Source organism: Rattus rattus, chromosome 9 (assembly GCF_011064425.1).
Source record: "Rattus rattus isolate New Zealand chromosome 9, Rrattus_CSIRO_v1, whole genome shotgun sequence".
Classification (NCBI taxonomy): domain Eukaryota; kingdom Metazoa; phylum Chordata; class Mammalia; order Rodentia; family Muridae; genus Rattus; species Rattus rattus.
The window spans coordinates 48681412-48820513 of record NC_046162.1 but is presented as its reverse complement, the minus strand read 5'-3'; the positions used below and the strand labels follow the sequence as shown (position 1 = coordinate 48820513).

The following is a 139102-nucleotide window of genomic DNA, read 5'->3' as shown; positions in this document are numbered from 1 at the left end:
CTGGGTTCGGTCCCCAGCTCTGAAAAAAAGAAAAAAGAAAAAAAAATGCTTCAGATTTCTTCCCATTGAGGAAACAAGACTTGGCTGGCTACTGGAACACAGCACACACACGCACACACACACACACAAATGGGTAGAAGATACAGTTAAGTGGGCTAGGGAGAAAAAATTTTTCTTAGGTGTACATTTAAAACTTTTAGGTTCGTGGTCTTGGTAGTTGGGAGGAGGGGAGCACCAAAATCAGGGACCGGGAGAGGAATCCTATACCCTAGAAAGGCAATGTGTGGAAACTTAGGCTGTTGGTGGACAGGTGTCTTAGCTGGAGTTCATTTGACCCATCAGAGGTGGATCTAAGTAGATTCTCTGAAGCTTACAAGAATCTTTTTAAGGTTACAGGAAGAGATAAATTTTAGATATGTCAGTGTCACCATTGTTTGTAGTCTGTACTGAAACCCACATTGTAGAAAGAGGCCATACACTCACATCTTTGTGTCACAGTAGAAGCTTGGGAAATGGTTTTTTGTTAAAAGCATGAACACTCCTTATGGTGAGCTCGGGGAAGACAGAAACCTTCTGCGGGGCAGAAGGGGCAAAAGCTCACTTGATCTTGGTTTTCAGTATGAATACAGCCCATGAAAGAGGGGTTTCCTCCCTCTCTCCAGGAGACTGGGCATACATAGATTTAGCACAATGAGAAACACTTCTAAGTCTATACTTAGGAGACCACCAGAGGAGATTGAAAATCTTGACCTTGTGAGACTAATAACTTAGCAGCACTCCAGTGATTTTCCTAGGGTCTCCAAAGAATATGTCGGCAGGAAGTACTCTAAAGAACTCACTCCTACTCCAGCATCACCCTTCCTAGTTCCTCATCTTTTTCCATTTACGTATTTATTTCTTCACTTTACATCCTGACCACTGCCCTCCCCTTAGTTCTTCATTTTTAATTAAACAAAAGTGGAGGAACGTTAGGTTACAGGCAGTTCCCCTAGGCTTCTCTAGCAACAGCTTACATCATCACCTGCTGTCATTATCTGCCACCACTGCCAGATATGGGCTGTGTATAAAAGGGCTGCCCACTGCCCCAGTTCTCTCTCTGATCTGACATCCTGACATTCCTTCCCCTCCTCTTCCCCCAAGTTCTATCCCTTAGTCCAGAAAGAGGGGGTTCTGTGTCCCATTCTTCTCTGTCATCACATCCTGTCTGTCTGTCTGCCTGTCTACATGTCTACACATCTGCCTCTATCCTTTCTCTAGGCTCTCTGTCCTCTCTCTTCTCCCTTTAAGCCCCCTTTATACCACATCTGTTGCATGGTTTGATTACTTAGGGGTGCACCTTGGGATGGGCCCACTAGGTACCACCTTGCCACATTATATTTTGTAACAGTCACAGTCTGCCAACACAAAAAGCAGACTGGGCAGAGGGAGACAGAGTCTTCACAGCTGCTCTTTGAGCTTCCACACTTTGCTGGGCTTGAGGCAAGTACCACAAGCTAGGAAAAAAAAATTCTTTTTTTTTGTTTTGTTTGTTTTGTTTTGTTTTTGTTTGTTTGTTTGGTTGGTTGGTTGGTTGGTTTTGGTCAGGTTGAATTGAGGGTTCTGTTCTTTGTAGCCAAAATATCTTAACACTCTCCCAGAGGATTATAGAAGGCAGTAGAGGCTGTACCAACTTAACAAGAAAGAAAATAAGAGGACTGGAGAGAAGGATCCATGGCTGAGTTTGATTCCCAGCATTCATGTAGGAGCTCCACTCCTGTGGGTAACCGTAGCTCCAGGGAATCTGATGTCTCTGGCCTCCACAGGTTCCTGTGCTTATGGACAGATACACATAACTAAAAACAAAATAAACCAGCCAGATGGTGGTGTGCATGCCTGTAACCCCATCACACAGGAGGCAAAGGTAGGAGGAGCCCTGTGAGTTCGAGGCCAGCCTTGTCTACAGAGCAAGTTCTAGGACAGCCAGAGCTAAACAGAGAGACTCTGTCTGAACGAACAAACAAACAAACAAACAAGCAAGCAAACAAACAAAATCCTTTTGCTAAAAAAGAACACCAGGCCAGAGAGATGGTTCAGTAGTTAAGAACACTGACTGCTCTTCCAGAGGTCCTGAGTTCAATTCCCAGCAACCACATGGTGGCTCACAACCATCTGGAATGGGATCTGATGCCCTCTTCTGGTGTGTCTGAAGACAGCAATGGTATACTCATGTGCATAGAATAAATAAATAAACCTTTAAGGACAAAGAAAAACACCAAGAGAGCCATATTTGTGAGAGGTTTAAGGGTGTACCAGCAAGGTGCAGTCACCATGAACTGACTTCATGGAGGACCAGCTGGCCCAGACCCTGTGGCATAACCGATGTAGCTCTTGGAAATCTGACAAAGAAATGTCAGGACCCGGGGTGGGAATGGCCCATCGTTTCTACGTTGAAATTAAGCAGGTAAGAGGTAGTGTGGTTGGGAGATGCATCACAGTGCTATGCTGACACCTTAGGGAACTGAATGACTAATCCTTGACAAGGAAGTGGCGTGGAGATGCAGCTCCCCTTTGGCTCCCAAGACAGGACTAGACCATGCCTATGATAGTCGGGAACCCAGCATCCTACAGGCCTGTCTACATCTCAGAGACGCACCCATTACAACTAAGGATGCTTTGTCCCTCCCAGGAGTGTCCCACCTCACCACCCACCCTCCAGGCTGGCAGTCTTGTCCTGTTGATGGTTACCTGCCTGGTGAGGGCAAGATGCAGGGACAGCCTGAGCACTTCCACTCAGCTGTGGTGTGGCTGTGAAGAATGCTCTGTCACTGACAGACACTTTCCTGTTTTGTGACCCCCTTGGCCCTACTTTGTCAAGACCACAATTAACACTGTAAGTCATGTGGTCCGGACAATGCGACTGCGAGCTCGAGTGATGAGATACCAATGTGAACACACTTTATATTCTTCAAGCTGCTGCCTTCAAATGTTCAGCCTGATTGAAAGCATCCGTCTCCCCCACTCCTAGTCATGCCTGCCTGAGATCCATCAATCTGTCCCTCTGCTCCTACTCATGCCCAATAGAGATCCATCCATCAATTTCCCTGCCCCTAGCTAGTCTTGCCTGTCAGACCTGAGAAAGAAATTTGCATCTGCTAACTTCCTTTTTGTCCCACTGTGGCTGCTTAGTCAGAAGAGGAGGGTCATGAGGTGACATTATTTGATCCCTAGGCTCTTACTCCTCTTCACCAGAGCAAAAAAACATGGTGGAGGCTTGATTGGCCACCAGTTGGGGAAATTGTCTGGTCTGCTTTTAGTTTAGATGCTGATGTCTCTAAGTGCGTCTCCTTGCCCAGATGGAACATTTGCATGAAGTGAGTGCTCCAGGAAGCAAAACGTTGAAGAATTTGTGTGGTCTCTTATCTGCTCAAGATTCTGCCTACTACAGCTATACAACTCTACTGGGATTCAAGTCAAGCGGGCCATTGAGCCCAGCTTGAAGAGGTTCCTTAATAAAAGAAACACAGGCCAGGTATGCTGGTGTATGCCTTTAGTCTTACACTCAGGAGACAGAGGTAGATGGATCTCTGTAAGTTCAAGGCCAGCCTGGTCTACATATCCAGCCAGAGCTACACAGTGAAACCCTGTCTATCCATAAACAAATAAATAAACAACACCTTGAAAAGTGGGCAACCTTCCATATTTACACTTGAATTTTAATACTTCTTGTGATTCCTTGGGGTTGGGTTTCATCCTTCTTCATCACTGAAGACCCTTGGATGAGACAGTAAAGATCTGTCTTGGTGTAGCATCTCCCTCTGCATGCATGGCTATGAGGGAAGCCTGGGCAGATCCATTTTCAAGTCTAGCTTTGATTGGTCCTCTTTCATGAGCTGCAGCAGGAACTGTCCTCAAACCCCTACTTAAATTAAACTTCATCCAACTGACCCTCTCTGCCCTGAAACTCCATGGAGCCAGAAGCGATGTGCCCACTTTCTGTGATGGAAGATGCCTCCACCCTAGAAATATTAGTTAGGGGTTTCTATGGCTCAGATGAAACACCGTCACCAAAAGCAAGGTGTGGAGGAAATGGTTTATTTGGCTTCCACATCACAGTCCATCACTGATGGGAGTCAGACAGGAACTCTAGTGGGGCAAGGAACCTGAGGCAGGAGCTGATCAGAAGCCTGAAATGGAGATGCCCTCTGGCTTGCTCTTCATGGCTTGCTTGGCCTGCTTATGTTACCCAGGACCTCCAGCTCAGGGACAGGACTGCTCGCAACGGACTGGGCCCTCCCTTAACAATCCCTAAGTAAGACAATGCTTTGCATATGAATCTAGGAAGGCATTTTCTCAATTGAGGTCCCCTCCTCTCAGATGACTCTAGCCTGTGCCAGCACACTAATAAGTGGATTTTCCTGAGAAGCCACTAAGGATGAAGGGAACACTGCCCCTCACTTATTCCCACCTCCCTCTCATCCACACCTAACCGTACTATGAAGACTGGGAAGTGAGGACACAGACTAGAACAGGGCCAGTTCCAAATCCCTCAGAAGTCCTTGGCATAGCAGCACATGTAGGGATAGCCAGATTCCCTATAGAATGTGTAGTTCTCAAGACTTAATTGGTTTAGGTGTGGGCCCTTTTTCTAACTCTGTGGTCACAGGAAAAATTTAACTCAACACCTTATTATAGCAGAATTAATATTCAGTCAGCCTTCTGTACCTGTGGGATCAGCACCCTCAATTCAATCAAATACAACTGAGGAAAATGTTGGTTTTTAAAATTTGTATACACACCCATGCATGCATACACACATGTATACATACGTATATAGATACATGCGCACATGCATATATCTAGATACATATGTATTTATAATTTTTTTTCTTTTCTTTTTTTTTTTTTTTCGGGGCTGGGGATCGAACCCAGGACCTTGTGCTTCCTAGGCAAGCGCTCTACCACTGAGCCAAATCCCCAACCCCACATATGTATTTATATGTGTGTGTATGTGTATGAGTGTATCACCTGCATCTGTCCTGTGTACCATGTGTGTAGATGACTGGTGCCTGAAACATCTGATTCCTTGGAACTGGAATTACATAGAGTTGAGAGTCACCACATGGGTGTTGGTAATCAAACCCTGTTTCGGTAAAAATAAAAATAGGCATGACCAGTTCCCATGCATCACCATTCCACGCTGGACCCCTGGTACTTTCGAACCCGGGTGGTCGCTCCCTGGTGTTAGTTCTGGCACTGTAGGGCCATATTGAACAAACATTAATTTATCTCAGCGGCGGCTGGCTTCAGTGAGGCACCATGCCACATTAGCCTAGCTATCTTCTAGCCCCAGTGGTCTCTCAGTTCCCATTGCTAATTGCCCTGGCCAGCCAGGAACTCTCTGGTCCCAGCTACCTGGTAAAAATCAAGACTCAACAAACTGTAACCCAATGATCAGATTTACATGTTAAATTCTCAGTCTACGATACATCCACACAATAAACTTATAACCAGTTGATAAGGATAAAACCCGCCCACCTAGATAAGATAAATTTGCCTAGGAAATCCATCCCAACTACCTTGGCAATTCAAGACCACCCGGATCTGGGTCATCTTTCTCCATCTCCATCTTGATTCTTCTCCTTCCCCTTCTCTCTCGTCTTACAGAAGCTTTGTCTCTGCCTTATTTTTACTACTGTCCAATCATGGTCTTGACCTAACTGGTGCCAGCCCTCACCTGCACGTCCACATCAACCTGCAAAACCCAGGTGCTCTGCAAGAACAAGTATTTTTAATTGATAAGTATCTCTCCGGTCCTAAAGTGTTACATTGTTTCTTTGTTTGCTTGCTTTGCATAGGTTTTGTTCTTTTGTTCCTGTTGTTGTTGATGTTGTTGTTGGGTTTCTCTCCTATATTCCAGCCTGTCCTAGAACTTAAACTGTAGACCATGCTGGCTTCAAACTCACAGAGATCCATCTGCCTCCACCTCCCAAGTGCTATGATTAAAAGTGTGCACCGCCCCTGCCTGGCTGAAAAGTGTTATATTCTTGACAATCTGTTTTCCAGTTAAGCCTGTGAAGTGTGTGTCTTTACTAAACACTGAGTGTGAGCAGACATGTTTGTGTGTGATTGCTCCTTGACAGTGCAGTGTGTGGCTTTGATTTACATGGCATTGACATCGAAGTAGGGACTATGAGTAATTCAGTAACGGCTTAAATTATATGGGGAGGGGAGAGAGCATTAGCTCTATGCAAATCCAACACCACTTCCCCTATTGGGTGTGAGCATTCCAGTGTTCTTGAGGGGGAGGTTCTCGGAACACTTGCAGCTACTGAAGGGGATATGAATGGGCCTGCCCCTTCAGCATGAGTTGTTAAAAACATATACAAGCACACACACACACACACACACACACACACACACACACACACACACACACACGTGCCACAGCAACTGTGTGGAAGTCAGAGCACAACTTGGAGAATTTAGTTCTCCACTTCCATTATGTGGGTCATGGGGATGAAATTCAGGTTTTTAGACCTGGCGGCGAACACCTTTGTCCTCCGAGCAATCTTGCCAGCCCACATCATTTTAAAATGTCAAATAAAATAGCTTTGCACACTACAAAGCTCTCGTGGTCTTTTCATGTTGACCAAGTACTGGCCTGCTGGAGCAGAAAGTGTGAACTCAGCAGGAGGCTCCCCCAGACCTCCTCCTTTAAACCACAAAGTGAAGCAAATAAATGTCCGCCCACCTTCTGACTCTGTCTCACCCCCATTCCCTTCATCACTGACCAGGGCTCAGTCTCCAGCTCTCTCCCTGGGTCCTGATCCAAGCTCTTTGTCTCCATGAAACAGCCCTGTCACTGCCATCGCTGTCTGGTCTGATTTGAGGCCACAGGGTCTATGTGTGTGCTCGAAGGGCCCTCCCTTTGGCCCCTAGGCTTGTCTCCCTCTCAGGTTAGCGTCCACTCCATGTCAGGTTAGCAAACAGAGGTCCTTTCCTTACTCTTTGCCTAACTGGGAACTGTGAGGTGACCCCAGTTGCTTTAAGAATGGAGACATTAAGGTTCACAGTCAAAGGCTCCAGATAGACTTCACAATGGAGCTGAGGGAGGAAGACTGCCAAGCATTGTACTCTCAGGACAGCGAAAATGGAACCTGACCCTTAGAGGACAGATCTAGACCAGATCTCCACCTTGGGGGAGTCCCCTAGGCCACGGTGGTATCAGAATATGGGTACACCCTTGCGCATTAAAGTGGTTGAACTGGATGATCTAAGATTCTCCCCCAAATGGGAGCTGGTCCCAGAAACTGGTCCTCCCAGGACTCAAGTGTTCTCTGAGATGCCCTGTGCCAAAACCGCTGTGATATTCCTTATCAAGTCGGAAATCGGGGAGGGGTCTGCAAGCAGACATTTGCGCTTTTGTGAAGATTGGAGAGATTTGAGCCAAACCACCTGGGGTTCCAGAGAAACAGTTTCGTATCCAATGGGAACGGGGTAGAGTCTAACAGATTGTGCCAATGGGGGGTGGAGGTGGGAGGACTTTGTAAAAGGTTTACAGTAGGGTGGCTGGAGCCTGGGACTAGTAGTCCTGAGAAAACTCACTCTATAGTCTCGAGAACCAGTGAGTCAGGGACCACTGTAATTCCACTTCCCAATTGAGAGCAGGGGCTCAGAGCGGTTGTATGACATGCCTCCAGTGACAGGCTAGTTACTCAACGAGTGTCAGGATGTAATTGTCCTGAGATCATAGACTCTATTAATGAAGGGGCAGAGAGTTAAGTTCCTAAGGAAACACAAGTTGCCTGGGTCCACGATAGGCAAATGTCTTCCTCGGAGGCAGGGAGAGGAAGTCGTGTCTACAAGTTGTTAGTGGGGCAAAGTAGCCAAGGAGCTCCTTTCCTGCCTCTCCGAGTCACTGGGCATGAGCCATCAGCCATTAGCAGGGTTTAGGAAGTCAGGGGAGAATGTGAGAGGGTTGGGGTTAGAGGAGGGGAGGGGGGACAGGTGACTGAAAGCTTGGGAGTTACAAAAAAACTCCACATCCTGGAAGTCGCCAATTTCCTGCGGCCCAACCCCCCTCATCCTCCCCACCCCACACCCCCTCCACCCCCGTGCGTGGAGATCTTCGGGACTCATAATCTAGTCGGAGATTCACAGCAAAAATCGTATGTGCCATAGGCATGTGATCACCAGGCGCTCCTGAGGCGTGGGCAGCGGGCACGCAGGGACAATTGACATGGGTAAGAGGCATGGGACAAACTTGCCACCTGTCATTTCAGGACGCAAGGGCGGCAACATTCCAGGGCGGACAGAGGTGTACTCTCCAAATAGGTCTATTTGGAAAACTGCCCTAGTGAGGGTGACATTTCCTGTATGAAAGACCACAACTGTAGCAACTTGGGAAAGGAAAGGGTTTGCTTGTCTTACCCTTCATTGTTCATCACTAAGGGAAGGCAGGACAGGGACTGGAGCAGGGCAGGAACCCTAGGCCAGGAGCTGACACAGAGGGCACAAAGAATGCTGCTCACTGGCTTGTGCCTCATGGCCTGTCAGCCTACATTTTTATAGACTCCAGGACCACCAGCTCAGGAGTGGTCCCACCTACTCTGGTCTAGACCTTCCCATATCAATCAGTAATTAAGAAAATGCCTTATGGGCCTGCCTGCCGCTGGATATGACAGAGGCAGGATCTCGGCTGAGGCTTCCTCCTCTTTGTTGGCTGTAATTGAGTCAAGGGGGCATAGAGCTAGCCAGAACGGGCATGCAGAAAGAAGCCATCTGACTTGGAGGAACGAGTTGCAGATTCAGAGCGAGGTGCTCTTATGTTTCCAGAGGCCTCCACACATTTGGTTCTTTTAGTGGCCAGGGAATAGGAGGTGACCCAGCCAGAGGTATCACAGGCCACACGATGGTAAAAGAAAAACATTGGTGAGAGGATCTCAACCTGGTGGGTCATGACCCCTTTGGGGAACAAATGACCCTTTCACAAGGGGTGAACTAATACCATCAGGAAACACATAACACTAGCAAACTTACAGATACGAGGTGGCAACAAATAATTTTAGGGTTGTGGGGTCACCATTAACAAAAGGAACCATAGGGGTTGGGGATTTAGCTCAGTGGTAGAGTGCTTGCCTGGCAAGCGCAAGGCCCTGTTGGGTCCCCAGCTCCAAAAAAAAAAAAAAAATCAAAAACAAAAACAAAACAAAACAAAAAAAACCCAAAAGGAACCATATTGAAGGGTCGCAGCCCTGGGAAGGTTGAGAACCACTGCAGTAGGGTGTTGAACGGGACAGTTATGGTGCACTCTCTACTTTAGAACCCACTCCTGCCTGCTCGTCGTAGGTGGAAATCAGGGTCTCAATGCTAAGCCAATGTTCTACCAATGAGTTACACTCACGGCACAGTTTAAAAGCCATCCCTCTAAGAACCCTCATTGAATTGCGTTGAGAATTTTACGTTACAGAGTTTCTACCATCCATAACGGTCTCCTCACCACTTCTGAGAGCCCCACACCCCCCCCCACAGCACATGGCTTCTCTATCCTGGCTACAGTGGGAACAGCCGCTTAGCAATTTCCATGATCTGCTCCCCTGAGCCAGGGGCGGGTCCAAGCCTCACACTGGGTCGGTAAGAACCCTTTGCTGGGAGCTTGGCATTAGAAGGCAGACAGTGTGAAGCCTGTCTCTCTGCCCTCTCGGACACAGAACGTGAAAACACAGGACGTGCTGGTGGCTTTTCCTGCCAATGGGAATAAACTGGAAGAGGAACAGGGACGGTGAAAGGGCAAAACCAAGAAGACATGCACAGAGGAGAGATCGGAAGAGGGAAGTCCATCCATACATCTCTGGGCTGTGCCTGAGGCCCTGTTGGACTCAGCCCCACACCAGGTCTCTCAGGTGAGCACCTGTGACTTTGACTGATGAGGCCTAATGAACCCAGTTGCCCCTTCTCTAAAGGACAGCAGCCTGGCCTTGTCTGGATCCATTATTGCCCTCCACCCATGTTCCCTTCCTCTCCTCCTCCTCTCTTTCCTTCATTATGAAAGCAAAGCTCTTTGGTAATAGTCTTCAGGTCTTTCCAATTTCACAACTTATAGTCATACATACCATTTCTAATGACTGACAGGGAGAGAGAGGGAGAGGGAGGGAGAGGGAGGGAGGCGGAGGGAAACATGGGGAGTAGAGAGAAGGGGAGGAAAAGAGAGAGGAGAGAGAGAGAGAGAGAGAGAGAGAGAGAGAGAGAGAGAGAGAGAGAGTCCATTTTCAATAAATTAGACAGGTTTTTCCTTCTGCTGTTTGCCTTTAAAACCTTGACATTTGCTTTCCAGAGTTCAAGAGCCAGGAGTGGTAAACACATCTATACTCCCACCACTAGAGACGTGGAAAACAGAGAATCAGGAGGTCATGGAAAGCCTTAACTACATGGCAAGTTCTAGGTCAACCGGAACTACATGAGACCCTGTCTCAAACCAAAACAAGCTGCAAATGAAGCTGTGGTTCTCCATTCCCTGGGTTCTGCATTCAATGTCTTTTACTTCCCAGGGAGCTTTCAACCGCCCAGTCTCCATGAGGGGACGAAGTAGTTACACATGAGGAGTTGGAGTGCACATCCATAAAACTGTAGTCATTGTCTGGTCTATCAAAGAGGTTGGTGTGTGTGGGTGGTTGTGCGTGTATGTGTGCATGTGTGTGTGTATGTGTGTGTTCCTGTGTGTGTGTGTGTGTGTGCATGTGAACAAACATACACACAAATGCCAGTGTGTCATGGACTGACACTTTTCCAGTGATCTTTCCCAAGCAAGAAGACACTGGACACCACCTCAGGCAAGCTAGGGAAGGTTGGTGGCGCCTCTGCTGTCATCGCCCCACACACTCCATCTTTTCCCTCACCCTCCTTCTTGCTTCCAGTTGAACCGAGGCTTCATGCAGGCTAGGTAGACGCTCACCCACAGAGCTACCAAAGAGCTTCATTGTGTCTGTCCGTTCCAATCAATTGACTGTCCTGTTAGTCTTGCTAAGATGAGAAAGATTTTGCCCTAGGACAAGGGCAGAAGGCAACCACATTCTTTGCCAAAATAATAGAGTCCTGTCTAGCCCAGTAGCTGATATTCTTCCCTCAGAAGCCTCTTGAGCTGCGAATGAGGGGTCCTCAGCATCACTGTCTTCCAAGATTCCACCACGTCCCATTACATGCCACTTAGAGTAGTCAACCTCTTTCCTGGTCCAAAATCCCAAAGTCTTCCATGTTTTCCAAAAATATATGACCATCAGGCCAGCCACAGCCATAACCCATTCCAAGTCCAAACGTCTCCCTACTTGCTTTTCTATTGCTGAAACAAAATGCCATGATCAAGACAATGTTTTGTTTGTTTGTTTGTTTGTGGCCAGATTTCTCTGTGTAGCCCTGTTTGTCCTGGAACTTACTCTGTAGACCAGACTGGCCTTGAACTTAGAGGTGTACTTGCCTTTGCCTTCCCAGTGCTGGGATTAAAGGTATTCACCACCTGGCTCTACAAGGTGACTTATAAAAGAAAATATTTTACTGGGCTTAAGGTTCAGAGTCCATGCTGATGGAGCAAAGGCATCACAGCAGAATCAGATGAGACTTCATATCTTCATCTGCATGGAGGAGTCAGACAGTCAACTCTGAGAATTGCCCTAGTTGTTTGAAACCTCAAAGCCCAGCCCCAGTGAGACACCTCCTAATCCTTCCCAAACACTTCCACCCACTGGAGACCGACTATTCCAACATATGAGCCTATGAAGACCATTCTCATTCAAACCACAGAGAGGCACTGACAAGACTTCCAGGAAGTCATGTGAGAGACAGTCCTCAAAGGCTTAGCTTAAGGCTTCCTCCTTTCTGGGGGTCACGAGAAGGAGGAGTTGGTTATGAAGGAATATGGTTTGGTTGGTTCTCTGTGTTCTTTTTTTGTTGTTTGTTTGGGGTTTTTTTGATTGTTTCTTTTCCCAAGATAGGGTTTCTCTGTGTAACAGCTCTGGCTGTCCTTCACCTCACTCTGTAGACCAGGCTGGCCTCAAACTCAGAAATCTGCCTGCCTCTGCCTCCTGACTGCTGGGATTCAAGGCGTGGACCACCAGACCCAAAGGTTCTCTATGTTCATTGGTAGTTTAGGTCCTATATTCATTCTTCCTACTGCTCATGTTCCTTCTCAAAATGCATCTGATTTCAATCACACAAATGCCCAGTCCATCACAGGCATACGATGGTAAGTGAGGGGTTATCCCTGAAGTTTACTAGAAGACAAAGTTTTACAAGCACACCCAGGATCAGTTCAGGCCTTGTCAGCCCTTCCAGCCCAGGTATTTAAGGATACATTTGAATAGGAACTTGTCAAAATTTGATTATTCCGGAAGAGGTGGGGGAATTACTGTTCAGAGATGGGAGTGGTTGCACTCTCAGACAGGTAGGAAATTGAGAAGACTCTGAGGTAGCTAGGTGCAGATGTGTTGTTTGGGGAGGGGTGTGTGTGTATACAGCGCATGCCCATGAAGAGTGCACTAATTACAAAAGCTGTGAATTAGCCCCAAACCTCACGGGAGTCCCGGGGCACTCACCTGTCTCATGTGCTCACCTGCCTCACTACAATCAGCAAACATTCAGTTTGGGGACCTGGGTTCTTTCCATCATCTCGAGGGGTGCTGGAGAACAAGAATAAAACCTCTTTGAGTTTGTTGTTTATGTCCTCAGCTCCCATCACACAGAGGATCACCCAGATCCCTCTCGGCAGTGACTTTACACACATCATAACTGATGGAGGGACCTAACTTGGCAGGAGTCACCACATCATGTCTTTCCCCAGACTACTGATCCTTAGCAAGTGTACTGTGTCAGCCTCTGCTCCTCCTGTGTGGGGCACCCCAGTTCCTTCAGAGTGTCCTTGTTCCCTTTGTGAACACTTCCTGGCATGTCATTGTCCCCCTCCCGGACCGAGCAAGTAGGCTGCTCCTTTGTTGTTCTTGCCAGAGTTATTTTTGTCCCTCTGGAATCCTCCCCCATTTGCCTTGAAAGGTTGTTTTTGGAATCCTTTTGTAAGAATGACATCCACCTACCCCTCCCAAGAGCGGTCTCGCAAGAGGGTCTAAAGATAACACTTCCTACTTGGTTAAGTAGTTTAACAGCTACACAATCTTTCTTTAAGATTTTTGTCGGCAGCCCTCAATCTCAGAAGCAGATGGGTCTTTGTGAGTTCAAGGCTAGTCTATTCTACACTGCAGATTTCCAAGACAGCCGGGACTACACAGACAAATCCTGTCTCAAATAAACAGATCAAAACAAACAAACAAACAAGCAAACAAACAGACAGACGAAAAGATTTTAAACAGCCCGGAATCTTGGTGAATTTCCCCTTGAATAAATCTGAAGTGGAAACTTCTAGTTCTTTGGGAAGTCAGTTCTGTCAAATGATGCTTTGCTGGGGCACACAGGTGAAAGGATGTCTTCCTAAATAAAGCAAACAGGTGAAAGACTGTTTCCCTGAAGCAGACACGTGAAAGGACTCCTGAAGGAGTACAACAGTGGGAGACGAGCACTGAGGAGTTGTTTGGTCTTCTTCAGTATTAACACGCATGTATTGGTTTGCCTTACAGAGCATTGTTGAGCTCAGTTTGTGATAACTCCAACATTGAGAGAAACTCCCCCAAGAACTACTTGTGAGGTTCCTGAGGCAGCTTGCAGCTTCTGCAGCCTCACCTCAGGCCTGTTGGCAAGCCTGGCAGTGTCTTCGGGTTTCTTTGAACTACAGCTGCCTGGTGCCTTCTTGCTGAAAGGACCAGACTGTAGCTGCTGGTCTGTGCCTGAGGTCTGCCTGCTTAGAAGACTGGTCTCCATCTGCTGAGTTATATTTGGTTTTTGCTATGGGACTGAACTGGTGCTGAAAGAATAGAAAATGCAGCTAAGAAGTCAGAAGTTTAAAAAAATAGCCCTAACTACCTCAAATTCCAGACCCTGCCCTCTACCTGTACTAGCTGACCATAAAGTTAGATTAAAATCTTAGAGAACAATCTTGAGAAACAGGAAGCTCCTCCTTGTGATTTTTCACTGGTATTCTCGACATTTTCCAATGATGCCCTCCCTACCCACTGGGGTTGAGGTTTCTTCCTTTAAATTCCCCTTGTCTTAGTTACTGGGGGTCGAACTCCACTGCCCCTGCGTGGGATATGAGTCTCGACCCCAGTGCACTGGTTCCTATCAATAAACCTCATGTTTATTACAGCAAGGACGGTCTCACGTGAGTTCTTGGGGGGTTGCATTATCCCGAGACTTGAGTGAGGGTCTCCCTGCTCCGAGGGTCTTTCATTTGGGGGCTCATCCGGGATCTTCTCGACCACCCCAGTCTCCGAAGACCCCCTTGGAGGTGAGTTGGATGTTTGTCTGAGTGTTTCTGTGTGAGCGGTGCCGCATTTGTCATTCTGTGTCTGTCTCTGTTTTGGTTTCGCTGTGTGTGTATATGTGTGTGTTGGTACCGGTCTGAAATAGGAGAAGAGAGTGGATGTGGAATCCCACTCAGTGTTGCCTCCTAAGAGAGTGGATGTGGAATCCCACTCTGTAGGAGAGGAGAGTGGATGTGGAATCCCACTCTATGCAGCCGCCTTTGCGGTCCGTGAGGACCCTCTGGCCGCGGAAGGGGGGATGCCCTGGGCCCGCAAGCTGCAGCCCTGGAAGACGTTCCACGGGCGGAGAGCAGTCAGGAGAGCCCGACTGTGGGCAGTCAGGAGGACCTGACTGTGGTTTTCTGGAACAAAGGAGACAGAGTGCTCCTTTTACCTAGGCGGGAGTGGACGAGGAATCCCACTCCGTCGGAGGTCGTGTTCGGCTGCCTATTTAAGTATAGGCTCGGACAAGTGTGCTTGGACGTGTTAGTGTCTGTTGTCTGTATTCTGTTTCTGTGTTTGGTATCCCAGAAGCAGCTAAGGTTAAGCTGCAGTTTGGGCCAGGTACTGAAGGTACCAGACATCTGTGGAAATTGGTTATAGGATGCTTTGTCTTGGTCTTGTTTGTCTGGTTTGTTTTCTGTGGTATTGTTGAATGTCTTTTTGGCTTTTGTTTTGTTTTTGAATTTGGACAGATGACTGTGTTTGAAATCTTGGACTGACAACTGTGTTTGAAATCATGAAACTGTTTGCTTTGTTCGTCAAAGAGTTTTACTTGGTCCTCTTGGTGCTTAACTTAAAAGTTAAAAATAATTTGCTTGAGAGAAATTGTTTTCTGTCAGGGAGTTTTGTCTTTCTCTCTTGAGCCTCCTCCCCAAGGAGAGATGCCCCTCCCTTTACTCCCCTTGTCCAGTCTAGCTGCTGTTAACAGTTGTGTATGAAGTCCTCCTGGTTTAGCTGTGTGACTAAATGCTATTTGTCCTGTTCGGTGGACCTCTATTTTCTGGACTCTTGTTTTCTTGCCATCCCACTTGAGATGCTTGTTAGTAGCTGTTACAGGAAATACAGAATCCTACTAGAGGCCAGAAAGAATGTTCCAGACATGGATGGAAGACCCTCACTCCTGACTGTTGACTTGAATACCCCTGAAGGTAGGGAGTGCTCCGGGTCTGCCGCCAGGCTCCAAGGGTGGGTCTCCGAGGGGCTGGAAAATGCCTCACCAATCTGGCTAAGACAAAGAAAAGATATAAAGAGAAAGTTACAGAAATTTAAAGGGTTAAGCTAAGTTGCTGAGAGTTAGTGTAAGTTACAGAGAAAGTAAGGTTGAACAGAGAGACTAAAAAAGAGAAAGAGAAAAAAAGGTAAAAAGAGCAAAAAGCTAGAGGAAAAAAAAAAGAGACAAAAAGAAGAGGAAGCTAGAGAGCTAAAGAGAGATAAAAGACAAGAGAAGAACATATACTGGCCACAGTAGTTAGGGAACCTAGGAAGACAGAACCTGGCAACAGAAGAGAATTTCTGGCTAAAGATCAGTGTGCCTAATGCAAAGAAAAAAGGACACTGGGTCAGGGATTGCCCCAGAAAGAACAAGAGGGGCCACTGGAAAGCCTCTTGGTCCTAGAGTGCTGGGTATGCGCAGAGATAGAAGGGAAGCCTGCCCAGTTGTTTTGTGAATACGGGGGGCCTAACACTCTGTGCTCCTACACCCCAATAGACTAGTGTCCAGCAAAAGACCTTGAGTACAGGGGGCTACTGGCAACAAACAATACTTATGGACTGCCCGAAGAACAGTGGACCTTGGCGTGGGCCGGGTAACCCACAAGTTCATGGTCATCCCTGACTGCCCCTATCCCTTGCTCATGAGAAATTTGCTCTCCAACATGGCTTGTGTGGGCTGAAATGGCTGGGTGAGGCCATTTGTATGCTTATCTGCAGACTGTGTATGTGGAGCTTAAGACCTGTCTCAGTGCACCAGTACCTGATGCTGAGAGATGTGTGGCTTAGTGCTGTTCTGCCTGGAACACACTGTTCCTGCCATCTGGGCACTTAAACTGTGATAGAGTGGCTGATGTTTTGCCTTTGAGTAAAATGTCCCAGAGGATGGGACCACTGGTCAGCTGCCATGGACTAGATTCTCCACCAGTTGGGGACAATCTGGTCGCCTTGCTGCCCAATCCTGACCTGGAGCCACCATAGCACGAGTGTCAAGTACTGGCAGAAGCCCATGGGTGGAGGAAAGACCTCTGCGACTGGCTGATTGATAAGTGGGTGCTGCTGGAATGGCTGAACCCCAACCTCCCAGCACATAAGCACCGCAGATGTCTTTGCCATCTCTTGAATGCCCTGATGAAGCCAGCAACTGTGAGTACTATTCATTGCCCAGGATATCAGGAAGAAAGAGATTCAGTAACATGGGGCAGTAACAAAGCAGATTAAGTGGCTTATAAAATGGCTATACAGGAGCCTATTCTGGTTACGGGCCTACAAGAGACAGCCATGGGGAACTGGGATCGGACTAAAGGGATGGCCCCACTTAGAATGTACAATAGAAGAAAAGGCCCAAATTGCTTAAAAGATAAAGGACAATGGCACACTCGAGGGGAAAGCTATACTCCCCAGAGAACAAACAAAAGACTCACTTTGCCAAATACAGTAATGGACTCACTTAGATAAGAAGCTTGTCCAAGTAGTTAAGGTGTGTGTAATAGACTTTAAGATTCTAGCCAGAGGCAGTAAAAAATATAAGGTATGTCAGTAAGTGAATGCTTAGCAAGCAAACAGGGCAAAGAGACCTAGAGAGTTTAGAGAAAAGTTGAAGTGAATTTCACTGAGATAAAACCAGAAAAATATGACCACAAGTATCTCCTAGTGCTTGTAGATACCTTTCCAGGAATAGATAGAAGCTTTCCTCACCAAGCAAGAGACGGCCTCGGTAGTCATCAAGAAGATACTGGAAGAAATCTTCCCCAGGTCTGGAGTGCCCAAGGTAATCTCGTCAGACAATGGCCCTACTTTTGTTGCCAAGGTAAGCCAGGGTGTGGCCAAGTATTTAGAGGTCGATTGGAAATTACTTTGTATTTACAGACCTCAAAGTTCAGGACAGGTAGAGTAAATAAATAAAACTCTAAAAGAGACCCTGACCAAATTGACCATGGAGACTGGTGCAGACTGGGTGGCACTCCTTCCCTCTTGCTCTCTTCAGAGCAAGAAATATCCCTTCCAGATTCAGCCTTACCCTCTTTGAAATCTTATATGGGACCTCAGCTCCTCTGACTGTATTAGATGATGTTACTGAACCAACATGTCATAGTAATAATGATTTGTATGCCAGGCTAAAAGACCTACAGGTGATACAGAAAGAAATCTGCTCAGAGCTGGCAGCAGCCTATACCCCAGGGACCCTCGAGACATCTCATCAGTTCCAGGTCAAAGACTGCAGCTACATACAACGACATGGAGCCCAGACACTCGAGCCTCGCTGGAAAGGACCGTACCTGGTGTTGCGACCACCCTGACAGCCATCAAGTCTCAGCCCTCACCAGCCGAGTACTAGCTGTTGGGGCTGAGAGCTGGGACCTAGAGGGACACTCAGATCTTCAAAAAGCTCCCTAGACTTGCACATCAGATAAGTGGATACATCAGAGGCGTGACTGGGAGGTTGCTATAATGCTCACTTGAGGAGTGTGCTTTAGAAACAAGAATTTCATGTTTGCCCTGGGTTCCATCGGGATAGGTGTGGGGATAGGCTTGATTTCTATTGCAAATGATGTAACATACCCTTACTATGAAGGCATTACGTGCGTTAGTACTTCTAACACTTCTTGGGACTGTGCCTCAGGGATCATAAGTTTAGAAGTTCTAAGATAGTCATGACCTTGGTGTGTAGGTTTAGATAGTGTCCAGATTGGAATCCTGATGCTAAAGACTTAGTAAGAAAAAAAAAAGGGAGTTGAGAATTACTTAGGGCTATCTTAAGAGTTGAGAATTACTTAAGGCTATCTAGGTGCTTCAAGGGCAGCACAAGGACATCTGCTGTTGCCCTGCAATGCAAGGCTTATGGAGAATTCAGAACTGCCATTGACTCATATATAAAAAGAGTGAAAAAGACTTTTTAGCTGACCTCCAAGAATACCTAACCTCCCTCTCAGAGGTAGTCCTTCAGAATAGGAGAAGATTAGACCTGATATTCCTTAAAGAAGGAGTCTGTGTGCTACACTGAAAGAAGAATGTTGCTTCTATGTAGACCATTCAGGAGTAATTAAAGACTCCATGAATAACTTAGAGAAAGGTTAGACAAAAGACAGAGAGACAGAGAAGCGCATCAGGGATGGTTCGAGAGCTGGTTTAGTAGATCTCCTTGGATGACTACTCTGATATCTTCCCTTATGGGACCCTTCTTAGTTTTGCTTCTGCTTCTGATTATAGGTCCATGTGTGTTAAAGAAACTAGTTACCTTCATTAGAGAAAGAGTGAGTACTGTTCAGATTTTGATGTTATGCCAACAGTATCATGCTTTAGGAGGACAAAAAAGTCAATATTATAAAGATATTAAAATTTAGTTCTATGATTAGAACTAGCCACTAGAAGTAGGAATGAAAGAATAGAAAATGCAGCTAAGAAGTCAGAAGTTTAAAAAAGCCCTAAATACCTCAAATTCCAGACCCTGCCCTCTACCTGTACTAGCTGACCATAAAGTTAGATTAAAATCTTAGAGAACAATCTTGAGAAACAGGAAGCTCCTCCTTGTGATTTTTCACTGGTATTCTCGACATTTTCCAATGATGCCCTCCCTACCCGCTGGGGTTGAGGTTTCTTCCTTTAAATTCCCCTTGTCTTAGTTACTGGGGGTCGAACTCCACTGCCCCTGCGTGGGATATGAGTCTCAACCCCAGTGCACTGGTTCCTATCAATAAACCTCATGTTTATTACAGCAAGGACGGTCTCACGTGAGTTCTTGGGGGGTCGCATCATCCCGAGACTTGAGTGAGGGTCTCCCCGCTCCGGGGCTCTTTCATTGCCAAGGAAGATGGAGCTCTCCACAACAAACTCTGGCTGAACGGGTCCCCTTTCCCCCACGTCCTAATAACTTTTCTCTTCCATTACCTCTGCTGGGTGGTGGACTAGAGCTGAAATTGAACCTTCATTAAAAGTAGATATGCCTCCATAAATCTGCTTAACTAACTCTGGTCTCTTAAATTAGCTATCAGGGAACATACAGTCCAGATCTTAGTCTGGTAATCATAGCCTCCCTACACATTTCACAGGGAACCACTCACTCCCATTTCCAGTCTGGTGACCGGGTGGAGTGACTGCCCTGCCTACATAGATGCACTGTCATTGCTTTAAGACCATGGGCTGCCCAGCCTTTTTATTCGCATTGGTTGGTTCAGAGACGACCCCGTAACCTACATAAAACCATGGCGCTTAAGGGTGAAGTCAACTCTATAGGAGACAAAGAGAAAAGAAAGACATCAGTCCTGTGGTCCTCTCTGGCACACCCCAAGGCTGAAGAGGTAGAGAATAGAACCGTCTCGCTCAGCTTAGACAAGCGTGAATTAGCAGCTGGTGTCTGTCTTCCTGCCCTCAGCAGGTTTGGTTGTGTGAGGTGCCGCGGCAGAGAGAGGAGTGCACACTGGACCAACTGTCTGTCACACACTTACTCTGCTGCATGTTCTGCGGCTTCTTGCTGTGCTGCAGATGTGATTGAGGGTGACGTTGGCAGCCACTTGAACTTGGGTCCGACTTGTCACCAGTACCTAGCTGGGTTGTAATCTCAACCCTGTTGGTCTCAGGTATATACTTGAGGAATGCTCTCTTCTTCCTGCTTCAACGTCCTTCTCTTATTCCAAGTAGCATGAAGATGCTTCAGGAACAGTGAGGCAACTCACATTAGAACAGGTAGATGCCTTAATAGATCTGGAATGTTCCTCCAAGGTCCATATCGTAAAGGCCTCTTCCTGAGTTCAATGCTTTGAGAGGTGTTAGAATTCTGATGAGCTAGGGAAATTTGGCTAGGGAAACGCTTCTGAGGGTATACTGAACCCCAGAACCTTCCTGTCTCTCTTGGCTCACTGGCTGTCATTAGGTAAATAGGAAACCCATGCCAGGCACTCCTGCCATGGTGTATGGCACTTGCACAGAACCAAAGGAAGAGAGCTTGCATGACAGGCGTTGAAACATCTGAACCCATGACTGAGTGAGGACCTTCTTAATATCTTGGATACTTCCTCAGATTAGAGACTCACACCAGGGAAGCTTTAAAACTCACTAATGTCAGGGACTACAGAAATGGCTCAGTGATTAAGAGTGCTGGCTGCTGGGAGTTGGGGATTTAGCTCAGTGGTAGAGCGCTTGCCTAGGAAGCACACGGCCCTGGGTTCGGCCCCCAGCTCAAAAAAAAAAGAACCAAAAAAAAAAAAAAAAAGAGTGCTGGCTGCTCTTCCAGAGGACCTGGGTTCAATTCCCAGCACACACATGACAGCTCACAACCATCTGTAACTCCACTTTCCTGGTGTCTGAAACTCTTACACAGATTACATGCAGGCAAAACACCAATGCATATGTAAAATAAAATAAATAAAACATTTAAAAATCAGTAATGTCTGAGGCTACTGGAAAGTGGTTTTTTTTTTTTTTTTTTTTTGTTCTTTTTTCCGGAGCTGGGGATCGAACCCAGGGCCTTGGCGCTTCCTAGGCAAGCGCTCTACCACTGAGCTAAATCCCCAACCCCTGGAAAGTGGTTTTTTAAAAATGTTCTATTTAATCGATGTGGGCCTCCTGTTTCTAAATGGGCTCTACGTCATCTGGTTTAATTTTAATGCATTTTTGCCCACATATATGTGTTCATTCCATGCATGGCAGGTGCTTGTGGAAACAGGAGTAGGGCACTGGATCCCCTGGAACTGGAGTTACAAGATGGTTATGTGCCACTGTGTGGGTGCTGGGCACTGGACCCAGGTTCTCTGCAAGACATGTTCTTAACTGCTGAGCCATCTCCCCAGTCCCTCCATGGATCCTGGGGATGAAACTCAGGTAGTCAGGCTTGGACGCCAAGTGTTTTTACCTGGTGAGCCATCTCCCGCATCCTGTTCGCTAATTTTTAATAATTTTATAAGCTTACAAAGAAAGTAAAAGTAATACAAAAACCCAAAATGAAAAGAAATATCTTTGCCATGGCCTTCCTTTTTTATTTCTAACCTGTGTGAGAATTCAGCTAAGAGAACTAAATGTTTAATCCTTCAAGGTAGTCCCTATTCAGCAGAAGGATATGCTCCTTGGGAGCTATGAGGGGTTGGCTTCAGGGCCTCTGCAAATATCCAAGCATGCAAACCCTGAAGTCCCTTATGTAAATACAGTGAACCGACACACAGCTCCCTCATACTCTAAATCACCTCTGGATTTCTTGCAAGGCCAGGAACAATGCAAAGGCTTTGCAAATACCAGTTATGACATATAGCTTAGGAAATAATGGTAAGAAAGTTAATCTGCACTTGTTCACGTCAGATGCAACCACTGTGGCCCCAACCACACGCTTCACCGTCCTAGGATGGTCGAATCTCAAAATGCACATCCCGACTCACAGGCGTGGGACTGTACACAGAAAATAATAAAAGGTGACAGAGTGATGGTTGGTTATTGGTGGATCTAGTTGGGAATTACAGATCCAGAAATGCAACAGGACGGAAACTAGAAGACTTCACTGAAGTAAGGACTTTTGCTCTGACCCTGAGAGCCATTAAAATGGAAATCAATCATTCTTTCTTCTTTGGATCAAGAGGGTAAGTCCGGTTCTCTCCTATTTGAGCACAGTGCTGGGTTGTAACTGGCTTTCACCCATAAAATACTTCTGAAGCAATTCTGCCAGAGGCCCTGCCGGCCCCCAGAGCCAGTGAGGTCGTTTCAGACGTGCCTGAGGCAGCTGGGTGGGAATCCAGCCTATACTTCATGGAACCTTACCCAAATTTCAAAATCATGAGCAAACCAATAAATTCTTTCCGTTTTAACCTGTTTCAAATATTAATTATTAATTCTAGCTAGACCTTATAAAAGACGCAAAATCCCGATATTTTATTTGCAAGCTGTAAGCCTACATTGGGCAGGTTTTGAGCTATTCTAACCCATACCCCAGCCCATGCCTCTTGTTACTTGCTGTCTGAGTCTTGCCTGGGTTGCCCTTCTGCTCCATCAGCCTGTCCTCAGGAAGCACTTCTGCTGGCCACATGTATGCTGCATCCCCTCTCCTGGTGGCCTCCTCTCTGTCTTCTTTCTCCTTCATCCCTGGTCTCTACAGAGATCCTCACTCCATCCGCAAGTCCCTCCTTTCTCTGCCTACTGCCCAATCACAGACTCTGGTCTTTTCTAAACCAATGAACTTTAAATTGGGGAGCAAGGTTTAAAGAACAAAGGCTGGAATATGTGAGGATTTGCTTGTCTCTGGGGTACGGCATTTAGCATTTTTTTTGCAAACTTTTTTTTTTCTTTTCTTTTCAGAGCTGGGGACCGAACCCAGGGCCTTGTGCTTGCTAGGCAAGCGCCCTACCGCTGAGCTAAATCCCCAACCCCGGCATTTAGCATTTTAATACATAGCACCAGACAAACCCCCCAAGGGTTGGGGAGCCATACACCCACATACGGCCAGCAATGTTCACAGAGGATGGGCAGCCATGCCCCCCAGAGTAAGCTGTGTCCATTTCCCTCCAGCAGGAATATGCTGGTCATGGGTATTATTCACCTAGCCTGGGGTTATCACAGCAGGCAGGTGTGGCTGGGAACGGGACAATGACAGTGGCCACAGAGACCAAGTTTGCCACACTGAGCTTGCTACACAGCAGGAAATAGTAGTGACAACAGCCTACAGCCCTGTCAAGCCAGAGGAACCAACTGAAGTTGCAGGCACAGACATGGCCCTGGGTGCCTTTGCCGGGAGCCTGGCCTGCTGTTTAAGAGGAGTGGAGAGAGGCAAGGTAGCCCCAATCCTAGAGCAGCGGTCTCAGCCTTCCTAATGCTGCAACCCTTTAATACAGTTCCTCAGATTGTGGTGACCCCAACCACAAAATTAGTCGAATTGCTACTTCATAACTGTAATTTTGCTACTGTTATGAAACATAAGGTAAATATATGTGTTTCCAGTGGTCTTAGGAGAACCCTATGAAAGGATTAGTCCTTCTGCCCCCCCCCAAAGGGGTTGCAACCCACAGGTTGAGAACTGCTGCCCCAGAGGAAGCAGGCTGGTTCCGGGAGAGAGGCTATGGAGCATGGAGTGCTGAGTAGGGTAATGTCTCCCATCCCCGCCACTGTGCCCAGCATTACTCTATTGAAGAAGTAAGTGACACAGCGATAGAAACTTTCGGGCTCAGTGTCCATGCTGAGTTTTAGCATCACCTTCTGCTGCTCACTTCTGAGCTCAGCCGAGCCTTGGCTTGGGATGGGCAGCAGTGAGCTTACCGAGACCTGTGAAAAGGTTTCATCGAATGAGTGTTTTAATGCTCATCTCGACGTATCTTAGAAAAACCCTGTTTGGGAAAAAGCAAAATTTTCTTACAGCCGTGGAGGTGAAGGACAACAGGGTTGTTGCAAAGCCATATGGTTTTTCTCAGTCCCCAGGGGAGGCTACCTCCCTACAAGATGTTAGCAGTAAACCCCCGCAGCCCCACAAATTATAAAACAAAACAAAATAAAAAGGTTACTTGACCACTGTTGTTGGCTGCATGTTACAACTAGAGGGTAAGACCCCATGGCTAAAGGTGTTGGATCACACCTTTAATCCCAGCACTCCAGAGGCAGAAGCAGTTGGATCTCCGAGTTGGAGGCCAGCCTGGTCTACAGGATGAGTTCCAGGACAGCCAGGGCCACACAGAGAAGCCATGTCTCAAAAATTAAAGGGGGAAAAAGTGAGATCAGGATTGATGGGCATAAAAGAGGAGGCCCTCCTGTACAAGACAAGAATTGTCCTTTGATCAGAGCAACTGAAGGACTCCAGTCTCTCCCTGGAGTGGGTACAGCGTGTCCAGGGGTAGGGATGTGGGCTCTAATAGCAAAAAGGGGAACTCTGGGGAAGAGAAGTTTATCAGTGGACATGGTCTTTATGGTTCCACAGCCGAACGATGCCTGCAGATGTTCTCTTTGCCGCTTGGCTTTCCTGTCAGGCAGGTAGGTGTGCTTATCTTTATCTTATCATTATGAGAAACAAACCCAGAAGCTCCTACACTCCTGGCGGACTGTTGTAACGCCGTAGGTGCTATGCAGGCTGCTGGGAGAGAGGTGTCACTATCAGCGCCGATCAGTTATGGTCAAAACGCCAGGCAGATGGTACCTGCTATACGATGTGAGTGACATGACAGATACAACCAATGGCTTTATTATGGGAGTTAAGGCCTCCCTCCAGGAGAGAATTCACATGTGCTACTGCAAGTCAAGATAAAAATTCTGTAGCTGGAGAATGGTGGCAATTCAAGTGCTACTGTTCGGTTAAATGGGTGTGGTGAACCTGTCAACCCGCCTTCTTGCTTGCAGCCATAGACCAATCTGTCAGGGAAGGAAACTTCCCTTTTGAAAGGATGGGTTCTATTTTAGAGGTAGGAAGTGGTTTTTCGAGACAGGGTTTCTCTGGCTGTCCTGAAACTCACTGTGTAGACCAGGCTGGTCTCAAGCTCACAGAGACCTGCCTGCCTCTGCCTCTTGAATTCTGGGACTAAAGGCATAGATTGCTACCATTTGGCCAAAATGAGGGTTTCTGGGAACAAGTGACCGCTGTGGTAGCACTGTGACCTGGTGCTTGCCCATAAATGGACATCTAAGTCACTTCTCTCCAAGTCTCAGGGAAGCTTGTACTGCAAGAGGGAGCAGAGAAAGTGGGAGAGTCGGGGGGGGTGGGAGGGAATGTTGTGTGGCAATTTTCTCTGAGTCCATCCTGGAGGAAAAGGAAGGCTCATAGGATTTGAGATTTAAACAATCTTCTCAGATCCTGGAGAGCTGAAGCTTAGACGATTTACCAGGCTTGTACCGAGACCGTAAAGACAAGGACTGACCAGGAGGGAGGCTCTCTAGCATGCTGAATTGCCTGCCAGTCATGTAGAGAGGTCCAGAGTTCCGGCCTTCCTGAGCTGTCACCCACACTGGAGCGGGCTCTGATGCTGCAGCTTTTAAGTGTACACTCCCATAAGTAACCCCTCACCCATGCTCCTTTAAGTTACCTCAATTTGATTCAACAGATTGGACATGGTGGTATTGTTACTCTGATCTGTTGTTAGTTCTCTATATGGGGTGAGTTTCTCCTCTCCCCAGAAAATGTGTGACACAGCAATGAGTGTGTATGTGGACTTGGATTTTTCAAAACCCACTTTAAGGTTCTTATATGCTTTAACTTCCATTCTGGCCCACCACCCACCAGAGGTGGAAAGGAAAGACCAATAGGGCCCAGGAGGAAATGAGGACCATTCCAATCTTCATTGTCGGGATAGCAGCAGTTCAGTTCACACAAATCACTCAATCCACTGTCAAACATCATTCACCGATCTGCAATGGCAGCTCTGTCCAGAAGAAACCCCAAAGCTCTGCCGATTGACCAGAGCCCACAGAAGTAGAAGAAGCAGCTGGAGTATCACAAGAAGTTCTCTGGTGCATTTCTGTCTATGAAGTCATAACAAACAATGACCAGCAAAGAATGGCAAGGCGAACCAACACCACACCATGGTCCACTCTGCTATGCTTATACCCTTTTCAAAGGCCAAGTGTTCTCTCAAGGGTCACTCCAGCAAAACATCACACGCCCTTTCTCCAGGCGGCTTCCAGAAAAACACAATGTGTCTGTTCTCAGCAAAAACATCCTCCCCATGGGTCTGCCTCAGCAAAAACATTCTCTCATAAGACAGTTTCCAGAAAAACATCACATGACACAACTGAGTCGCCAAAGAAACCAGAAATTTCCACTTTTTGTGTGTGTGTGTGTGTGTGTGTGAGAGACAGAGAGAGAGAGAGAGAGAGAGAGAGAGAGAGAGAGAGAGAGAAAGAGAGAGAGAGAGAGAGAGAGAGAGAGAGAGAGAGAGAGAGAGAGAGAGAGCCTATCTTCTACATACCACATCATAACACACTGCTCTGGGTCAGGACCAAATGTCCCCAATGCAGCAGGGAGTGGCTCAGAACTAGGAGCCAACATGAAGGCTTCGCTTCTTGATAGTAACAAAATGGCTGAAGTAACACACACATTGAACAATCTTTGTTGTCTCTACCTCTCTTGCAAGACTTTAAAATTTTGGAACCTGCATCCACCGCCCTTTTCCAGTGATATTCCCTTAGCGTGGGGCTCAGACACATCCCTGTGCCCATGACTTCCAGGTGGACACCCTAAGTGACCATTGTACTTAGATGTCTAATGGGCACAGCAAAGAGGATTTCCAGATGAGAAACCCCAAATCTGTTTCCCTCAAGGGTAAACTCTGTCTCTGTCTTCCTTCTGACATCCCTCTCACTCACTCCAGCTCTCCCTTCCCTTCTCCAGTGACCTCAGGATCTTTGCACAGATGACTCCCCAACAGGAAACCAGCTTTCTAGATGTACCCCTTTCAAATATACATTTAACATTTCTGTATGTTACTTGAGTTTTCACATATGTATAGAATGTATTTGATCATACATACCCCATCCCCACTACAACTTTCTGACTTTCCTAACATCCCTTCCAACTTCAGGTCCTCTTCTTTTTTAATAACACACTGAGTCCAATTAGTGATGCCCATAAACACATAGCCTCAGCTCACCTCTCACCTCCTCTGGGTCTCTGAGGGCTTTTCTCTCCACTTCAACTTCTCAGGCTTCTCACATCAGCCATGTCTGACATCTTCCCAGCATTCATTATCATCTAAAATTCTAATACGTGCACAGTGCACTTGAATGTCCTTTCCCCTTGTGATTGATCTTGGTAAACAGGCAAGCAGAGCTAGTCTTGCCTAGACCTGTGTTGGCAGCATCTAATATCCTGGTCAGTGATGGCTCTCAAGATCAGTTATTAAAAGAAATGAAAGCAGCCTTGTAGTATAAGAAGAGCTATAAGGACAGAGACGTGCACCCTCACACACATTTAAAGCTAAGACAGCATGCAAGTAAATTTAATACTTGTACCCCACATCCCAGTTGGGTCTGGATCTAACGCCGGGGACTGGAGTCACCTCCCTGTTTCAGTGCCACCCAATGTCACTCCAGGTTTCTGTCTGTCAACCCACCTACTCCTTGCCCTGAATTCTAGAGCTCTTCCTGGTGTCAAAGCTAAAGGAAATTCAGTGGGTAGCAAACACATTTCTCCTTAACCTGGCTTGGTGGGCGGGGCATCCCTGAGGTTAAACCACCCAGCCAGGTAGTCGAGCTCGCAGTAGAGAGCCAGACTGGTCAGGAGGATGGCTAAATTCAGGGTGAGAGTATCCACCGGGGAGGCCTGTGGGGCTGGCACTTGGGACAAAGTGTCTGTCAGCATCGTGGGAACCCATGGAGAGAGCCCCTTAGTACCTCTGGACCATCTGGGCAAGGAGTTCAGCGCTGGAGCTGTGAGTTTTTGGGGAGCAGGCAATAGAGACTGTGGAGGAAGGGGGGACAGGGGGACCATTCTCGTCATACTAAACAGCCCTTCCTAGGAAGAAGACTTCGAGGTGACGCTTCCCCAGGACGTTGGCACTGTGCTGATGCTGCGAATACACAAGGCACCCCCGGAGGCACCCCTCCCGCTTCTGTCTTTCCCACCTGATGCCTGGTACTGCCGCTGGTTTGAGCTGGAGTGGCTGCCGGGGGCTGCACTTCGCTTCCCCTGTTATCAGTGGCTGGAAGGGGCAGGGGAGCTGGTGCTGAGAGAGGGAGCAGGTGAGGACGCCATGGAACTGGCTGAGGCTGCGGGAGGCACACAGCAGTTTAGAGGTGCCTAGACTTGGGGAGGGGAGAGGTGAACTGGTGCGAAGGCCAGGAAGGGGCAGAGGAGACAGGAGAAAGGAAGGAACTGCAGTGGAAGAAATGTACCCGGGGTGAGGGGACTGGAGGGTTGACAGTAGTTGGGGGGAGAATGTCTGAAACTAGAGATCAGAAAAGTATCCTTTCCATCCATGACCCCGCCTGCAGCCAAGGTGTCCTGGCAAGACCATCACCGTACGCTGCAGGATCAGCGCCAGAAGGAGCTGGAGTCCAGGAAGGACATGTACAGGTGAGGAGGGAGATAGTGACCCCTGCAGGACTCCCTTATGGGATGGGAAGCAGCCAAATCTAAGACTAACCCGGGTACAGCAGTGTTAGCAATAGCGGGCACCTGCGCGGGGAAAGGCAGATGTGCGGTCCGTCTGACTCTGAGCGTGTGATTGAGCAGAGACTGGCATCTTGCCAAGCCTTTCAGGTGACTCTCGCACCCGCTGAAGGTTGAAAGCTACTGCTCTGGCAACCTGTCCTGTAGCTTACGCCTTCTCCTTCTGTCTTTGTGGTTGCCGTTCCTTCGGTTTCTCCTTTTCTCTCACTGGTCGGTTTGTTGCTTTCTCCCATAAATTCAGGCAGAATTCTGGGCATCTAAGGGGGACCCTCAAACCCATTCCTAGACAGCAGAGACACTCCCAGAAAGGGATGCTCTCCGCTGCGTAGGCTCAGCATTGAGAGTTAGAGCAGAGAGCGACCTCCTTGCTGAGCTCACAGTAGGTGAGAATTACAAAGGGGTAAAGTCAGCAGCTGTAATCAGGCAGATGTTTCAAAATCGCCTGGTGCTCTTAATCTCCGCTGCTTTCCAAACTCCCCTGAGCCTCCTGCCCCACCCCACCCCCACCCCACCCCACCCCACCTGCCGCCCAGACTGAGCGAGCACAGGCTCATTTGGTTCCTGGTGATTCGACTTTAGTCACGGAAGCCATGACACTAAATCTCACAGCAGCAAACAGGGGAGCAGGGGAGAGGGGCAGGTGTTGAAATCTATATCCTTGATGATGCAGCCCCAGTTTAGACCCTAACAAAAGGAGCAAATTGCTTACTCTCTTCGATCACTATTTTCCTCTTAGTTTGGGTTGTCGGGGAAAACAAATGAGAATGGTTAAGAATGGAGTTAGTAAGACCCGGGAGTCTAATTCTGCATTCAAGGCTGTGGGTTACTTCTTCAGCACCGGGATTAGTATAAAAGAAAAAAAAAAAAAAAAAAAAAAAAAAAACAGGGCTGGGGATGTAGCCTAGTGGGTAGAGCATGTAACAAGAAAAGCCTTAAAGTTGATCACCTTAAACCAGATAGGGTGAAGTTTACCTGTAACCCCAAAGTTTTTGAGACGGAAGCCGGAGGATCAGGAATTGAAAGTCACCTATAGCTGTATGGTGGATTGGAGGCTCAGTTTATGTGAGACCCTGCCCCCCAACCCCCACCAAGAAAAATCAAAGCGCTCGGACAACATGTATGTTAAGCCCTGCCTAACTGTGGAGGTTAGCAGTGTTCCTGTCCGTTCACCGTGTGAGGACCCTCAGCATTCAGTTAACGTGAGACTTCAGACCCCAGCATCAGCCTCTTCTGGGCGCCAGTGAGAGAAGGCAAGCACTCAGGCCCGCCCATCCTACTGGGGAAGAACCCGCATTTTGCCAAGATTCCCCAGACGGAGCCCGTACTGGGTTGTTTGAGACAAAGAGTTTGGCCACCACCTGGTGGCCGGACACTTGAATTGCACACTGTGACATCAAAACCTCAACCCTAAAAGACTTTTCATTATTGAATGGTTTGTTGGATACTGGTTATGAACCTAAGTCCTTTGCATACTAAGTAAACACACATTACTGATTTATATGCCCGGCTCTCTTAATTTTTTATTTTTATTTATTTTTTTAAAACGTGTGCCAGGCAGTGTGTGTATGCCTTTAACTCCCCAGCACTCTGGGGGAAGGGGTAGACTGAGCTCTGAGTTTGAGACTTGCTTGGTCTACTGAGCCAGTTCCAGGATAGCCAGGGCTACACAGAGGAAACCGTGTCTCAAAACTCCAAAAAAACCGCTCTACTTACATTTTTTACATTGTATGTCTGTATGTACACAGCCTATGATTTGCATGTGGAGGTCAAAAGACATGTTAGGTTGGACAGTGTGCAGTAACTTTTAAGGATTTTTTTTTTTGAGCTGGGGACTGAACCCAGGGCCTCTACCGCTGAACTAAATCCCCAACCCGTGCAGTAACTTTTTTATGTCTAATTTTTACTTTTTAGTTTTGTGTTTTATACTGGAGATTGAACCTAGGGCCTTGGGCATGCTTGGAAGGTGGTCTACTGCTGAGCTGTATTTCCAGCCCTTTTCATTTATTTTATTGATTGATTGCTTGATATTGATTGATTTTTGGCTAGAGAAAGGGTCACACTGTACCGGCCTCAAGTCTAAAAGGTGTTTTTTGAATGAGCCAAATACCAAGTGTTACGCTTGTTGGAACAAAATTTTATTATTTCACTGAAAGTTCTCTGGCTGTGGCTGGCATGACTATGGGACTTAGACATTAGGCCAGGGCAGATACACGGACACAGTTCCCCAAGCTGTGAGAGAAAGCTGCAGGACCTCAGTATGGGATGTCTGCCAAAAGCACCTGAATCCCTGGGAGTAACCCACTCCGGACCCCCACCCTTTAACACGGTGCATTCTGTAGGCACCTGGGGTTCAGATCAATTAAAAAGGAGGTGTGTCAGCAGACTACAGGGGGGATTAGGGAGAATAGCCACACCTCAGACCATAAACCTAGGTGATTCCCTCTCAGGTACCAGATGCTTTTCCTTCTCCCTTCATTCCTCTGATTTCCTTCCTCCTCCCTCCTTCCCTTTCTCCCTTCTTCCTCCTTCCCTCCTTCCCTCCCTCTTTCCACCCCCCTCCTTCCCTCCTCCCCTTCCTTCCTCCTTCCTTCCCTCTGCTTTCCTGGATCCCAGTCTTCCTAGCTAACAATCCCAACACTCACATACTATAATCCAGACACTTAAGAGACCCACCCACCCCCCGGGTTTTTGGCTCAGCTCCAACCTCAGATCCCTCCAGTTGACCCAACTTGGGCCAGGTGCTCAGAAGTCTCACTGTGGGGACATGTAGCTTCCTGTGAGTGTAGAGGGAGGGAAGGTCTCAGGGAGGCTCCTGCTGGCAGAAGGGGGCTGGCTGTAGCCAGGGTCCCCTGGGGCAGGGATTCTTCTGTCTCAGTGGAGGGCTCCTAAGGCCTGCTGCTAACCACTCACCGGCCCACGTTACAGCTGGAAGACTTACATTGAAGGTTGGCCTCACTGCCTTGACCACGAGACCGTGAAAGACTTGGACCTCAACATCAAGTACTCTGCAATGAAGAACGCCAAATTCTTCTTTAAAGCCCAGTCTGCGTGAGGATGCCTCTCTGTCCCTTGCCCACAGCTCTACATTCTCTCTTCTCCTCAGTTCCTTACTTCACTTACATAGTTCACTCAGGTCTCCTATCCTGCAGGATGGTGGCTACCTCAGGGGCGCTATCTCAGGCAGAGGAGGGTCTCCTGGGACCTAGTGCCTTACCCCACACTTCACATTTTCCATCAGGTTTACAGAGCTGAAATTCAAAGGGCTCCTGGACCGCACAGGACTCTGGAGGAGTCTGAGGGAGATGAAAAGGATGTTTAACTTCCACAACACTCCAGCAGCAGGTGAACCACTGGGGCCAGGATCCTAACCTCTCTCTGGGATATCAGTTCCCATCTCTGCCAGGAGGCTCAAACGAAATTATATAACTAATTCATTGTAAGCAACCATTCACCTTGTGACTTTAGACAGGCTTCTCGCCCTTCTTCCTAGACCTTAAAGTTCTCACAGACACATAGAGATGGTAGGTAGAGGGACCCTTGACCCAATCCAAAAGTTATCCATAAACTATGGTTGGGGTTGTGGAATCAGACCTCACAGTGAAGTCAGGCTGTGGTGACTTCAAATCACATCATTGCTGTTCCTTGCCATGTTGGGTTCAGAATTAGGTGACAGGAGGACTCACCCTAGTTTTCAGGGTGGAAGCTCTAAGAGGGAGGATCAGTGGACATTAACACTGAGGATGAGGTATGGGGCAGAGAGTCCTCAAAGGACTCAGGACAGGAAAAATGAAGGCCATGAAGACAGAAGAATGGGAAACCTATAAGAACAAAAAGATGGGACTGGAGAGATGGCTCAGTGGTTAAGAGCACTGACTATTCTTCCAGAGGTCCTGAGTTCAAATCCCAGCAACCACATGGTGGCTCACAACCATCTGTAAATGAGATCTGGTGCCCTCTTCTGGCCTGCAGTCACATATGCAGGCAGAATGCTGTACATTAAAAAAAAAAAAAAAAAAAAAAAAAAAAAAAAAAAAAAAGATGCTATGGACCAAATGGACTAAGGGAAAGAAAGTCAGGGAACAGAAGTCATGTCCATGTTTGAGTGGGCTGTGGCAAGGTGAGGCTTTCCTAAGCACCAGGTGCTGGGAATGATGCGCTCCATGGGGGTGGTGCTCTGGGAGGTGCTCCGGAGGGTGGTGTTCCAGGGGGATGGTGCTCCAGGGGGGGTGCTCTGAGAGGTGGTGCTCCAGGGGGTGGTGCTCCAGGGAATAGTGCAGGGAATAGTGCTCTGAGAGGTGGTGCTCCAGGGGGTGGTGCTCCAGAGAATAGTGCTCTGAGAGGTGGTGCTCCAGGGGTGGTGTTCCAGGGGTGGTGTTCCAGGGGTGGTGCTCCAGGGGTGGTGCTCCAGGGGTGGGGTGGAGGTTGAAGGAAGATCAGCCACTGGGTTCTAGCTGAGGACAGAGGACGGTGGCCTCATCACGGCCGTGGCTGTATAGGGATGAAGTGGACAGATGGGCAGAGACACCAAGGATGGAGAATCCATGGTTCTTGGAGGAGAGGAAAGTTGCTACCTAAGGAGAGTCTAGGCTCTGCCATACACAGTCAAGGAGACAACTTGCCACTTCCTGGGGTGCCAGGAAGGCAGTGGAAGCTGAGCTGGAGGAGAGACCCAGTTACCTTGCTTTTGAGGCTAGTGAGCAACCCAGGCTGGTATCAGGTAGACGGCGTGAAGATGGACTGAGATTAAGAGTTGATTTTTTGGGGGTTGGGGATTTAGCTCAGTGGTAGAGCACTTGCCTAGGAAGCGCAAGGCCCTGGGTTCGGTCCCCAGCTCCGAAAAAAAAAACCAAAAAAAAAAAAAAAAAAAAAAAAAAAAGAGTTGATTTTTGGTGAATGGGCGGTAACCAAATCCAAGGAGTCAGGGGCGGGGTTTCAGTATCAGAAATGAATAGGACAAAAGAGAACTCCCCCATGCAAGTAAGGAGATCTGTGAGAACCTCGGTGACCTCGGTCTCCTTACCCCCCACCCTTCTGCAGAGTATGTGTTTGCACACTGGCAGGAAGATGCCTTCTTCGCCTCCCAGTTCCTAAATGGCCTCAACCCAGTTCTGATTCGCCGCTGTCGCAGACTCCCAGAGAACTTCCCAGTCACTGATGAAATGGTGGCCCCAGTGCTGGGCCCTGGGACCAGTCTGCAGGCTGAGTTGGAGGTGGGTGGGGCACAGACTGAAAGCTCTACAAACCCTATCCTAGCTTCTCGAGGCTCACCCCCCTACTGGAGACAGAGGGACCAACTATGCCTAGCTTGCCAAGAACCAACTCTCACAATGCGCTCCCTGGGTAACCCTGGGCCTTCTTCCTGCTACTGCCCCAGCTTTAGGACGCCGGGTGCAGTCAGGGCTCCCTTTCCTCCTGCAGAAGGGCTCCCTGTTCTTGGTGGACCATGGCATTCTTTCTGGAGTGCAAACCAATGTCATCAATGGAAAGCCTCAGTTCTCGGCAGCCCCGATGACCCTATTATACCAGAGCCCAGGGTCCGGACCCCTGCTTCCCATCGCCATACAGGTCTGTAAGAAGGCAGGGGACAGGGGCAATGGCAACGTACAGAGGGTGCCTCTGAGTGATTGACAGAGACTGACACTGCCCCCTCCCTGCTGGCTTTGCACACAGCTCAAACAGACTCCCGGGCCAGACAACCCCATCTTCCTGCCCAGCGATGACAAGTGGGACTGGCTCCTGGCCAAGACCTGGGTGCGCAACGCTGAGTTTTCCATCCACGAGGCTCTCACGCATCTGCTGCATGCCCACCTGATTCCAGAAGTCTTTGCCTTGGCCACACTGCGTCAGCTGCCCCACTGTCACCCTCTCTTCAAGGTCGGTGGCTCGACAAGTTGGCCCAAGCCAGATGTGGTGGCACACACCTTTAATCCCCAGCATTTGGAGGGCTGAGGCAGGAGGATCAATAAAAGTTCCCAAGGTTCTCATTTGACAAATTGATCAGAGGGAAGAAAAGGCCTCCTGAAAGCCTTAGACAAGATGCTCTGGGGCCGAGACTTCTTCACTGGGCAGGGGACGCTGCCACCAACTGCAGCCTCCTGTCCTTGCTGACTTTTTCTGCGTGACTCACAGGGTGGGTGGTTTGTGGGAACAGGTTTGGTCTCCCCAACTTTGCCATCTCCTTCCAGCTGCTGATTCCTCACACTCGGTACACACTGCACATCAACACGCTCGCCCGCCAGCTGCTCATTGCCCCTGGGAAGGTGGTGGACAAGGTAGGAGCTGCCTTTGGAGGGGTGGGCCCTCTTCAGTTGGAAGACGATGGAGATCTGGGGTGGGCGTGGCCCCCGTTACCCTGCTACCTCTGCTGCCCCTGCTTTTGAAGCCAAGAGTTCTCTCCCTCAGTCCACAGGCCTTGGCATTGGGGGATTCTCTGACCTGATAAAGAGAAACATGGAGCAGCTGAGCTATTCTGTCCTGTGTCTCCCTGAAGATATCCGAGCCCGAGATGTGGGAGACATCCCAGGATACTATTACCGAGATGATGGGATGCAGATCTGGAGTGCAATAAGGAGGTGAAGGAGCCATCCCCAGGAAGCCACGTGGGCAGGAGATGGGGTACCCTGCAGAGATTCACAACAAGGAGGGGCTTATGAGGGTTACCCTGGGCAAGGGCGCTTCCTGTAACGGAGCAGGTGGAGTCCGGAATTGAATCCAGGTATCTCTTGCAGCTTCGTCTCTGAGATAGTTGACATCTACTACCCAAGTGACGCATCTGTCCGAGATGACCAAGAGCTCCAGGCCTGGGTGGGGGAGATCTTCTCTGAGGGCTTCCTCAGCCAAGAAAGCTCAGGTACAGGGACCTTAGCCCTTGGGCACAGCACACCCAGACCTCTCCGTGAGGTCCTCAGGTCCCAAGAAGGCACAGTCCCAACCCAGCTCTTCCACAGGTATGCCCTCCTTGTTGGACACCCAGGAAGCCCTGGTCCAATATGTTACCATGGTGATATTCACCTGCTCAGCCAAGCATGCAGCTGTCAGTGCAAGCCAGGTAAGGAAGGGTCAGGCCTACAGGCATGGTGATGGAGAGTCTGAGTCTTGGTCTCATTTTATCTTCTCTGCCTTCAGTTTGACTCGTGTGTTTGGATGCCCAATCTGCCACCTTCCATGCAGCTACCACCATCTACTTCCAAAGGCCAGGCAAGCCCTGAGGGTTTCATAGCTACACTCCCAGCAGTCAATGCCACATGTGATGTCATCATCGCCCTCTGGCTGCTAAGCAAGGAGCCAGGGGACCGTGTAAGTATGAACTAGGCGTCAGGACAGGCTGGATAGGGAAGTATGTTTTGTTTACATTCCCTGGCCCAAAATTCTCCCTGACCCACATACACACACCTCAGTTTCCCAGTGACATTATCCAGTGACCATCTTGCAGTGAGGACCAGTATCTAAAAAAAGAAAAGATAATGAAAACTCACCTTCATCAATGATGGTAACGTGGGAATAAATGTTCCTTCATATCTTCAAGTTAAACAGTCTAATTGCTGGCGGTCACTGTCATTTAGGAAAAGGCTTAGGGTACTGACAAGGTGAGGCTCAGCTAAGGACTGTGTACAGTGACTGGGGCTAGGGACAAACTGTGGGTATGGCCAGCCATGGTGGGTTGCAGCTGCTCAGAAGATGGAGACCTCAGCAGCTCAGCCTTGTGATTGGTCCCCAGAGGCCCCTGGGCCACTATCCAGATGAGCACTTCACAGAGGAGGCCCCACGGCGGAGCATCTCGGCCTTCCAGAGAAAGCTGATCCAGATATCCAGTGGCATCAGGAAGAGGAACCAAAGCCTGGCACTGCCCTACACCTACCTGGATCCTCCCCTCATCGAGAACAGTGTCTCCATCTAAAACATTGGAGAAGACGGTCCCATGCGACATAGAGATCTCTTGACGATTCCGCTCCAAGCAGCAAGTGTTACAGAGAAAAAGAAGTCTTTCAAAATATTACAGGTCCCCATATGTTTCTCCTGAACAACCAAGCCCCCTGTTACTCACCCCTGAAACATCTCTCTCTCTCTCTCTCTCTCTCTCTCTCTCTCTCACACACACTCTCACACACACACACACACACACACACACACACACACACACAATAAAAAAAATCAAAACAGACAAACCTAAACTCCCACAGAAGACAAGATCTCACAGTAGAGGGACATCAAAAATGTCTGGAGACCCCAAGCTTCAGGGATTTTTGCTAGTTTGCTTTGTTTTGTATCACATTAACCACGGACAGTAACAGAAGCTCAGAACCTTTGTCCTCTGACCACAGCCACTGAGACCTCACCGTCACCTACACAGGAAGTAGTCCAACCAAAGTCTGCCCAAGGGGTCCATCATCACCTAGGACCTCACACGGAAATGGTTTAGCACTGAGAAGGGATTATTGGAGTTAGGCACAAAGAGCAGGACGGGTGAATACACGGCTGCTGCTCCTCCAGATGACCAGGGTAGCTCACAACCATGTGACGTTCTAATTCCAGAGGCCTCCTGTGGCTTCCGAGGACTTCAGGCAGGCAGGCAAAGCACCCAAATACATAAAAATTACATTCTTAGGAGAGAGGGATATACTACCATTTCTACTTCAGCTCTTCTCAAAACCACCCCTAAAGTGAATTGTGAACCAGGCCCCCTTTCCAGAGAATTAGAAAATGTTCTCAAATCTCTAATATCTTGCCGTCTACAATCCATCTTCATTCTAAAATTCCAATATTTTGTGTACAGTCTCTAGTTCTGGGGGAGGGGTTGTTTGTTGTTTTTTGTTGTTGTTGTTGGGTTTGTTTTGTTGGGTTTTTTTTTTCCTGGTTCCGACTCCATGGCTGTTTGTTAATGTAACCAACCAGTCCATTCCAAGGCACCTGGTGATTTTCAGCAAAGTCTTCAATTCCATAAGATTTATATAAAACAATACTCAAAATTTGACATATACTCTTGGGCTGGATGGCCCAATGGTTAAGAGCACTTGCTGCTCTTCCTTAAGACCAGGTTCTATTGGTTCCCAGCACCCATGTCAGTTACAGTCAGCCCGAGAGAATCAGAGGCCTTGACAGAGTACTCCTGTAAACACACACACACACACACACACACACACACACACACACACAAATGTACATATGTTAATGATGGATGGTTAGATAGATAGGTATATAGATTAATAGATAGAATATATATGAATCCAACCATTAAATCCAATAGACCCAAGCTTCAGAAGGGCAGTGTGACCAGGCAATGGTGGTGTACACCTCTAATCCCAGCACTTGTCAGGGAGAAGCAGGAGAATCTGTGAGTTTGAGGCTAGCCCAGTGTACAGAGTGAGTTCCAGGGTAGTCAGGATTACAGAAAACAAACAAAAAAACCCATGTCTTGAAAAATCAAAAGGAAAAAAAAAAGGAAGGAACGAAGGAAGCCCTTGACCTGTTCATTTTTCACCGACGCTCTTGTGCCATAAAATGATGTAGAGATATTCATCTCTCACACTGTTTTGGTTTCTGTCGATGAGCAAGTCCTTTGGGTTGAGAGATGGCTCATGGTTAAGAGTGTGCACTGCTCCTCCAGAGGATCTGAGTTTGGTTCCCAGCATCCACATCACCTGATCACCACTGCCTGCCTAGCCCCAGGGAATCAGACATCTCTGGCTTCCACAGTCACCTGCACGCACATGTACAAATCCACATGTAGACACATACCTACACATCCTTTTAAAAAATAAAAATCAAACCCTAAAAAGTAAAGACGTTGGGCCCTACCTTGGGGTGTTTCCCTTCCCCCTTGCTGAGCCTTTCAGCCTGCTATGGCAAGAAGTTTTTTACACCCTTGGTAGCCGCTCTCAGCCCCTGTTTTGGGGCCGGGACTTTCCACAACGCAATTTTTTTTCCTGTTTTCCTGGTTGGGGATTTTCCACCTGCTCTAGTACTTTTCCACTGTTTTTGCCTCTTGTATAGAAGGAGATCTCAGTAAAGCCTGGATGGCATTCTCTTAACACGAATGACCCGCGTATATGTTTCTTCTTAAATCTCGCAGGCCTACACCTGGTTCTCGGTGTCCTGATGATGCAGGCATCGTCATAAATAAACAGTTTCTGATTGCTTAAGTCATAAGAGGAGGTGAAGCTACGTGGCTTTCAGTGTTCAACTGTTAAACCCCATTTCAGGTAGGACTAGAAATCTAGCAAGCAGCTGAGACCCAAGAGTGAAGCCCACTCTCCTCAGCCTTGGGGCGGGAAGAGTAAAGCTTCTGCTGACCTCTTTCCTTCGCTTACTTGCCTCAGTATTTACACTTCTGAACACTGAGTGCCCACTAAGAATCATGAGGCCTTCCCAACGTTTTCCAGCTGACCTTTTTGTCTGGGTTGGATTGGGGCCACGTGAGTGAATCTGGCCAATGGACTACGAGAGGAAGTAATGCCGGTCACTTCCAAGATAAGCAGTTTGGAGCTGAGGTGCCTTTTTCTGCTGCAACTCTGAGGCTGCCTTGCAGGCATGCTGTGTGAACTCCAACCTTACCTCTGCCTCTGTAAGCTTGGGAGAATACGGTATCCAGCCCAGCAGAAACTCTGTCAGCACATGCTGAGCGCAGGAATTAATGTCCAAACAATTCTCAAAGCCCTGTCTTCATTTACCTATGTCTTCTCAATTAGACCATGACTTTCTTGAAGGTAGAAACTAAATCTTTTCAACTTTAGATGTCATATGTCCAGCCCTGTACCCAGGCACAAGAGATATCCAACCATTTTTTATGTTTAAAGAAAGATGGCTGAATGGATAGGTGGTAAAAGTTTCAGGTCTGGGCACTGGGATAGACTGTCACTCTAGATAAGGAATTTATTGGAAGAATTCTTAATGGCTTGGACAGACAACTGCATGGTGAGGGTATGAGGAGAGTTCCAGCCCCCATACCATAGACAGCATGGTTGTGAGTCAGAGTGAGGGTCCTTCTACAGGTCTCAGAAGGAAGGGGCAGGTTTTACACAGCCAGGCCTGCTGTGGTTCCTGGAGCAGTGGGGTGGGGGTGGGGGGATTCCAGCTAGGGGTGTACAACCCTGAGGAAGTACAGGAAATGAGGAGGCGGGACACATCCAGATCATGTGTACTCATTAAATAAGTGGGGGGAGCGGAGGTCTCACCATTGCCACCAACAGCCTCGGGATAACCCAGGGACAATGGCAGCCTGAGTTGTGCTGTTCTGAGGTCTGGGGAAGTGAGAATGGCACTTATCATTCTCTGGAATCTGGACACCTGACACTTTACTGACTCATGGGCAGGCTCGTGCTAGGGAATCGCCTTTCCTCTATAGCAGCTGCCAGAAAGAGGCCACAGGTGAGCGGGGCCTCATCAGCCAATAATCTCAGACCTAACCTGGGTGCATACATGAACTTAGGAACTGGAGCACTATTGTTCCCCAATAATAAATTGTTTGTTTTGATGTGTTTATATATAATTAATTTATACTTAATTTGTATTTATTTATAAATTATTATATTTTTTAAATTATGTGTGAATGGGTATGTTATTGATGCGCCTAAGCGCAGTGCCTGAAGAAGCCAGAAGAGGGCATCAGGTCATTAGTAGCTAGAGTTGGTGTTGGCTCGCAGCCACCTGACCTGAGTCCCTGGCTGAAGGAGCAGCAAGTGCAGTCTCTCCAGACCCTCAGCAGGTCTTTTGAGATGAACTATCATTTTAGAGAGAAGGGAAAATCCAGTGGCTCTTAGCTGAAGGAATCCGTGCAGTCGGTCTCTACCCAAGCTTAGAGAAGCCACTGCTGCCTTCAGCTCAGACCCTGTGAGCCTATGATTACAGGCGTGGTGGAATCCCAAATAAACTCTCCGGCTGGTTTCAGCTGGCAAAAACCAACCAAACAAACAAACAAACAAAAACAAAAAACACCACAACAACAAAAAACCCAAAATACGGGGCTGGGGATTTAAAACAAACAAAAAAAAAAAAAGAAAAAAAACAAAACAAAGAAAAAAAAAAAAAATGGCTACCTAAAAAAAAGAAAAAGAAAAAATTAAAAAAAAAAAAAAAAAAAAAAAAAAAAAAAACCCTCAAAATACTAATTTTAGAGCTTGCATGGTTTAGCACTGCATTGATAGTCTCACACTAGTTTGCTACAGGAAAGACCTTTGCCATGTCCACCTGAGAAGATGGAATCTCAACTGAGAAAATGGCCTGTGGACAAGTCTGGGAATTCTCCTGATTAGCAATTGATGTGGGCAGAGCCATGGGAGAGCGCAGCCCACTATGGGTAGCATCATCCTCTCTGTCTCCTTTCCTCCCTCCCTCCCTCCTCCTCCTCCCTCTGTCTGTCTGTCTGTCTCTCTCTTTACATGAATATACCACAGGTGCTCTCTGTCTTGCTCTCTTTACATGAAGACACCACAGGTGTGCTTGCTCACAGCGACCACAAGAGGGCGCCAGCCCCTCTGGAACTGCAGTGACAGGCAACTGTGAGCCATCTATCTGAACTCAGGGCCTCTGAAAGAGCCGTCAGTACCCTTAACCACTCACTATGCCATCTCTCTAAAGTCTGTTTTGAAGGGAAAGTTTCTATTTCTCCATTCTTTAGTCATTCAAAAAAGTCTTTCTTTTCTCAGTACTTTCTTTTTTTTTTCTTTTTTCTTTTCTTTTTTTTTTCTTTTTTTCGGAGCTGGGGACCGAACCCAGGGCCTTACTTTCTTTTTTTTTTTTTTTTTTGGTTCTTTTTTTCCGAGCTGGGGCCCGAACCCAGGGCCTTGCCCTTCCTTGGTAAGCGCTCTACCGCTGGGCTAAATCCCCCCCCCCCCGACCTTACTTTCTTAAACATTAAGTTTTGCATGGTATGAATTTCTGGGCTTAGATTCAATCACAGTGAGTTTTGCGCATGTGTGCGTGTGCATGTACGCGCGCGCGCACGCACACACACACACACACACACACACACACACACACACACACACACACACTACACTGCGAGTCCTTGGGTTTGTAGCCATAGGAGAAGAGAAGGTTGTTACAGGTAACATTTGCCCCAAGGAAATACCAAATTAGTGGTCCCACAGGAATAAAGATATTCTAAAGAGACTTGTGATCTCTCTTTGGCTGTCAGACAATTGAAATAATGGTATCAAAGGAATTTCAGATTCCCCAGGAATCTCATGCATGCTGGGAGAAGGAAAGGAGAGCTTGGTGCAGCCGGAAGAGGAACTTGACTACCAGGAAGAGATTTCACGGAGGTCTGACAACTTGTCAGACCACCTTACAGGAGGGACAGGAACAGAGACAGCGAAGACTAGAAAAGCCACACCTGGGCCAGGCCTGGGTATTTACGTGTGCTCCTTGTCCTCCAGTCAAACTTACACCTCTGCCAGGACACCAAAGATGGACTTGGAGGGCACTAGATGTCTTTATTTGTTCCTTTCCTAATGTGTCACATTGGGGACATTAATCAATCCCTCCCTCTCTCTATCCCCCCCCTCTCTTTCTGTCTCTGTCTCTCTGTCTCTCTGTCTCTCTGTCTCTCTCCCTCCCTCCTGCCCTTCCTCCCTCTCTCCCCAGCACTTTATATTTCATTTTTAAGACAAGTAAAACAAGGTCTCTCTATGTAGCCCTGGCTGTCTGGATCTTGCTCTGTAGACCAGTGTCTGCCTCCAAACATGGGGAGTAAAGGCATGTGCCCTCACACTCACGTCTCTCTGAGACTTGTAAGCAGCACCAGGGAACAAACCAGGGCATGCTAAGTGCAGGGCATGGGTCTGGAATCTCTATAGATAGATAATAGATAGATAGATAGATAGATAGATAGATAGATAGATAGATAGATAGATAGATAGATGATAGATAGATAGATAGATGATAGATAGATAGATAGATAGACAGACAGACAGACAGACAGACAGACGGGCAGACAGACCAGCGATACAATCCAGAGTTTTCCAGCAGTGTTAAGAAGTTTTAATGTGGATCCCACAGATCCTTATTTCTAAAGCCATGGAGATGTTGTGCCTGCTCTGAGGAGGTCAGAGTACAGCCTGCCTCATATTGGTGCACAACTGGCAAACTTAACACGGTGCGGTTGATAAACAGAAGGCAGTTTTGGGCACAGTGTGCAATCTAGAGCATATATTTTGGATTCAGGAAAATGCTGTCTTGGGAGGATTTTTACAAGGTGTCATTTTTACTATATTCTTTAAATGTAGTGAGTTTTTTTTTTTTACTTAATTGTAGAAAATACAGTATGTTTCTCTCACATTCCCCACACTGAGCAAGCTCTCTTCCAATTTAGTTCTGCCCTGGCCAGTAGATCTTTCTCAATTTATTTTCTTTATTTTGTTTCTCTTTAATTGAGAACAGGAGGCCAAATCCGACTGTTTGGAGCTTCCAGGACCTTAAAATCTCCACTAAAAAGGGGAGACTTACCCCCAAGTTTCTCAGACTGTGAAGTCTAATCAAGAGGGGAGTAGTTGGGTACATGTGCCAATCATACAAACACTGTTCCTTCCCTCCCCCAGGAAACAGTGGGTGCCAACACAGGAGAAAAGAAACTCGGGCCAGTGGGCATAAAGGCTGGCCACACATGCTCTGCTGGTTCTTGCTCCAGGGTTCCAGAGAGAAGAAAGAAGAATGAGAGGAGAGAGCAAAGTGGGCTTTCTCACAGTACAGGGAACATTTTCCCCAGGATGAGGTAGCCACACAATGAGCCGGAGAGGGTCACTGCAGTGGCTTGCCACCCTGGTAGACTATAGCAGGCTGTCTGTTCTCACTTTTTTTTTCATTGCCTTCAGGTCCCAACAGTGTCTTGGTCAATGACCTTCAGCTGTGAACAGAATGCATCACTTCCTGCAAGGTGTCAAAAGGAACGCTTCAGTTTACCCACTGATACAATGTTAGCAAGCCAGGGTCACAATTCAGGTCAGGCAGAGTTTGCCCACTGATACAATGTTAGCAAGCTAGGGTCACAGTCCAGGTCAAGAAGAATTTACCCACTGATACAATGTTAGCAAGCTAGGGTCACAGTCCAGGTCAGGAAGAGTTTACCCACTGATACAATGTTAGCAAGCTAGGATCACAGTTCAGGTCAGGGTATTGCCAGACATCATCAGCTGCCTCTGGATCATTCAGCAGCTGCCACAAATGTCAGAACAAGGAATAGCCAAAAGAGGAGACGTGGGTTGTTTTTTTTGTTTGTTTGTTTGTTTGTTTGTTTTTCTTTTACAGGGCAACAAAATACTGTGTTTTAAAAAAAGACAAAAAACAAAAAACAAAAAAGCAGTGTGTGGAGGAAGCCTGGTAGCATGACCAGAAAAAAAAATTACCAACCCCTTGAGAGAATTTATTTAAATGCTTTGCAACAGAGCAAAAGTTCCCAGGGGAAGCAGGAAAAGTACCGAGCCATAGCCTTGATTTAAAAGAAAGAAAGGAAGAAGGAAAGAAAGAAAGAAAGAAAGAAAGAAAGAAAGAAAGAAAGAAAGAAAGAAAGAAAGAAAGAGAAAGAAAGAAAGAAAGAAGGGAAGGAAGGAAGGAAGGAAGGAAGGAAGGAAGAAAGAAAGAAAGAAAGAAAAAGAAATGAATGAATGAATATTAAGTCTGTGTCAGCAAACTTTACAACAAATGTTGGGAATCTTGTTTGTCAGATGATGAGGGACTTCAAGCAGACTCCAGGAGAGGCGGGCTCCTTTCCCTTTCCATGTCCCTGTAACTCCCCCTTTCTGTCCTCTTAAACACTAATGCCGCACCACTGAAGAGCCGCCCACACCCCATCAGCCTTCTGTCCCCTATATACTCCAGCATCACCAGACAGATGGGTAGGAGTGATAAACCTCAGGTGAAAAGCGACCCTCCCTTCCCTCCTGTAAAAGAATGTTAAAACCTCTTTACCTGGCTTGGAGAGATGGCTCACAGCAGTTAAGATCAGTTAAGAGAAGATGAGTTTGGCTCTTCCAGAGGACCCAGGTTCAATTCCCACCATCTACACAGCAGCCCACAACTGTCTATTACTCCAGTTCCAGGGGATCCAATGCCCTTTCCTGGCCTCTGCAGGAACCAGACGCACACATGGTGCACAGACAAAAAACACTTGTACACATAAAGATAAATAATTTTATTTTTCAAAATTTAAGTAATTGAATCAATTCAAATTCAAAGGGGGAAAGTCTGGAAGGAAAGATGGATGCATGCTCACCTGTTGAGAAAGCAGAGGATGAGACTGCAGGGCCACGGGAGGGGCAGGGAGGATGATCCTAAAATGGACTGAGGAGGGAGGGAGAAAGAAAGAGGAGGTGTGGTGCTGTCTGTCTATAATCCCAGCCCCCAGGTCAGGCTGAGCTATACAGGAGAACCTGTCTAATTTTAAAAAGAAAGAAAAATATTACCCAAAATTGGTAAATTAAGAAGACAATTGCCTCTTTCCGTGACTCTCTGTCTTTCTGTCCCTGTCTTCCTGTGTCTTGTCTCTCTCAGTCTCTGTCTTTCTCTCTGTCTCTCTGTCTTTCTCTCTGTCTCTCTGTCTTTCTCTCTGTCTCTCTGTCTTTCTGTCTGTCTGTCTGTCTCTCTCTCTCTGATTTTGTGTGTGTGTGTGTGTGTGTGTGTGTGTGTGTGTGTGTGTCCTCCCTGTGTATCTGCACATGCACATGGTGCCTCTGCTGCCTGCGGATCAAGATGTAGAACTCTGAGCTACCCCCACCCCACCCCAGCACCACATCTGCTTGGGTGCTGCCCTGCTTCCCACCATGATAATGGACTAAACTTCTAAACTATAAGCCAGCCCCAATTAAATGCTTCCCTTTATGAGTTGTCATGGTCACGATGTCTCTTCACAGCAACAAAACCCAAACTAAGACAGCACCTTACAGGGCTTCCAAAAGTATGGCCCAAAAGCAGAATCTCGGAATTCTACATCTTTGAGGTAACACGAGTCACACACACTTCCTGTGGCACAAACACTACTCCTTTGCCTTCCTTAGGCACCTGTGACCTCTGTCCCCGGCAGCAAACCAGGTGACTAAAACTGGGGAAAACGAATCAGGGCTTTGGCATCTGCTCACCACCACCCCCTCCACCACCTGGTAGACCACTCTGTCCTCTACTGAGTGAACCATGATCATCCTCTGAGACCCTGTACCAGGGTCGTTAACTGGAGGCCTGGTTGGTAGCTTCACCCCAACTCTGCTGCACCGGCACCATCCTACCAGCAGGTTTTCTACCACTCAGATCAGCAAAGCGAGGCCATAGCGGCTGGCAGGCTGTAGAGGGGGACAGTGCGTCCCCAGGACACCTACAGCCTGCTGCCAAGGCTGCAGTTCCTAACGCTAGGCAGGGCCTCTGTGCCCTTGCCCCTCCCAAGTTTGGATTTTTGCTACTGGCTGTATTTTTCATCTTTAATTTGCATATTGATGTAAAGGCTGTGCTAGCTGTTGTCAGAGAACAAATTGCACTTTGGCATAGACAGTACCATCCGCGCTGCTGAACCCTTTGGCAGTTCTGTCATGACTCCTGAAGGGACGCTAGCCAGCTCAAGCCTGGCAAACATGGCTCTGGCAGGCCTTGCCCTTCTCCTTCATTCCCTCTGCCTTGGTAAAGACTCTCAGACTACATTCCTAAAGCGAGCCGCCAAGATCTGTTCCCTTATTGGCCATCTCCTCCTCCGGAGGCTGACCACCAAGGTCCAGCTATCAAAGTATTAAAATCCAGCCATCAAAAGCTCCCTTTGGCTCACCTAATTAACATGCCCAACTAAAATTAATTGTTGATTGATTAAAATTAATTGTTAAGACGAGTCCTAGCACAGGTTTCCCCTTGTACCTTTACAAACTGTCAGTTGCCTATGGGCCATGTCTGTCTCCTCTCTATCCAGGGGCAGTCCTTTGTCCCCTCCAAGACAAACACCCTTCCCCCTCTCCCTTGTTCCTGTCCCCTTTTCCCTCATCCTCTTGTAGAAGTTAGGTCTGGTTCTTACTCCCAGCTCCATGCTCCCAGAAATAAAATTCGGACTCACAATATATTTGCAAATTCTTTAGCCACATAGCTAGGTTTTCTCTAACTCATAACTTAAAATAACCCATTTATCCTAATCTACATTTTGCCTCGTGGCTGCAGCCTGTGCTCAGGAACTAAGTGTCTGTCTCCTTAAATCTTCCCAGGCCAATCTCCCGTGCCTGGCAGTATCCCAGAATCCTCTCTGCCTGCACAATGTCCCACCTCCTATTCCTGCCTAAGCTGTAGGTCATTGAATTTAGTATTGGCCGGTGCTACGTCCATACAGAGATGAGATATTTTCTCTACATCTTCTATCTCCTGGCTTTGTCTCTTATCCCTGACCTTTGTCCCTCTGGGGCACATCAACCTCCTTTGTGCTGAAGACTTGGTCATAGGTGTCCTGTTTTGTTTTTGTCATTTTTCAGCTCCAGCAATTGAGAAGTAACCCTTCTAGGACGTGAGCCCTGGCATCTTTTGCATCCTTCTGGGCTCTGTCTCACTAGACATCTGCATGGCATTAGGCTGCTATAGAAGAGTTGGCCTTGCTCACTTTACGTCCTCAGCCACAGGGGAAGCAGAATCACAGCAGGAAGGTTAATTAGCACAGGGCCAGTCAGTAGACCGTGTGCTTGGCCCTGTGGCCCCGTGTAACACTGAGCTACACTTCTTCAGTTTCCGTCTGATGCTCCCCTGTCCCCTCATTCCACTTTGCTCAGACACCTAAGCAAGATACCCCCCATCTCCCTGCCCAGTGGCCCAGCAGAACACTGGCCAAGACTGGGACATCACTCAGAAGTGCTGGCACCTGAAACAGTCACTTGTCTGCTCTAAATGTGACTTTTGTGACATGTGCCACCATGTGCCACCCATCTTTACTATGAGGAGGAGCCCTGTCCGCATGCCCAGAGCTGCAGGAGACAGGCTGCCTCTCCTGACTTCTGCCTCTGGCTCTTGCTGGCTGCTCCCTGCTTACTTTTACTACACCATCAACATCAGCATCCAAGAGAGCTGAGGGCTCTCTGGCCTCTACAGTCCATCACTGGAATGGAAGGGCTCCTTAAAGCCAAACACCAGAAGACTGACGGCCTCTGCCTATCCCATCAGCTGATGATCTAGAGGTCCAGGATTTCCCCTACTACTACCACCGGAAGTGTTTGCTGTGTAGCCAAGACAACATGGATAAGTGAAGCTCCCTGTGGCCTAAGGACTTTGAATGACTCACTCTCTGCCACATCTTGTTATTACTAACCCACCCTACCTTTCCACCACCACCACCACCACCACCACCACCACCACCACCACCACCACCACCACCACTCTACCCCTGCATAAACCCTTCTCTAAATTCTCAAGACCTTCCTGCCTCACCTCCTTTTTCCCAGCTGTGGGACCTTGGGTAAGTTTCTTAACTTCTCATGTGACAATGTAGGACATTCAGCTACCTGTCTCATAAATTGTTGTTAAAACTAACTGCAAACACACACACACACACACACACACACACACACACACACACACACACACACAACTAACTGCAAAGCCCTAATATCAGACGCAAGTGAAGCAGACATGCTTTCTGAGAGTGAACTGTTAGTGTGATTGTTGGTATGGGGTACAGAGTGTGAATGTTCACCCCATACAGCCTCCGCTCCACGGTTGCTCACTTTCCACTGTCTAAGGCTTTCCTGGGGATGCACTACTCACACTAGGTGAGTCCTTAGTCACACGTAGCTCTTGTCTTCACTCTGGACATATGGTCCCCTTTCGGTCCCCACATCCACCATCAGCCTGCCTAAGGACCTCTGTACTCCCTGGTATTATGACAGGGCTACTACTATTCAGGAGACTCACATGGCGTGCCTGTGTGTGTGTGTGTGTGTGTGTGTGTGTGTGTGTGTGTGTGTGTATGCTCATGTGTGTTCAGGTGGATATGCCCGTGTACACGCAGCGGCCAAAGGAGAGCACCAGATCCCTCAGAACTGGAGTTAGAGCACGTGTGGGCTCTCCAGCTTGTGACAAGGGTGCTGGATCCAAACTGTAGTCCTCACTGCTCAGCTGGGCAAGCAGACATCACCCCTGAAGCACTTCTCCAAGCTCTCTAGATATTGTTCCATTTAGGTTTTTGCTTTTTCAAACAGATCAATGTACAGACTCCCCCAAGCCTGAATCTTCCTTCCCTTCCCGCTCTTTCTATTTCCATGCTGATAAGTCATTTGAATACAGAAAGCAAAATAAGATAAACCTTGTCAGCCAATCAAAACACATCTGTAAGCAGAGCACAGCCAGTGGAGCTGGCCGGGTTTCCCTCCTTGGCTTGCCTTTCCTCTTTTTCAGGGCAGCTACTTCCAGCCCTCTTCCCTGGGTAGCAGTGATGCCCTCCAGCTGTTAGTCAGCATGCTTTGTGAGTGATGCCGTCAACCTCTGTTCCCAACAACGGGAGAGGGGGTAGGGACTCAGAGCTCCAGACCTCCCCCCCCCCACCCCTGCCGCCCGCCCCCGGGAGGTTTTCTAGATTTATTTTATATGTATGTTTTGCTCACGTGTATGTCTGTGCACCTCATGTGTGCCTAGTGCCTATGGAGTCAGAAGGTGGCATCAGATCCCCCGGAATTGGAGTCCTGCATAGGTATGAACCCCTGCGGGTGCTCAAGTGCTGAACCATCTGTCTCTCCAACACCAGAGTAGTTCTATGAGGGTTTCTGAGTCTGATCTTAGGTGAAGCATCTACCTCTGGCCAGCCCCCTGCTGTGTGACAGGTTTTCCTGGGGAGATGCAACACACACACACACACACACACACACACACACACACACACACACTGCATCACACTGAAAGAAAGCCCACAACAGACCAGAGTACAAGCATGGGTACCACCAAACTCCAATTTGGTAAACCAATGAGTTTTATTGGAATTATTTACAGGAACAGATATAACTAAAAACCATTGTGTTACTAAAGCCCACTCTAGCAGGCGTGACAGCTCACAAAAGCTGGGAGCCTGGAACACACCGCACAGCCCACGGGCAGCTCGGGTTAGATAGATAGCCCTTTCCCGGCAGCCCCAGTGATCTCTGCTTTGTCCAGGTGGGCGGGCTTACCGGAAAAGCTTCTTTGTATCTTGGTTTCTCTGAGAGTGGCTAACAGAGGTCTTTACTGTTTGTATACTCTTTGGGGCCAGAAGGGCCTGGCTGATGGATCTATTGGCCCCTCCTTACTGCTTTCCATGTACCCAGCTGCCCCGGCTTCATCTGATCTTACCGAATTCAGTTGTTCAGTGGCCAGTGACCGGGTGGTAAACAGCATCACAGGAGGGGACTGAGCACAGCATCAGTGCTCTGTACTGACTAAACTTGGGGTATCAGCTTGACTTCAGTTCCTGGATGGCCAATATTCCTACAGCTACCCCCCTCCCTACTCCCACCCAGCAGCCTCACTTCCTGAGGTCAGTGCCATGTACCAGGTTCTTGTGTTCCAGGTTCCCAGCTTTTGTGAGCTGTCACGAATGCTAGAGTGGGCTTTGGTAACGCAGTGACAGCGAATGGAGGCAAAGCCCAATGTGGGCACTGGAGGGAGTCCTGAGATGACAGGTGAGAGAAGGAAGACGACCAGAGGGACAGTGGTTCACTTGACGAATGCCCTCATCAGGGTGAGCTCCTCCAAGTGACCTAAGGGAGCTTGTGGGGAGGGGAGGCTTAGGGTGATCCGGCTTCCTAGTAGATGGAGCTGAGTCCCGGCTGAGTTTTGATGACTGTAGCTTGGGCAGTTCAGGTTTCTTGTAGGCTGGTGGTCTTTTGTTGGAGTGGTGCTTGGTTTATGTTTCAGATTGGATTCACCTTGGGATCTGGCTTCTTTACGTAGGCACTGGGTAGACTAAGTCTCTGTAGGAGGGCACTTCAGAAGGACCAGAACTGTAAGTTCAAAGCTAAGATCCAAATCCCAGCCTTTTTCCTCCCTTCTTGCCCTCAGCAGTACCTGGGTACCTACACAGACAAGCACTACACTGAGGGGACTCCACAGGAGGGGCAGCCTGGCCAAATCTCCAGGGCTGCCTAGCACTAGAACCTGGAAATGGAACCTGGTGCTGCCCTATGCCTACCTGGATGGCAAAGAACAATGTGTCCGAGAATGTGATGATCACTGACGACCCTCCCAAGCTCCCCACCCCTGATCACAACCTGCTGCCCAGTAAACCTCCACATGCTCTCAGACCAGGACAATGTTTGAAGTGATTTTATTGGAAAACAGGAGGCATTGTGTGGCGAGGGAAGGCAGAAGGGTAGACTAGATGGAAATACTGTTCTCGATCAGCACCGGGTCCAGGTAGTAATACGGGAGGTTGAGGCACTTATTGCGCTGGCGGATGTTGTGAGAGATCTGGTTGAGGTTCTGACGAAAAGCCTCCATACTCCTCCGAGGGGCCTCCTCCACAAAATGGATGTCCGGGAAGTGGCCAAGTGGCCGCTGCAGAACAGAGAACCAGATGCTGGGACAAAGACACGCCATCTACCCAATCCTTTCTGCTGCCTCCCACTGCTCCCTGTTCCCGACGCCCCTCAATCATCCTTGCCGCCCGCCTTCCGATGCCCAAGAGCCCCCGCACCCTGTCATCAGGCTCCCGGCAGAGAGTCCAGAGCACCAAGAGCACAATGCATGTGGTCTTCACGTCTGGCAAAGTGTCCATGAATGTCTGCAAAGTAGTCAGCCCCTTGGACTGCATCGGCGGGTTCCTCATGGATGACGGGAAGTTGGGCATCCAAGAAGTGTATTCCAACTAGAGTGGAGTAGAAGATGTTTTCTGGATGAGAAAACATTCAGTTCCCACCAACCAAACCTGGGCAATCCTCTCCGACGGTTGATTTGGACCCCTGCCCCTAAGGCCGTGGTTTGGATCGATGGTGCTGGTTTCCCTGATGGGCCTGCAGGTGGGCGGGGCCTGTTTGGGAGTCCAGGGGCTGAGACTGGCGAGCACCGGTACCTGGCCTGTGTTGACAGCTGCATGCCTCGCTGAGCAGGTGTACATGACCATCGTGACGTATTCGATCAGCTCAGGTACAGTTCGCAAGCAGGTGGGAAAACCTGAGGGATTGTGGAACAGACCGTGCAGTGTTAGTCCTGGACTATGCCTCCCAGCAGAGGGTGCTCCCCATATCTTGTCAATAGTCCAATTGGCTGCTGCGGCTCCCTCAAAGAGCTCTGCCCTCCTGTGGCCAAAAAAACAAAAACAAAACCGGATTCCCCAAGCCAGGCAGGACTGAGTTCAGTCACTTCCAGCCTTTAGCTCACTCTGGAATTCTCTGCGTCCTCACAGCCCTTATCCTCCCCAAGTCCCTGTCACTCCCTCCTGGATTTCAGAACATCGTCCAAAACTGCCCTGTCCATTTGCGTGATCTGATATTCTGACCCATAAGTCTGATCCTTTTGCAGAACTCCCAGTGTCCTCACTCAGGAATGTTCCAAACTCTTCCTTTTTTTTTTTTTTTTTTTTTTTTTTTTTTTTTTCGAGCTGGGGACTGAACCCAGGGCCTTGCGCTTGCTAGGCAAGCGCTCTACCACTGAGCTAAATCCCCAACCCTGTTCCAAACTCTTTAACCGGGGCGTGTGGCTTGGTATCTGCCACCAGGAGTCTGCTTCCCTCCAGCCTCAGCTAGCTGCAGCAGGACAGGTCCCCACCTCCTCGGGCTTCTCCACATGCAGCCCATACCCAGAAGCCCAGCCTCCATGTGCCCCTGCGTCAGGAAAGGACACATGCTGACCTCATGGTACACAGCTCTTGCTAAATGTCACCCAAGAAGCCCAGCTTCACCCAGACCATGCATCCCAACGCCTGCCACGCATCCACCATTCCAAGCTGAATGAGCTGCCCCTCCAGATCCTCCAGATTCCCTCATCCCTGCCTCAGGCTCCCCTAAACTGCTCTGGTTCTACCATAGTGGAGATGCCTATTAGCTCAAACCATCAGCCCAGTCCATGAACATCCTGAGGACAGCACCAGGACCTGTCTTGTTCCCCTTCCCCCCCTCAGAAGCTGGCAGCCGCACATCATAGCTGCTTTGCTAAACATTGACCAAGTGTGTGCCCCCAGCTGCTGCTCTGTGGCCCAGAGCAAGTCTCTGTGAAGATCCTAGGACAGTGTTTGGGCCTTCTTCAGCCACAGGTGAGATAAGTGCAAGCCGGGAAAATCATGGAGGACATGCCTGAGGTGCTCCTTAAGCCCCAGGCTCGTCCGAGCTCCCACACCCGTACCTGAGCTCTCACGCTCCAGGAGACACTCCTTGAATATCTCCTGCACCCAGCACTGCAATTCCGGGTCGCCCTCCACAGCTGCGTCATTCGGGTAATAATAAGTGATGATCTCTGTCACGTACCTGCACGGGAGGTGGAGCCAGTTAAAGTTTCTCCCACAGCCCCCAGGTCACCCTAGCTTTGGCTGGCCTCAGAGTCGCCACCCCAGACCTGTAGTAGCAAGGCCTGTGGAGCAGGTGGAGAGAGTTATGGACAAGGTCAGAACTGCTCAGAGCACTGCCCAGAAAGAGCCAAGGGAGGCCCTAAAGCAGCTCAGAGCCCAGAAAGGGCCTGGGGACCTGTCCGGCAGCGATGGGCTAGAGGCCAAAGCAAGGATAATGGGGTCCCTCAGGCCCAGGAGGCAGATGTATGAACAACCCCAAACCCCAGGTAACCCTCAAGCCCAAGTCCCTAGAAGTCCCCGTACCCCTTCAATACCCCAGGTGTCTGTCCACCTGCGTAGCACCTGCAGCTCTTCCCACCTCACCTCTCCATGGCGTACCACACCGCCAAGCTGTCGTCACGGAAATAATACCCAGGCAGATCCTGAACCCCGCGCTCCACAAAGTCATTGGGGATGCAGAGGCTTTTGTAGGTGAGCTCAGACAGACCCCGAACCATCACCTGTGCGAAGCCCTCTAGGCCCAGGGACATGGCCTTGAGGGAGAAAGAACTACATAAGCATCTGCCTCCTGGGCCTGAGGCCTAAAGGCAGCATTACCTCAGTCCCTCCAGGATTTACCCTAGACCCAGCCTGCCTGAGGTCCAGGGACCCTTACATTCCGAGCCCTGTCTCTTACCACAGATGGCTCCAATTCAAACACTACCCACTGCCCCACTCCCAGAATCCTGTATTTTGTTTTTAAAGATTTTTGCTCTCTCTATGTGTGTGTGTGTGTGCGCGCGTGCGTGTGCACACACATGAACTGTCGCTCTCTTCAGACACACCAGAAGAGGGCATCAGATCCCATTTACAGGGTGGTTGTGAGCCACCACATGGTTGCTGGGAATTGAACTCAGGACCTCTGGGAGAGCAGCCAGTGCTCTTAACCACCATTCTCCATGTCTCCGTTTCTCCAGCCCCCCACTCCCAAGTGAAAGTTCTGCTTTAAGACTAATCACAAAGACCAGAGGAAAACAGCTACGTTGTTGGGGTCAGGGGCAAGAGTCTTACCCTGGCAGAGAGACCCCCTTTGTTGAGAAGGAGGGCCCGCCCAATGCTGTTGATCTGGACGTTGTAGCGAGTGTGAGGAATGAGGAGCTGGACAGGAAGGCAAGGAGGACAGTGAGGAGAGCTAAAATTGCTCCCACTCCTGCACATCAGACATCCTCACTTTGGGAAGTCTCTGGGGATCTCCAGATGCCTCCCAGGGTTCACTGAACCCTCTCTCTCCCCTTGGGGCGGAAGCTTTCAGGACCCTCTTCCCGCTAAACCTTTACCTTATACAGGGGGTGGCACATGGGCAGGTTCCTCAGGAGGGCCAAGCAGAAAGCTTCCCCGATGAGGTGACTCTCCAGCAAGTGGGCAACGGCCTCGTGGCTGTAGAACTCTGCGTAGCGTACCCATGTTTTAGCCAACAGCCAGTCCCACTCAGAATCATTAGGCAGGAAGATGGGACAATCAGGCCCAGGAGTCTGGCTGAGCTAGAGGTGGGGAAAGCAGGAGGGTTGGTGAGAGAAGGAACCTGGCAGGATCCTCCCCTGAAGAAGACAAGCGTTCTGTACTCTGGTCCTTCTGTCTTTGAGCATCTCAGGGTCCTTCTCTCCCCACGGTTGCTTTTGTGCCCTGTGTCTGAAGCAAATTCCTGGACCTGTCTCTCCACAGCAGCTCCCTCTTTCTCTAAGAAGGCAGGTGGGTCTCTGAATTTGAGGCCAGCCTGGTCTAAAGAACAGCCAGGGTGACGGAGAAACCCTGTCTCAAAAACTGAAGGAGGAGGACAAGGAAGGGCGAGAGGAGAAAGAGGAGGAAGAAGAAAGAAGCAGCAGGCAACTCTGGCCGGCGTGGTGACACGCTGAATTCCAGCGCTCTGCAGGCAGAGGAAGATGGCTCTCTATATGGTCCAAGCCAGCCTAGTCTACACAGCGAGCTCTAGGCCAGCTGGGACAAGATTGTAAGCTCCTGGCTGAAGAAAGGAAGAGGGGGAGGAAAGAAGAACAGATGGGGGAGAAGGAAGAAAAGAAAAAGAGGAAGAGGAAGAGGAAGAAAAGGAGAAAAGATCCAGGGAGGGAATGCAGTAACAGCAGGGGGATGGGGCTGGCTCGGAAACTCCCTCTTCTAATAATCCTGCCTACCACAACCTTCATAGCCACCAGGCACTATACAAGGTCAAGGTTGCCCAGCTCCTGGACTTTGGAGGGAGGGGAAGCTATCATTGAAATCTAACCTACATGTTCCACTTATCAGGGCTTGGCTGATACCTCCAGAGAAGAACCTTTTCCTAGTTTGTAAATGATCCTGTGCGGATCCGTGAGGAAGGAACCCCTCAGTTTCTCCCATCAGACCAGACTACTTGGAAGCTACTGAGTCTGAATCCCTCAGTGCTGCACAGAGGTTGCTCTGCAGGAGAATGGATGAACGCCATCAACAAGGCAAGCTCCAACCTCCCAGCCCAGAGACATCTGGTCATCTCTGCACAGCCACAGCACACACACTGTACACCTAGGGACCACAGTGAGTGTACCACAGGGCACTCATTCATATTTTAGCACAAAGTATAATGGTGTAAAAGATGGGTTCATCCCAGGCTCCCTGTGGCCACACACGGATCGGTTTATGTGTACACATGGGCACATTCTCAGATGCACACACAAGGTTGTACACAGGCCTTTACACACGCATACACACTGACATGGACATACAGTTGCCCATATATGAGCAAGTACAGGGCTTACACAGTTGTAAACCTACACAGAGGGATATGTGTGCATACGGGGTCAGCACTGGCCTCATGCTCACACAGTAGCTCCACCCAGACCTTCCCTTCCTACCTGAATGGCAATAGGCATCATGTTACCATCGGGACCAAAGTGCAGCAAGCAGATCGGGGCACAGTGATGCTGCTTCTGACCATTGAGCTCCACCGTGGGGATGCCATCCAAGATGCGGTAGTCAGCCAGGTAAATATTCCCCTTCTGGAGGGGAATCACAATGGGCAAGCAGGTAGTCACTAAGATAGGGCACCTACCCACCAGGCCTTAAGTGCAGAGGGCACTGACCCCAAGGCCCAGTGGCTGGAAAGGTTATAGAAATGAGAGATGTGGGCATAAGTGTGGCTCAATGGACCTTGTCGACGGAGAGGCATGGAGATGATGCCCAGGGCAAGCCAGACAGGGCCTCACCTCCAGCTCTGCCTGCAGGCATGTTCCTTCACCCAGGAATGGGGCCACCATTTCATCTGTAACTGGGAACTTGTCTGGGATCTGCATGCATCTTCGGATCAGGCCTGGGTTGATGCCGTTGAGGTACTGGTACCCAAAGAAGCAATCTTCAGTCCAGTGCTCGGCCACATACTCTGGGAGAATAGCGTAGAATGTCACAACGAAACCCAGCAGCACACCCCACCCCACCCCACCACCCGGAGATGGAGAAACATCAAAAAGACAACAATGGCCATAGAGATGACCCTGGAAGGAGCATGAAGCCCCCAGCTTTGCGTCGAATGTCCAGAGAGACACGGGATGACTATTTTCAAGAAGCCTCAAAAGGGTACGCCCACCATTCTCAAATGGCCCTTCAGTTGCTCCCACTTGAGCCCACTGATCCATCCCATGGAGAGGCCTCTTGCCCCAGAGACCACCTGGCTGCTTCGTGGGGTTTTTTTGGGGGGGGGTGGGATGAGTCACCCCATACCAGAGACGACAGTCTTGGTAGCAGGGAAAATGTTCTTAATGTCCTTTAGTCTCTTCCAAGAGCGTTTGCGATCCACCAGGCCACGCAGCTTGAAGGCCAGTGCCCTAAGAGGTGAAATGCAAGGAGTAACAGGTCAAAAGGAAAGTAGGTACACAGGAAAAATGACAGGACCACCTACTCACCGGGGTCTCTGGGTCCTGGGGGCTCTAAACCCCGTGTTTTGTCTCTAGTTCTGTGCCTGTCTAGTTTCAGGTTTTCTACTCTGTTTTCCCATCTTCCCCAGCCTTTCTGACCTGGAGCCGTTATTCTGAGGGTGGGTGGGTAGGGAGGGTGTCTCTGCAGGTACCCTCTCTCTTAGCACTCACATGGGCCCTAGGCGGTAGAAGAAGGAGGCTGTCTTGACGAAGGAGAAACGAAGATTTAAGTTTAAGAACCTGGTGGCCTTAATGTTGATGAGAATTGGGAATCCTGGAATATAACCATTCCACCTGTGGGAAGAGAACAGGGCTTGAGCTTGTCCAGGGGGGCAGGCACTGGCCTTGTGGAAGGGAGTGGGTGGGTAGGCCAGTTCTTACTCAGGCCGGTTGGGGTTGCGGCACCGTCTGGGAGGAGGATGGTAACTGGGGATGTCCACATAGTTGGGAAGGCCGGGAACAAAGACCCTCCAGCTGCAAAGAGAAACCAAGTTCGTGGCCCTGACACAGAGGCACCACTCCACCCACAACCCCTGGACCTCCCATGGCCTCCTCAGCACTCCAGACCCTTCCGCCCTCCCACTCACTGGTAGAAGTCCTTCTTGGCTCTGATCTCTTCTTGTCTGTGTTCCAAAAGGATGGGAAGTGTGTCATCTGCTGTTGTCTTTCCTGTCGTGAGGCAAGGGGGGATGCTCAAGGGCTGTCCCTCTCCCCTGCCCACCCCTGTTGGCTTCAGAGAGAAGTTCACTTCCACAAACCTCCCCCCACGACCCCATCACCCCACCCCCACCCCTGCCAGCTAACAGGAAGGGGGAGCTAAGATGGGGAAGGCCCCCTTCAAGAGAGGGAGGCTATATCTCACTGCTACAATTTCCCCCATACTCCAGCTATAGCCTTCATGTTTCCCATGGCCTCTTTGGGACCATGGTAACCAATAGTTCTGGAGATTTCACTAGTTACAGGGCACTTTCCAACACACTGTATTTATATTAATAATTTCAGGTACACAGGAGCAACCTAATGCGAGAGATGAATAACCCCTCTCCACAAATCCAAACTACGAAAGTCTGTAGAAATCAACCAACCTCATTGTCTGGGTTCTAAATTTACCTAAGCTACATATATGATTTGCCTGTGGCAGGATTTCCGTATGTTTTCCAAGCTGACCTTGGACTCATGATCTGGCCTCAGCAAGTGCTGGGCTTGAGGCTTGTGCCACTGCGCCTGGCTACACACAGTCTGCACTGAACTAACCTGGCGTACTATAGTTTTCACTACAAATAGTAATATATGTGATTAGGAATTCCCCGATGACAGAAGCTTCCTATAAACGTACGTACGTGTGTGTGTGTGTGTGTGTGTGTGTGTGTGTGTGTGTGTGATATTTCTAATCTAAAAATCCAAAAATGCTTCAAAATCTAAAACTTTTTGTCTGCCAATAAAATGCTACGTGTGGAAAATTCCACACCATGTCCTTATGTCACAGTAAGAAATGCTGTACACTGAAATGCCGTATAAATACCTGCAGCCCAAGGGTAACAGGTACAAATAAAACATAAAGATTAATGATGTTTAGACTTTTAGTCTCATCTCCAAGATAGCAAATATATGCAAACATTTTAAAAATCCAAAACACTTTTGACCCAACGATTTCAGATAAGGAATATCCAACCTGCAGATATAAATATCAATATTTTTTTAATGTGTGCATCTGGGAGGTCTCACTAGTTAAATGCACTTGCTGCTCTTGCAGAGGACCCGGGTTTGGTTCCCAACACTCGAGATCCCTTCTTCTGGCCTATTTGGGTATTGGGCATGCATAAGCATTACATGCAGGAAAAGCATTCATACACATCAGACAAAAATAAATAAATAAATATTTCAAGAGAAAAACATGTGTCTATTATACACATATTTGTACATATATGTGCATACCCACACATGAGCCTACTCATGTCTGCTATGAAGTGGGTTCTGTTGTGCATTCATTTTACAGACGAAGGCGCCAAAACTTAGAAGAAAGGTGCCAAGATGCCCAGGAAATAGATGACTGCGTGGATTGGATGGAGATGGAGATGGGACTCCAGCCCTGCCTTTCTCCAGCCTCTGGCCGACTGCCCAGGCTGCTGTGCGTCATCAGTACAGCACCGCCGTGTCTCGCAGGGCCCTCTCTCTGCTCTCCTCCCCTTTCTTCCATATGCCCCAGCTCCTTCTGTTGCACTCTGGGAATGCTGGTGCCCCCTGGAGTTGTGCAACCCAGATCCCCAACTTGGCTCCATCCCCAGGGCGGGGGCCTCACTCCTTCGAGGGCCCAGCAGATGACTCAGGTCTCCCTGCCCTGGTGTTGCGTGGCAGCCACCCCACCCAACCCCATTCTTGCCCAGCCAGCTGGTATCACCTGCCTGTCCCCTGCCCGTCCCCTTCCATGCCACACAGACCTATCACCATGGGAAGGTACTCTGCGTCCCCAGTGACTCCCATAATGAATGACATCCTCACCCTCCCAGACCAACCTCCCAGGCTCAGCCTCTCCTTTCCCTTGACTTAAGGCTCTATTCCCTCCTCTGAGGAGGATATTCTAGCACAGGCAAATGAATGGGTAGTCTTCTCGGAAAGGATGGGGCTTAGACACGCGCATCCTCAGTTATGTCCCTTCCCACATAGAGACAAGCCTGCAGAAGCTCAAGGGTATAAGAGAAGACATCATCTTGTGGCCCTGCCACAGTCATCCTTAGGAAGCTCACTCAAGTGGTCAGATGAAGGCTTATGGCAGAGGTGGATGTGTGCAGCAAAGGCATTCAGGTCCTATCCTTCTCCCTCAGGAGCAACCACACAGCCCCCAAAGGCCAGGCAGCTTTGCTATGCTACCAGGTCCCGCATCCCCTGGAGAAGCCTGGATGCCTGCATGAATAACAATGTCTCCAGTGGGAGCCAGGGAACCCTTGCTGGGTAGAAAAGCCTATTGAGATTAACAGTGAATCCTGTTAGGAAACCAAGGTATCCCACTGGGGTTGCAGAGTCCTCTGAAGCACATAATGGCCCATTAGCATATGTGTGTGTGTGTACAATATATATATGTATACATTATATAGTATATAGAATATACTACATATACATATATATTAATATATGTATTCTTATGTATTCTTAGTGGTTTCCTAGCTGAACATTATATATATGCACATATATTATGTATATGTGTGCATATGTGTGTATAATATATGTGCATATATTATATAGTATATATACTATACTATTATAGCAATATACTAGTATATATATACATATATACACCTAATATATATGTATTCTTAGTGGTTTTCTAGCTGAACATTATATATACATATCTATATATGTATGTAAATGTATGTGTGTATGTAAAATGTTTAGCTAGGAAACTACTAAAAATATAGCTCAATTGTAAAGTTCTCATCTACCATGCATAAGGCTCTGTGCTCAAATCCTTAGTACCACCAAAAAAAAAAGAAAGACAGAGAGACTGACAGACAGACAGAAAGGCCAATGAGATTGGTTGCTTGGATATGGGTTCTTTCTGCCAAGCCAGATGGCTGAGTTTGATCACCAAGATTCCCATGGTAGAGAGAGCCAACCCCTACAAATTTTTCTTTGACCTACACTGTCATATACAAGGCTTGGCATGGTAGTACACATCTTTAATGCCAGCACTTAGGAGGCAGAGGCAGAAAGATCTCTATGAGATCCTCAGTCGACATAGTGAGCTCTGGGACTATAGAGAGAGGCCCTTTCTCAAGCAAACAATAAAATTTTATACAAGGGCTTAGTGACCTAGTGCTAAGAAACTAGGCTTCTAAATAGAACACAGATCCAGCTGGAACAAGGGAGCATATTACTATAGAAACGGAATCCTGCTCCAGAAAGTCTCAGAGATCCTTATAGCACACCAGGCATCCAATAGGAGTCAAGAAAGAGTGGAGCAGGAAGGGGAAGAGTGATCCGGGAACAGTCTCTGCATGTTGCTGATCGCACTCATGCCTCGTGCGCTTGGGTTCCTCTAGTATGTAGCCCCAAGCTGAGCCCAGAGCAGCAATGGGGACTGGGGCTGGTCATGGTGAAGGTCTCTGGACTTCCTAATGTCTGATTGGCTTGGTAGGAACCTGGAGTAGCCACTCTGGAGTAGCTGGGCAAGAGGAGTTAAGGAAACTTGCTGCATAGGATAAGGTTGGCGCTGGCTCACCTGTGGCCTCCCGGAGTGACAGGGTCTCATAGCCATCCATCCACTGGTAAGCTGGGAAGTGGTAGACGCGACAGTTGGGAGCGCAGATCTGCACATAGTTGCAGTACCAGGGGTCCTTGGGTAAGAAGGAATGAGGCTCTTTGTGCAGACGGATGATGATGAGCTCCCCCAGGTCCTGCTGGCACTGCACTGTGTAGTCATCCACCTGCACAGAACATGGGACTAAGGAGTGCACAGAGCAAGGATAATGAGAGGACGAAGATGTGAATCCTCTGACTTGGCTGTCCTCCGCTGGGCCCACCTACCCAGGATAGGAAAGGACCCAATCTTATCCATCCTTCCCAGATCGTAAGGTCCCGGCCCCAGTCACTCGAAGCCTCAGGAACTATTTAGAATCTTTGGAACCTGTGTACAAAAGAGTCAACGCCCAGGACTTCCTAGCATCCTGCAGTCCTGGAGTGGAAAGCAGAGTCTCCCCCCTGTCCCCCAGGCCCGTCTTCCACTTCTCAAGGAAGATGTAGGAATTCAGAAGTGGCCACACAGATGGAGGAGCCTATTCAGGTCACATAGGAACAAAAGGCCATCAAAATCACAGAGTGGCTTCCATCAGGGCAAAGCAGGTCCCCACTGGCCAGGCTGGTCTGATGCCATTTGAAGTCACAGAGAATCCAATGCAAATCGCAGCCAGTTGTGATGCAACTTGGCGGAGGAAGCGTGAGTAAGGATGGGAGAGAGGAGATGGAAAGGGACCTTAAAGTGTGGAGGAGAACTGAGAGAAGTGGATGAGCTCAGAGAGAAGGGGGAAGAAAAAGAAGGGAGAAGAATATATTGGTTGGAAGGTATGAGAGAAGAGAGAGCAGAGGATGAATGGAGAGTAGGGGGAGAGCTAGGGAGCCACTTGGGAGCCACAGCGTCACAGCTGTCCTTGGTTCTCCAGTCCCTTGGTCCAGCTCTGGCTACCTCCGGGATGCCTCCATCCACCCCAAGCCTCCATCCATCCTGGTGACACACATGCGCGCGCACTTACGGCCCCTGTGGCAAAGTCTCTCCCAAAGTGGTTCAACCGCTGCTTATGGCTCTCTCCTTGGGTGCCCACGATGGTCAGGGAAATTGAGTCCAGCGTCCCCGAAAAGAAGTCAGTGCCCGTGGCCACCTTGACTTTGTAGGTGGCCATGGCCGCTCTTCAGGAGGCAAGAGAGGGCTCAATCCCGGACACTATGGTTAGGGCCACGCAGTTAGAAACGAGGTAGGGAAGGGAAGCCAGACAGCGAAGAGTGATGAAGCAGTCAGCGATGGAGCAGTCAGTGATGGAGCAGTCAGCGGGAACCACTGTCCTGCGAATGCCTCTGGAGCGGCGAGCAGCTGCTGCCCTTGGCGGGCGGGATGTGAGCCAGGCAGGTGAGGCGGGGCCGGACCAGTGGCCGGTGAGCAGGCGACTGAGCTTGAGACCTATAGGAGCTGATGGGGAGGAACCGCAGGCAGGGCGCTGGGTCTGCCTCTGAGAGGGCGGATGAAAGATGCTGCGGCTGAAGCAGCCTTCAGGGTGTGGGAGCTGTCCAGGCTGAGCCAGGGCCCCCGGGAAGTTGGGGGAGGGGGCGGGGCAGTGACTTCAGATCTTTATCAAACTAATAAGCGCTTCCCTCCCGTTCGCCCCCATTGGCTGCAGCGACAGGTACCCATGCTGAACTTGGCCAAAATCAGAAGTGACCTGCTTTGGAAGGCATGGGGAGTGTGATACAGATATGCTGTACAGTTTCCGTCTGCTATTTAGCGTTAGAACACAGGACCTGCATACACATTGGGAAGAATGTCGAGGCTGGGGGGTTAGGGGAGGACTAAAGATCACAAGGGATTAGAGATGCCCTACAGAGCTCCAGGGTAGAAAGGTTTGGAGCTGGAAGTGGGTATCTGTCGCTTCCTTCCTAGTCAGTATTTACTTAGGATTAGTGAATTAGTGTTTAGTGAACACACAGAGGACAGTTGAGTGAAAAGTTGAGGCAGGAGAATAAGACTAAAGAACTGGGAGTGCAGTTCATTGGCAGAGAACTTGCAGAGTGCGAGAGACCCTGGGTTCAATCCTTAAACCCTCAGAAGGAACCAGGCTAGAGTCAGGCATGGTGGTCCATACCTCAAATTCCAGCTACTTGGGTGGCTGAGACAAGAGTCTCTCTCTAATGCCTGAGTTACAAAGGAAGATCATCATCTCACAAAAAGAAAGAAAGGAAGGGACGGGGGTGACATTCAGCCAGTGGTTCGGGGAGACAAACCTTCCACCTTAGACCATGGCCAAGCTCATCCATAACTTGGCGGAGAAGGCACTGTTGATGGTGGCCGCCGCGATTGGCCACATTTTGGCACTACGCCAAAGTTGAGCTGGTTCCCCCAACCCCTGGTGAAATCCCTACAGCTATTCAGAGCATGAAAAAAATAATTCACAGTGCTAAAGCTGGTAGCTTCAAAGACCTTCCAGTTAAGGAAACCGGGCTGAATGGTTTGGTGGCCACTGAGGTGTGGATGTGGTTTTATATCGGAGAGATCATAGGCAAACATGGCGTTGTTGGCTATGGTGTTTGAAGACCAATCTTTAACTTCTGATTTGAGTTCTTATCGTGGACCATGTGTAATGAGATTGCTATCTGAATAAAATGCTAGCTGTGGAAAACGAAAGAAAGAAAGAAAGGAAGGAAGGAAGGAAGGAAGGAAGGAAGAAAGAAAGTTAAAATTGAAAAAAGAACTTTGCCTTAGATGTGTGGGTGTCTATGTGTGAGTACTTGGGCATGTGGGTGCTGGGAGTTGAACCCCAGTCCACTGGAAAAGCAGCAGTTCTCTTAACTGCTGAGCTGTACCAGTCTCCAGATTAAGGTATTTTACAGATAAATGCCCTAGAGATTATAGGGAGTGAAAGATACCATCCTCATTCAGACGTGAGGTGCTTTCTTAACCCATGGATCTGAAGTCTCAGAACGGACTAAACTTGGCACCTCTTAGACGGTTCAGACCAGTGAGTCCTTTTGGAATGGGGAAACCATGTAGGCAGTTAGAATGTTCTCGCCGCTGATTGGCTCATCTATAGGGCACTTGACATATTTTACTGTATCTATGCTGTTCTTCAGTTTTGTAAAGAACATACTCTTACCAAGGAACTCTAAACAGAACAGAAACAATACGCTGGTCATGATGACTCATGCCTTTAAGTCCAGCACGCTGGAGGCACAGGTAGGTGAACCTCTGTGAGTTCAAAGCCAGCCTGGTCTACATAGCAAATTGCAGGTCAGCCAGGACCAGATAGTGAGATGCTGTCAGAAAACCAAAAAACAAAAACCAGAAACAACAACAAAGTCACCAGAATGGAAGGAAGGAGAAGGGAGCCAGCAATGGTCCCGTGGGTCAGTGTACTTCCCTGTGAATCTAGTGACCTGATCTGAGCTTAGGTCCCTGGGCCCACATGGTCCAAGGAAAGAACTGACTTGCGAAAGTTGACCTCTGACCCCATCCATGAACTCTGGCACATACTCTCACATATATGCTCACACACACACATCAAATAAATATCTTTTAGAAAGAACTGGAATGACAGTTAGGATCGAATGAGGTCTTAGTTGATCAGAAACCTAGCCTTCTCTTATCTCTCATCTCAGAGCCCACTCTTCCAAGCATCTCAGACTCCTGGGGACTTAATGACCTTGAGACTTACTGACCACCGCGATGAGGACAAACAAGCTTATTTATTCAATATGATTTTGGATATTAAATAATCTGGAGAAAATAAATCTGAAATAGGATATTGAGATCAGGGGACCAGGACTAGTTTCTGACTTTAAAAAAACAAAACTTAAACTCTAGCATAGGGAAGAACTAGGGACAGACGGCACCTTGAGGTACGGAGCAGGGGTGGGAGCTGACAGGAGCAGTGGTGATGGGAGATCTGACTTCTGCTCCCACCAGATAGTGTCTGAGACCCAGGGAGAGTGAGGAGAGAGTCACGGCAGCATCTTCTGGAACTGCCCTCTTCCGGTCCACCTCCCAGGGCAGCTCAACCAGGAAGTACCAGCTCTGGTTTCCTCCCCGGTGTCACCCTCCTGTCACCATCAAGGAAAGGTTGCACAGTGACCATGCCAACTCAGGGACAAAGAGTCAGACCCTGAGACAGAGAGAAGGTAACCGGTAGTTCCGGGTTGGAAGAGGGAAGGGATTGTGACTGCCATTCAGGTCCAGTTTGGAAACAGGAATGTGGTTGGGGCTAGGAACTGAAATGACTTTTTCATGACTCAAATCTGCTTAGGTCACCGGGTGCTGCCCACCGTGCCCCATCAGGCCTGACAGCATCTCTCCCTTGCCTTTGGGATGATACCACGTAGCATGCATTTTCTTCATTCACCAGCCCCTGTTGCGCGCGCAGCTCTGTATCCGGCTTGGAGAACATAGCGTAACCAAAACAAACTGTGCACCCATGGAGCTAACATTCTAATGAGGGAGCTAGATAACATTACATAACTGCCAAAGAAATTAAATAACATCAAGTGGCAGTAAATGTTGAAGGGGGAAACATAAACCGGGGAGGGGGGCTTGGGCTTCGGTTCCAGCGACGTGGTTAAACGCACCAAGAAGGTCGGGATCATCGGGAAATACGGGGACCCTGCTATGGTGCCTCCCTCTGGAAAATGGTGAAGAAAATTGAAATCAGCCAGCACACCAAGTACACTTGCTCCTTCTGTGGCAAGACCAAAATGAAGAGACGAGCCGTTGGCATCTGGCACTGTGGTTCTTGCGTGAAAACAGCGGCCGACGGGGCCTGGACCCACAATACCACTTCTGCAGTCACAGCGAAGTCTGCCATCAGAAGACTGAAGGAACCAGTAGACCAGCCCTTCCTACCGTCTGAGACCTGCCTGGCCTGCAATAAACGGGTTAAGATACAGAAGGAAAAAAAAATGGGGAGGGGACCTGATGCAGCACAGAGTCATACAGAGGCGCCGGAAGCAGTTACAGTGCTTGCCTACTAGGTTCAAGCCCTGGATTTAATCCCCGCACTGGAAAAGAAAAAGAAAAGGAAAATAAACTGGGGCTTTTGTAAGGGGGGCTCGGTTTAATCACAAATGGCTCTTGGCAGTACCCTCAGCATTGCCTCATATCCATTTGATTACATAGCCTGTAACTTATTCGGTTTGCTTTTCTCCTTGTCTCCTGCCGTGTTACCTGACGCCAAGGAGACTCTTGAAATATGAATCTTTGTATTTTTTTTAAGATCTGTTTTATTTTTAAACAGGAACAGGTAGTTATGAGATATCTGACATGGTTGCTGGGACTCCAACCCAAGCACTCAGGAAGAACAGTTCTTGCTCTTAAACACTGAGCTGTCTTTCCAGCCCCGAAACGTAATGATCGGGTGGATTAACAATGAGATAATGGCCCCTGGATGGTGGTGGCACATGCCTTTAATTCAAGCACTAGGAGGCAGAGGCAGGTGGATCTCTGAGTCTAAGGCCAGCCTGGTCTACAGAACAAGTTCCAGAATAGCCAGGGATACACGGTGAAACCCTGTCTTGAACAACAAAAAAACAGAATGGGAGGAGGAGAAGGACAACAGAGCTGGGGGTGGATGAATCACAGAGTAAAGCTGGGTCAAACTACGTTCTGGAGGAGCCATGGAGGCAAGGAATGGGTTAAGGAGAAGGATGAAGAGGAGCAAACTGAGGATGAAGGTCCTAGACTAACTTCTAGGTGGCTGGCAGGCTGTTTCGTCCCCCTAGGCACAACGCCATCCTAGGCTGAGGACAGGAGCTGTTCAGCCGGTCAGGCCCGCCCTCCTGGGCTGTGTTCAGCCACCCTCATGACTCTGTGGATGCTCAGAACCTGAATATGCAAATGTTCACCTCACCAATAATCCATGCAAACTTTCCTAGCCACTCCCCAACCCTGGAGACTGTGCCTCCAGGGGGCTGCTAAATGAGGGTGCTGCTGGCAGGGATAAACTGAGACTCAAGGACTTGGGAAACGTCATCCCAGGTTCCTTGGGGGATTCCAAATCATAGGACACGGAGGATAAGAGGCCCAACTGTAACCTAATCCAGTAGTAAGATGGGTAGGTGGGAATGAGGAGGTAGGGGGTCCTGGGGATCCTGGAGGACTGGATAGGAGAGGCTTGGGAGAGAGACAGAATGTGACTGAGGTATAAAAGAAGATGCGTGGCCTTGCATAGAAAGATTATTTCTACCCCTGAAAAGCTGTCTCCAATTATGACCCAGTAGCAACAAGTCTCAAGAGAGAGAGAGAGAGAGAGAGAGAGAGAGAGAGAGAGAGAGAGAGAGCGCAGCGCACACCTTTAATCTCAGCTCTCAGAAGGCAGAGGCAGGTGGATCTCTGAATCCAAGGCCAGCCTGGTCTAGCCTGGTCTACAGAGTGGAGTGAGTTCCAGGACAAGCAGGGCTACATTGAGACAACCCATCTTAAAAAAATAAATAAATAAAAAGTAGAAAAAAATCCCTCTAAGCCTAAGTCAACCCATTTACCCTCAAAGCTGGAGTGACCCCTCTGGCTTTGATCCAGCTTCAAGTCTCAGGTGAAATTTATGTTCCTCAGGAGAAAAAAAAAAAAAAAAAAAAAAAGCCCAGATGTAGTAAAATACGTGAGTGTGGCCAGGAACGTGGGGCCAGGACTGAAGCTCGGTCTTGGACGGGATCAGGCATACGGATACGAACAGGCACTCCCCATTTGTGACCCAAACTTGGATGCATAACTCTAGGTAGGTGCTCACAGAAGAACTGGTTCTCCTGGACCAGGGGTGGGACCGGCAAATGTGAGAGGCCCTGGAATAGATGTGAATTTGCAGGGGAGGCTCCTGACGCCCACCTACACTAGAAGCTAGGTCTTCACTGTTGGGGCACCCCCCACACACCTTGCCCCACCCCAAGCCTGAAAGGCTGGTAACAACCCCTGGGGCCCCACTCCTCTGGAACAAAGAGGACAAAATCAAATCATACCTGTCTCTTGCTTAAAAAGCATCACCCTTCTAACCATAGACGGGGACCTGGGTGACCCAGCATCTTGTTATAGCCACTTTGGCTTCCATTCTGTCTCTGGAACATATGCCCTTGATTTGTAACACTTCCCTCCAAACTGTTTTCAGGGTAGTGTGTGTGTTTGCTGTTTGTTGGTTGGTTGTTGGTTGGTTGGTTTCATTGTTTGTTTTTGTCTTGCCATCTGGGTCTCATCTCAGTTTCCCCACTTCCTTGGCAGACCTTCGCCAGCCACCATACACAAGTCCTACCCTCCGGTCACACCAGCGTGTGCCGCCTGGTTTGTGTCTGACTACATTTGCCACCACCTGAAAGCACTCCTCTGTTGACGTGATGTTTGTCCATCTCTCCACTAACTGCAGGCAGCCTGGGGAATTCTGGGTTGCTTCCCTGAAGTTTCGAGCAAAGGTAGGGAGACAGAGTCATGAGTCAAGCAGGTCCTAAAACACCAGCGCAGGGAGGGACTTTCCAGGGCTTCTTCCCATTTCTCTGACAGATTTGGACCTCTGTGGTGGGGAAACTTGTTCAAGGCTGGCAGAGAAGAGACTGGCATGTGTCTTACTGTGACAATTAGCCTTCTCACTGATGGGAAATCCAGCCTGCGTGCTAGAACAGCCCCATTAGACAGAGGCGCAGAGCAAGGCTGAGCCTCTCCTGCATCTCCCCTTCGGACGTGCTGAGTCAGGGAAGAAGTCCTCCATGCCACCAGGTGTGTCTTCTCAATAAATCTCCTCCAAAGCCGGCTCTCCGAGAAACCAGATTCCAGCATCCACCCTAGTCCCTCCCTCTCCTGCTCAGGGGCACTTCTCAGGGCGGGTAGGCCTGCTGCTGGAAGCTTGGTGCTGCACAAGGAATGGTCCCCTTTCGGGAGACAGCTGCCTGTGCAGTGGCCTGAAAAAGGTCAGGGATAAAGGGGTCTCTATTTTCCTCCCATCATAGCCCAGCTGGCCACAAGAGGGCACCCCTAGCATTTCTTAGTGCTAAAGGAAAACATTTTTTTAGCAAAATCCCTGGGCTCTTCAGACAGAATATCCCCCACACCTCTGTATACGCAGTAGTGTGGAGATTCCACTCTTCCAGAATCAGGAAAAAACAATCCAGTCTTTGCCACAGTTTGTATGCATCAACACACACACACATACACACACATACACACACACACACATGCATGTACATACACACACCATACATGCATATACACACACCACACATACAAGCACATACATACATGCATACATACACACACACCATACATACATGCATATACATACACACATATACACACACACATATATACAAACATATATACCATATACACACACAACTCACACACCAAACACACTACACATAAACAATTCACACACACACACACAGCACACAGATATATACACACATAAACACACAACACATACACCATACACACCATACACCCACAACACACACCACACACACACACACACACACACACACACTTCAATGAAGACAAGGGGTTTGTTTAAATTCAGAGATTCTGGGACTATAAGAAGATGGGGGAAGGAACAGGCAGTGCATTTTCCTGGCTCTGTGAGACACTCCTTATTTGAACATTTCAATGCAGCTGAAGGAAGCTGGCAACGGTCTGAGATGAAGTCAAGAGACCCTGTGCAGCCTACTAAAGCTCTGGACCATAGGGGACACAGAGTTGACACTAATTATTCTGACTCTAAAGTTGATTCCCCTGTCACCAGAGGAGGGTTTGGTCAGGCACAGAATGTAACTTAGGGAACCAAGGAGGAGACATACCTCTGCCCCCTCCCCAAAGGCACTAGGAGCAGGGGCCATATGCCAAAATTAGGAAGCAGTTGCAGGATGATTGATGGCTTGCGGCTAACATGGGCTACATGGCAAGACAGAAGGGGAACAGCACCGGGGAGAGAATGTGGGCAGCTGCTTGAGGCTCTCAGACCTTCATTTTAAAAGACTATGTGGGTTTCTGCTGCTGAACTCTGAGGGCAGATTTCTGGGGCTTGCTGGGAACAGGACTTCTAAAAAAAAGCAAGTATGTCCGGAAGACTGTGGTGAAGGCCACTTTTGCTGGCTACGAGTGAGGTCTCTGGAACCAATGAGAACACACGGCTCTTCTTAAAATGGAAGGCCTTTATGCCCAAGATGAAACAGAGTTCTACTTAGGCAAGAGGTGTGCTTATGTGTACAATGCAAAAAACAATACAGTGACTCCTGGAAGAGTGATCTGGGGAAAACCAAACAAAACCAGAGCGATCTGGGGAAAGTAACTCAGGCCCATGGAAACAGTGGCATGGTTCGTGCCAAATTCCGAAGCCACCTTCCTGCAAAGGCCATTGGACACAGAATCCGTGTGATGCTGTACCCATCCCGGATTTAAACTAATGGAGAGTAAATAAATAAAAGTAAAAAAAAAGAAAGACTATGTGATTGAAAGGGAAAAGGAAACTGCTCAGATTCACCCAGTCCAGTCAGGGGAGGCTAAATCACAAATAGTCCCACAGATTTCAACAGCTTCACCAACATCCAACTCAGTCAGCCGCACCTCTCCTCAAGTCCCTCAGACACACGGATGAACGTCATCGCCACTATAATAACGTCAACGACCAGAATACAGAAGCAGAGAATTCCAGATCGTCTCCATGAAGACGGAGGTGATAACACCACTTCTGCACGTAAGTCAGCCCAAACTTTTACATGCGACTCCACCCATGCACAAGAAGGCCGGGGTGAGTTCTGTACGTGTCCAGGAGCGGGACTGGATTTAAGTAGCACCACTAACAGTACCACACCCAGAACTCAGAGGCTCAGAGGCTCAGAGGCTTTGCAAAACGCCTGGTCTCTTCCTGATAATCCTTTGGGTCCGGCGATTCCCTCTGATCCTGATACCTCACTCCAGGAAGTAAAGGTAGGAACAGTAGACTGGATGGTAGAGCGAATAGGGAAGGTGCCTGTCTCCTAAAAGATGGCCCACAGATTCATTCTTGCCCCTCACCCCAGTACTTCTACACACCCCACCTTGGTCCACACCAAATCCCATTACCGTCATCACCACCACCACCACCACCACCACCACCACCACCACCATCATCATCATCAAAACAAAAGGAAATTGGAGCCAAATATGTTAGCTTTTATTGAAGTCACTGGGCTCAAAGACAGACAACAGGATGAGAGTGTGTTTAAGTAGGATATGGCAAGAGAACTCAGAAACTCAAGGTGGGTATCCTGATGTGGGAGGATTCCCAGATAAGAAGGGCAAGGGGTCTATTGTGCATTTGACTTTAGTTAGCGGCTTTCACCCTGAACACTGCTGTACTGGCCCATTTATATAATGTCAAGGCCATTGTGGTCCCCTGGGCAGAGGAGAAGATCCGCACTGAGATTAAAGAGGATGGAAGGGACTGGAAGGCCCTAGGGTGTTAGCCTTCCCCTTAGTTGGAACTTCCTTTCCTCTGGGATGGTTCGAAGCAGGGCCTAGATGGAGACACTGTTCTCAATGAGTGGTGGATCCAAGTAGGCATAGGGCAGTGCCAGGCTCTCGTTGCGTGCCCTGATGTCCTTTGAGATCTGCGCCAGGCACTTCTGGAAGGCTGCGATGCTTTGCCGTGGGGCCTCCTCTGTGAAGTGTTCGTCTGGGTAGGTGCCCAGAGGCCTCTGGGAGAAAATAGGTGGAGATGTTAGAAAGCTGTTCAAGATGAGATAGAGCGTAATCAAGGTTCACACGCCAACATACACAGCCAAGGCGTTATCTAAAGACACTATCAGTCACCGCCGTGAAGCACACGAGCACTTCAGATCACAGCACCAGCCCACTTCGCTACTGTGAGACTCTGAATGGGAATGGCCTCCACAGGTTCGTGGATTTGAATGCTTGGTCCCCAGTTGGTGGAACAGTTTGGGAAGGATTTAGAGGTGTGCCCTTCTTGGAGGAAGTGTGTTTTACTGAGGTGGGTTTTGAGGTTTCAAAAGCCCATTCCATTCCAAATTTTAAAACACCCCAAGTCGCTGGGCGTGTTGGCGCACACCTTTGATCCCAGCCCTCGGGAGGCAGAGGCAGGTGGATCTCTTGTTTGTTCGAGGCCAGCCTGGCCTACAAAGTGAGTTCCAGGACAGCTAGGGCTGTTACACAGAAAAACCATGTCTTGACAAAGCAAAGCAACGAAAACACCTTGATCTTATGATCAGCTGTGAACTCTCAGGTACTGGTCCACGGCCATGCTCCCCGACATCAAGATCTCAACTCTAACCCTCTGGAACCATGAGCCCCTGGTAACTGTTTTCTTTTATAATTTGCCTTGCTCGCTGTGTTTTGTCACAGAAAAATAACAAAGACAGCCTCCAACCGCAGAAGCCCAGGCAGTGTCAGGCACAGGCTGTGACTTGGGCCCTAGCCAATCCAGTCTGAGCGCCGCCTCTGCTGGCAACTTTTTCATGTTATTCTGACTCTGAAAGCCAATTCCTGGGTCGCAGCAAGGGGGAGCGAAGAAAAGCTCAAGTCCAGCCCCTCCTGTCCCCCAGTGCCAGACCCACGCTGTAAACACGGAGCATAGTCGCATTCCCCATTCAACAGAGGTTAGCAGACATATTCCGGAAAACAGGTCGGAGAATGTATCTGTCTTCCCATAGGCTCACTAAACCCAACCCCTGAGGACAATCAGCAGCCTGGGTCTGAGGTAGCTTTACAGTCATCTGAAGTGAGGAACCCGCCACCACGGTGACATCGTCACACTTGGCCACCACAACCAGGGAATCTCACAGAGAACTTCAGCCAGAGTCATCCTGTGTCTAGGGCTGTCCTTCCACAGTGACTGTCGCTGGTCTACCCTGGGTCCAGTTCCCTAACCCTCATTCAACACCAATACTACCAATGTTTTACCATTTCTTGTTAAACAGCAGCGGTAATAGTGGGAATTATTTTCTTGTCTGGGATTTTAATGTGAAGACCTCTGTTCATCATAAACACAATGGTTTTTAAAGACATACTTTTGGGCCAGGCATGATGGCACATGGCTTCACTCCCAGCATTTGGGAGGCAGAGGCAGGTGGATCTCTGAGTTCAAGGCCAGTCTGGTCTACAACTCAATTTCAGGGCAATCAGGGATGTTGTACAGAAAAACCCTGTCTCAAAAACAAACAAAAAACAAGCAAAAAACAAAAACACCAAAGAAAACCCCACCAAAAACAAAAACAAAAAACAAAAACACAAACAACCAAAAAAAAGATATGCTTTAATTAAAATTCTATCAGGGGGGGTTCGTTTGAAACATTTTATTGGTGGTGGTTATTTGCAGTGATCAGTCTATCCTGGGCTAATTATAGTGTGCATCAGTATTATGGAACAGTCAATATCGCTAAACTTCATAAGGTGAACCAGCCTCTCATTAGCATAAACGAGACCTTGCCAAGGCACATTACTGTTTACCACACAATACTTGCCTTTATTGGCTGATATATTTTTAAGATTGTCAGAGCTGAGTAGAGGAGTTTATAATTTCATTTTCTTAATAACAGTTGACACGTAAGCCTTTTATAGGAACCGTCACAACCACACAAACAACCCCTAAGACGGGTTCTTCTATCAGACCCACTTTATAGATAAGGAAATTGAGGCTTAGCATAGCCAAATTAGAGATGTCACGGATATTAATTGTAAAGCCGTGACTGGGGCTCTCTAATGAGATCTACCTCTCTCAAGGTCACACGCAGCCTCAGCTAGTTGGAGAACCAGGCTCCCAAGATTCAGAAAGATTCCGCCTTTTCCTGTGCTTTCCAGAAGTTTGAAACACAAAGGAACTGGGCGTGGTGGCATTTGGCTTGCCTCTGATCCCAGGCCTGAGACCGACTCCCTGGGACGGGCAGCCTGCGCCGGCACACCTATCCCTTACATATGGTTTCATATCTTCTAAAGCATCAGTGGGTTTTGTGCTCTTAGAAAGCCACTCGCTCCATCCCAGGTTTCCAAACTTAACCAAAAGGTCAAAACTGTTCATAATTTCTTTATATTACCAGTCTTAGCCTAGAAGTCACTATATAGCTCAGGCTGGCATGTACCCACACCAATACACACATCACTAAAATAAAATACATTTTAAAAAACATATTTTTAAAAGATAGAGCATGGTAGTGCACACATTTAATCCCTGTACTCTGGAGGCAAAGGCAGGAAGATCTCTGTGAGTTCAGGGCCAGCCTGGTCTACATAGTGAGTTCCAGGATAGCCAGGGCTACCTAGAGACCTGTCTCAAAAAACAAAATCAAAAACAAAACAAAAGAACAGCTTTATGTTTATTCACCACACTGATACCTAATTCCTGGAACACAATCATGAGAAGACCAGAACACACACACATAATAGACTAAATTCAAGGCCATCACATAGTTGCTTTGTGAACTAAGCAAACAGCTTAATTCCTGAACCTCAATTTTTCCCCTCCAGATGTTCACTGTACTGGGCGTCTCAAATATAGCTACTTACTTGCTTTGTGTTACTTACTTACTTACTTATTTTGGTTTTTCCATGACAGGGTTTCTCTCTTAGTCCTGGCTATCCTGGAACTCAATATGTAGACCAGACTGACCTCGAACTCAGAGCTCCACCTGCCCTCTGCTTCCCGAGTGCTGGGATTAAAGGTGTGCACGACCACAGCCCGGCTACTTTTTTTTTTTTGTATTTTAAGATACTGTACTTTATATCTGACTCAATGACTGAGACACGGATCCAGTCCTCACAACTGACAGCTACTGTTATTGCTGCTGAAAGTTTCTCTGGCTTAGAAGGGAGCCTCCCAGTGTTCATCCTCTTGTTCACTCGTTCCTCGGGAACAGCAGGGGTAGGGTCTGAGGATAAGTCACTCTGGCCCCAGAGTATAAGGTGGTAAGTTAAAGCTTCCTAGGAAAGTGTCAAAGAGATGGGCCAGAAGATAAACGGTGACCTGAGCTTGGTCTCCTGGGCCCTTTGGTAAGAGAGCACAGACTTCTGAAAGTTGTCCTCTGACCTCCACACATGGGCCCAAGCATGGGCACCCCATCCCCCAATAAATAAACGCAGAATTATAATTTTCAAAAACCTGCTAGGAAGGTTGCAGATGCACTTCATGTTACAGTGCTTGCTTAAAATGCTTAAGGCCCTGGATTCAATCCATTTCCTGTGCACGTGTGCACACACATACACACACACAGACACACATGCACACATGCACACATACATACACACACACAGACACACATGCACACATACACACACACAGACACACACACACACACACACACACATACACACACATACACACACACAGACACACATGCACACACACACACACACACACACACACACACACACACACACACACTGAACCAGGCCAGGTACTGTGATACATGCCTATAATCTTGGTTTCTCTAAAGGCCATCCTGGAAAAGTTTGGAAACTTATCTCAAAAATAAACATTTTTTTAAAGATTAATTTTTTATTTTATATGTATAAGTGCTTTTGCATGTATGTATGTATGTATGTATGTATACCACAAACATGGTTGTACCCACAAAGGCCAGAAAGGATGTTGAATTCTCTGCAACTGCAGACAGTTGTTAGCCTCTAGATGGGTGTAGAAGCAAACCTGAGTTCTCTGGAGGTGCAGAAAGGGCTCTAACTACTGAGCCATCTCTCCAGGTCCTCAAAATAAATAAATAAATAAATAAATAAATAAATAAATAAATAAATAGACAGACAGACAGGTATTGTGGCACACAGCTTTAATCCCAGCACTTGGGAGCACAGAGCCAGGAGACTGTCTGTGAGTTAGAGGCCAGCTTGGCTTACTTACTGAGTTCCAGAACTACATAAAAGGACTCAAAAACAAAAACAAACAAACAAAAAAAGCAAACAATAAAAATTTAAAGAAATAAAAAAGTTGCTAGAGAGATGAAAAAAGAAAAAAAAATCTAGCACTAGAAAAAGCCCAAAAACTGTGAGAAATGGGGATGCTCACAGGCGACAAGTGACCCTGGCGTGAAGCTGAGGTCAAGAAGACAGATGCTGGGCTAAGGCGAGTTTGAGTGGCCAAGCTGGTAACTGGTGATTCAATCACTGCTCACTTTAGCCTAAACTCCTTAGTTGTCTCATTTCCTCTCTCCAAACCTATCCCTCTCAGCCACTGACACAGCCACAGGAACACCCTTGCTGGGACAAATTAAGTCATGTCACTTCTGGTTTAAAAGCCCGAGTGGCCCCATTGTCCTGTGAATAACTACCATTCGAAATCCCTTGTTCTTCACCCTGCCCTGCCCTGTCACTGCTGAACCTCAGCGATCCTGGGATGCTCTCCCCTCCCCTCCTGCTTGTCCCTCCCTTGCCTAGAAACTACCTTTGTCCCTCCTCTGTCTGCTAAAGTCCTACTTGTCCCACGGGTTTTAGCTCATACGTCACGTCCTCCATGAAACTTTCTTGGGTTCTCCCAGAGTCATGGAGGTTCCACCAGGCCCTGTCCTTGCCTCTGTTTCAGTGCGGTAACAATATGTATCCCTTCCACCAGTGGTGCTGGAGAAGTGATGGCGAATGGGGGGTTAATATATGAAGACTTCCCACGGCACTCTGATGTCCTCATTCATTCGCCTCTGTATCACATGAAAGTGTCATGTAAGTGGTGGTCCAGGTGATGGGGTCTCATTCAACGTTATAAACCTCGTATCAAGCACTATGCCGACATGTGGGAGGAACCCCATGTTTAATACTTGGGTGAATTAATGAGTAGTTGATGGATGAATGCATGATTGGATGGATGGATGGATGGATGGATGGATGGATGGATGGATGGATGGATAGATAATTTGTAAATTACATAGATGTCATACCCAGCCACTAAAGTGGCATTTGCTTCTTTCTATGTGTGTCCTTGGAGATCGAGTATCATTTCCTGTTAAGACAAAAGACTTTCAAGGCAGCTGAGCAGTGGACATAAATCCCAGCAATTAGCCAGCATTCAACCCTCCTTCTGCAGATCAACCTCTTCACCGAGCAGGCCCTGCAATGCCCAACCTGTGTCCCACGTCTCCACACGCATACCTGGTCCTTTGGCTCTTGGCTGACCAGCCAGAAGAGGAGAAGGTTGCTACAGGTGGTGTTCACCTCTGGGAGGGTTTCGAGGTAACTCTCCATTGTCGTGTTGCCCTTGGTCTGAGGCGGAGGCTGCCTCATGGATGACGGGGCATTGGGCATCCAGGCCCCAAAGTCGTGCTGTGGAGATAACCCCGACACCTCAGTTGGATGTGTAAAAGCATCCTCTCCCTCATTTCTGATTCCACCACCATCACCCCAGATCTCAGAGTTTAGAAATGAGGAGAGTGTGGAAAGTCCCAGAGGTGGCCCGTTTGTCGTTCTCTACCCACTGCGCCACAAGTGGGCAGGATGAGTCACCACGGAGGGAGGAGAGCCCAGAGAAGAGGCAACCCTCAACAGAGGCCTTGGGCGGGCATGCCTCAAGAGCAACTTGATGCTCTATGTAGACAGTTCTTGCCAAGTTCAAGCCCTGTTCCCAATATAAGCTCCCAAGAGTCGCCATTGTAACTCTGGACGCAGCCCCACCCAGCCATCACTCAACAACAGCCCTTCACCCCGCCCAGTCACCACTCCAACCTCAACGCCAATAATAATCCCGCCCCAACCCTGACCCACCCATTCACTCGCTCAAGCAGAACCCTGACTCGAGTCCATTGCCAAGGCTAATACACCTTTGGAACCTGGCAAGTTGGGTGGCCCAGTGCCCCTAGGCCTGCCCTCCCAAGGCTTACCTGCCCACTGTTGACTGCAGCGTGCTGGGCGGAGCAGTTAAAGATGATTGCAGTGAGATACTTCACGAGCTCTTCTGGGGTGCACAGCCTGCTTGGGAAGCCTGGGTGTGGAGAGGAAAGGAAGAGGGCGTGGGTATGGATGGGAGGTGCCGGATTCCCGGGGTGGGGGGGGTTTCTCAGGGCAGGGGCTCACTGCAAGGGGAGAGGAAAGGATTAAAGGCCAGACATAGGCTACAACCATCCTTAGACTAAAATTAGCGCTGGGATGGCCACCACCAAGGGCTGTGTCTTTGAAGGGGATCGGGATTTGGTCGATAGACTAGAAAATGAAGAAAAACCGGCTTGTGACAGTGCCGGAACCAAGCTGCCCATCTCTGCCCTGGAAGGCACTTCCGTTGCTAGTTCTTCTCTGGCTGATAGTAGCATTAATGACTTAGTTCATGTTACCAATATCCATGCAAGCCCACCAGCAGAGCATCCTCTGCTTAGCAGAAGTGACAACTGACCACGGAGTTTGTTCCTCCAAAGTGCTCAGTGGAGAAGGCAGAAGGAAAGACTAAAGGAGATGTTTGAAACCTAGAGGAGGTGCATAGGACAGAAATGGAAGCTGGGGCTACATCGTCCTGGGAAGAGGGGCAGGTGAAAAATAAATAAACACAAGAGATAACAGAGGCTGCATGCAGAGGTCGCCTCTATAGAATCTCAGATCTTTGGGAGGCTGAAGCGGGACTGCTCCATCTCAGGAGTTCAAAGCCGATTGGACACTGCAGTGAGATCTCATCTCAAAAAAAAAAACCCCAATCCACAACAAAAACAAGCAAACATATGAAAAGGGCCTGCGAAACAGTTGAACGACCTTGCCACCAAGCCTGACAACCTGAGTTTAACTCCACCCCCCAACCCCCACGCCCCAGGCACACACGGGAAAGGAGAGAAGCAATTCTTGCAAGTTGTCCTCTAACCTCACGTACATGCCATGGTGTGCACACCTTTGCTCACACACATATGCATCATACACATACATACACAAAATAGATAAATGTCATGAAAATCAAAAATAAAACAATTTTAAAAATCATTTAAAAAAAATGCAAAAGGACTGACAACATAGCTTCATTTTAGCTGCCTTTTTTTTTTTTTTTTTCTTTTTTCCTTTTTTCGGAGCTGGGGACCGAACCCAGGGCCTTGTGCTTGCTAGGCAAGCGCTCTACCACTGAGCTAAATCCCCAAACTGCCTTCTTTTTTTTTTTTTTTTTTTTTTTTTTTTTAATGTACATGAAGCCCCTCGGTTTGCTCCTCAGCACGCCATAAACTTAGTGGTGGTGGCACGTGGCTATAATCCCAGCATTCCAGAGTGGAAACAGGTAGATCAGTTCAAGGTTACCCTTGGCTACTTATTGAGCTTAAGGCCAACCTGAGAGATACGAGACCATGTCTCAAAGTAATAGATCAGCAAATAATAAAAAGTCAATGGCAGAAGAGAGCCCCGTCAAGTTTGGCCCTCCATCCTTGGACCACACTGATCTCACCCAAGTTCATGGCTTTACTCACGGCTCTGATGAATGAAATCACAGACAAGTTTAATAAAGCAAGATAGGAGGATTGAACCAGTGTTCACTAAACCGGCATAGAAATCAAACATCCCGGCAGCAGGGAGGGGGATGGACAGGGAGCATGGCTTTTGGTACTGGAAGAGGGGTTATGTCTGGAACTGACACCACAAAAGGCTAAGGGACAACTGTACTTTTTTTTTTTAAAGGTCTTTCTATGTAGCCCTGGCTGTTGGTTCTATGTTGGTCAGGCTTCTCTAGCTCAGAGATCTGCCTTCCTCTACCTCAGAAGTGCTGGGACTAAAGACTAGCACCACAGTTGGCATGACAACTATATTCTCTTGTTTGTTTGTTTGTTTTGAGACGAGGTCTCTCTGTGTAACCCCAGCTGTCCTGTAACTCGATTTGTAGACCAGGTTGGCCTCAAACACACAGAGATTCTCCTGCCTCCGCCTCCAGAGTGCTGGGATTAAAGAAATATGCCACCACCTCCCAGCTGACAACTGTACCCTTTGCCACTTACTCAAATCAAAATCGCTCACCGCTCCTCTTACCTCACATTATACATATCAGCAAACACCCAGACACCCACCTTTCCTGGCCGCCATGTTTTCCACCACTATCCAGTCATAACTATGGTTCCTGGGTGAGTCCTGTCATTTCCTGTTCTATCCTTTGTGGGGCTAAATCCGGGCTTCAGCGTATATCCTGGATTACACACACACACTCATAAAACAAATGATGTCACCTTTCACTAGAACCTTCTAGAGAATTCCCCTATCACTCCCTTTACCAGTTCCTGCTCCCCTCCCAACTTCTCCTCCCTTTACCTACTCTACTCTGGCTACACAGGAGGTCTTTGTGATATTCCTCAAACACTCTGGTATGCCCAGACCCCAGGGCCTTTGTACTTACCATACCACTGCCTGAGTATCGTCCCAATTATCCACACAACTGCTTCCCTCAACCCCTTCAGATCCCCACTCAAGCCCTAGCTCCTAAGAGAGTCTTCCTTCCTAGTATTCACATCTGACACAGTAACTGATCATCACTATCTCCCCCAAAACATGTTAAGTTCCGTTAAAAACAAGTTTTGTCATTTGTTCGCTGCTAAACCCCAGCATCTAGAACGATACTTAATAGATTTTTTTTTTCTTTTTTCTTTTTTTTTCAGAGCTGGGGACCGAACCCAGGGCCTTGTGCTTGCTAGGCAAGCGCTCTACCACTGAGCTAAATCCCCAACCCTTAATAGATATTAAGAGCCCTGTAATTATTGGTTGAATGAAGCGAGATGAGACACTAAAAAACAGGAGTGGTGGGGCACAGGGCATAGGGTAGGTGAAGGGCCTGGGCAGGGATTGAAGCTATGGCTGCGGTAGGACAGCTGAGCATGCGTGTTGAGCATGCGCGTTTCCTCATGGTTTCTGACAGGAGTGACGCTGCAGGCGTAATGAATGGGCAGCAAGAGGCCGGGAGAGGGGAAGCAGAGGGAAAGCCACCGGCACAATGCAGAGTCAGAGTCTGGTACTGTGGATCTGATGATGGGAAAGGATGCAGACAGTAGCGAATAACCATCCATTCGGGCCCAGGAAGACGGAAGAATGGAACACGAGCCAAAGCGTTCTCAGATATTTAGGGCCAGATGGGTGGGGGTGGGAGTGGGGTCACTGACGGAGGATCAGGCATTAAGCCCAGAGTGGGAGGGGTCCTCTGAACTTTACATCCTAGTTGACTCTCTAAATCTGGAAGCAAATAAAGAGGAAATGCAGGAGTCAGGCCACAGGGATCTTCTGTAATTTGTGGTGTTTATTCCCCTCCCACCCTTGAAATATGAAAGCCATAGTCCAACTGGCCCATTAGTGAATATGTTTGACCTTTAAATTAGAATGTAAAGTAAGTTCATACTGGCTGGAAGAGTTGTCAATCTGAAAAATGCTATAGTGTACAGACTCACAGACAATCTTCATAAAGAGGGGACCTGAACCAACAATAATTAAATCTCAATTTGAGTCTTAAACAGGAAACATACACCAAGAGAAAGAAACAGCCAGGATCCTGATTAACAGTGAGTTTGCAAAAACATAGGAAAAGGTCACCCTTTAAAATAGCCAAGAGGCCTGTCTGTCAGCACCTTAACCTAGAAATCACTCCTGGCTGTGTTAATGTTGAGGCAAGCTGACATCTGGCAGCTTTCAATATGATGCAAACAGGAGACAGCATCACCTGAGAAATATTCTTGTCAAAAATGTGCAACCCTTATACATTCCTCCCGGTTGACAAAAACTACACCAGACAGGAACAAGATGGGGCCCATCTGGGAAAGCAATTAGGTAAAGTCAAAGGTGACACACTGGGCATCGTAAACCTGGTGTCCTAATACTAGGGAGGGAAGGGCAGGCAGATCTCTGAAAGTTTGTGGCCAGCCTGGTCTACATAGAGAATTCTAGGCCAGAAAGATAATACAGTGAGACCTTGTCAAAATAAACCAAAGTCAAAACAAACAACAACAAACTCCACAAAATGCTTAAAGAGTCTTTACAGTTTAAATAAAATGTGGTCCTTGGTTAGCTCCTGTCTCGGTTGGATCAGTGGAGGAAAACAGGGCAAAATGAAGAAACGTGGAGATGGCCCAACTCTGAGGATGATATTGATGAGTACTGACAATTTTGTTAATTGTAGGGCTAAGTGTATATATAGCTCGGTGGTTACCATGCTTACCATGTAGGAAGCCCTGGGTTTGATCCCCAGAACCACAAAAGGCTATCCAAAGGGGACTGTGGGCTGGGTGTAGTAAGCGCATGCCTTTAATTCCCGTACCAAGTAGAGCACACAGGCAGGCAGAGCTCTGTAAGCTGAAAGCCTGGGCTAGCCTGGTCTGCATATCAAGTTTCCGGCCAGCTAGGGCTACATTGGACAGGCTGTCTAAATCAAACAAACTCCAGCAATAAAAGCAAAAGATTAATCCGGAATGGCAGATTGGAGAGACGGCCCAGTGGTTAAGTGTACTGGTTGTTCTAGAAGTTTTGAGTTCAATCCCCAGCACCTATATGATGACTCACAACCACCTATAATGGGATCTGATGCCCTCTTCTGGCATGTAGGTGTACATGCTAAGAGAGCATTCATGTATATGATAAATAAATCCTTTTTTTAAAAAATGGCAAGTAGGGGTTGGGGTTTGCTCAGTGGTAGAGCGCCTAGCAAGCACAAGGCCCTGGGTTGGTCCCCAGCTCGAAAAAAAGAAAAGAAAAAAAAATGGCAAGTATAGGCCGTAGTAGAATCTGGTGGGTAGGTTATTAATGAAGGTGTTTACTAGAGTACACTCTAGTATTCTGTGTCTTTTGAAACATTTTGTCAACAAGATTTTAGGAAAAAAAAAACCAAAATAAGTCCCTTCTGGACAGGACTGCTATAGCTGTTCTTTCAATTTGGAGGTGACTTGAAACTAACCTCTTCCTTGAGTCTCCCCAGACAGAACTCCCCTGTGTAGCCACCAGAAGCAATCAGTTAGTCAAAAGACACATCCCTGCTGAGAAGTCCAGGATAAGGGAAGTTGGTGGGCGGACATGTGAGCCTCTTTAATATAAACAAAGACAGAAGGCTCAGTGGGCCACTTGATGCCCTAACCTGATGCCCTGACTTCAACCCCTGGGACCCATACACTGGAAGGAGAGAACTGATCCTGTAAGTTTCCCTCTGACTTCCACACATGCACTGTTGTGTACACCATACACACAAACCAAACAAACAAATAAAATGTAATTAAAAGTTTAAAAGAATAGCCAGGCATGGTGGCACGCGCCTTTAATCCCAGCACTAGGGTGGCAGAGATGGGTGGATCTCAGCCTTGGAGGCCAGCCTGGTCTATAAAACAAGTTCCAGCAAAGCCAGGGTTGTTACACTGAAAAACTCTATCTCAAAAAAATAACAAAACAAAACCAAAACAAATGAAAAGGTAAAACAAACAAATAAATAAAAACATCTGGTCTTGGTGTTGTGGGCCTTTAATCCCAGTACTCAGGAGGTAGAGATAGACTGAACTCTGTGAATTTAAGGCCAGCCTGGTTTATATAAGAGATCCAGGGGTTTGGGGATTTAGCTCAGTGGTAGAGCGCTTGCCTAGCAAGCGCAAGGCCTGGGTTCAGTTCTCAGGTCCGTGGGGGGGGGAGGGGGGGAGAAGAACAAGAGACCCAGGCCAGCAAAGACTACAGAGTGAAAGACCCTATCTCAACAATGACAGACAGACAGACAGAAAGACAGAGAGGCACAGAGAGACAGACAGACTGACTGACTGGCCGACTGATGGAGACCTTTGGGAAAGTCAATGTTGAATTTCTAAACCTGGAAATCTACCATATAGAATCAGCAGAAGAAAGGTTTCTTCCATTAGGAAGGAACATGGGATTCCTACACAGAGGAATCACAGAGCCAGAATAGCCAAGAGTTAGGACCACCAGGAAGCAAGAGTTCCGTTCCCTGGGACTGAGAGGATACTAAGGAAGGAAGGGAGGTGTGGGACATTTGCTTGGCACTGCATTTGAGGAACGGAGCTGAGAGGAGCCGTGTCTGCAGAGAGGGGAGTGCTGTGGCTTAGGCGACTGTAAACCAGGAGTCAAGCAGCAGCCAGACCAATCACTCCATGAAGAAGCTCACGACCAGAGGAAGCAAAGGGAAATTAGTGGCTAGCATGACTACCTAGCAAGATGATTACAAAAGCATGTCAGAAAAAGTTCTAGATTCCGTTAAAGTCAGAGGTGGCTCCTGCCACAGGGTGCACAGGTGATACATATTCCTGAAGGCGGAGGAGCCAGAAGACGGAGGGTGAAAAGCAAGAGCTCCAGAAGCAGTCCAGACTGCTGAAGACTTCTGCCTTCGCAGTTAAATAGGACAATAATAGTATGGACTTCAGAGCTGCAGCGCCGTGGTAGAGCTCTTGCTTAGCGTGAGCAAGGCCCCGGGTTCGATTCCCAGCACATATTAAACACAATTTAATAGTATGGATTTCAGTAATAAGAACCGGTTCATGGAGGAGAGAAAGGAAGTGTAGATAAAGACAGAGAGGGATACCTGAACTCTCCCGACCGAGGAACGCCTGAGCAAAAATCTCACCCACCCAGGCCTGCAGCTCAGAGTCCTGCTGCACACAGGCATCGTTGGGGTAATAGTAACTCACAATCTCGGAGACAAACCTGCAAGGAAAAAAAATGCTGGTGCCTGGGGAATGGGCATGGGCCTAGGCCAGGCCAGGCCACACATTGAGGCCCGTGACACTCAGGGTGGGGAGAAGCCTATGGCCAGAGTCTACTACTAAGTCCCCAAAGACAGAAGGTGTCTTCAGTAGGCCCCACAGGTCCGACTGGAATCACTACCTAGGCTTCTCTTACCCTCCATCCTCTAAATCAAGGAAGTTTTGGGTCTCCCCCCCAAACCCCCAACCCTCGGGAGGTAAAGAAGAGGAGACTCTACATGTTCTGTCCCTCCCTATTCAGCAGGAAGGAGGAAGAAGCCCTGGCTGCCTCAACAAGCCCAGATCCTCTGACTCCTCAGGACAAGGTGCCCCTTCCCTTCCTTATCACCACCCACAGTGCCCTGCTATCTCACAGGGAATCTGTCTGCCAGTTCCTTTTCTTGGGAGTTTCTTATGCTAGATGGAGCCTCAAGTGCTCCAACTGACATGCAAACAGGAGCCCACATGCACCCTGGGCCCGGAGACCTTGGTGGCTGGAAGGACCTTAGGGTCCCCACACCTCTCAATAGCCGCCCAGATCTTGAGGCCGTCGTCTCGGTAGTGGTAGTTGGGAATGGTCAGGACACCACGAGCCCGTAGGCTATCCGGAAGGCAGAAATCCGTGTAGGTGAAGTGGGCCAGCCCTGTGCTCATGAGGTAGATGAGGCCGCGCCTACCGATGGATGTGACCTGGGGACACAGGACACAGCTGGGCTTCTCAAACTGGCCTTCACCCTCACTATAAGGCCGGGAGACCAACTAACACTAATGGATCAACTCAGGGAGGGGCGTATGCGATTTGTCAAAGCAGTCAAGGATCACACAGGTCTGCCTAATGCCAGTTGGGCAGACTGAGGACCTACTGAGTGCATGGGAGGGGACTTTGAATGACAATGTAGGGGGAGATGAGATCTCAGGATCAGCTGGGAGCGGTGCTGGGCTAAGGCCGCCTTGCCCATAAAACCTACTTTTGAGAGGGTGGGATTGACCAACTGGGTCAAGGCTTAGGGGAGGGGACAACAGAAGACGGCCAAGAGGCGTAGTTTATGGGAAGAGGCAGGCAGAGGAGGATTACATAAGGGTCTAGGGAGCAAGAGCATAATTTGTGGGTGGGGCAAGCATACTTGGGGGCGGGGTCTTATGGTCGTGGCAGGGAGGCTGCACCTTGTCCACGAGGCCATCTGGGTTGAGCAGTGTGGCCCTTGCGATGGTGTTCACTTGCAGCGTGTAGCGAGTGTGAGGAAGCAGGAGCTGCGAGAGGAACGAAATCGCGAAATCGCGTAAGCCAAAGGTCAGGGAAGGCCTGCAGGCTCTGATCCCTTTAGTGTCAACCCAGCGTCCCGCCAACCTTGTAGACTGGATGACAGAGGGGCAGCTGACGCAGTGTAGCCATGGAGAAGGCCTCGCAGAGCAAATGCGTGCACAGAAAATGCGTGTTGTTCTCATGCACCAAAAACTCAGAGTTGCGCACCCACGTCTTGGCCAGCAGCCAGTCCAACTCGCAGTCAGTGGGTAGAAAGATGGGGCTCTCTGGCCCTGGTATCTGGCTGAGCTGCGCGCAGGAGTAGTAAGAGGTGCGGCTCAAGCCTGTTAGCCTGAGGTTCCACCCCCTTAACTCTCACCCCAAGGCTCACCTGGATTGCCAACGGCAGCAGCACCCCCTGTGGGTTGAGCCACAACAGGCAGAGAGGAGCTGTTACGTACTGTTGGCGGCCGTTTAGGCAATGGACTGGGGCCTCCGCCAGGATCCAGTAGTCCGCTAAGAAGATGTGCCCCCTCTGGAGAAGGCACAGAGAGACTTAAGCCCTCTTCTCCCTATGTCCCTCTTTTCTCTCTGCTCTCTGCAACAAGGAGGAGCTGAGGTTCCCCAGTTTGAGATTCAGCAGTTCTTGCTACCTGCCCCTAATGGCCAACGCCCGCACCCTTCCCAGAATGTCCGGAATGAGGTCTAGTTGAGTCTGTCATTGTGTAATCCTCTCATCTGGCCTCTGGGATTGGATTGGACAAGGCAATTTCCTCTGCTCCTCCCCCCATACCTCGTCAGCCCTATTCCCTCAGTTCAGAGGGACTCCCCTCCTAAGATATGATGACCTCAGTGTACCCAACAACAGCAAAATCAATACATAATGAATTTACCAACCACAGCCCCAGCTTTGGAGAGTGTCGGAGAGCTTGGCTGTCACAAAGGACACCAGGTTGTCATCTATTCCACATCCACCGAGCTCCTAGTCCTCTGTGATCATCCTTGCTACACCTGCCAATCTTGGGTTGGCCTGTCCTAACACAACCCTCTTTAGTTTTAAGACTGGGAATCTCCAAGACACTAAAACAGGCTTCAAACCATCCCCAGTCTCACCTGGCCCTCCTCCATATCTGTTCTTATTGAAAGACAGGCAGGCCTGCCTTATGGGCCGGGCCTACAGACCGGACCATCCCGCCATCACACACAGCCCTAGTCCACAATGGTAGCCCACCTGCCTTCCTCCTATTACGTCCACTGCCGAGGCCCTCACATACCTCTAGCTCTGTTTGCAGGCAGGTGCCGGGTCCCAGCAAAGGTGCCACCATGTCATTGGTGACAGGCAGCTTGCTGGGCAGACTGGAGAGGCAGTGGAGCATGATGGGATTGACACCGTTCAGGTACTGGTACCCAAAGAAGCTGTCCTCACACCAGTGCTCGGTGACGTACTCTGTGGGGTGACAAGAGAGGGAACCAGTAGGTCTGGGAAGTACTTCCCAAACTCTGGTCCTGCCCAGCCCTTTGCTCCCCCTTATGGCTTCATCCTCTCCCCAACTCCCAGCAACAATACAAGGGGGATGCAACTACATTTTCAGTTGAATGCTGGACACGGACAGCGAGGCACTCGAGTGGCAGTGCTGGGGTCAGAACCAAGTTCTTGCTGATCCCAAATCCCAGAACATGTGGTATAGAAGTGAGACAGGAGTCAAGTGGCCCTGACCAAAGTCAGGACTTCTCAAATGACCACGAGTCTCTCCTGGGTAAGTAGAATGTCTCTGTATCCTCTCCCATTGCTATCTGAGGAAGTGCCTGGACTCCTGAAGGAGACCTTTCTGAAAGATGCTTCTGTTTTTTTGGTTTTTTTGTTTTTTTGTTTTTTTGGAGCTGGGGACCGAACCCAGGGCCTTGTGCTTGCTAGGCAAGCGCTCTACCGCTGAGCTAAATCCCCAACCCTGAAAGATGCTTCTGGGGACATCAGGAGCCCTTGCCATTGGCACAAGTGTGAGATACAGTAAAAGACAGGCGCCCACCCCTGCCTGGGTCTGCACACCTGAAGTGAAGGTCTTATGACACCAGAAGATGTTCCGGATGTCATCCAGCCTCTTCCAGGAGCCCTTGCGGTCTAGCAGACCTCGAATCTTCATGCCCAAGGATCTGAGGGACAGAAGAGGGTGAGAGCTGGTGGGGGTCTCGGGGTGGACAGTAGGAGTCGCTGTGCTCTAGGCTGGAGAGAACCAATAGGTTCCTTTCCCAAGTAAAAGTGCCTCGCAACCCACATGGAAGAAAAGCCCAGCACCAGGGTGCAGCCCTGCAGATCAGGGTCCTGCTTCAAACGCTGATGTCCCTGGGTTTCCTGTGAGCAAAAGCAGGGCCGCCCTCACTGGAGCTTCAACCTGCTTTCTCTGTACTGTGAGCTCCTTGGCTCTCTGTATCCTGACACTCTGTATCCTCCTCGTAAGCACTCACCAAATGGGCTCACTTAAAGAAGAGGAGTGGAGTTCAGAGCAGGTAGGTTTGTAGCAAGGGGTCACTAAGGCACCTAGCTATGTAATGACTGATGTCCTCTGGAGAGTGTGGGCAGCTGAGAAAGGCAGGGGGTGGGGCTGGATTCATGCCCTGCAGACCCAAGGTCAAGGTCATCCACGCTCACAAAGTGCTGCCTCACTTACTGCACAAACATTTGTTGAGCATTTTCTCGGCACAACCCAGGAGATAGAAAAACAAAACAAGAAACAAAAAACACACAGAGCTGAGCCTAGTAACACAAACCTATGTAGTCCTAGTTAGTTACTCAGATAACTAAGGGAGAGCACATGCCCAACCTTGCCTGCCTGAATTACAGAGAAAAACTGGAAGAGCTAAGTCATGGAGGCAGAGGCTAGGGAAGTAAATAAGCAGAGAGACTCTTCCTCTTCCCAGGGGCTGCTACAAATGTCCTTCCCAACATACCCTGGCCCCTGAGACCAGGCCTGCTTCCCTCTGACCTCACTCAGAACCCTCTGCTGGCGAGCCCATTCTTGCCTAGACCTTCACATTGTTCTCAGACTCCCCTCTGACCTTCCCTACCTTCCCGGATGCCCTCCCCTCCCCCGGGATCCTGTCTGGATTTGATACTGCATCCTCGTCCTGAAACCTGAGCCACCTGTGGCTGCTTCACACTCCGTCCAATCCCAGACAATCCTTCATGCTTGTCCACCCATGTCCACACCCTCTTCCACTTGTCTTTGTCTGAAAGGATTATTCTAGACACGCATATACAGGAAATGAAGACCCGGGGTTTCACCTCTCCTCCTTTGGACTTCCACATATGACTCCAGATGAGTCTTCTCATAGAACCCTCGGCTCACTGTGCCCACCCTGGACTCAGTAGTCCCTTGCTGCTCTCTCCCTCTTCCCTCCCAGGCTCACTTCAATCCTGCCCTTCTACCTAAGAGACTCATCCTAGACAGCCAGCCTCTGGCTTCTTTACATATTCAGAGGGCGACTGGACTCCTCCCTCTAGTGATATCATGATTAGAATCCTGTTGTCCTAAGCTAATAATGCCTGTCCTGACAACTCTTAACTATACACAAGCCCTCACTGGCCTTTCCTTAAAACCTATAGTGAGGGTTGGAGAGATGGTTCAGTGATTGAGAGAGCACTAGCTTCTCTCAAGGAACCTGGATCCAATACCATTATCCCCAAGGGGCAACTCACAACCTCCTATAACAGGTCTGACGCCATCTTCTGGCCTCTGTGGGCACCTGCGTGCTCATGGCGTACATTCACACACACACACACACACACACACACACACACACACACAAACATTTTTTAAAAATAATAGTAATGTAAAACTTAGGATGTCTGAGTGAGTGAGCCATTTTAACCTCCGGGCAATTGTCCAGAGACTGTGTAAGAATTAAGATTTTACTAGGCAGGGCATGGTAGTCCGGGCCTTTAATCCCAGGCAGAAGCAAGCAGATCTCTGTGAGTTTGTGGTCAGCCTGGTCTCCATAGTGAATTCCAGGACAGCCAGGGCTATATAGAGAGACTCTGACTCAAAGAAAGGAAAACAACCAAACAAAAAAAAATTAAGGTTACACATCCAGAAAGTGTGGGCTTTGGGGTTGAACCTGAGATTCCCTAGCCTAAGGACTACCCTACTTCCTATGGTCCCTGGGACCATGCCCCGGGGAATAGGGAGGAGTTAGGGACAAGGCAAAGGGAGGCTGGGAGGAAGGGAGGGAGGAATGCGAAGATCTGTGAGGAAATGAAAGCAGACAGAAGGACTGGGACTGTCCTGTGAGGTGCCCAGGGTTTACATGGGAATGAAGGGACCAAGAGCAGAGGTGCAGGGGAGACAACAGCTCACGCAGGAAGGGCGTTGAAGATGAGTGAGGCTGTCTTGGTGGCTGAGTAGCGAATGTTGGGCTCCATGTGCAGCAGAGATGGGATGTCAACTTTCATAGGAAAGCCAGGCAGGTACCGGTTCCCAGAGCTGCGGAGAGGCAGGTAGAGAGGAGGGAATCAGTCAGTGGACCTGTAGCCTGGCCCCCTTAATTACCTTTCTCAGTCGTGTCCCCAGATATTCTAGTTCTCCCCTTACTCTTATCTCAACCCTGCCCTTTCTGCCCAAATCAGAAGGAACCTCTTTCCCTCTCTGCTAACCAGGTCAGGACCATCACTGGCTCCTCTCCTGAGGGGTGAATAGACCTGGGCTTAATGTGGACTCTGACACCTCCTCCCTCCATCCTACCAGCACCCATCTCAACAGACCGTCTACGTTCCTCCCCTCCGCCTCCTCCCGAGACGTCGGTTCTCACTTATCATCCTGGTCTGCACAAGGCGCCGTCTTGGTCAAGGCAAATTTCTTATCTGACTCCATCTCCTCGAAGCTGCTGACATCCACCATTCGAGGGAACCCAGGGGCATAGATCTTCCAGCTGCCCACGGGGAGAGACAGAGGCACTAGGTTAACCTTGGGATATACAGAATCCTTTGCTTCTAAAAATATGACTTCAGAGGGCCATTGCTGCTTCCTGTATTTGGGACAAAGCATTGGATTTCCTCTGTGAAGCCACTGGGCTTCAGATAGGGAGTGGAATGTGGGATCTGCGTGTACTAAGCACACACTGAACCACATCTCTAAGCCTCAGAGTAGGACTTGGGATGACATAAATTCCAGCACTGATTCAGAGCTGGGTTTATATTATGACTAAGGTAAACCGAGCTTGGTGACACACACCTGAAATCCCAACAATCTGAAGGCTGGCATAGGCCAACCTGGGCTACACAGCAAGTGTTCCCAACCCTAACCTCAGAAAAAAAGGGTTCACTAAGATTGGTAAATATGGTAGTGTTTCCAATATAGGGGATCTGGTTTATACCAGGGGCAGTCAGAGGCTGAGAAGGGTTCATTGATGGTCTTGGATAAATGTGTGCTTTGGGGATTTATGTGAGTGTTCAAGGGATCAAACATGGAGCCTAGAGAACTCTTCCTGATGAAGAAGCTGTTGATATTAGGACTCTGGGTCCAGACCCAAGATCACCATTAGTAGAGTTAGGTTTAAATGATGATCCTGATCTGAATTGGCTTCCCAAAGTTTTAACTGATGTCAGAATTAGGAAAAATCTGAGTAAGGCCCAAGTCAGAATAAAGATGGGGCAAACAGTCCAATCAAGCTGCCCTCACCGGTAGCATTCTTGGCGGGCTTGGAGTTCACGCTTCCTGTGATCCAGAAGGAGGGGAAGAGCATCCTGGCAGATGGTTCTTGCTGTAGGGAATGAAAACCACTCTTTATCTAAATCTCTTTTCAAACAATACTTCCTACTGCCAATGTCTGAACCCCAAACTCCTGAGCACAGTCTCGGCTGTCTCTACCCTGTCAGGTTGGGGAATGTCTGTATGCTCCTTGTCCATCCGTCATGGATTGGAAACGATAGCAGTACTCCAAGTCAGAACTGCGCTCCTAACCATTCATGTTTGTCTCCTTTCTAGATGTTACACTCCTGGAGGATACCGGTCTTGTCACACTCATTGTCTGCCCTTCCAGAGTCTAGCTTCATACCTGGCTGTGCTGTGATACTCACAGCACACACTTGATAAGTACGGATAAATAACATTTTGATAAAGCCACCATGTGCTCTGATGATGAGTGGGGATTGCTAGTAAAGTCTAGGAAAAGTGGAATGATGTTCACTTGCTTCCCTTTAACATAGGCACCCATCTCTGATCTCTGAAATTTATAACACACGCGCGTGCACACGCGCGCACACACACACATACACACAAACACACACACACACACACACACACACACACACACGCGCGCGCGCGCGCGCACGGCAACCCCAGTGTTACATCTGTGGATCAAACAGTTCTGGAGGCAAGAAAGGGCTCACACCAATATCTTTGATATCCAAAATCCAACAGGAGACCCTAACTTGCTTCCCGGACACTTTAACTCCACCAGGAAAGCTAGAAGGAAACAAGGCACAGACAGGGTCTTTGCAGATTAATTCTCTAAATACTCATGACTTTTCCGCCCGTTGAAATCTAGCTTGTAAATTCATTCCTTTCTGAGTTGCAAAAGATCATATTCTGAAGAAATGCAGGGGGATACCATGGGATGTCAGCTGTCTGCTATGTAAGTGTGTGTCTGTTTGTCTGTCTGTCTGTTTGCCTGTGTAAGCTTGTCTGTGTCTCTCTGTGTGTGCCTGTGTGTGCCTGTGTCTGTCTGTCTGTCTGTATGAGCCTGTCTGTCTATCTGGCTGTGTGTGCCTATCTGTGTCTGTCTGTTTGTCTGTCTGTCTGTATGTATGAGCCTGTCTGTCTATCTGGCTGTGTGTGCCTATCTGTGTCTGTCTGTTTGTCTGTCTCTCTGTCTGTCTGTGTGAGTCTGTCTGTGTATACCTCCAGAGTAATAAACACTACCCAGGAAGCTCTTGCATGTCAGGGTTTTAGCAGTGCTCTTTATCAGACACTACCTCTTTGGGGTCCCAGCATTTCTAACCCCACGAGAAGCCTCTGTAGTACTGTGCAGTCTTTGTCCCTGGCCCACCTGTTCCTGGCCGCAGCTCCACAGTACAGTAGCCATCGATCCACTGATAGCAGGGAAAGTGAACCACAGAGCCATCGGGGGCAGTGACACAGATGCGACTGCAGTACCAAGGATCCTTGCAGAAGAAAGCAAAGCGCTCCTTGTGTAAGCGCAACAGCAAGATCTCACCCAGCTCTGATGCACAGCGCACCTTGTACTTCTGAACCTGGAGTGAGGGAGGCAGCAAGCAAGCAAGTGAGAGGCCAGGGACTGCTGAGGCTGTCTTTGCACTTTGAAATGTGCACCAACACCTCCACCTCTTCGGGCGTGTAAGCCAGAGCAGTTGTTGATCCATGTGGTTCCTTTGTGTGAATGAGAGAAAGAGCCTGTCTTCATCCAGATAGAAGCAGGCCCCATACTCAGTGCCTGAGGGAATTTTTGCAGGGGTTCCTACCCTCACTGACCAGTGCTTCACTTTTATGTAGGGCCACTAGCACACTAAACTAGGGGCTGACAGAGCAGACCCCTTCCAAAGAACAGGAAATCCACGATCTGATCCAAGCAATCAATTTGGTAAAAGTCTACTGGCAATTAGGGGAGGAGCCAGACCAGGCAGTGGTGGCTTTTAATCCCAGCACTCAGGACGCAGAGGCAGTCAGATCCCTGAGTTCAAGGCCAGCCTAGTCTACAAAGAGAGTTCCAGTATAGAGTTCCAGTACAGACAGGGCTATACAGAGACACCCTGTCTGGAAAAAAACGACAGAAAACAATAACAACAACAAACAACACTGATAGGAGAACCCAGGAAGTCAGAGGAAGTTCCCAGAGCCCATTCCAAATGCTTTCTTCCCCACAGCCCTGTCTCAGAACAGTCGGTATCGTTTATCACTTCCCAAAAGGCAAAGATGACAAAGAAAATGGTCACAGGTTACAGTGGGCATCCTGAGTTCAGCAGGACTTGATGAATCCAACAAAAATAATCCTCACTTCCTTCAGGTTCCCCGTGAGGTCCCCCATCTCTCCTCTGTACTCACCGATCCAGTGGCGAAGTCCCTGCCTATACGATCCAGCTTCTGCTTAGGGCTTTCACCACAGGTGCCTACCAGTGTAGCATAGATGTTATCCAATGTGCCAGCCTTCAGGTAGGAACCAGTGGTCACACACAGGCGATATACTGCCATGATCGGACCCAATAACCCAAAAACAGTAGCTGGCCTAGAGAAGGTGAGCTACAGGGAAGACAGTGTAGGCTCCTGGGCAGCAGGAGACTGGGGGCTGGGAAAGGGTGGGCCTGAGGAAGGATCCAGCTCTAGGATGTTCCTGGGCGCGCGCGCTCTCTCTCGCGGCAGCTTCGCGGGTAGCTCAGGAGTACTATCCCCGCCCACAGACTTGCACCCTAATACTTGTTTGCTTGCCTCTGACACAGCCTGTCCCTCTGGCTGGCTCACCCAGATGGATATCAGAAGCCTGGGTCCATTGGTGAGGGAGGGAATAAGGGAGGAGGGACCAAATGCCAAGAGGAAGACAGGGAGGAGGTGACGCGTGTGTGGTTGGGACACTACGCTGTGCCTGGTCAGAGGCTTGACTAATGTCCTGAAGCCCGTGTTCACCCACTCCCCAGTTTCCACCCAGAGCCTTACCTTCTATTTCCAAACCAGAAATGGGCATCAGAACACCAGAATTCCTACCTGTGAATCATCCACGTGAATCACACCGTACATCGGAAAGCTGCACCAATTCCTAAATCACAGGTGACCTCATCAACAATCAAGTGAATAACACACATCTTAGCACGTGACAGGGCCAGCATGTTCTCCATCCTGCCACCAACCCACCCATCCCCTCCTCAAGTCTGGTCCTCTCTCTGTCTCCAGTTTTTGGTATTCCTGACCTCAATCACTCCTTTAGGAAAGGGCCTGCCTGTCAAGTGAATGGAAGCCTACCCGACAGCATCTGGAGGTCCTCGTGTGACATTCTTTACGCTCCAGGTCCTCCCTCAGCCTGCCTGCTGAACCGTGGGAGGCAACCTGTATGCCCTAGGTGTCCAAGATCTAGGTCACAAGGGCCAGGGAAGAAAATAAATAAATAAATAAAAATAGACTCTACCAGGGAAATCTGTGGCCCGCAGCGGCCCCGCGTGGCTGGTCTAGGCACCTCTAGATTCCAGCTGGAGCGGTGCTCCCGCCCTGCAACCACCTTGACAGCTAATGAAGACATAGGCGTTAGCAGCTAAGTTTCAGTATAGAGTCCTAAACAAAGACGGACATCATCCTTTGACTATGGACTGCTGTACGTACGTGTTGGAAGATATTCTTATAGGCAAAAGTGGAGGCCTCCTACAGGAGCCCGGATAGCTCAGTCGGTAGAGCATCAGACTTTTAATCTGAGGGTCCAGGGTTCAAGTCCCTGTTCGGGCGCTTAGCTTTTGTGTCTACAAGTCTACGAGCACTTGTTACTCTGTATTGTTTGACAAGAGCAATATAATAACAAAATAGTTACATTCTTTTAAAAGGAAATGTAAATTGAACTTAAGTTCCAAACAATAAAAAGAGGGAACAGCAATGTGTTAAAGGAGTAGCTGGATAAACGAGGACTATACCAAGGAGAGTAAATATAAGATGGAGAAGTTTAACATACTTCATTTAATACAATATTTGAAAATCTTATTTTAACTCTAAGTTGGTGTTTAAATATCAGCATTTTAACGAATTTTAAAATTTTCTTTCATAATTTTCAAGTTTAGAAGAAAGTATTCATATTTCAGGTAGTCAATAATCACATTTACTAGTTGGATTCATGTACTTGTTTTGGTTTATTTCGATGAATGATACAGTTGAAGTGATATGCAAAAATGAGGTTTGGAATAATGTATATAATTTCCGAAAGGTCGGGGAAGAGGGGGTTCCATGGTGTAATGGTTAGCACTCTGGACTCTGAATCCAGCGATCCGAGTTCAAATCTCGGTGGAACCTTAAGTTTTGCTACTTAGTACTCAGCATGATAATATTTGTTTGCAGTTGTCTTGCTGAATGGTAAGTCTGTTACGGATCTTCTAGTAGAACTTAAAGAAAATCACTTAAATACACCACGATCTTAGTATATAAGGATATTTTGTTTCAACAGTGTTTGTTAAGTCTTGTCTATTAATATGGTAGCAATTTTGGAGTCTGTAGGGAAGAGGAAGTTGATGGTGAAACTCTGGCTAAGCAGTGGTTCGTTCTAATAAAACGTAAAGAGGCTTCAGGAGAAAAACTCTAGCGTGGCAGCGGTGGGATTCGAACCCACGCCTCCGAAGAGACTGGAGCCTAAATCCAGCGCCTTAGACCGCTCGGCCACGCTACCCGCATGGAGACTCAGATTTCCCGTTGTCTTCCTAAGAGAGTAGTAGGAAGTCCATTCAAAGATCACAACCATGAACGGCCCCAATTTTCTTTAGTTGCCGCATATTTCAAGCCCGGAATGAAGACTCACCGAGACCGTACGACATAGTAAAGAGGAGAGACAAATGGACCAAAAGACACAGAAAATTACAACAAAACGAGTTTATTTAGTGGGGTCAAACCTGGGAACCGAGCAAGTCTTAGCTGGGTAGCTTGCGCAAGGAGCAGCCCGAGCTTGGCACTGCTGGGGAGCTCAAATTTCATCACTCTCCCTCTCTGTTTGCTCGCACCCGCATCGCTCTGACTGTCATCTAGCTCAGCGCTTTTCGAGTACTACGTTTCATTCGGCTGACCTCTGAGACCGTCACCTCTCGCTCCTGTGACGCTCCGCCCACTTTCCTTGCGCACACGTTCCCACGCTACCCTTTTTTTTCTATGCTAGTGTCCGTAAGCCGGAAGGAGGCGCCGCCCGCCAGGTGGCTCTGTGGCGCAATGGATAGCGCATTGGACTTCTAGTGACGAAAAAAAGCGATTCAAAGGTTGTGGGTTCGAATCCCACCAGAGTCGATTTTATTCTTTTGTATTTTAAAATCTTTTCTTGGCTTTTATTTAAAGACCCACAGATAAAGTTCAGTTCCAACCTCAGTCTGTCGCTCCGCTCTTTACTTACCTGTCTCCCCCAGGGCTTGGGCCGTGGAGAGCAGGCCTAAAGGTGGGAGAAGGGTATGGGCAAGTAGGCGTGGCGCCAATATAAAGGCAGGCCCCTGGCTAGGGGACACACCGGGATTCAATAACGATTTTATTCCATGCACTAGGGACTGGGGAAGGGACTGAGACTGGACTAGGGTAGAGAGGGTACAATTCTACACACAGGGTAGTGGGACAGGAAGAGGGGACGGGAAAATATATATTTATATAGATACTCTAATATAGACCACATCTCACCCGCGCGCTGAGCCCGCGCGCCCCGCTGCCCTCCTCGCCCGGATCCCTCTCCTGCCCTCTGGCTGGAGTCTCTACACCACCCCCAATCCCCGCCCCAGCCCCCCAGAGCTCAGGGCCAAGGTCTCCAAAACGCGGGCGGTGGGAGTGGCGGGGCCTTGGGCGCCCCGTCTTGTCTGTAAGGCGGTGGCGGTGGTGGCAGCAGTCCGGTGAGAGGGGCCGGCGCGCCCGAATCCCCGGCGCGAGGGGAGCAGTGGGATGGGGACCAAGCGAGGCGGGGGCTGGGAGGGCCCTGGTGCACTGGGGGGCGCTGGTGCAGCGCGGGGCCAAGGATCGGTGAAGCGGGGTCCAGCGGTGGGCGCGGCGCTGGGAGCCCTGGATCTGCGGCCTCCGGCCGCGGCGGTTTGGGCCGCCGGTAACCGTTCAGCGCGGAGAAAAGCTGGGAGCGGGCGGCCGGGCTGGCGTCGTGCGCAAAGGCCGCCAAGCGAAGCAGGCACTCGCGGAAGCCGGACAAGTAGCAGCTGGCGAGCGCCTCGGCGTCCTGGCCTGGGGACCGGGGAACCCCTGGTGCGGCCGGCGGGAGGACAGGCGGGCGGGGCAGGGGCCCAACGGGGTTGAGGGAAGGGGCGGGGCGCAGAGATACCGAGGTCAGACGGGCGCACAGACAGAGACAGGAGGCCGGATGGACGTGGAGAGGAGGGCAGCGAGGGAGACACAGAGACAGACACGCGCGGGTGTTATTAACCTCGTCTGGGAGCACGGCCGGCCGCTCCCCCACGCCCCGGTCCACCTCAGAGCCCGCCCCTTCCCGGGCCCGAGCATTCCGGGCTCCCCACCTCCCAGCCTCCCTCCGCTGCCCCACCCCCCGCGCTGTACCCGGGGGCTCCACCCGGCTTCGCTCCCTCAAGTAGCCCACGGCGAACTCCAGTATCTCTGCTTTCTCCAGCTTCGGGTTCCGGAGGTTCTGCAGACGGGGGGAGGGGCGCAGAGACAGAAAGGGGTGGGGAGAGAGGGGGAAAGTGGCTAGGGGAAGAAGGGAGGGGCGGATACGGGAGCTGCGGGTGCCCCCAGGACTCGCGACCGAATGTGGAGATGACCGAGAGAGGTCCCTGTCCCACCCTGAGACGAGACTGTCCAACCTGAGGGAGTGGAACCAGTTCCCAGCGTGTGAGGTGTAGGAAACAGCAACCCGGATGGTGAAAACCACCGTAGAACTGAAGCGCATGGATCAGGGGTGGGAGGTAGATGAGGACATTTAGAAACCCCAAGTGGGGAACGGACGCACGCTGGGAGCTCAGTTTACGGAGCCAGACAGGAAACTTACAGACCAGCAAGGTGGAGAAGATCACATTCTGAGAGCGAGAGGTGGGGGGTCTGGGATGGGATTTCAAGGAGCAGGCTTGGGTCAGGATGCCCTGGGACCAGATTCACCACTGCAGCTATGTCCCCCCACCCAAGTGGAAAACTCTGGGACACAGGGACAAAGTGCTTAAGAGCCAGCGGTGGAACTGACCTGGTCCCTGGTCCTCTCCAGCAGCAGCAGCCTCAGCTCTTCTAGGCTGCGGTTGATGCGGTCCCGGCGCCGTTTCTCCACCAACGGCTTCAGCATCTGTGACCAGCGGGAAAGGAAGAGCGGGCCGACCGGACCGAGACTCAGCGCCGCCAGGCGAGCGTCCGACCCTGCCGCTGGGAAAGCCCCCCATGCGCCCCTTCTCCCAAATCCCATTCGTTCACTCTCACTCCCTCCTACTTCCCAGTACCCTTGAGTCGGTTTCAGTGGCTCGCCCACTTCTCCCTGCCCCTGCCCCTTCTGTATTCAGCTTTCTCCTCTCTTCGCCCTTCTAGGACACTCCTCTTTTCTCTATATATCTCTGTCTTGTGTGGGCTCCCTCTCTGTGTATCAGTGAAGAACTTTAGGGGCACTCTTTGCCCCCGAGCTACTGTGCTGCGCGATACAGACCTAAAGTGAAAAGTAGACACGTAGTGCGACCCCACCTCCCCTTCTCGCTCAAACCCTTCAAGACAGTCGCCTAGAAGTCGCCACTCGTTTTCCTAATACCTCCCTCACGCGGCCTCGCACCTCTGGAACCAGAGACTCAAAGGTCTTCTCTTTGAGTCAGATGTGGGTTCCCAGGCGCTTAGAGACAGTGGCCATAGCCTTTCCTCTTTTTTGTTCCAGCTCTGTCCTCTAGTTTATCTTATGTATGTATAGCTTCGTTATTTTTGAAGGGACGCACTCCATGGCCTCGAACTTGCGATAATCCACCTGCCTCAGCTTCCCGAGCCCTAGAATAGGCCACGATGCCCAAATTCTGGCACTTTCCAGGCCACAAGCTGCAGCCCACAATAATGCAAACCCCCAGACTTCGGCTTCTACCGCCCGCCCAAGTTCGGCTCTGACCCTGTCCTCTTTATACTTTAGGGTTCTTTGGGTCGCACGAGCACCTCGGTCCTTAGAACCTTTGAGTCCTCTGGTCAGAACAGGGGCCCTATCTTCCTCCCTTCCCACCTCTCACCTTGGGACCGTCCCTATTCTCAGCTCGCTCCCGGGTGACCATTGCTCCTCCGGACCCTTCGGTGGACCCAGCGCGTGCTGCCTAGATCCTTATATCCCGCCGCTGCAGGGTAGGAGGGCTAGGGCCCGGCCCCGCCCCCTTCAGCTCCTGGATGCCCAGGACAAGGACCCCCGGCACGAGGCTCCCGGAAAGGCAGGGGGGAGGGGAAGGGGAGGAATTAGCCCCAAGTGTGGGAAGTGAGGGGAGGAAGGGACCACAGGCTGCTTTAAGGACCATAAAGCTGTATAAAGGCGGGACCCAACTGGGGGGAGGAGAATATCAGGGGAAGGGAGTCTAAGTGAACTGGGCAGAACTCACCTAGGCATAAAATTTGGGAATCTCCTAGACTAGTAGATTTCTTGGAGGTTCACTATAACCCCACCAACACTGAAGTGTTAGCACGCTTCAGCCTCCAGGCTGAATATCATAATCTTCTCCCAGCCCCTAAAAGTGCAGAGCAGATCTGCCGGATCCTTCTGGCTGGCTGTGGGAAAAGACACCGTTGTGCCTGTCCCTTCTGCTCGATTCCCACACTAACTCCGGTACTTAGCCCTGCAGACTAATAAGAACCTGCCGCCAAACGGATTCTAAAGATACTGTAGAAGAGAGTGACTTGAGTCCCCGGGAACAGATTTTCTTAAGGGAGGATAAAGGATACTTGTAGAAAGAAAAAAAGTCCTTAAAGTATAAGTAAAAGTGAAAAAATCTTTCCATTTACACGACTTTGGTTTAAAACTAAATTCAGGGTAGCTGGCATAGCTGGCAGGAAAACCTCATACGGGTGCACCAGAGTTACTTGCCTCTGGAGGCCTCTAGTGAGTGTAGGGGAGCAGAGAGACGTGAGATTTGCTAAAGGGACAAGAAAGGGTTGGTTGCAAAAGGGGATCCGCACCCACCTCAAACCAAGAGCATGACCCTCTGCAGAAGGATATGTCAACACCTGGAGACTTCAGGACGAAGTGCCTGAGAAGGTAAAACCGAAATTTAACGTGACATGAAGACATGGGGGGAAAGACATAATAAAGACGGGGCTACAAACCGAGCCAGAAGGTAGCTGTGGCGTCAGAGACAAGTAGAGCCTCCTCCCAGAGGCCCTCCACATCCTGAGAGGTTTTTCTACCAGAGGCTGACTTGCCAAAGGCAGAGCAGGAGGGGCCCGGTATTTGAGAAAGGGGCTCCCATTTGGGTTAGGGCCCTCAGTACATCCCACCTTCCTCTACTTCAGCCAAATGGGAGCACAGATGTGTGGCCCCAGTAGGCCCCACCGCCCCCCTCCTTGGGAACCAGGATTGGGGTTGAGTTTTTCTCACCTGCACGTGAGGCTCGGGGCCTGAGGCAGTTTGCACCCGGGTGTGGGGCCGCCCCTGGCCATATGGAATGACTTTATGGCCCGGTGGCCGGATCCGACCAAGAGAAAGAATGGCCTGGCGCTCCACCCACCTCAATCATTCTGTACAACCTTTTCCCACACCTAAAAGTAAGAGCAAGATCGGCTCTGCCTCTGACCGCTTCACATAGTCTTGTTACGGAACAGTAACTCGTCTGCATTGGTGGTTCAGTGGTAGAATTCTCGCCTGCCACGCGGGAGGCCCGGGTTCGATTCCCGGCCAATGCACATGCTACTTCTTATTCCTCCCCAACTAGGGGAAAATAAAATTGACGGCACATCAAGCAAGTTTTCTTTTTTAAAGATTTCAACCAAAACTAAAATGTAGTGTTTTGATTCTGTGGCCGGCTTGGACGTTCCAGAAGTCAGTGACTCCTCAGGTCCTCACAACCTACCCTTAACCCTGGGGGTGGGGGGGGTGATTCTGGTTGCCTCGACACACATCATTGTCCGCACCTCCAGAGGCGCCACCTTGAGAAAGGACAGGGAGCTGGGATCCCTGTCCAGGGGTCCTCTCCTTCCTCAGCAGGGGAAGACCAGGTCTTCCTGGTCTTTCTTTCCCTCTTCCTTTCTCCCTTTCATTCTCTGTTCTCTGAAGCACCTTTTCCCCAGGTCCAATCGTGGCATTTCAGTTTTCCGCTTTTTCAGGTCCCTGAGCACTTCTCAGAGACTCCATCTCTCTGATAGTTTCTTCAGATCTCTCGGCGACTTCTGCTGGGGTCTCTCCGGGTCTAGGGAGTTCTTTCCGGCTTCTGAGTCTCACGTTCCTCTGCTGCTCCCTCTCTGGGCCTCTCCCCGCTATTTCGTCCTCTTTCCTGGTCCCTGTCGCCTCCGGCGACCCTACGCTCCCACGCTCGCACCCCCAGTTCCCTGCAGCTCCCTGGCCCGCCCCTTGCCGGCAGCTTTGATCCCGCACGCGCCGCGCCCGGGAAGGGCGGGACCCGGCACGGCCACCTGCCGGGACCACTTGTGAGCGACCCGGGGGCCCTGACGCCCTGCGCGGGCTTTCCGCTCCCCTCCTGAGCGCTCCGCCACCCTCTGCGCCCCTCCTTCTGGCCTTCTCAGGCTCGCACAGTCTGAATTCCGGTTTAAGCCTTCCTCTCTTCTCTGGGCTGTGTCCTCTAAGTTTCAGCACGGTCTCGGAATGTGTCAGTGACAACTCTCCCCTTCTCGGCTCCAAGCAGGGGCCGTGGCCCTAAGAGAAAAGTAAACAGTCTTGGCATCTCTGTGAGCCCAACTGGTACATTTACCCATTCAGCCTAAATCTGAGTGTGCCTGCCATGTGACCTCTCTTGTTAGGCTTTCGGGTTACACTGGCTCAGAGGCTCTCCTGAAACGTACATTATTGGCGGGGATGGTGGTGTAGGGGACAGGAAACATCCAAGAAGGCAGAAAATTGAATAGGATAATTTCACATGGTTGTAAGGATAATTGCAAAGATGTGACAGTGAGGTACTAGTTTGGTTGAAGTAGTCAGAGGCAACCTCACGGTGGTGACAGTATCTCAGCATGGTCAACCGTGAGTCCAAGCAAAATGAACAAGTCCTGTGCTCACAGGATTTTGGAAGCTTGGGGATTAATCTAAGTGTAGTGAAGAGTTCAAGGCCAGCCGTGGCAACAAAGACTACTTTCCAGTTAGCATCCTAGTCTGAGCCATTTGTTCTCTAAGAAAGAGAGCCGGGCTGGAGAGATGGCTCAGCCGTTAAAGGCTAGGCTCACAACCAAAAATATAAGAGAGCCCCACTCAGGCCGACAGGAGCCGGATGTAGATGGCTCCTGAGAGACACAACCAGAATACAGCAAAATACAGAGGCGAATGCCAGCAGCAAACCACTGAACTGAGAACGGGACCCCGTTGAAGGAATCAGAGAAAGAACTGGAAGAGCTTGAAGGGGCTCGAGACCCCATATGTACAACAATGCCAAGCAACCAGAGTTTCCAGGGACTAAGCCACTACCTAAAGACTATACATCGACTGACCCTGGACTCTGACCTCATAGGTAGCAATGAATATTCTAGTAAGATCACCAGTGGAAGGGGAAGCCCTTGGTCCTGCTAAGACTGAACCCCCAGTGAACGTGATTGTTGGGGGGAGGGAGGCAATGGGGGGAGGATGGGGAGGGGAACACCCATAAAGAAGGGGCGGGGGAGGAATTAGGGGGATGTTTGCCCGGAAACCGGGAAAGGGAATAACACTCGAAATGTAAATAAGAAATACTCAAGTTAATAAAATAAATAAATAAATAAATAAATAAATAAATAAATAAATAAATAAATAAAAGAGAGCCCCACTTTCCCACATCATGCTCTCCATCTCCCAAGCTCTCGACGGGAAAGGGGTCTCCCCTGCTACTGAAGCTGATTCCACACACCCCCATCTAACATCAACTCACCCATCTCCAGCCCCGCCCCAGATCCAGGTTATTCCCACGGGCATCAGAAGTGCTACAGGCCATTTGATGAGAACCATGCGAAACGTTTTGAAGAAGCTAGATAAACAAACCTACTGATTTAAGAAAATAGGCTTTCCCAGCAGGCTGAAAGCCTTGGGGGGTGGAGAGGGCACAAGAATTTCAAGTGCAAGGCTGATTCACCATAACGTTAATGCAGTTGAAGGACCCCGAAAATAGTCTGGGGAAAGTTCCAACAAGGTGTTCGTAGGGCCTATAGAATTCTGTAAATTGCTCATATACACCGAGAAAAAGAAATATACAAAGTAGGTAGGCAGTCTGTAGAGACCATTGTAGAGGTCTGCTGGGAGTTAGTTGCTTTTCTGGCATTTGTCAGCGTTAGACTTATTGGATATCAGTTATCATTATGATCACCATGTACCTATTTTTGAGACAGGGTCTTGCTTTTCTTGTTGTTTTACGTCCCTGACGGCTTGTCAGAATTTTTTCTCCCAGAATTGAGGATTGAACCCAGAGTTTCCCCCCTCTATTTGTCAGCTTCTATTTTTTTTTTTTTTTTTTTTTTGGTTCTTTTTTCAGAGCTGGGGACCGAACCCAGGGCCTTGCGCTTCCTAGGTGGCGCTCTACCACTGAGCTAAATCCCCAGCCCTGTCAGCTTCTATTTTTAATATTGCTTTTTCGAGGCAGTTTCTCTGTGTAGCCCTGGTTGTCTTGGAACTTGCTCTGTAGACCAGACTGGCCTCAAACTCAGAGTCTGCCTGCCTCTGCCTTCTGGAGTGCTGGGACTAAAAGTGCGCACCACCACTGCCCAGTGTCAATTTTTCAAAGATGTAAACCATTACACTCTTTGCTTTGTTCTAAATATTACTTCTTATTGCCTAGTCTCGTATTTTTTCTTTTGTTCTAAATATATCTTTGTTCTAAATATTACTTATGCCTAGTTTTATATTTATGCACACTGGGTAGTGGCAGCGCATGCCTTTAATCCCAGCACTTGGGAGGCAGAAGCAGGAGCATCTCTATGAGTTCCAGAACAGTCAGGGTGACAGAGAAACCCTGCCTTGAAAAACCAAAAATAAAAACAAAAGCTATGTACTTTTCAGGCCCTCAAATCCTAAGGTTACCCTCCAGTGAGACTAGTTGAGAGCTGGGTAATTTGAGCTCTGGTGCAGATGTGGTCTGTGAAGAGGTCACTGTGGTACCTTTGTTTGAGGGTGTGAGTAGGTCTCTATGAAGGTCACAGCCTCTTTCCAGAGAGGACATGTTCTGGTTGTGTACAGGCATCTATGTCTCCCTACATTCTCTCTGTGGTGGCTTCACTGAAGTGCACACGGGAGGGCTGCACTTGGCCACATCTGGCGATGCAGACTGTGAAGAAAGACTAGGAACAGCTGGTGGTGCGCTTAACTTCCTCCTCCCACTGGGACTTCTCCTCAGGCCTGCCTTTCAAGCTTCTCCTCCTTTCCCTTTAGTTCTTCAAAGGGAAAGTGGTCTCCTTAGGATGCCCTAGGTCCTGAATCAGAGATGTTTCTAGAAGGCTGCTTCCCTGGCCTTGGAAAGTAGGAAAGCCCACTCAGCCAAAGCAGCAAAACGGAGGAGAGTTCTAGGCCCCTAAAGCAACTGCAGCCTGGTTTGGTTTAAAACTAAACTGGGGGATCTCAGGCCCTGATACAATAGAAAAAGAGCACTTGTTTCTTTTCTTTTTTATTCCTTTCTCTTCCCCCTCCTTTTTGATGTTGTTGTTGTTTGTTTGTTTGTTTGTTTGTTTTGAGGAAGGGTCTCAACAGGAAAGCATTTACAAACTTTAAAGGCCACAGCTACAAAAGTTGAACCCTGCCTCCCATATCTTTAGGCCTTGGTACATGTTTTATCCTACCTGCTCTGTTCTAGGCCCTACAGAGACAGTTCTGACCAAAACAGGCAGTGAGCTCTGCCCTTACCAGCTTCTGCTTTTGTGGAGAAACAGTCCATGTGTGTTACACTGTTATTCGGCCATCAGGGGATATGATGGAGAAAAGGCAGAGACAGGGAGCAGAGGGGGAAAACTGTAATTCTGCAAAGCCTCTTCCTAGAAGAATGGGGTGCCAGGATATGTTGGTGCGTGCAGTCCTAGCACTTGAGAGGCAGAAGCAGGAAAATCAGGAATGCAAGGTCTTCCCCAACTACATAAGGAGTTTGAGGCCAGCCTGGGCTACGTGAGACCATGCCTCAGAGAGAGAGAGAGAGAGAGAGAGAGAGAGAGAGAGAGAGAGAGAGAGAGAGAGAGAGAGAGAGAGAGAGAGAGAGAGAGAGAGAGAGAGAGAGACAGAGAGAGAGAGACAGAGAGACAGAGAGAGAGACAGAGACACAGAGAGACAGAGACAGAGACAGAGACAGAGAGTAAATGGTTTTTGTTCTGTACTCTCAGCTGTTTAAGTTGACTAGAAACATTCAACTCCTATTTTCCCCAATGGACTAATGAACTAGACACTCTGTTACAACCATTTATTTAGAGTTGGTTGTGATGGCACACACCTTAATCCCAGCACTCAGGAGGAAAAGTCAGGCAGAGCTCTATGATTTTGGGCCCAGCCCAAATCAAAGGGATAACCAGAGCTATAAGAGAAAGACTCTCAGTCAGCCCAATGTGGTGGCACACATCTTTAACCCCAGCACTCACTCAAGAAGCAGAAGCAAGTGGATTTCTATGAATAAGGCTGGTCTACATAATAAGTTTCCAGGACAGCAAGACCCTGTCTCAAAAAGGACAAACAAAAACATTAATAATTAACTTTATTATTTATTTATTTGAGTCAAGGTCTCACATGGATTCTAATGACTTTGAACTTGTGACCTTCTTGCCTCCACCTCCCAAGTAACTGGGTTTAAAAACATGCACCTTTACCCAGTTTCATAAGGTGATGGGGATTGAAGCCCTTTGCAGGGATTAGGCAAGCACCCAAATTCGCCACATCCCAAGCCCTGAAATCACGTTAAGCTCAGTTATCCTAGATTCAGCCAGTGGTAGCCCAGCTGGGTACGCTCACAGCGCATGCCATCTTTTTGTCACTTATTGGTTGGTTATTCCTTGAGTGCTTTCTTCCTTTCTGGCCCAACAACAATAACAACAACAACAAAAATTATCTGGTAACTCTTCAGCCTCCACTCTGAATCATCCTTTTTATTCAAAGAGCCTTGGCTCATGTTAGCAGAGAATGGCATTTATTGGCTGATGGCTAGGTTGTTTTGTTTTGTTTTATGTGCTGGTGCCTACCAGCGTGTCTTTGCTTCTAGGTTCACTCCAGGGAGATGGTGTTTAGTAGGTGAGGAGTGAGTCAGGAAGGAACTGAAGAGGCTGCATTGTCAGAGGTTAGACATTCCTGAAGCTGAAGTTGGGTCGTTCCTACTATATCAGGAACTGAGGCAACAGAGCCTTGGGCCACGCAGATGCTTTGGTGAAGGATCTGCATCCTCAAAAGCTTGATGTCATTAGAATATCATGTGTCATTGGTTTTGACACACACACACCTTTTTGTAAGGTTCATGGAAGAATTGGTTCGTTATTATTTGAGAGAGGAGAAAGGGGAAAGGGGTCACTTTCCTCTATGACTATACCACGAATCTCATGAATATGCATATAATATGCGCCTTACCTCATAAATATTCATATATTTCCCTTTACACGCCACCACACAGAACCAATGGGTTGCCTTATGCCACCACCACCCCACCCCACCCCGTCTCCATCTTCCCCTCCCCCTTCTCTCTAGTATTACTTTGCTTTGCTAAATAAACTTTGCTGAAGATGTCTATATCTATTGACCATGTCTTTCCACCAAGGAGAACAGAGCTGAGAGTCCTCATAACAGAAAGAGCTAGAAAATTGTGTATGTGAGAATTCATTTCTATTTGTACATACAGTACCAAAACACGAGTTTCTATTGGCACGATCCTCTGGACTCTGGAGGATGGAATTAGATTTGTGCTTTTTTTTTTTTCCGGATCTAGAGATTGGACCCCCGAGCTTTTTCACGGGAGGCAAGTGCTACTCTACTGGCTGCAGCCTGAGCCCTTGGTGCTGTGTTTTCAGATAGCTGATTAGAATTGTGCTGTGTTTGAAACCTTGCCTCCGCCTCCTCAGAGTGGAAGAGTAGGGATGTGAGTCAGCCTCCACTCCTTCCTCCTTAATTTATATATTAGAAGTATCACTGTCTGCCAGCGAAGGAAGGAAAGGGAAGGGAAGGGAAGGGAAGGGAAGGGAAGGGAAGGGAAGGGAAGGGAAGGGAAGGGAAGGGAAGGGAAGGAAAGCTCATGCCTGTGATCCTAACACTTTGGAGGCTAAGGTAGAAGGATCATCATGCATTCAAGGCCAATCGGGATTACATAGTGAGGATAGTGAATTTGAGGCCATCCTGAGCTACCTTGTTTCAACCCTCCTTTCTCCCCTCCCACAAAACAGTAGACTGGAAGAGAGCTGTAGTCACAAGAGTGGCAGTTGGTGAAGAGGGTCATTAATTGAAGAGTGAGTGCCTCTCCCTCTCCAGCACAAAGTCCTGAGTTAATCCCTGGCATCCCAAGGAACCTGGAGATAATTTTGGAGACCCTGCCATGATTCAGGTGACAGGGGAGAGACAAGCCTAGATTAGGATGTAATAGTAGAGTTGGTGACACTGTCACATTTCTAAAATGCTAAACCTTGCTTATTGGAAAGAGAAATTGCTGAATGGTGAATACGGAATGTTAGAAAAAGCTCGCAATCACTAGTATGGAGCCCAGTGGAGACAGAAAGTGGTCAGTAGTACATAAGCATTCAGGGAGTTCCAGAGCTGGAGAGAAAACATGAGGCAACATGAGGGATCATCTGGCTTTTAAAGGCACCAGACTAGTGATGTCACAACAGAACGCACAGGTAAAGAAGAAAGACCAGGAAGAGTGAGCTTTGTGACTCTTCTAACATCAGAGACCCAGGTGAGTGCGATCGAGCTGCTAACAAGGCAGGAGGGGACTGTCAGAAGAGTGTTGTAGGCTGGAAGGCAAGTAACCACTGTTTGTTTCCAAGGGCAAGCATCTGACTACTGTCCATTTAGCAATGGGCTGATTATTTGCTAACCTTAACAAAGGAACTGTGGTGGTGGAGCAAGGTATGTATGTCCGTGGCTGCAGGGGGTTGGAAGGATTAGAGGAAGGCAGGGACAGTGATGTCTTCCTGAGGTACAGAACAAGAAGAAGCAGAATGCTGACTGAAGAGGAGGGGCATCTTCCTCTGTTTGCTGGCCTTTTCTCCAGTTGGCTTACAACAACGCTATATTCTGAGTAATTGGGAAAGAACAGAGGCCTATTTAACTCATCGCTCTGGAAGCTGGGAAGCCTGAGATCATGGTGCCAGCATATCTGGTGAGAGCTTTCTTGTTGCATCAGAATTTTGTAGAGGGAAGCATGGTGGGACAGAATAAGCAAGCTTACTGGAGTTGCTTCTTATAGAGATGTCGCCATGAGGGATCTACTCATGTGACATCCTCCAGTTCAAATAATGTCCCAAAGGCCCTCCCTCCCATCAATTTACACATCTGGGGATTAAGTTGCCTACACATGAGAGTTCCAAGGACACAGGACAGATGTTTTTGCTGTTCTGAATGAAATTACCAGTTCCGGAAGCCGATGGGAGCAGTATAGTAGGAAGGAAAACTTGGACGATATGGGAGCAGAGCAACGTGGGCCAGAGAGGTGTAAAGTCTAGAACTGGAGAGTGGCCATAGTTCCTGGTAAGTGCAGTAAACCGAGAAAGGAAGAGTGGTGGTGTGGTGGTGTCTGTGGGAAACCATTTTCCCAGTGAGGCCGAAAGTACAGCCGCAGCCCCACAGGAAGAGCTGTAGGCAACTGAGGAAAGCTGGGAGGGAGAGAGGTCACCCACCGTACCAGGAAAGATTATACTGACTGTCCAGTGCCAAACGCTTAAGCCCTGAAAACATACATACAGGTAGCATTATACAGACTGAACGGGTTATATTTGGCAATATATATGTATATACATATACTTATATGCATGCAGTAACAATTAGAAAAATAAGGCCATGAATTTGAAGGAGAGCTGGGCAGAGTGTTTGGGAAGTTTTGAAAGGAGGAAGTGGAAGTGAGGAACGTAATCAAATCACAATCTCAAAAATAAAAAACAGTAGAGGGCAAAGGAAATGGGTGATTTGTGGTTTCAGGTGATATAGTCGGAAAGTAGCAAAAGGGGATGAGCAGATTCCCGAGTGGAGCCGGTAATCTTCGTGAACTGACGGAGTTAGAAATTGAAACGTCTTTTATAAGTCCACAGTAGTCGAACCGAGGCGCTACCGACAGTCCCGGGTGACTGAATCCTAGTGGGAGTTTCTCCAAAGAACTGGAAAATGAAACAACTTTCCGCTAATCAGGACAGCAACATCTAATAGCAAAACTGCCAGCGCTGTGAGCAGGATTCGAACCTGCGCGGGGAAACCCCATTGGATTTCGAGTCCAACGCCTTAACCACTCGGCCATCACAGCCGCGTGCGGCCCTTGGCCTGTAGAGCTATAGCTGGCTATCAAGGCCCTCGACCCCTGCAGATTTTACCGTTTTGTTTTTTTTTTTGTGTCGTTTTTCCTTTATAAAGCAGCAATGCGCGTGCGCTACGACTAGAGCGTGTCAGGTCCAGGCCTTGAGCAGCAACGTCTTCCGAGGCTTTCTCACCGAGGCACGGTGAAACCCCAATAAAACTAGTACACTCCATTCACAGTCATTCTTAGGGTTAAGCAGCAGTCTCAGGAGTCAGAGGCTTGGCTCTGAATAGTCTTAAAATTGCCTGGGAAAGCTGGCATTAAGAGTATATTTAGGTGAGAGGAAGAAAGGTCTGAGGGTCGCCACGATCTCCTTCAGCATAGATGTTAATAATCCAGCAATAATATACCACTTCTCACACAAATCAGGCACCGCTGGGATTTGAACCCAGGATCTCCTGTTTACTAGACAGGCGCTTTAACCAGCTAAGCCACGGCGCCAACGATGATATATTATCCACTTCAAAGTAGATCAGCTGTTAGAGGCAGGTGGCAAGTGGCAGGCAGCAGGCAGCAAGAAAGGTCGTATAATTTGACTAACAATCCGAACAGGACTTCCTTGTTTTCAACCCACCCAAGTTCCCCTCTTCTAAGTTTTGAGCTCAAGGACTGGTGTCTTAACTGATCAGCTAATTCTGGTGTGTTAACATAAAGCTTTAGAAGTCAGCCCACGGAGTTCCCCAGCACTTCCACTTGTTTCTGCCGCCATATCTATCACTGGGGCTTGCCAAGACCTTAGCCACATTGCCCCTTTGCTTCTAAGGTAATGGTAGAGGCCGGGGTTGTGTTAACAAGCTTAGCAAAGTCCTTGCTGCCAGGGATGTGGAGGACAAAGGAACAGAGTTCATCTACCCACTTAACATTGCAACCCTTGCTGGTGGGAGGGCCACCCCCTCCCCTCACCCAAACTCCCAACTTCATTTCACAAAGTCTTGGGTTTTTGGTTTTTCATTTTGTATTAAAAAAAAAATAACAAGACACAATATCAAAAACACAAATGTCATTGGTAGAGGGTAGAGCTGAGAACACCTGGGTCCCACCTGAGGGGCAGCACCAGGGACTCCATGGTCCACCAACCTCCCCCACCCTGGAGCAGCTAGGGGTTCACGGACCTGGATCCTGCACAGATCCCAGGCTCCCCTCCTCCCATCTTGGGGTGAGGTGGGAGAGTGAGCTGTCTTCCCCAATAAATAAGTGTAGCCCCAACCCTGTGACTGGGACTCGGGCTCAGCTGGGATTTGGAGAGACCACTTCAGCAGCTTGTCAGCAGCCTTAACCAGACGGACAAACAGTCTCAGCAGGATGGGAGCGCCTCCTCCAAACTGGGCTGAAAACTTCCACTCTGCTAAGAGGCTAGAGCAGCTCCTAAGCCTTGAGTTGGTAATGGGGGTCCTGCCCCCTATGTTGGGAGAAGCTGGGGCAGTTTCCTATTGGTTGGTCCAGCTGTATCTTGAGTTCTAAGAATCCCAACATGGTTCAAAGGAAGCCTCTCATTAGACTGCTGTAAGTGGTGCCCAAATGGAGTCTAGCTGGTGCCATTCTCTTCTGCAGGTAAAGCTGGACTGGAAGAGCTCCCACCTTGTTCTTCCTCCTCCATGGCAGAGTCCTGAGAGCTTGAGCCCTTAGTCCCAATTTGGGTCTGGGCCTCCTCACCACCATCACCCCCACCCCCACCAACACCACCTCCACCCCCGACAACACCACCTCCCTCGCCTCCACCCTCTTCCATAGGCTCCAGCCCCAATCCATCCAGTTCTGAGAAGAGAGGGTCGTCGGAGTGGCCAGGATCTTGAACACTGCTACCACAGTCCACACAAGCCTTGGAGGGAAAGGGGAGGAGTTACACAGGATCCTCAATGGGAATCTGCTAGCCCAGCATCCCAACCTTAACCTAACAGTGAGACCCAAAATACACTCCCAAGAAACCAGTGCACACACGTACCTACAGTCTAACAAGGTAGGGAATCCTCTACTGAGGGGACTGCAGAGCCCAACTTCAGACACCAGCACCCACCCACATGGTGGCTCAACTCCTTAACTCCAGTTCCAGATTGCCTTCTTCAGACTTCCACAGACACCAGGCACACATGTGGTGTATATACATATATGCAGACTAAACACTCATACACACACATTTTTTTTTTTTTGTTTGAATAAAGTGCTCTGCTGGGATCCTACTATGGGGTGGTAGGAAGGTCCACAGAAACTCGTGAGGTGGTGTGGTTTAATACTATATAACCCAGCAGCAGGTTTGTGGAATTAGCACCCTGCAGAATTAATGATCCAAAGACACTGAGATCAGACACTAGTCCTAGATCCCTTGGACTTGAGCTCAGTATCTTCTAGCCTAGTCTCTTCCTGGCTTCCCAGATTTCTCTCACCGTCACATCGAGGGCCTGAGGCAGCTGGCCCTTCCGGACCCAGGAGTGCACAGCACCCAGCTCCCGCCGCTGGTCCTCTGAGAACCGTGGCTGTTGTTTCTGCATGGCCCGGAGCCTCTCCCGGTCTTGCTTCAGCACAGACGCTGCATCCCTGTAAGAAAGGCAGAGGCTGGGACTCTTCGCAGTTCAGACCCCTGGGTTGGCTTTCGTCTTCAGCCACGAGTCCTGAGCCAGCTGTCTCCTGTGCCGTCCTTGAATAGAAGGAAGCTTTCTACACCGGGAAATCTACCCTCAACTTGAGAACTACTGATAGGGCCCAAAGGAATAAGGGGCTTATGCCACACCGGGCACCTCCAGATAAGAGCTAGCCCCAGAAGGAAGAACGTCAGGTTATCTGGGCAGTGCGAGTAAGCGAGTCTCTATCTCTCTGAAAGGGACGATGAAGCCTCTACACCTCACCTGGACGGCACCTGGTAGGTCATCATGACATGCTGGTCAGCGTTGGCCATGAGCAGCCAGATGGGATCCTGGAGCACATACTTAATGACCTGGTCCCCAGGCTCAGTCCTGGCCTGAGCAGCCCCAGCTTCAGCCTCTGAAGAGTCGATGCTGCCAAAGTACTTGCTTGTATGGCTGCTCTGACTGCTGCCTGTGGAAGGGTGGAGAAGGCCAATGGAGCCAGGCTGGCTAACACGTTCCCTGAGAGGCTTCACCAGGCCACCCTCTCAGGCCACCCACTGGCCTTAACAAGTGGGCCAAACTGGGGTGTGGCCTCCCGCCTCCCCATCCCTGGGAAATACTAGACAGCACTACTCACGAGTGATGCTGGCTGAGGTGCTTCCCCCTTCGTGGGATCCCGAACCAGACCCAGAGCCCAGGCCGGAGCCCAGGGAGCCTGAGGCTGCGGAGCCTGTGCCGGAGCGAGAGTCTTCCTGGAGCAGTAACTCTAGCAGGTCACTGGAGCCTGAAAGTGCATCCTGATTGGATGACTCCGTAACCTCCACCTAGAGGAGGGCATTGGAGGGGACAGGAAGGCAGTAAGGAGTCACCACCATGGCTCATTTTCAATGCTTCCACTGTTGAGGGGAACCAAAGGAGGTACACCCAACCCAACAGATCGTTGCTGCTCCTTGCTCCATGACACAGGGCCAAGCTGAGAGTTGACAGTAGGGAATGTAATGCCGGACCCTTTCCAAGTGGCAGATACACTCTCAGAATGTCTACAGATGTATAGTGGGATGTCCTTGCCTGCCACCTGTCAGACAGACAGAACTGTCCCTTCACAGTTGACTTCTGCTTCACTCAGAAACACAGTTGGCTCTCCCACCCATACCAACGCCAAGAAGCTCAGAACCAGCCCAGGTAGCAGCAACCAGGCAGAAGAGGGTCAAGGGCTGAGGGCACCAGAAGAGGGGGTAGAGGGAAGTGTTGCTCACCAGTCTGGCCTCTGGCTCAGCAGACTCCTCATTGGGAGGCAGGGGCCCAGCACTACTCCCGGGGCCCCCTGCAGCAGCACCCCCTTCAGTGCGGGGGGACTCCTCAAGCTGCAGCAGATTGAGCTGGAGTGGGGAACTGCATCTTGAGTTGAACAGTGGGGAGTCTGGGCGGTGTGGGGGGCTGGGAGGTGGTGGGGGTAGGGATGGAGAAGGTGAGTGGGAAGCAGGTGTAGGTGGCCCCTCAACAGGAGCCTGGGATACCCCATATGGGTAACTAGTTGGGGAAGGGAATAAATAGTTAGGGAGCACCAAGGCCACCATTGGGGTCACTAAGGGAGAAGGGAAGGTAGCAGGTGACACAGATGTGGGGGCAGGAGGAAGCGGCTGGGGTCCTCCTCGAGGGGAGAACACTGGGAGTGGGTAGGGCTGGACCACTGCTGGGAAGGGGGTAGTGGCTGGTGGGGGTGGCCAGGGTCCAGAAGAGGGCACAGGTGAAGGATGAGACACATAGCAGGGGGTTTCGGGTCGGGGGGTCTGGTGGTGGCGAGAACGCTTTGCTTTAGATCGGCAGTGTCGGCGACCAGAGGGAATGGGGCCATGGTGGCAGCCTGTGGAGAAAGACCAGGGTTAAGAAGGAGACTGCCACCTCTCCTGCTGAAACACTGAGACGAGGACAAGTAAAGGGCAGACAGAGCTGCTCAGCCTGCATGCAACAGACAGAAGCTAGGGAGTAGGGAAAGGTTCAGGGCAGAATCACAGGAACCGGGAGACAAGGGGGTTTATTGTGAAAGGAGCCAGCGAAGGGCAAGCTTCCATGATGGTCAAGCTGGGGGTGTGCAAAACAGAGGCACACTAGCAAAGAGGAGGAGGCAGAGTGGGTCCACAGCTGAATAGGCAGGTGACTTCAGTCCATCTGCCAAAATCCCTCAGGCCAGGCCAGCCTGGACACTTGTCCCACCAGTTGAAACTGCGCCTGCCTAACTCATGATGGAACGATGCAGTGGGCAGAACAGCCCAGGGGGGCCTCAGTGCCATAGCCGCCTGCAAAGGTCTCCTGCAGGTACCTAGAGGGGCTATTTCCCATCTGCCCTTCAAGTCCAACCCCAGACTGATTGGCCCAGAGTCAGTGATGCTAAGTCCTATGTGGGCACATTTTTTCCTTGCTCCCAGGCTAGGACTGGAGTATTTTACCTGGAACCAGGTACTTCCGTCTGCTTGTCTCAGTGCCAGTCCCTCAGGCTTCCCTCCTCAGCTTACAGCCTGGAACCCTGGCCTCACAGGAAGATGCTATCTAGAAATCTAACTAAACATGGTCCTGACAGTGAAGGCAGCATCGCCTGGGTCCCAGAGCAGATACATTTCCCCTCACCATCACTTTACCACCCCCTGCAGCTGGCTGCACAGAAAGACGCTCAAGGAAGCCCAGGTGGCTGCCCCGCTCACCAGGGGCTGAAGGTGCCACAGAAGAGGTGTCAAGTCCACGAAGCCTGCCGAGGTCTCTGAAGCGGCTGAGGAAGGCTTGCTCTTCCTTCTGGGTGTGCAGGGACAGCACGGCCTTGGTCAGACCCACTGGGCGATAAGCATCTGGGGCTGGGTCAGGAGCTACTGTGGGGCTGGGGGCTGGACTGGGGGCTGGACCAGGGGCCAGGCCAGGCAGGTCCTCCATCATGATGATGTCTGAGAAGGGTGAGATGAAGGAAAGGTCACCATAGCCTCACAAAGCCTCCCTTTCCAACAACCCAAGCAACTCTGGCCCTGTCCAACGGCCAAGGCCTGAGGCCCAGATACTCAAGGCCACTTCCTTGCCCAGAGGAAGACCTGGGCTCTTTCCCAGGAGAAAAGAGGACACTTAGTCTCCACCCATGGCCAAGACCCTGCCCGAAATCCCTGGGGTAAGTAAAACCTCTTCTTTACAAAGGAAACCTTCCCATATCTTGCTTTTCACATGCATTTAAGGTCTACCCAAGGACCCTGGAGAGTCTCAGTCTTCCCTGCTTTAGACCATCTGTGGTCAGCACCTCAGGACTGGACCTCCTCCCCTTAACCCAACTTTTATGGTTCAACTGACAGTAAGAACAGGAAGGAGGTTGGGGGCGGGGGTGGCAAGCAGCAGAGGTTAGTTGGGTGGGGACAGTCAGGAGCAGCAGATTCCCCCAAACTAAGAAGGTAGCCTCCTTCTCTCCATTGGGGGAGGGGAAGAAAGGTAGGTAGGAAAGAGCTCTGGCTGAGGGACCAAGTGGGGCCCAGTCACTACCCCCCCTCACTCCATGCCCATACCCGACTCCGGGGGCTTCTTGTCTCCCACATGGACGATGGTGGAGCTGAAGCTACACTGACTGGTGACGGACACCACGCTCTCTGCCTTATTGGCCAGGGCGAGCGGGCTCAGGGTGCCTCCCACCACTGGCTCCTTCCGAGGAGTTGCCCCCTCCCCAGACAGCACTGCTGACGACGTATCTGTGCGGAGAGACAGCACTGGTTACCACCTCTGCCCCTTGTGAGGTCAGGAAAAGGATCCCAGGGAGGAGTAGGGAAGGATTGGCTAGAGGGAGGAACCTGGAGATCAGGAGGCAGGAAAGGGGGCCAGGGAAGAGCAGGGGAGCCTAAGGCAGAAGTGTATAGGCCTGGGACAGGCTGGGACAGGGCAATGGGAGCCAGGCATGCACTGGGTCTTTACCTTTCTTGGCCCCCACAGGAACTGGACCCGCCCTCTGCTTGTCATCATCAGAGGCTGAAGAGGCCGTGCAGGAAGAGGAGGCACATTTACGCTTGGTTGTATTGGGAATGTTGCAGCTTTCCAAATACCTGGGGATGGATAAAGCACAGGGTTTAAGGGCAGGGCCTGGGTAGGCAAGGTAGGCCGAGGGAGAGGGCGACTGGCAAGCCTCACCTGAGGATGCTGTCCAGGCAGTTGATTTGCTGGTAGGAGCAGCCAGAGGACTCTTTCCTCTCTGGCTCCTCAGGGGCCAATGCTAATGAGGCTTGGTCAGGAGCAGGGGCCACCTCCAGTTCCGGGTTTGGGGACTGGCAGGGAAGGACTTTGGCCTTGAATGTACCTGTAGCTGGGGCAAAAGAAAAAGAAACAGTAAATGGGTTGGGAGTGAGGGCCAGGGGACCCTCAAGCCTTACTCCTCATCCCAGGTCTATGGCGGTACCTACTCACCAAGGAGGCGGGGCCGGGGCGGAGGCTTGGCCCGGGACTCAATGAAGAGCTGTTGTCCCTGGTGCTTTACCAGATGCACATCCTTACAGATCTGCTGGAAAGTCACCTGTGGGGCAGCAGAGCACTGGGCAGCATTGGGATGGCAGTACCAGGAGCCCAAGTATCAGTAAGAAGACCCGGGAGCCTGGGTGGGGGTAGCAGGAGGGACTGCAGTGATGATCTGCAGTAGATGGACAGCAAGAAGGAAAGTCACCATGGGCGACGGTACTCACTGGAGCAGGAGGCCCAGGCCCCTCAGCATCACCCCCATTGCTATCACTGGAGGAGCCAGGGCTGTGGAGAGGACCAGGGGACATCAGAGGGCCAACTCCACAGAGCCCTGTGGTGCTGGAGCTGTGCACTGGCTACAGCAAGGAGAAGGATGGATTGGTTAGTGTCTATACCTCTTCCTGCCCACTTCATTCCTGAGCTCTCCTCCACGCTCACCTGCAGCAGCAATCGATGGATCTGCTCTGAGAGCTCCTGGATATCCGAGTCCAGGGACGGAGCTGGACTGGGGACTGGGGGTGTGAAGACGTCCTCATTCAGGGGTGCCCTGCGGGGTTGTAAAGACAGACTCAGTCATTTCCCTAACCCTGTCATATTGCCCCAGCCCCAGCGCCAGCTCAAAGACACGGTTCGCTTACGTGCGCACTTTATGGCGGCCCAGCACGAAAGCCACCTTGCGGCTCCAGGGGTGCACAAAGCCGGCCCAGCTGGTATCCATGGTGACATATTCCCCATTCCGAGCACAAAATCGAATAGGGGAGTGGTCAAAGGGCTGGCCTGCCAGCTGCAGAACTGTTGGTGGAGGAGAGAAAGTGGGTGTCAGTGGATTGGGGAGCTGAATAATGCGGAGAAAGAGACACACAGATACTCAAGAGAGCAAAGCCTCAGGAGACACCATCACAAGAACAGTTAAGAAGCCCTAGGGACAGGCAGGGAGGACAGGAGAGACGGAGAAGAGAACTCACTCTTCTTATGAATGGCCAGCATGAGAGGTCGGTCCTCAGGATGTAGAAAGAGAAGTACCGGAGCCCCCAGGAGATCCTGGGGTAGGTAACCCAGCAGTGGGGCAGCCCTGCAATGGGAGGAGGCGTCAGACCTTGGTCTTGGCCCTGGCCGCCCACCTTCATCCAAGTCTTTACCTCACCTTTCATCTACATCCTGGAAGAGGCAACTTGGTGTGTGCCGTGTGGTGAAGATCCTCTTGTCAGGAGGAATCCGGGGAGCTGCAGCACAGAACATGTAGGTTGCAGCCCCAATGGTCCAGCTCCTCAGCCCTCCTCTCTGCCTGGGGTCTGGCTGCCTGGCATTCTTCCTCCCAGCTCAGACCTGGCTTTAGGGCCTACAGGGTCTGAGTCATCTGGTGACTCACACCAGAGAAGACACTGAGAATCACCCATGTACTCTCTCACCGGTCACAGCTCAGCCTCCACGCAGGGTCTGAACTCCCCGCCTTTAGTACTTTTCTAATCCCAAGGACTCAGCTTGTGCCTCCCAAATTCATATCTTGACCTGCACCCCATCCTAGAGGAAACCCTTCCTCCCCTCATCCCCCAGGCCCGGCCCTAGCCTGTCCACCTTCATAACCAGAGTGGATGCGCTCTGCAATGAGCAGGCAGCACGGCTGTGCAGGGGCCCCATCTGAGACACGAATCTTGGTCACATATGGGGTTAGGCGGAATGGCTGGTAGCGAGGCCCTGGATCCCGGTCAGGCCCTCCTCTGGCAAGGGAGAGATGAGTGTTAGAGGTTTCCAGGGGAAAGCTGTCCCACCCCCTTGTCACAGACCATAGTATAGAGATGGCAGGATGAGTAGGGGAGGCCTACCTGATTCGGCAGAAGACAGACTTTTCCTGGGTGAAGTCCTTGAGGCCTGAACCTAGAACAGATGGGAATGGAAATGAGCACAGCCAGCACCCCTTCTGTCCTGGGCTGAGGAGAACCCACAGCATGAAAGCTTTCAAGCCTCTCCACAGAACACTGGTACTATACCTGCAGAGGTGCCAGTGCCCCAGGTGGGCAGGCGAGATGGTGTAGTAGAGCCATAGAAGACACCCACATCCTGGGGAGCTAGGAGCTCTGAGAAGCGAGCACCCCGAAACACATCCCGTTTGCAACGTAGCAGGACACCTGCCTGCTCCGAAATATAGACAATCCGGCCTGTCAGGAAGGACACAGCCACCGAGAAGGTATCCTAGAATGGGACCAAGATTGAGAGAAGATTTAGGAGCTATATGGGAATGAGAGTGTGTGCGCACTGAGACCCACGCTGCACCGACCTGGTTGCGGAGAGTGTATTCGGATGTGATATGCTCCAATTCCTCCAGGGTGTAAGTAGACATGTCCATGGCACAGGGCTCACCCTCCTCCAGGCTCCACTGCTGGTAATATTCCTGGTTAGCTGCAGGAGAAGGGAATCCCAGCCATCTTCAGTAAGGAGAAAGGCCCCCTACAGTAGTCCATGCCCTGGCCACACCCTGCCAGGAAGCACCACTCACCCTGCACCTGCTTGACACAGGCCAGAGCATACTGGAGTGTGGCCAGGGTCCCAGAGCGGCCCTTTCCCCGACGCTCTGGTGGCAGCCGAAGTTTGAGCTCCCGAAGTGCGGTCATGAGTTCTTTCTGGGTCCTGGCTCGAGCTGACTGTTCACTGCTGCAAGACCCACAGGTAGGAAGGGGCAAAGACATTAGCTCCAGAGTCTGGCCCCAAGCCCCAGACATCTCCCACAGCCCTCACCCCACACACCTGCAGCCACTGGTAGACGGGTTGTCCTGCTCTGAGCTTGCACTCAGGAGACTATAGGCAATGGAGCTGCTGGGTGGGGATGGGCTCTGTGAGTTTGTACTAGAAAAGAAGTAACAGGCTAAGTGAGGGCCACGTGGTCAACAGCCTCATACTATCATACACATACATACATACATACACACACACACACACACGTGCACACACACATACACACACACACACACACACACACGTGCACACACCTCTTGCTGCTCTCAGTGGTCTCCAGCAGAGCTGAGTCCTTGCCATTGCCAGAAGATGAACTGTGAGAACTCCGCTGAGATGCACCCCTGGACTCGTGTCCATTGGATTCATTGCCACTTGAGCCATTGCTGTTTGCATCAGTGTCATCAGCCAGGCTAGGACCTGGACAAGGCCGATGCTGTGGGGCCCCAGGGGATGGGACTCCTCCAGGACAAAAAGGTTCTCCGGGCCTGGGGTCTCCTCCCCCATCAGCCCCTTCTAGGGGACCACTCATGTCTGGGCCATGCAGTGGAGGACAAAACAGGGAAGGTGAAGAGGCCACAACGGGGCTTTTGAGGGCTGGATAAAGGAGGTAGGACGCCTGTCTCTGAGGGCTAATTTAATCACGGCACCTAGAAAAAGAAACCAAGAAGGAATGTTTGGCAAAAGCTGAGTTATTAACCCCACAGCACCTGCTGGTTACACTCAGTCCTTCCTCTGCCTGTCCCAGGCCTGGGGTTTGCAGTAGAAAGGTAAGTTCTGTTTCCTATTCCCCTAAGGATACCACAGGTAGGAAGGCAGCTCTCTTAGGCCATCTCTTACACCTCTTGCCACTGTGCAGTGAGTACAGCCCAAATAATCCACTACAACTACACTGTGGGTCAAAGCTTGCAGGTTTCCTATGCCCAAATTCTCATTAGGTCCCCACTTGGTCTGGGACTTTGAGGCCTCGGCGCAGGGGGTGAGCTGATCGCCTCCTATATTTAGGCTTCCGGGCTAATTTTATCCGGGGGCGGTGCCACCCCCGCTGCACATGCGCGCCGATGTGCCTGGCCCCACCACGCGCTTCCGCCACAGCCGCGGTCGCCAGGGAAACCGACGTCAGCCGCTGAGCTCAGCGGTTGCTGGAGGGACCACAGGGGAGGGCAGGAGCGACCCCTCCCCCAACCCCTATCGTCCTGGAAGTGGGAAACCGACCCACTCCTATACTGGCCAACACATCTTCATACTGGCTAACAAGGTTCAGGGCAGCACGGGGATGGGGGAAGAAGGTCACCCACCGTAACAAATCCCCAAGACCCAGACAGCCTAGGAGCCAAGTGAAGAATGACAAACTAGAGAGACTACAGAAGCAAGTCCTAGTTTCCCCACAGAGAAATATGCGACCTCTACTCTTCGTGGAAACGCCCCCATCCTCGCTCTTGCCTTGAACAATATTTTGATCAAGACACTGCTTTTCTTTCTAAGGCCCCTACCCACTCCCAAACGCCAAGACTGGAGTTACCACTTGCCATAGGCAAGGATCCATGCATCTTCCTTCGTCCCTTACTCTTCTAGTTAACCCTACCACCACATCAATGTCTTAGATAGAGGACACACAACCAACATAGTTTTTCCTCTACTCCCTGTCTAACCACACCCCCATCCCAAGTATTTTCTGAGCTCCAGGAGAAAAGGGAAGGAAGGCTGTGGCCAACAGCAAGAACTAGCGCTGGGAACAGGATGTTCCAGCCTGAAGCGGCTGACATCACGACCGGCATTGGGCCAGAAATTGGAGGGAGGAAGACCAAGAGCGCAAAAGCCTGAAGGGGGTCTTTGGACCAGGGCAGCAAACCCATGGACTCCCGAGTGTCGAAAAATGGGTGAGGGGGTCGTGTTTGTAAAGGTCTCGTAGGTTCAGATGGCTGCCCTGGAGGAGCAGGGCAGGAGGTTAGGTGAGTGAATAATAAACGCAGACAACGTAAAGGGTTGAGTTAAACACCTAGAGCCCCAGGGGCGGGAAGTGGTGGGCAGTGACAGGAAAGGCGGATTTCTGTTTTGCTCTCTGAGAGCTGAAAGTGACCCATCAGGTTGGAAGTAGTGGCGGCCAAGCTCCGGGACAAAGACTAACCCTAGGATTGCAGCAGGGATCCCTACCTGGCCGTTCGAGCGCCCTCCAGCCGCCTGCCGTTTCGGCCCGCAACCGAGAAGCTCCGCGAGGCTGGGAGGCGGGTTGCATAATGCCAGGCCCTGCCCCTCATTGGCCTTCTGCCCGAAGAGCCGCAGGCCCCGCCCTCGGTTGGCTAAGGATCTCTCCCTGGCATCTGATTGGCTACTGGCCCTCACTGAGGTCAGGGCTGTGTCACACACATCCTTGCACGTGGACTTGGGTGCTGGTGCTGGGATGAAGGGCCTCAGACACCGCTCAGTCAGCCAATGCGCTCAGGATGCCTCACACAGTCAATAATGAAAGGGAAGTGAGGGAGGGAAATTACTCCTTTTCAGGGAGGATGCCTGGGCCGCAGTGGGTGCTCAAGAGAAACCTACTTCCTAAGCTGACACAGCTTTGCAGATCGAGACACCTGCCCTGGTGCCAGTTGAATGAAATGTCTGAGACCCAATGGAAGTGGGAGAAAGGAAAACCTAGGCTGACATTCCCTGGCCTCTTCCCAACCTTGTCATCCAACCCTTTCCTCTGACACTTCAGATCCCGAGAGAAGGGCAATTGAGGGTCCACCTGTCATTAAGAAAAGACAGCAAAAGCCAATGGCTACTGTGAAAGGAAACAAAAGCAGGTGCTTCAATAGCCAATCAGAGAAAAGGTCTCCAGGCAGCCTCCCTGGTGACTAGTACTGCCTCTCAAAGGATGCAGCCACCCACATTTAGGGCTGCCCCAAAAGTGGGGGCCAGGAAGCCAGGACTATAAAGGGGGCAGCAGAGAGGGCAGTTGAGGCTGTAGGCAGAAAAAGGAGGGGTGGCGAGGGCTTTTTATTCCTGCTACTTAGAAAGAGAAAGCCAAGGTTCACGAACCCAGCAGCAAACTCATGTCTCATTCACTGTACTCCCAGCAGTAAGGTAAGTCTGGGCGTCAGGACTTGACGCACAGTAATCCTCGGTAAACAGGATGGTTTTGTTTCTATTAAGGATAGGTAAAGGTAAGGGAGTCTCAGGAGAAGAGGAGGCAACAAATTACATTTAAAAAAAAAAAGTGGAGCACTGATTCATAAAAAGAGAATAGGGTCTTGATTTAGGGGGCTAACATGCCAGTCTGGGTCCAGGAGAGCTGCAGTGACACAGCCCCTTTTTCTAGACCTATGCTGAGTAGTTCTCAGGCTTCCCTGGAAACGTAGGTGGCAAGTGAAGCGGCCACCACGCAGCTGCTGACATAATCAGCTGTAAGTGCACGCCCCACGCTGTCACGTGGCTAACGCTTTCCTTAACAATGGTGTTTCCCTTGGAGGAGGCGGAGAAGCAGGGTTCTATAGAAAAGCTGGGACACAGAAGTGTTATAAAATAACCCAGAAAAACAGAAGCAGGAAAACACAGAACACAAAAGACACGAGAGTCTGAATTCTCAGCTTCCTCTTCCTGAAAATGATGCTGCTCTCCTGCCCCCTCGTACTGTGCTATGACCCTGTGCTCTCTTTTTTTTTTTTTTAAGACCCCTTTCTCTTTCCACAGCTCTCAAGGATTTAGGTGTGATTCCTCTGACCCAAACAGCCATTGCTCGCCCACTTCCGTATCTGTTATTTACACAGACAAAAGGTTTCAGCACTCCAGCAGCCCCCACCTGATCCCAAGGCCCAGGTTGTGGGGCCTCACAGTTCCCCACAGTAACCAGGCTCTGCTGCCGTCAATGGAGAAGAGGGGGCGAGAGAGGGAGGTGACGTCAAAGCGGAGGCAGGAGGCGGGGCGAGGCAGCCGGGGAATGTGGGGCAGGGAGGCTGGAGAGGCAGCGGTTTGGGAGGCGGCCAGGCCCAGAGGGCGGCGGCCAGCGCACTAGGGAACATCGTGTTCTCTTGGCCGCTGGCCCAGGACATGCACTCAGCCTTGGCGCCTCCCCCAACCCAACGACAGCGGTCCTGTACAAAAGCCAAGGATTCCTGGAGAGACGGTTAGGAGGGAAGGGGTCCCCCCTCCCCCGCCCCCATCCTGGTTCTCTTTTCGGGACTTAATTTTGCCCTCCCCTCAGATGGTTCTTACAGCTCCTGGCGTTGGCTTTTCCCCTTCACCAAACTGTACACAGTTGCTGGCCCAGTACCAAAGAGTTAGGGCGGGTAAATTGGAGGCCCAGGTTCTGTGAGAGAACGCACCTTTGCTCCTTCCCAGGGGCCTCCTTCAGAGGCAGAATTTCTAGTTACTATTATAGCACAGAGTGGGGGTCGGGGGGGGAGGGTTCGGGGAGAATGGATTTAAGAAGTCAAACTGGAACATAGCAAATAGTCTCAGTCTGGGGCCCAGATCTTGGGAGAGTAATACAGGGGAGGAATGATGGAATTTGGGCTAGTGCCCAAAGACAAAAAAAAAAAAAAAAAAAAATCAGGAAGAGGGAAAAGAGGAGTCATCAAAACTTGCAGAAAAACAGCCACAGCATGCACACAAATCCCTAACTCTATCACTATTGTTTTGTTACCTTATAGTCTGTGTTTGTAAATGACCCAAGTGCTGTGCTAAGAACTTTATACATATTGTTCTCATTTAAGCCCCCAAACAACTGAAGGTAAATATCACCCTCACTGCACGAGGAACAACTAAGACTCGGGTAGTTACTAAACTTGCCTTCCTTGTCTGCTTCATAAACATGTTCTCAGCTTCCTAATAATGGAGCCCAAGGTTCAAGCCCTAATGATGGCTTGTCCTACTGGCTTGTTACCCTTAGGGACCCTGTGAAGTGTTACCAAACTTCTACACTTCATTCCAGCACCGTCAAACCAGTACTGTCCGGGGAGTATTCCCCTGGTTCTAAGTTTGGTGCCTAGAACACCGGGTGCATCCATCCAATGCCTTCTCCTTTCCCCTCTTAGCCTGACCTCAAGGCATTGTTTGTGCTCCATGCACGTACCATCATAGTTCATTATTTTCTATGCTCAAAATCCCCTGAGATCATCTGAGAAGCCTCCAGGCACAAAGCTTTCCTTGGAATCTCACTTCCTCCCTCTCCTACCTCACCCCATGCCCGACTGTCTAGACACCAGAGCAGTCTTTTGGTAACTCATCACCTCTAGCAGCTCAAGAGTAGACAAGCCGGTACATAGAAACCCTCTACCCCATCCTCCCTTTCAGAATTCGACAAATTACTTGACCATTCCTATTTCTAAAGCATGTCCCTGAGGCCACGATACTACCCTTTTCTCTTGAAAAAGAAACCTATAGTCGCGATGAGAGCCATTCGGTCAAATGAACACACCAGCCTTACTCAGATCACCATGCTATGTTCCCGCCAGCCCTACCAGGGCCTTTCTCCAGCCTCAAGATCTCTACCTCTTCCGAGTGTTTAGGGAGCCTACCCAAACCATAACCAGCTCTTAGGGGTTGTATCGCAGGCGCTTCGGCACCCTCGGATGACTGAGGGCTCCTGAGCACCCTGCGCTAGGCATCAGCGTCCAGGGACTCTAGAGTGGTGAGAGATCCGATGCTGGTAACTCTCATTAATGTCCCCCTAGAGCTTAGTTTGTGGTCCCTTTCTCCACAACCATCAGGCATTTCTGCAGCTAACACGCATTTGCATGATCTCAAACACACACCACGCCACTGACACCCCTTTTTGCCGAGCGCACCTCCCCGAAAAAAACAAGTTCGACAGCCCCGGAATAAGGGGCTACTCACAGTTCTGAACGCACGTAGAATCCAAATTTCTTCACTACTGTGGCTCCTCCACAGGCTCCTCCAGGCCCTCCCACTGCCCGTTTCGTCACGCCTCCTTAGCTTATTGGCTCAGAGGCGCCAACCCATGCCCCGCTCCGCGTGCAGCCGGCAAGCCCTTGCAAAGCAACCATTGGCATTTCAGACCGCAGTCATTGTCCCATTGGACAATATGACAACCGGTAGTGATAGAGCCACGTGAGGGAGGGGGCGCCCCAGCGCGTTGATTGGACATCTGACCGGAAGCCACACCCCCACCCACTCCCAACATTTTTATTGGCTGTGGAGACAACCCTGCCTTGCCTAAGTCGGTGACGCAAATGCTAGCCCTGCCCTAAAAACTTTCTCATAGGCTGAGAGGTCTCAGAGATGTAGGGAACACGTGCAGGCGAGCTCACGCGGCAACTTGTTTACCCAGAAGCTGGGGATTTTCCTTGACGACACTTACCCAAGACAGCGGAGTCTGCGCAGGCGTGCAGAGCGACTTGTACGCAGGCGTAGATCTGACAGGCTGTGGCGTAGTGAGGATACTTTAGAGACTCTGGCATTACAAGAGGCTCCTGGTGCCAGAGCTTTGTATCTCTAATGATCCCCAAAGCTTAAAAAATCTGAGCACTAGACTGAAGGTGTCATTAGGTTGCATGGCAATGACGGTGAAATGACAGTGGCCTCCTATTTATTTTCTATGGGCCTGGACAGTGAGCCGCTTCTTCCAAACTCCCAAGAAGGCCGGCTCACTACCCATAACCTCACAAAAGAGACTGAGATCCAGAGATTACATAATCTGTGAGAATTAAACCATGTATATTGATAAAAGAGCTAAAATCTGAACCCAGGTCCCTGACACCTAGAAGGTAGCTTGGTATTATAGGGCTATGGAAACATTAAACCTATTAGTAATTCCAAGAATTAAATGCAAAAGGCCTTATTTAAACTCTCCATAAAGGTAGAAGTTAGGATAGACTGTAAGACACCTAAGCACTTTAGAACCTCAGAAATAATCTCCAATGGAAAGGCCTAAAAATAGCACACACACCTTTTTTGGGGGAGGTGTGTTCAAGACAAGTTTCTATGTATTGCTCTGGCTGTCTTGGAACTCACTTTGTAGATCTGGCTGCCCCCCAAACCTGGATGGCTAATCTGCCTGCTTCTGCCTCCCTAGTGCCTGACTCTGAAAATCTATTTTTAAAAGTAACTCTAATAGTTTTTTTTTTTTTCAATACAGGATTCTTTTGTGTAACATAGCCCTGGTTGTCCTAAATCCTTTGTAGACCAGGCTGGCCTTAAACTCAGAGATCCACATGCCACTACCTCCCAAGTACTGAGCTTAAAAGTGTGTATCATCACCCCCAGCCCTCTATTAGTCCGTATTTCTTGGCTAGATATGGTGATGCACACCTTTAATCCCAGCACTCGACAGGCAGTTGAGTATGTATTCAAGGCCTGATCTACACAGTGAATTAGTTACAGGACAGCCAGAGCTACATAGTGAGATTCTGTCAAAAAATTTTTTTTCTTTTTTAGACAGGGTCTCATTATGTAGACCAGGGTAGCCTCACAGTCAAAAGATCAGCTGCCTCCAATATACTTGGATTAAAAGCCTGCACCACACCTGGCCCTCTAGTGGTTCTTAGCCAGTCCTCCCACCCCAGTCTCTCTATTCAACTCCCCTGGAGAAGCAAGGATCCCCATGAACCAGCAAGTACTACACTCAATGGCAGTGACTAGTCCCTCATTACCTGAATACAGAGGGCAACCAGGAACGCTACCTATTTCCTATATAGCTACATCTCAGTGATGCTCCTGAAGTACGTGGGGGTAGGGATGCTTATAGTTCAAGAGTTCGGAAGTAACAGCCACACAACATAGCGCAAGGGTAGTGTGCCATCTATAGCTAGCTTTATCTCGTCAAGCTGATCCTTAGAAGCATTCATTAACCCATCTGGATGTCTGGCACTGAGATAGAAAGGAGAAGAAATGCCCCACAGAAGTGGCCCAAGAGTACATGGCTATGAGAGAGCCTAAGGGGTAGCTAGATGTGAAATTTAGGAGATAAGTTCTGTGGTAGCAGCACACCCCAGGCTAGGAGTGGGAAGCTGGGAATCCCAGACTACAGAGCTCACCTGCCTTAGACACCAGGTACTTTAGGGATACTTCCCATTCTCATTTGCTGGTGCCCCATGTGGCCACTTCGGGAATTACACTTTGCAAGGCCCCAAGGTCAGCGCCTCCTGCAACAGGCCAGCCAGCTCTTCCCAAAAAACCTTTCAACCACCCCATACCCAAAAATCCAATACTCTTATTACTGATTAAGAAAAAGATTTCGGACACCACCTGGTTACTCATTACACGTTTATTGTACATTTTCACAATCTGGATGCGCCACAGAATTGGGGGCATGGGGCAGGGGAAGAAGGAAGGCAGGGGACACTGGGATAATATTGGGGGTCTAAAACACAAGCACCCCCACCCCCAGCATCTCTCCTACCCTTTCACACCACAGTTTAGATCTCCTTGGTTCCCCTCCACACAGAAAACCTGGTGTGTGTGGGGGAAGAGTTTGGGGAACACCCCCCCCAGAGGCAGGTTAAGGGGCTGTACCCTCAGACCCCTAAAACTGTGCCATTTTTAAAGATTAGATCCTTTCTCTATCATTGTACCCAACAGGGAAATAGCTTGCTTGCTTGCTTGCCTCTCTCTCTCTCTCTCTCTCTCTCTCTCTCTCTCTCTCTCTCTCTCTCTCGGCTCAGCAGCCCTGGAGAAGGACAAGGATCCCCATCCTCCAGCAAGTCCCATACACATATTGGCAGTGACTAGTACCCCCACCCTGAATACAGGGGGGCAGTCAGAGGAGCTGGGCAGTGATGGGGGGTAATATCCCCCCAGGATTGGGGAGGAAAGTTTTCAGTCCAACCTCTAGCAAGGATGAGGCCAGAGATTTCAGGCAGGAATTAGGGGGGTTCTGTTTTGTCCCACTCCTCCCCAAGGCAGTGATGACCCCCACACACACTAGAGCCACCCCTCCTCAAAGAACCAGATTGTGGTCAGCCTCCAGTTCTCCTGGTGGGAGGAGGCAGCAGATCAGGCAGATGGGAGGGAGGGAGACCCCCGGGAATGTCAGCTGAATGCCCCACACGAAAACTGGGGAGCAGGAATGTAGGGAGAGACCCCGAGTGGCAGAATTATTGGTCCATCATAACACACTGAACTCCAAGACACTTACACACCAGCTGGGGGAGGGAGAGGAGGTTACAAGAGGTGTGGAAAATGGGGTAAGGGAAGCAAACTAGACTAGAGGGGCTGGGAGGAGGCAACTTTGGGGTCCTAGTTCCCCAAAAGCCCAGGCTCCCCACCACCTGCAGATAATGTCGTGCAAATAAAAGTGTGATAAGAGGACCAATGGAAACTAACTCTTCCATAAAGAAAGAAAGAAAGAAAGAAAGAAAGAAAGAAAGAAAGAAAGAAAGAAAGAAAAAAAAACACACAGAAGAGTGAAGAGTAATGGAACAGAAAGGAAGGAACCGAGGGAAAAAAAAAGACAGTGTATGCAAATGATATGCTAATCAACATGTTGGAAGCTCCCAGAAAACCTTGGGATTCTTAGGACCAAGTAGGACCAGTCTTAGAGGCTCCCAAGGGATACAAAGATGCAACCTATGGAAGCCTAGACAGGTGGGGTGTTTTGTTTGTTTCTGTGGGGTTTGCTTTGTTTGGGGAGGGTCTGGAATTGTACAGGGAAGATAGGGAAGGATTGGTTAAATCCAAGGGAAGGAGGAGAGGGGCTATTGCATAGCAGATGCAAATGAAGGGACTTGGGGCTGAACAGGAAAGAGGAAAGGGGGCAGAGGGTGAGAGAGAGAGGTGATGGGAACCTCAGGAAGGGGTGTTAAGGACAACCGGAAAAAATCTTCTAGTAATAAAACTACAAACAGACCAAATATATATAATATTATATATGTATAAATAACAGCTGGCTATTTACAGGGGGCACACACACGGACACACACACACACGGATCCAAGGGAGGGGGCTGAAAGATATGGCTGAGAGGTGGAGGATGGGCTGAGGGTGGGGGAGAGGCCCTTCTTAGGCAGGGCAGACTCCTCAGGGACTTAAGTGCTGAAGTAAACTGTGGAGAGAGAGGGCATGAGGGGGGCGGGGAGGGAGGAAGAGAAAGAAAGCAGTGTATCAGGCCTGGCCCTGTTCCAAACCTCCCCAGTCCCCCACTGACATCCCTTCCCTCTCTGCCTCAGTTTCTTCAAAGGGACTGCACAAGTGGGTATTGAGATCCCTTAAACGCCACGATTGCACAAAGGGGTATCAAACCTTTAAGGCACTGGCATGTGACGATAGCTTTCAAATAGTGGAGTAAGTGTATCCTGTGATTGGAGTTCAAGACCCTCAGCCTGATCTGTCTTCTACTCTCCAGTTTTAGAAATCCCAGACTGAGCTTTTAGGCTCAAAGGGTTCCTAGAAAAGCACCAGGGACCACCCAGTATTCCTATCCCCAAAATCTTACCCAGAACTACCCATAACAAGGGAAAATAAGGCTATAACACTCAAGTTTGGGGCTCTACGTGAGTCAGAACTGCCAATAGCAGCAAAATGTGTTTTGGTAGAAGAGTAAAAACTAGGTCAATGACCTTCAAAGCCCCGACTCCACAGGGAAACCCTCTACTTCTCCAGGGAAAGGGCCCTGGCCACTCCTGCCCCACTCACCGATGATGATGATGAGGATGATGGCGCAAATCACTCCCAAGATGATCATCATCTAGGAATGAGAGGGAGGTGAATGAGGCGAGGTGACACCCCACTGGCCCTCCACCTGACCCCATCTCCTTCCCCTTTACCTTGAGGTTTTTCCACCAGTATTTGCGCTTGAGCTTGGCTGCACTTGTTTCAAACTGGGAGGCCCCTGCCTGGAGGGCATCTGCGCGATCATCCAGTTCCGATAGCTTCTGGTCCCGCTCCAGGACCTTGTCCACATTCACCCTCATGATGTCCACCACCTGGGGGAGGGGTCCACGAGGCAGGGGGGTGTGCCAAGGTACGCCTTAAGGAGGGCACTTCTTGAACATGTGCCCATTGTGGCACACATGGAACATGCACCCCGATGTTTCCAGGCTAACATGCCAAGGACATACACAGAACATGCTTAGCACACCTGGGGACATGCAAGGAGCACACATCAGGGGCTTGCTGCTGCCACAGAGCTCAGATGCTCAGCAACACCCTCTATCTTTAGGGCTTGGATCAGCCTATCACCAGAGCACACCTGCCCCAGCTGGCACACCCCGGGCTAGCACAACTGATTCATCCTGCAGCCCTTCCAAGTGCAAGCTAACAGGGAATCAGAGAGGGGATACGGCAGGTCTCGGACCCAAACCCACAGGCATAAACTGTCATTACCTTCAACCCAAGATGGGCTCCCACACCTATTTGCCAGTCCCATCATCTTTCACACACACACACACACACACACACACACACACACACACACACACTCACCTCATCCACCTGGGCCTGGGTCTGCTGCAGTCTCCTGTTACTGGTAAGATTTGGAGGAGGTGCAGGGGGGCCACCCTCGCCGGCCGGGGCGGCAGGCGGGACGGTGGCAGCGGTAGCCGACCTAAGGAAGAGAAACGGATTAAGACTCCAGGCCTGGAGCCTCTGGCCCTACAGTCCGGGCTCCACCCATCCACCTGTCCATCCACAGTCCCTCCAGTCCTCTCTTGCGCGAGAAGGCCACCCGATGGGAGATACAGTCACTCTAAGGCCCCAAAGCGGTTGAGCCGCGTGACCTTGAGAGACCCTCCTTGTGCCTCAATTTCCCCTCCTGTTAAATGAGGGCGACCTCCTTGATGCTGCCCGGGGTCGACCCGAAATGACTGACGGCCATGGTGACAGGGGCGGGGCGGAGGGTGGACGCTGGGTCCGCTCCCTCCCGCGACCATCGCCCGTGCCAGACCGCACGAGACCGGGTTCCGGGCACCCGCGCGCAGTCATGGGCACCAGCCTGGCCCGCGGCACCAGAGGCGCGGGCGGGACCCCCGTGTTTCCCAGCCCACTCCTTGGGGTGGCGGCCCGCAAGGGGCAGAACATCGCGGGTGGCGAGTGACAGGCGGCTGACTTACATGGCGGGGGTAGCGGGCAGAGGACTTGGCAGAGGCAGTGACAGCGGCGGCGGCTCGCGCTGGCTCCGACTGGCGCTGGCTACCCGGGACTGGAAGATGGCGGCCGCACGTCACCCGCATCCGGGCACTGCGGCGTGGGCGGGGCGCGGCAGGCGACACGTCTCTAGCGGACCGCGGGGGCGGGGCGCTGCAGGGCCGGGGGTCGTCTGGTTGGGTCTGTCGGCCTTAGGCTGTGGGCCCAGCTCGCCAACCCACCGCCGCCCCTAAGACATCTGACACCTGCCTCTTTTGGAAGGAACCCACAACCGAGATTCATACATTTCTTCCCCACAAATTACATCCTTCCTCATACTTGAAGAGGATACACAGGTTCTTACACCTTATAATTCGACGTCTCATCCTACAACCTGGTTCCAACACATGGTGTATGGGTTGAGGGTGAAAAACAAGAAGCAACCAAGATAGGTACCAGAGCAATACTAACTGGAATCCTGACACTGTAGTGGAGGGGGATTGTGAGAACTAAACTCGCCCATCACCCTGCAATTGAATGTCTCAAGAGAGATCTGAGGCTTCTTATTTTCTAGCAGGGTATGGGCAAAAGGAGTAACAGGCACACACACACACACACACACACACACACACACACACAAAACCGGGGCAGGAGGGGGGGGGCTGTGAAAACTGCCCCTCCTTACAAAGAACTTATGACCAGGTGTGTGTTTGGCAGTCAAAGCTTGAGCAGGCCCCACAAAAATTAGACAAGCTAAAGACTCTAGGGAGGGCCAAGACTGTCTGGTGGTGCCACAGGCTGGATCCCCACTGAGGTCAGCTGCCCCACCTCAGCTTTGATTCTAGCATACAGCCCGGACTGAAAAGAGACAGTAGACAGGGTGGTCGTACCTGAAGTACTTAGGTTATAGGCACAACTTTACATGTGGATTAGTCCCAAACACATGACCTTGACAGAACCAACTGCCTCTCCTGGACCCTAAATACTAAGTGCATCACATATGGAGACAATATTTGTCAAATGGCTTAATCTAGATAACACAATAGGATATTATCTTAGACCTGGTCCATTCCTGACTGCTCCATTTTAAGTACACGAAACAGCCACAGCAGCTGTACACACTCCCATCCTGCATCTACGGAGAGAGAGAACCAGGGAGCAGCTGCCTATTTAGCAAGTCTCCGGGGTGAAGGAGGCATTTTAGGGGAGGACTAGTAGCTCTGAGGTGGGAGTGCTCAACACATCCCTGAGAGAGCCTTATTCTCAGAGACAAGCAGGGTCTGGCTTTCCTCCTCCTCACTGTGGGCTTCCCAGAGCCTCCTGTGCTGCAGTGCCCAACCCCCTCCCAGCAGAAGCCCCAGGACAAGTTCTGTCATCTGAGGTGTTAGTTCCCAGCTGTCTGGGGGAGGTGAAAGAGCAGGGGAGTTTGTGCTGGGTGCAGAATTCGCTCAAGGCTGCCTCCTGCTTCCCTTGCCAGAGCAGCCATTAGCCTGGTCTTTGTGAGGCTGGGCTCCTGAGAAGAGAGGCTTTGGTGGTGGAGGGGGCTGTGCAAATCAGCTGTGAGGCTCTTGTTTTCTGTCCCTGAGACCACTCTACTTTCTAATCAGAGAACAAAGATGCCACATTCCATTATTTCACGTTCAAATGCCTTAGTGTCTGGATAGAAACATCACTGAGAGTGGGGAAAGAGAAACTGTGAGCAGACACCCCCCCACGGCCCAACACCCCACCCACCCCTGCAGGTAAGACCACAGACCCTGTTTTAGGAATTATACCCATGGTGCCTAGCCGAACAGAGGATATGGGGAGAGAGAGAGAGAGAGAGAGAGAGAGAGAGAGAGAGAGAGAGAGTCCCAGACAAATTTGGAGAGGTTAGGCCTTGGCACATTGCTGGGAAAGTTGTTCTTCCCAGTGGAGTCTGGGAACAGCGACGACGGTGTAAAAATGAAGGCACTGTGAAGGGTGGGAGGGACCCAGCAGGATTCATCTTAGGGACAGGACTGTCACAGCACAGAGCGCGCAACCCACCTCAGCAGTGTTAAGAAAGCCTAAGTTTAGATCAGTGCTGGAGGAGGAAGGAGGCTGCAGTGGAGTGACCGGGTTCACTTGGAAATGTGTAAGAGAATGTTTTAGGCAAACAGGTAGAACGGAGACTCAGAAAAGACTTGTGCTGAAGAAAATACAGTGTGCTTTCCACGGTTGCAGGGAATTGGTGGTTGACTCTCTAGGCCCTATTCCTGAAGCTCTTTTTAGGCTTAGTGGTGCCTGTTCCTAATCCCTGTGCTGGGAAGATAAGGCAGGAGAATCCAGAGTTGAAGACCAGTCTGCAAAAGGAGACACTGTCTCAAAACAAGCCAAAGACTGGGGCCCAGAGGCTAATGGGTCAGTTAAGAATATTACTGCTCGGGTATGGGGATTTGGCTCAGTGGTAGAGTGCTTGCCTAGCAAGCGCAAGGCCCTGGGTTCAATCCCCAGCTCGAAAAAAAAAAAAAAAAAAAGAATAAAAAAAAAAAAAGAATATTACTGCTCTTCCAGAAAACCCTGGTCCATTTTCCAGCACCCACATCTGTAGCTCCAGCCCTGGGGGATCTCAGCCACTCTGGGCCTTGGGACTCCAAGGGCACTGGACTCCACTGTGCACAGGAATATATGTATGCAAAAACCTATACACATAGGAATAGATAATTAACAACAAATTCTCAGAGAATTAATGACAACCAAAACCCCACAAAGAACACAAAAATATGCAGGAGAGAGGGTCCAAGGCTCCCTCGGGGCTCTGATGGAGGCATACAGAGGTCACACTTTAAGGGACGCTTACTCACTTTACTGTTTTCCCTCTTCACAGTACTCCTGGTTTAGAAGTTGGGGTGGAAGGGGGCTGGATCATTCCCACACTGACTCATGAACTCATTCCATCCTCATGAGTCAAACCCCGCCCTCGAGAACAGTCATTAATTTCTGGTACCTCATTTGTCCCCTCGACACAGCTCTCACCAACTTTTAGATCGTTTCCAGTGTCTAGCTTGCTGTTGTGTGCTGTGCCCTGTGATGTTGGTATATTGATATATTTTGGCTAAGCTTAAAGCAATGCTTTGGTGGAGTCTTCTTTGATTTTCGCTTATTTCACCTGCTAACTTTTTTTTGTTTTGTTTTGTTTTTCACATTTAGGAAGATTTGGTTTTTGCCCTTATGTTTGCAATGTTGAGGATAGAAATCAGGTCTTGTGCATTTTATGCAAAGTTGCTCCCCAGACCTAATGGTATTTCTTTGCTGTCTTAGTCAGGGTTTCTATTCCTGCACAAGCATCATAACCAAGAAGCAAGGGAAAGGCTGGGGAGGAAAGGGTTTATTCAGCTTACACTTCTACAAGGCTGTTCATCACCAAAGGAAGTTAGGACTGGAACTCAAGCAGGTCAGGAAGCAGGAGCTGATGCAGAGGCCATGGAGGGATGTTACTTACTGGCTTGCTTCCCCTGGTTTGCTCAGCTTGCTCCTTATAGAACCTAAGACCACCAGCCCAGGGATGGCACCACCCACAATGACCCACAATGGGCTGGATCTCATGGAGGCATTTCCTCAACTGAGACTCCTTTCTCTGTGATAATTCCAACTTGTGTCAAGTTGACACACAAAGCCAGCCAGTACAGGTGCCAAATCCTTTTTGTAGCAAAGGATAAAGTATGCACATAAAAGTCACATCTTGCCGAATGGCTGAGAAACACCTAAAGAAATGTTCAACATCTTTAGTCATCAGGGAAATGCAAATCAAAACAACCCTGAGATTTCACCTCACACCAGTGAGAATGGCTAAGATCAAAAACTCAGGTGACAGCAAATGCTGGCGAGGATGCGGAGAAAGAGGAACACTCCTCCATTGTTGGTGGGGTTGCAGACTGGTACAACCATTCTGGAAATCAGTCTGGAGGTTCCTCAGAAAATTGGACATTGAACTGCCTGAGGATCCAGCTATACCTCTCTTGGGCATATACCCAAAAGATGCCCCAACATATAAAAAAGACACGTGCTCCACTATGTTCATCGCAGCCTTATTTATAATAGCCAGAAGCTGGAAAGAACCCAGATGCCCTTCAACAGAGGAATGGATACAGAAAATGTGGTACATCTACACAATGGAATATTACTCAGCTATCAAAAAACAACGACTTTTATGAAATTAAATAGGCAAATGGTTGGAACTGGAAAATATCATCCTGAGTGAGCTAACCCAATCACAGAAAGACATACATGGTATGCACTCACTGATAAGTGGCTATTAGCCCAAATGCTTGAATTACCCTAGATGCCTAGAACAAATGAAACTCAAGACGGATGATCAAAATGTGAATGCTTCACTCCTTCTTTAAAAGGGGAACAAGAATACCCTTGGCAGGGAAGAGAGAGGCAAAGATTAAAACAGAGACTGAAGGAACACCCATTCAGAGCCTGCCCCACATGTGGCCCATGCATATACAGCCATCCAATTAGACAAGATGGATGAAGCAAAGAAGTGCAGACCGACAGGAGCCGGATGTAGATCGATCCTGAGAGACACAACCAGAATACAGCAAATACAGAGGCGAATGCCAGCAGCAAACCACTGAACTGAGAACGGGAGCCCCGTTGAAGGAATCAGAGAAAGAACTGGAAGAGCTTGAAGTGGCTTGAGACCCCATATGTACAACAATGCCAAGCAACCAGAGCTTCCAGGGACTAAGCCACTACCTAAAGACTATACATGGACTGACCCTGGACTCTGACCTCATAGGTAGCAATGAATATCCTAGTAAGAGCACCAGTGGAAGGGGAAGCCCTGGGTCCTGCTAAGACTGAACCCCAGTGAACTAGACTGTCGGGGGAGGGCTGCAATGGGGGGGGGTGGGGAGGAACACCTATTAGGAAGGGGGAGGGAAGGGGATGTTTGCCCGAAACCGGAAAGGGAATAACACTTTCGAAATGTACATAAGAAATACTCAAGTTAATAAAAAAAAAAAAAAAAAAAAAAAGAAGTGGAAAAAGTAAATCTCAGTAGCTGATGAATTGATTACTAAACTGTGAAATGTCCATAATAGAATAGCATCAACTATAAACAGAATAAAGCAAAAAAAAAAAAAAAAAAAAGTCACATCTTGGGGCTGGAGTTGTGGTACCTGCTGCTTTTCCAGAGTTCGGTGCCCAGCAGCCACATCAGTTACACCACAATCACTAGTAACTCCAGCTCCAGGGGACCCGAACCCCTTTTCTAGCATGTTCATACAGATATAAATAAATAATAAAAGTCATATCTTGTTTTTTTTTGTTTTTTGTTTTTGTTTTTTTGGTTTTTTTGTTTTTGTTTTGTTTTGTTTTTTTGGAGCTGAGGACCGAACCCAGGGCCTTGTACTTGCTAGGCAAGCGCTCTACCACTGAGCTAAATCCCCAACCCTCTTGTTTTAAAAATTGCATTTATTACCAGGCAGAGGTGGCACACATCCTCAATCCCTGCCTCGGAAAGCAGAGGCAGGTGGATCTCTGTGAGTTTGAGGCCGGCTTGGTTTACTGAGCAAATTCCAGGACAGTCAGGACTACACAGCAAAACCCTGTCTTCAAAAACTAGGGGAAAATTGCATTCATTTATTGGGAGATCATGGTGACTCGCATGGATAACTTGTAGGAGGCTTTTTGTTCCCCCCACTGTGTCTGGAGACCAAAGAAAACCAAACTCAGGTCATCAAGCGTGGCGGCAGATCCCAATGAGTCTTCTCACTGGACCATTTCTCTGTTGAGACCAGATCTCATTGTATAGTTCAGGCTGGTCCCTGAATGCTGGGATTACAAGCGTAAGCCATGGCATCTGTTTGTTTTAAGTGATATCTACTTCATCTGTGTAGTTTCCCCTACCCCAGTACAAGGCACAGTGTCAGGAATAAGGCAGACAGATAATGAATGATCAGAACAGTGAGACTCCCTTGGATGGCGGCATTGAGTGGCTTTGCCAGAGCAGAGCTGGAGAGCTTGCCCTGTCAGTGGGTTGACCAGTTCTGCTACTACCCAGGCTAATTCAGGGCTCTGAATTAGCCTACCCGAAATCTAGATCATCTATGAAGGGTTGGGACATATGATCCGAAGCTGTCTCCATGACACAGGGCAACAACAGGAAAACTTGGAGGAGTCCCAATGTGGATCCAGTATTGATGGTGTCATGGAAGCCAGAGACTTCCAACCAGACCAATGACTCCTTGCAATGAACATTTCCAAGTGGAGATGTGTGGACAGAATGATACACCATGGGACACACTGTGACACGATACAGCTCCCATGATGAGATGTTTTCTGTGCTTTGCTTTGTCATCGTTCATTTGTTCGTGTGTGTTTTATTTGTGGGGTTCAGGGGCAAAGGGTAGATATGAGGGCATGGGGAGATGAGTGGTACTGGGGTGTATGGTGTGAAACTCACAAAGAAAAAAATCAATAAAAGTTCTTTAAAAAGTTATTTTTTTCAGTGATAGAAATAGAGTTTATTGTTGGGGATTTGGCTCAGTGGTAGAGCGCTTGCCTAGCAAGCGCAAGGCCCTGGGTTCGGTCCCCAGCCCTGAAAAAAAGAAAAGAAAAAAAAAAAAAGAAATAGAGTTTATTAAGAAAAAAGCACCTGGGGGTTGGGGATGTAGCTCAGTGGTTAGAGCGCTTGCCTACGAAGCGCAAGGCCCTGGGTTCGGTCCCCAGCTCCGAAAAGAAGAACCAAAAAAAAAAAAAAAAAAAAGCACCTGTGAGAGTGGACATGACCTAGAAAGACAGACATTTAAACGTCGATTATTTTGTTTTTATTACAATTTATTTGTTGTATCTGTAGAGGAGACAGTCAGAAGACAGCTTGTTGGAGATTAGTCTCTCCTTCCACCATGTTGGGAGCAGGGATGAGACCAGGCTGTCAGGTTTGGCAGCATGCATGTTCCAAGCGGGTGGTGGCGCAGACGGACCTTGTCTCTCAGCATCAGGGAGGCAGAAACCCTCAAACCTCTGTGAGAGCCAGAGACTCTGTTTCAAAATACAATAAAATTAAGAGTTATTTAGGACTGAAATGTAGCTCAGTGGTAG

General features: G+C 49.5%; 6 protein-coding genes, 7 non-coding genes and 2 pseudogenes across 19 annotated transcripts; 7 read left to right on the top strand and 8 right to left on the bottom strand.

Moving 5' to 3' along the window:
* The first annotated feature begins 27735 nt into the window (after positions 1-27735).
* On the top strand, positions 27736-36697 carry Alox15b (arachidonate 15-lipoxygenase type B). 3 transcript variants are annotated; one of them, XM_032914089.1, is made up of 14 exons: positions 27736-27910; positions 27998-28220; positions 28473-28554; positions 31576-31698; positions 31889-31992; positions 33688-33860; positions 34069-34215; positions 34321-34524; positions 34836-34922; positions 35053-35222; positions 35379-35500; positions 35598-35698; positions 35776-35946; positions 36368-36697. In XM_032914089.1, the coding sequence occupies exons 1-14, from the start codon at positions 27764-27766 to the stop codon at positions 36545-36547; spliced, it is 2034 nt and encodes a 677-aa protein (XP_032769980.1). In that variant the 5' UTR covers positions 27736-27763; the 3' UTR covers positions 36548-36697. The 3 variants fall into 3 exon arrangements, with proteins under 3 accessions (XP_032769980.1, XP_032769981.1, XP_032769983.1); XM_032914090.1 differs by lacking the exon at positions 34836-34922 and having other exon boundaries at positions 27764-27910; positions 36368-36547; XM_032914092.1 differs by lacking the exons at positions 34836-34922; positions 35379-35500 and having other exon boundaries at positions 27764-27910; positions 35053-35209; positions 36368-36547.
* A 14210-nt stretch (positions 36698-50907) lies between these two features.
* On the bottom strand, positions 50908-62504 carry Alox12b (arachidonate 12-lipoxygenase, 12R type). Its single transcript, XM_032913335.1, has 15 exons — positions 62217-62504; positions 61190-61394; positions 57561-57642; positions 57355-57447; positions 57145-57267; positions 56780-56883; positions 56269-56441; positions 55918-56061; positions 54370-54573; positions 54104-54190; positions 53417-53586; positions 52891-53012; positions 51623-51723; positions 51248-51418; positions 50908-51108 (listed from the first exon to the last, which is right to left on the bottom strand). The coding sequence occupies exons 1-15, from the start codon at positions 62361-62363 to the stop codon at positions 50929-50931; spliced, it is 2106 nt and encodes a 701-aa protein (XP_032769226.1). The 5' UTR covers positions 62364-62504; the 3' UTR covers positions 50908-50928.
* Positions 62505-63471: 967 nt separating this feature from the next.
* On the top strand, positions 63472-63763 carry LOC116908520 (annotated as a pseudogene).
* Positions 63764-64366: 603 nt separating this feature from the next.
* LOC116910303 lies at positions 64367-68534 on the top strand (annotated as a pseudogene).
* A 2786-nt stretch (positions 68535-71320) lies between these two features.
* Positions 71321-95063, bottom strand: Aloxe3 (arachidonate lipoxygenase 3). 4 transcript variants are annotated; one of them, XM_032913427.1, is made up of 16 exons: positions 94978-95063; positions 94723-94790; positions 93056-93260; positions 91687-91768; positions 90818-90937; positions 90367-90492; positions 88062-88165; positions 87289-87461; positions 86406-86549; positions 86120-86323; positions 85936-86022; positions 85292-85461; positions 84612-84733; positions 77995-78095; positions 77270-77440; positions 71321-71865 (listed from the first exon to the last, which is right to left on the bottom strand). In XM_032913427.1, the coding sequence occupies exons 2-16, from the start codon at positions 94753-94755 to the stop codon at positions 71686-71688; spliced, it is 2022 nt and encodes a 673-aa protein (XP_032769318.1). In that variant the 5' UTR covers positions 94756-94790; positions 94978-95063; the 3' UTR covers positions 71321-71685. The 4 variants fall into 4 exon arrangements, with proteins under 4 accessions (XP_032769318.1, XP_032769319.1, XP_032769317.1 ...); XM_032913429.1 differs by lacking the exons at positions 94723-94790; positions 94978-95063 and adding exons at positions 77059-77120; positions 94069-94657 and having other exon boundaries at positions 71774-71865; XM_032913428.1 differs by lacking the exon at positions 94978-95063 and having other exon boundaries at positions 94723-94798.
* Positions 95064-95378: 315 nt separating this feature from the next.
* Positions 95379-95451, top strand: Trnak-uuu. The gene has a single exon. It is a non-coding gene; the product is annotated as a tRNA-Lys (tRNA).
* Positions 95452-95934: 483 nt separating this feature from the next.
* Positions 95935-96006, top strand: Trnaq-cug. Its single transcript has one exon. It is a non-coding gene; the product is annotated as a tRNA-Gln (tRNA).
* Positions 96007-96294: 288 nt separating this feature from the next.
* On the bottom strand, positions 96295-96376 carry Trnal-uag. Its single transcript has one exon. It is a non-coding gene; the product is annotated as a tRNA-Leu (tRNA).
* Positions 96377-96561: 185 nt separating this feature from the next.
* On the bottom strand, positions 96562-101368 carry Hes7 (hes family bHLH transcription factor 7). Its single transcript, XM_032913954.1, has 5 exons — positions 101222-101368; positions 100808-100874; positions 98870-98965; positions 98233-98320; positions 96562-97920 (listed from the first exon to the last, which is right to left on the bottom strand). Exons 1-5 carry the CDS (start codon positions 101281-101283, stop codon positions 97469-97471), a joined length of 765 nt encoding a protein of 254 aa, XP_032769845.1. The 5' UTR covers positions 101284-101368; the 3' UTR covers positions 96562-97468.
* Positions 96893-96981, top strand: Trnar-ucu. The gene is given in 2 exon segments: positions 96893-96929; positions 96946-96981. It is a non-coding gene; the product is annotated as a tRNA-Arg (tRNA).
* Positions 101369-101455: 87 nt separating the features above from the next.
* Positions 101456-101526, top strand: Trnag-gcc. Its single transcript has one exon. It is a non-coding gene; the product is annotated as a tRNA-Gly (tRNA).
* Positions 101527-110134: 8608 nt separating this feature from the next.
* On the bottom strand, positions 110135-110216 carry Trnas-cga. The gene has a single exon. It is a non-coding gene; the product is annotated as a tRNA-Ser (tRNA).
* A 418-nt stretch (positions 110217-110634) lies between these two features.
* Trnat-agu lies at positions 110635-110708 on the bottom strand. Its single transcript has one exon. It is a non-coding gene; the product is annotated as a tRNA-Thr (tRNA).
* A 496-nt stretch (positions 110709-111204) lies between these two features.
* Per1 (period circadian regulator 1) lies at positions 111205-120604 on the bottom strand. The gene is made up of 22 exons (XM_032912722.1): positions 120280-120604; positions 120038-120136; positions 119790-119944; positions 119571-119692; positions 119284-119485; positions 119119-119170; positions 118871-119013; positions 118440-118518; positions 118261-118367; positions 117934-118087; positions 117734-117842; positions 117520-117651; positions 117248-117353; positions 116975-117146; positions 116762-116889; positions 116362-116541; positions 115528-115761; positions 114085-114692; positions 113466-113652; positions 113108-113297; positions 112649-112799; positions 111205-112086 (listed from the first exon to the last, which is right to left on the bottom strand). Exons 1-22 carry the CDS (start codon positions 120552-120554, stop codon positions 111793-111795), a joined length of 3879 nt encoding a protein of 1292 aa, XP_032768613.1. The 5' UTR covers positions 120555-120604; the 3' UTR covers positions 111205-111792.
* An 8931-nt stretch (positions 120605-129535) lies between these two features.
* On the bottom strand, positions 129536-132134 carry Vamp2 (vesicle associated membrane protein 2). Of its 2 annotated transcripts, XM_032912917.1 has the most exons (5): positions 132016-132134; positions 131390-131510; positions 130732-130890; positions 130601-130652; positions 129536-130010 (listed from the first exon to the last, which is right to left on the bottom strand). In XM_032912917.1, coding segments are annotated over exons 1-5 (351 nt in total). In that variant the 5' UTR covers positions 132018-132134; the 3' UTR covers positions 129536-129993. The 2 variants fall into 2 exon arrangements, with proteins under 2 accessions (XP_032768808.1, XP_032768806.1); XM_032912915.1 differs by lacking the exon at positions 129536-130010 and having other exon boundaries at positions 130046-130652.
* Between the last annotated feature and the right edge of the window lie 6968 nt (positions 132135-139102).

Bases quoted from the DNA above. Each gene is read 5' to 3' on its own strand.
- Alox15b (XM_032914089.1), top strand. From the start codon at position 27,764: ATGGCTAAATTCAGGGTGAGAGTATCCACCGGGGAGGCCTGTGGGGCT. The intron at 28,555-31,575 runs GTGAGGAGGGAG...CCCACGTTACAG, and splicing joins TCCAGGAAGGACATGTACAG to CTGGAAGACTTACATTGAAG. The intron at 34,923-35,052 runs GTAGGAGCTGCC...TCTCTCCCTCAG, and splicing joins CTGGGAAGGTGGTGGACAAG to TCCACAGGCCTTGGCATTGG.
- Alox12b (XM_032913335.1), bottom strand. From the start codon at position 62,363: ATGGCCACCTACAAAGTCAAGGTGGCCACGGGCACTGACTTCTTTTCG. The intron at 57,643-61,189 runs GTGAGCCAGCGC...GCCTCACGACAG, and splicing joins GTCACTCCGGGAGGCCACAG to GAAAGACAACAGCAGATGAC. The intron at 53,013-53,416 runs GTGAGGTGGGAA...CCTCCCGTGCAG, and splicing joins GTGTGGTACGCCATGGAGAG to GTACGTGACAGAGATCATCA.
- Aloxe3 (XM_032913426.1), bottom strand. From the start codon at position 94,215: ATGGCAGTATATCGCCTGTGTGTGACCACTGGTTCCTACCTGAAGGCT. The intron at 90,493-90,817 runs GTGAGAACCGAC...GCCTCTCCGCAG, and splicing joins TGTGCAGACCAGGATGATAA to CTCTGGGAACCGGTACCTGC. The intron at 86,023-86,119 runs GTTGGCGGGACG...TTCCTCTCGCAG, and splicing joins TCTGTCATCCAGTCTACAAG to CTCCTGCTTCCTCACACTCG.
- Hes7 (XM_032913954.1), bottom strand. From the start codon at position 101,283: ATGGCCAGGGGCGGCCCCACACCCGGGTGCAAACTGCCTCAGGCCCCG. The intron at 100,875-101,221 runs GTGAGAAAAACT...TTACCTTCTCAG, and splicing joins GCCCCGAGCCTCACGTGCAG to GCACTTCGTCCTGAAGTCTC. The intron at 97,921-98,232 runs GTACAGCGCGGG...CGGCCGCACCAG, and splicing joins AAGCCGGGTGGAGCCCCCGG to GGGTTCCCCGGTCCCCAGGC.
- Per1 (XM_032912722.1), bottom strand. From the start codon at position 120,554: ATGAGTGGTCCCCTAGAAGGGGCTGATGGGGGAGGAGACCCCAGGCCC. The intron at 118,519-118,870 runs GTGGACAGGCTA...TCTGTGCTGCAG, and splicing joins CATCCACTCTGGTTATGAAG to CTCCCCGGATTCCTCCTGAC. The intron at 115,762-116,361 runs GTATGGGCATGG...CACCCTTCTCAG, and splicing joins CAAGAAGCCCCCGGAGTCGG to ACATCATCATGATGGAGGAC.
- Vamp2 (XM_032912915.1), bottom strand. The intron at 130,891-131,389 runs GTGAGTGTGTGT...CCCCTCCCCCAG, and splicing joins CCCAGGCCCAGGTGGATGAG to GTGGTGGACATCATGAGGGT. The intron at 130,653-130,731 runs GTAAAGGGGAAG...TCTCATTCCTAG, and splicing joins ACTGGTGGAAAAACCTCAAG to ATGATGATCATCTTGGGAGT.